At 44.2% G+C, this 144,179-nt stretch overlaps 1 protein-coding gene across 12 annotated transcripts; it reads right to left on the bottom strand.

Moving 5' to 3' along the window:
- Positions 1 to 26,543: 26,543 nt before the first annotated feature.
- Positions 26,544 to 129,964, bottom strand: LOC148031733 (VAN3-binding protein-like). 12 transcript variants are annotated; one of them, XR_015691940.1, is made up of 11 exons: positions 129,353 to 129,788; positions 128,674 to 129,193; positions 128,368 to 128,472; positions 71,625 to 71,699; positions 71,123 to 71,489; positions 69,883 to 70,071; positions 69,730 to 69,779; positions 67,181 to 67,250; positions 64,237 to 64,420; positions 64,037 to 64,128; positions 27,028 to 27,159 (listed from the first exon to the last, which is right to left on the bottom strand). XR_015691940.1 is itself a non-coding variant. In XM_087685343.1 (10 exons), exons 3-10 carry the CDS (start codon positions 129,043 to 129,045, stop codon positions 26,957 to 26,959), a joined length of 1,431 nt encoding a protein of 476 aa, XP_087541469.1. In that variant the 5' UTR covers positions 129,046 to 129,193; positions 129,353 to 129,487; positions 129,795 to 129,964; the 3' UTR covers positions 26,544 to 26,956. The 12 variants fall into 12 exon arrangements, 10 of the variants coding, with proteins under 10 accessions (XP_087541469.1, XP_087541473.1, XP_087541475.1 ...); XR_015691941.1 differs by having other exon boundaries at positions 67,181 to 67,238; XM_087685343.1 differs by lacking the exons at positions 64,037 to 64,128; positions 64,237 to 64,420 and adding an exon at positions 129,795 to 129,964 and having other exon boundaries at positions 26,544 to 27,159; positions 129,353 to 129,487.
- Between the last annotated feature and the right edge of the window lie 14,215 nt (positions 129,965 to 144,179).

The following is a 144,179-nucleotide window of genomic DNA, read 5'->3' as shown; positions in this document are numbered from 1 at the left end:
TTTCACGGTTACTTCAAAACCATGTTCTAGAAGCCAACTTGGTGATGGTTTGAATCAAAACCTCGATCCCTATTTTGGTCGGGCTAATAGTTGAGTCTAAAGACATTCCTAGAAGGAGTTGATAGGCATGGGATCATTATGAAATGTACCATTGGTGTCACCAAAAAATTGATTTAGAATCATCACTTTATTATTGTTAGGTAGTTTGATCCTTTGGAGCCTCCCTTTCTTGTTTACTTCACCAACTATTAGCCACCCTAGTGCATCAATTGATATGAAAAATAGAAGATGGACAAATGGGCATCCTTTTCTGATGGATCTCTTAAGAGGAAGGGTTCTAAAATCTCCCCATTTATTGCTACTCTTGCACTTGCATTTCCAAAAATGATACTAATATATTTAATTAATCATTTCACTAGTCCTAAGTCATGTGGGGACTATAAAAATGAGCCCTAGTCTAGTCTATCATATGCCTTATCAAAGTCTATCTTAAAAAGAGAAAGTCCTTAATGGTTTTTTTAGCATATTCAAATCAGTCCCATCAGCCAATTATGGAGTCAAGGATGAATCTACCTTTGATACATACTTTTTTATGTTTTCTTATCAACCCATCCAAGTACGCTACTTGCGAAAGTTTTAACAAGTATACATTGAGGTAAGGCAAGTTATTGGTCTTCAATATGATAGGTTGCCTTTTTCATCCCTCTTGTGAATGAGCTTGATAACCCCTTCATTAATCCCTCTTGGCAAAGTTCCAAATCTCATGGATTGCTTCCATACCAACATCACTAGATGAATTAAGAGGTCATTAAACTCTCTACAAAGTTCACTAGGGAGGCCAACCAGGGTTCTTACCTATGGCCAAGTTATCAATTGCCTGACTCAATTCTCCCTCTATTATTTGAATGACTATTACATCTAAAATTTACATTTTTAAATATTCTTGGGTCAATGTGGAACCACCTAACTATATAACGTTCCACCTATTTAAGAGATTAACTTCAATGGAGTAATGATTATGCAAATCCACCATTTTATGTGCTCTACAAGTGACACTCACAAAGGGTGAGAGCAAAAATTCTAACCCATATAATACTTATCAAGCTTGGCCTTTCTTTACCACATCTCCTTTATTGTTATTGGACAAAGAGAATCGTGTCTCCTAGGTGATATCGACAAGTCCATGGAATGTTTATAGTCAACCCAAGAATCTTTTCCAATTATTGATATGACTTGTCCTTTCTTTTCGAATCCATCTTTGATGCCTTCTACCATGTTAAAATCTCCTATGAGAATTAATGGACAATGGATAACAAGTAAGGAAGACCCTACTACTTGTTGGGATAAAAGGCAGTGCCCGTGTCTGCCCGTAAGGGCCAAGTTGTACATAGTACATATACCTATCTAAAATCATTATTGAGGTACACTCTTCAATACCACAAATAATGTGTCTTGGTTCAACAAAATCAACAAATTGGTATCAGAGCTTAGTTTAGGCAATCAGGAGCTTGGCATTTCTTTAGATGCAGAAGCTTGAGGTTGAAGAAGAGTTCACTGTAAAGAGTCTACATGTAGAGCAGTAAGGTTTGAAGCTTCTTCTTGAAGCTTGAAGCTTCCCTCTTCATTTGAGTGTTGGCAGCCATCATTGGCCAATTGGAAACCCTCCCCATCATCTCCAACACTTGGACCAGTAGTTCAATCTCTTCAAGGCTGAAGGCATCATCAGCATGGGTATGCAGATCTATTTTTCAGCATGCTCAGGACCTACAACAACTGCTTCTCTTCATTTTCCATCATGGTTGTACTCTAGACTTTGTATCTAATGCTTAACATTGAGCATTGAAGTGTAGTATTACACTTGGTGCTAATATACATTCAGCTTTAGGTCTGAAATGCAAAGTATTTAGATTTATAATAAACAGGACAGCACCCACTCTCTTGAGATTGATGCTCATATGATAGCTATTTAAATGTATCTTGATGCCAGATCCTTTAGGAACCATGTGGCATTGTCTTGAGGCCATTTTGAGCTAAACTTGGCAAGGATTTGGCTCATTTTGCAGACATATTTGTGGTTGGAAAAAGGGCATCAACTATTTGGGGTGATTAGAGTCATCATTTTTCTTGGCTTTGATAGATATTTGGTTGTTAGAATAACAGGGCTGAATGACATTTTGACTGCATATGCATTATGTCTTCTTCTAGACTTGGTCTCAAGCATTCTAAACTATATATTCATGCTTATGGTTGATGTTACATGCTTGGACTTGATTCTGGAATGCGTTTGAGCAGTGATTAAAGCTCATTTTGGAACGGCTTTACCTACAAGTCTACTGTTGTACATTCACAATAGTTTCCTGAATTGCAGGACAACCACCTGTATTGTTAGGAATTTCAAGACTGCACTCCTAAATTTCAAGACACAACCACCTGTATTGTCAAGAATTTCAGGACTGCACTCCTGAATTGTAGGACAACCACCTGTATTGTCAGGAATTTCAAGACTGCACTCTGTTTTTGTCAGGAAATTGGTATGTTTATTTTCATTGAATACTTTTGAGGCATTTTGTCAATGAACCGATGTATGTTCTTGCTACTACATACTTGGAGATATTCCTAACATACTATTGAGTAGATTTTGGAGCTTCCATTGCTTGGCATTAGCTATCATTTATTATCATATAGTTATTTGGCTGTGAATCATGGCTAGCAGCAGTGACAATCATCTTATGCATATCAAGAAGCTTGAAGGAGCACACAACTTTGCAGTTTGGCAAAAGCAGTGCTATAATATCTTGTTGCAAAAGAAGCAAGCAAAGCCAATTAAAGTGAAGGAATCAAAACCAGCTGATGTAGAGCAGGATGACTAGGATGAGCTAAATGAGCTTGCACGCTTGACCATTGAGCTATTGATTTCTAATGCCTTGATGTTTAACATTGAAGGGTTGGATTCTACTTATGACATTTGGAATCGAATGGAAGAATTGTATGCCTAGAAGAGTGCTGCAAGAAAAGTCTACTGGCTAAAGAAACTCATGGATTTGTGTATGAAAGAGGGTATTGCAATGTCTACTCACCCTAGTGAGTTTAACTCCATTTTCAGCTAGCTTGCCACTTTGAAGTTCAATATGGATGATGAGTTCAAAGCTATGCTCTTGCTTTGCACTTTGCAAGAGAGCTGGGATACCTTCACAACTACTATGAGCAATTCTAATGCTGTGATTTTGAATATTGATGTGGAGAGTGCTCTACTCATGGAAGAAATAAATAGACAAATTAATGCATCCAGTAAGTCTTCTAATGCTTTGCATACTAGAGGAAAATCACAACAAAAAGGAAAATCTAATAGCAATGGTGTGGGAGCTTTCACTCAACCGCCAAGACCCACGGACCGCTTATTGCTTCAAGCGTTTCAAGCGAGCTCTAATGGCTATCTCTCACCTAGCCGACGCGCTGTCGATCCTACAAAGTGTAGTGAGCTTACCTTGATTCCGATGTGAGTAGCCTCCTCCCTCGTACACCTCGGTAGCTCCACGATTCTCGATGCTAGCTCAAGCATCCTCAATCCTCCTCCATCTCCAAGCTCCATCCTCCATAGTCACGCACGCGAGAGTAGAGAAGAGAAGAGAAGAGAAGAAGAGAAGAGGAGATGGTGAAGAGCTTCACCCACTTGATCCCTCACTCCCACACACTCACTCCCTCACACTCTCACACTCCCTCTCTCAAGAGCACACGCAAGCAAGAAGGAGAGAAGAAGAGAAGAAGAAGAGAGCTTTTGTTAGCCACACACCAAAGAATGAGTTTCCATTCACTTTTTAAACTTTATATACAAACCCTAAAATCCCATGGGCACCCATCCCCTTTTTTGCATGACCGGCCATTGTGGCAAGGTCCTTTTCCATTTCCCTCTTCTATCCTTATGCCTCTAGCCTAAGCCCGTCTAATATTTTACAATTGGCACAAGAGGGAGCCTGGCGCTCTTTTACAAGAGTTTTCCAAGTTTTTTGAGGCGCCTTTCATTTAAAATTGCGCCTTTGGTCTCGGCTTAGCCTTTAGAGGTCGCCTGCGTGTCTTTTCTCTTCGTCCATGCTTTTTCCACTTTTTCCTTCATTTTCCACCATCTTGACTCGAGGTTAACATTACCCCCTCCTAGACGGGTGCCAGTCCCATGGCACTTCTGTGTTGTTGCAGAGCGGTAGGCAGTTGGGCAAATGATGATGTAAAGGGGAGGGCCACGTGGAGATTCAGGTGCTCGTGGAAGCTGAGGAAGGATGGTTGTTGGAGAAGTTAAATGGATAGCGAGTGGTTGACGAGGCCTCCGAAGTTGGTGGTTTATTGCTTTCTGTGATGCCTGACAGGAGAAGGTACTGTGCTCTACTTAAGGGGAGTGTCTACCGTACCGTGTTAGTGTACTGTACTCGTGTTAGTGGAATGGGAAGGTGGGTCTAACCGCAGCCAAGCCTGGGGAGGTGGGTCTAACCGCAGCCAAGCCTGGGTGATGTCCCACACTTGAGGACCCCATTTGTGTTAAGGGAGGTGTGGTGCAAGTGGCTTAGGGTGACAGGTCTAACCATAGGCGAGTGTTAGCTCCCTAGGTATGTCGTGCCCTTGAGGTGCCCTAAGGGTGAAGTGGGGGAGGCATGCCTAACTTGAGAACCCCTAGGTGCAGTGATAGTGCTTATGTGGTGATTGAGTGCTTCTACAAGTGAGTGCATGTGTTGTCATGCTTTCTGCTTTGCCTTTCTTTCTTAGCTTTTCTCTTTTTGTACATTCTTTGCTTTTCTTTTCTTTTCTTTTCTTTTCTTTTCTTCTCTTTTTTTTTTGGTTGTTAATAAGGGAAGAAGTTACAAAGGAGGATATGGCTACTGTTGCTCACTTTGATCATGTTGGGAAGGAGGTTGGGGTTTGCGGAATCTATTAAGGAAGGGTCGGCTTTGCAGATACCTACGTAGATCGAGGCAGGTTTGGAGTGTGGTGGTGGAGAGGAAGGGATGACTACAAGTCGAAAATCGGCTCTCTCTCATATCCTCTAAAAGGGCTAGGCAAAACGAGGGTAGGAGCGTGGCTCGCATTATGAGACGCACTATGGCACATCTATCAATTATGTCAGGATCGAAGAAGAGAGGGGGTAAGTTGCACTCTTACGGAGTGGGATCTATCCTAAGGAGAATTCTAAGTAGGCGAAGGTAATTAAAAGTGGTGATAAATGCTAGGTCAGGGCAATAGGAGAATGTGTCTAGGAAGTGTACAATGGCATTACATAGATCGCTAGGGTGAAGGTAAGAGCATCCTCGTAATTTGTATAATTAGGGTTGTAGATGATTGGGAAATCATACCGTCCATGGGCACTTGGGTCAAAATCGACTCCAATCCTCCGAGGGTACGACATGTGAGTGGGATCATTACGCTCGGAGGGGAGTGCATTGCAAAAGGTCATCCAAGTGTCCATATTCATCAAACATAGCCTTCTCCTCCACAGAGGCTGGCTTTCGAATCCTAGCATAGATCTTGGCGGTCTGAATACCTTATTCTGCCAGTATTCGTTGTCTACATTGCTCCATGCAGTCGGATGCTGCTCTCTTTTCAGCAACCACCTATCTCTTAGCCTTCCACCGACACCTATGACTTCGTCCACCACTTTAATGGGTAAAACTCTTCTTAAGTTCGTGGGGAAGCTGAAATCGAAGTCATAGGGTTGTCTATTCAGCTCTTGTTGCTCCTAGGCGGTGATGTCTGCTTGGAAGCGCGCAGGGTGCTCTTCTAGGGAGGGCGAAATTGGCACTACGGTCGCTATCACTGGCCGAGCCCTCTGTCTAGCCCTGACCTCTTCAATAAGCTTCATCTGCCTTTCTTCTTGAGCAGCTTCTCTCTCTGCGGATGGGTCAGTGGGGCGGCTGGTCTTCTGGCGGTGGTTTAGGGGGTGGATGGACCAACTCCTCCTCTTGAGGCCCCATTTTAAAATTGAAGTCGGTCTCATCCCCCTCTCGCCGTTGCTCTTGCTGCACTGCCTCTGCTATGAAGCCTAATGAGTCTATCTCCTGGGGAGATAGCCCTGCCTCTAGTAGTGAATTATGTTGTTCTTCCAGGCTTGGGTTGGCTCTTGTCATTTGAGCAGGCAGCTGTAGTCCTGCTTTTAGTGCTCTGTGTGCCATGCCTAGTTTCTTGCAAGCTGTTTCCACAGTCTCGTTGTCTTCTGGCACTGTTACATCCAGCAGGGTGGTCATGAAAGCACGTTGTTGAGCATTGAAGCTCATGAAGACGGCACCTGCCCTGTTTTTCGCCATCAGTTTATCTTTCTCCAGCTGTCCTAGGCGTTGGGCGAGAGTCTTCACCTGCCTTTCATTGTGAGCGGCCCACTCCTTGGCCCTCTTTCTCATATCCTCCAGACTCTCTCCTTGCCTTTGAGCCAACACTGTCAGTCGCTGCTCTTGGTCTTGCATGTCCTTCTTCAGTTGTACCTGTTTCTCTTGCTCTGCACTCAGCTCCTGTTTTAACTTTTCTATCTCTTACTCATACATATGAGCCCTCTCTTCTCGTACCACCTCCAGGTCATTTGCAGCCTTCTGGATTTTCTCCCCCTAGGCCTGCATATTCTCGCAAAATCCTACAAGTTCATCATTTCATCGTCTTAAAGATGCCATGACCTCGGCACCTTCACTGGCCTTGGTCTCATATCCGGCTTTCGCATCCTCCTTTTCCTGGAGCTGCCCTTTTAGCTCATGTAGTTCTCTCTGAGCTGCGGCTAGCTACCTCATTGTTTCCAACTGGAAGGCAGCTCTAGCCTCTTTCTCAGCTTCCAACTTAGCAGACGCTGCTTTCTTCTCTTCCTTCACCTTTTCCAACTGAGCTAGCAGCTGCTTCATGTATTCATCATATTCTTGTGCTGGCATGCCTGTTGTGGGGACGGAGGTGGTGGAAGTTTCTATTTTTTGTCTCTTTGGCTCCCTTTGTGATTCTGCATCAGCACAGCTATAGGTCTCTTAGTTCCGGGTGCAGAGGGCGTGACCTCTCCTCCTCCTTGGCCCATCTGCTTGTCAACCAAAAAATGCACCCACTCCAAGACATTGCTGAGATCGACCTTGGGAGTGGAGCCTTGGGTGGCGGTGGTAGTGGGCGTTGTTGTGATGAGGGTGGCTGGTGTGGTAGGTACAAAGAGAGGGGGAATTGGTGCCATTGGTTCTTTGCCTTTTCCTTCTACTGGGGGCGAGGGTGTGATTTTTGGCACACTAGTACTGGAACCAGGTGCTTCTGTTCTGCGTGGGCTCTTTGCGCCCTCCTCATCTCTTTTGTGCTGCTCCTCAATGGAGCGACGGGTGGCCAACGCTATTTCTTCCTCTTCCTTTCTTCTCAACTCCTCTTCAGTCTTTTTCCTCTCCTCCTCTGCCTTCCTTGATTCCATCTCAGCTAATCTTGCCTCCTCTTACTCCTTCTTTTTTCTCTCCTCCTCATCCCTGAGCGACTCCCTCCGAACCCTCTCCAGATCTTCTTTTTCTTTTTTCTTGCACTCTTCTTCCCTCTTTCCATGCAGGGCTTTCGTTCTTTGTTCTGTGTGCCTCTGTGGGCTGCCCTGGGACTCTCCCTCTTCGTCTTTGTCAGTCTCTATTTCATCTGAAGACCTGCGATGTTCTTCTGTGTGAGGTGGGGGTTGTGACGGTTACTTGTCACTTCCTTCTTCGTCTCCCTTCTTATCTTCTTCTTCCCGTCCTTGCCCTAGTGCTTCTCGGATTATGGCAGTAAGGACGCCTCCAAACCCTATGGTTGGGGATTCTCCTCCAGTGGCTCTTCCTCCCATTGTTAGAGCCTTAGCTAAAGCCTCTATGGTTCTGCTCACAAACCCATTCAGGTTTACCTCGTCCAGTGATTGTGCCGCAATGCTGTCGAGCAGAGACACGTTGATCCGGCTCATTATGGTGTTGTACCTGTGGCTCAAGAACAAAGTGTGCACCATTTTTGCTTGCAGCTGGATATCTGGGTTTGGGATGTCTGCCAAGCTAATCCCATCGTTGGTATGGACCTTCACCTTGTCCATTTCCAACATGGTGTAGACGTCCCTCTTTGGCTTTCTTTCCACTTTATTTGGCAGTCCTAGTGTCCTCTCCACCAATTCTGGGGTCAGTTCAATCTGTACTTGCCAGGTGGCTTCATTCTCGCACACCGTGATGGTGCCTCTGTTTCTGTTAAAGGTGCACAAAAAGTTGGCGCACTGGGTGTAGTCCACCCTCTGGCCCACTGCTTCTAAGTATTTCTACAGACGGCACTAGTCTATAATCTGGCGCACTGCCGGCTCTTCGATGGCCACATCTTCAAGGTTGAAGATGTGACAGAACTTCAACTGGCTAAAGGCTCTAGTCTCCACCGTGAGCCCGTACTTCGCTTGCTCCTCCTCCGAGAAGGGAAGCTTGCCAGCCTTGTCTTGGCTTGCCATGATAGATGTCTGCAAGTTCAGCCATTTCCACTATTATTGCTTTTTGACAAGTAACTTGCTGAAAGAAGAAAAGCGTAGTAGATTTTATTGATCTAAAATATTTTGAGTATAGCCTTAACTTTTATTTTCAGACTTTTACCATTACATTTTACCCTTGCATTTCAACTTTTATTGACATTTCATACTTGGTTCACTTTTTAAATTCCACCTTACCCCCTTTCCCTTTGGAACAAGAAGAATCCATCCCAGGATTGGAGGTTGAGAGGACAAGGGCATTCAGCATACAGAGCATCGGTCTATTTGCGCAATAGCCAAGCATAGAAGTTGGGGTTGTACTCTAGCTGAGCTTCATGGTCTAAATTGAATGGACGGATACTCACGTGCGTGATGTATGTCAGAACTCAGTTAGGAGATCGCCAGAATCGACGCGACTAGCAATGTGGAGTTCTTCCTCTGTTAAGAGGCGGTCAAGGTAGGGGTGCTCCTTGATGTGCTCTTCCATGGGTCGGCCATAAAGAGTGGTTAATACTCGATATGAGGTTGGCACGATGTAAGTGGAATCGTACTTTGCTGTTTTGATTGCACGGCACTGCTCACAGTGTTGGTCATTATGCGGCACCCCTCAACTTCCCATTGCAGCCTAAGAGTGTACCAATGCTAAGATGTGATGAGACATTGTTTAATGGCTTGCTCTTTGGAGATCTCACTGTTGAGCAACTCAGCAGCAGAGCGAGAAGCTTTTGCAAATGCGAATTCAAAGGTCTCCCAAGAGCAAGGCATATTGTGCACTTCCGTTGCAAAGGGTTCTTCTAATAGACCTATGTCCAAGCGGTCGTAGAGCTGAGGGCTAGCGATACGAAGGTGGCATCGAGTCGTTTAATGCATTCCACCACGTCATCCCCGGTGTCCTCAGCGAGGTCAGCGGATAGCGCTAGAAAGGATTTTCGTTCATAGGAGGGCGTAAGGCCGACAGGTGGTTGAGGTTTGACAGAACAAGAACTTTTGACAACGAAGATGGGCCGTTGGGAGGGTTCGTGAGTTTGTGGTTGGGCCGTTTGGATGTTGAGTGGATTGGGAGCATCCATGACGGATGGGCTGTTGCATTCAGGTTGGAGTTAGGAAGGCGGATTGACTTCGGCGGGTGATGACTCTTGTGACGGAGCCTGCGGTTTGGGTGGGTAGACTTGTGGGACTCCCTTGGGTCTAGGCATGTATGAGGCAGATGGTTGTGGTTTAGGAGAGCACTGCGGCTTGCGATTTTGAGGGTTTATGGAATGCGATTTGATCAAGCTTGAGGACGGTGTATGAATGGTGCCTTTGGGCATGTGGGCCTTAGGGATCCACAGCCAGGTATTTCCCTTGTAGTAGCCTTGTGCACGTAAGAGGGCTTTAGGGACCCATCTTTGCTTGATCATGCATCGCTTTTTGTTACTGTGTCTTGGCCTCCTAGGGCTAGAGTTTTTGGCCCTACGAGGATAGGAGTGTCGACTCCTAGGTGGCAGTTGCGGCTGTTTGGGCTTCCATTGAAATCTAGGCTATTGAGCCTAATGTTTTGCTACTGTGGGCTGTGATTCCTGAATTCTGGAAGGTGGCGGCCGCGCACTACCCCCCTCTGTAGATTTGGTCATGGAGAATTCTATTGGTGGCTTTGTAGACGGTGATGAAGTCGTGCAACCCTTACTAAAAGCTGTGACAATGCAAACGTTGCCTATTGCGAGGTGGATGCGCTGCGACTCATAATTAACATTGCAGTGAGTCTGCTTTTTGAAAGTGCGTCCTAGCAATGACTCCGTGCCTGCGTCTTTAGCATTTGGCAACACGTAAAAAACCATTGCGATAGTCTCAGACTCAATAGAAACGGCTACTTTGCACTTGCCGAGGAGTGCGTAAGAATGGGCCCCATATGGGCTTAATTTAGCATTCGTGGGCTAAAGTGGTGGGCTGCCAAGTTTGGTCCAATGATCGTGAGTTAGGATATTGCAGTCTGCTCCCTCATCGATCAGAGCGTTGAAAGCGTAGGTTTGTTTTGCAGTGACCATTATATGGAGGTATGCGGGCTCTACGGCTTCCTCATCCTCATCATCAATCTCCATGATTGTGGCCACTCGTACTTTGACAAGCGGTTCTAACATCGGGGGCTCGTGCAAAGGATGGGTGGGAGGGTAGTACTTCTTGACACGACTACCATTGAAGAAGCCTATTCCCTCACCATCTAAGGTTTCGAGTTCGACATTGCCTGTGTGGCTGATCGCACGAACCTTGAAGGGTCCAAGGCCTCGAAATTTCATTTTCTGTTTATGTCCCTTAACGGAGTAGAGGAGCACTAAGTCGCCCTGTTCAAAGTCACGCTGCTTGACATGCTTGTCAAACCAACTCTTGCGAAGGGCCTTCTCACATATAAGTGCATGGGTGGCTAGAATACAGGTCTCTGATAGGCATTCAAGCTCGACCAAGCGTTGCGTCCATGCCTCCTTTCCTTCCCATCGTTCTTGAAGGGCTATTCTCAGGCTTGGAACAAAGAATTCTAAGGGTAGGATTGCTTATGTTCCATAGGTCAGCCTGAACGGGGTTTGGCCGACAGCCATCTTATAAGCTGTGCGGTAAGCCCACAAAGCTGCCATAAGCTTGTTGTCCCAGTCGTTGCGTGAGGCTGAGACTACTTTGGTCAACACATTGACGAGAATCTTATTCGTGGATTCTGTCTGACCGTTCGCCTGAGGGTAGTATGGCGATGATTTGCAATGGATAATGAGAAAGGTGGACAGGAGATGCGCTATCACTTCGTTGATGAAGTGCATGGCTTGGTCACTAACCAATTCGATGGGGTAGCCGAATTGCGAGATCACTTGCTCCCATAAGAACTTGGCAATCGTCCTAGCATCATTTTTACGTGTGGCTCTTGCCTCTGCCCATTTCGTGAGGTAATCTGTAGCCACAATGATGTACTTGGCTTGTGAGTACTGCGCCGCAGGACTGATGGGTCCTATGAAGTCGATGCCCCATTTTTCGAATGGTTGTCGAGCAATAACTGGGGTCAAGTCCATCTGATCCTTGCGAATCAGTACTTTTGTCCGTTTGTACTTGTCACAATGCTTGACGAATCGTGCTGCGTCGCGAAAAAGCGTGGGCCACCATAGTTGAGACTGCAGCACCTTTCGTGCTGTCGTGTCTTCGCTAAAGCGTTCTCCCGCAATGCCGCTGTGTGCCTCCGAGAGTACATCGTGCATCTCGTGCTCGCATACGCATCTACGCAGCAATCCATCTTGCCCCAGCCTATAGAATTGGCCTGCAATCACCTGATAGGGCTGGATCTCAAGGATTAATCGCCTAAGTCGAGCTTTTTCTATTGGTCGCTCAGGCAGTCCGTGCTCAAGCACTTGGACTATGTCATCCGCCCAATATGGCATTAGATCAGCCTTAAATAAATCTCTCTCGCTAGATAGGTTAAATAGATGGGCATCGGGTAATTCATCAACGATACCTTGTCCAGCGGCTTCTCCCGTGGGGATGCGTGACATGTGATCAGCCATGTAATACTGTTTTCCCTTTCGTACTACCACGGAGAAATCGAACTCTAGAAGTAGAAGGAGCCATCGAGCTATGTGTCCTGTAGCGCAAGGTTTGTTTACGAGATAGAGCAAGGCTTGATGGTCCACGAAGAAGATAAAGGGTGTGGCCAAAAGATAATGCCGGAATTTCTTCACAGTGAACACCATGGCTAATCCCTCTCTCTGTGTTGTCGAGTAGTTCATTTCCATCTCAGTGAGTTGTCTGATAGCAAAGCTCACTGGATAATCTAAGTTATGTTCGCCAGGTTCTGGAGTAGGCATCATATGATCACGATCGGTAGTACAAACTGCCACAAATGAGAAAGCATTATGAACAATGGCTACACTGTCATGGAATTTTAGCCCTGATAATTTGTCGTCTTTAGAAAATGCAGACCTGAGAGAACGCATCATACTTGTCGGAGTATGGATAGACTTGACTATTTGCTTCACAATGCGCTCTTCTTTAGTAGACAAAACCCAAGGAGCGCGAGGTAGCTGCACGCGACCATCAGCACTTGACTACGGCCAAAGCGGCTCCATCTTGTCTACCTCCTTCAAATCCATTCGTGCCCCTATAGTGTCTCTCTTTCCTGTGATGTGGTCCCATAGCATGCTGCCCACTTTCTTGAAAATATGCATGGGATCCAACAATTAGTTGATCTGTAAGTGGGTACAACATGGCAACTCGTAGAAAACTGAGAACCGTCGCATTCCATTTGGATGCAACTCCACGTGGACCATCTTCAACTCGTACCAGCTTGCGACATTCATACATGTTGGAGGTAGTCCAAGAAAACCTTCCCTAAGTTCATGACCCTCTAGCAAGAAAGCGGTGTGTCCTTGATATACCATCATCTTCATGGTTCGTGACCTTCGGGAGTCTAACTGTGGCCCGCACAATGGATATGCATGATAACCTGAGGTAACCAGACATGTTCCAATACATCTATCCAGTGAATACAAACTTGAACGAGATAAAATATAGATATTACCAACGAGAATGGAAGCCTATTTACCAGAGTACTCTCGGAATCCCGGAAAGTCATTGATCGTCCAAATGAGAATGGCTCGAATATTAGCAGACCGTCGACCATTGCGCTTGCTCATATCTTACACGGTGACCCCCTCCTCCCACAAAATCTTAAGCTCATTGACTAGTGGACGAAGATACACGTCCATATTTTTGACTTTGTAGCAGCCGGGGACGAGTAAGCTAAGGATGAGATGCCCTTTCTTCGTAGAAAGTCATGGAGGGATATTGTAGTTGACAAGGACTATAGGCCACACACTGTAAGAAGTTGAGCGCAGACCAAATGGGTTCATGCCATCCATTGCAAGACTGAGCCGAAGATTCCTTGGATTTCGGGAAAAGCCTGGGAAGGTAGAGTCAATGTGGCTCCATTCGCGTGAATCCGCTGATATTCCTTGAACTCCATCTATGGACCTATTTTGTGCATGCCACATTGTCAATCTCGCCATGTCGGATGTATGAAACATGTGGTTTATGCAGGGGATAAGAGAAAAGTGTCTAAGAACTTTTTGAGGGATGGTTTGCCCTTGCAAGTCCTGTCGATACATGTGAGCACCACACTTTGGACATATCTCCATAGTCTCGTATTCTCCTCGAAACAGTATACAATCGTTGATACATGCATGGATGCTGTTGTAGTCCATGACAAGCTTTCGTAAAACATGTCATGTATCATCACGAGACTCAGACATGATATTTGCAGGTGGTAATATATGATATTTCAATAACCTGAAAAAAATCATAAAACACCTTGAAAGAGCACAAATGTTTTTACTGATAGTGCTGAAATGAAATCAACGAGGCATACATACAAGGTACCTGAACAACTCGGTCACACTCATATCGCTCCACCCGTATTTTGCTTGCACACTTAAGAGTGCAAGCAGTGTCTTCAAGCAAGGTACTCAGCACCCATCATATAATGGTATGGATGCTTCCTCTCTAAGCAGATCAGAAGTCTCGACATCCATGGAAATCAATGCATCGATCATTGCCTCCATCTCAGGCTCCAAGATTGTAGCTAGGTCTAAAAGGCTGCCTGTCTCCTCTGGTATTTACGATATAGATTGGGTAGTATCTTCCAAGTGGTGGATTAGCTCAGGCACTCCATCTATCGCACGCCCACGAACTCTTCTAATTGGCCGCAAAGGGTGCACTCCTCCTTGGGACGAGACGTCACCTCCCTAGATAGAAAACTTGCCAACCACACCCAATCTTCTTGTATATGGTATTCAATTAGCTTGCAAGTACAATGCATGATTGATATTAACTTTTCTTACCGTTTGCAGAAAATCCAAGGTCGCCTGATCAATGATCTCAGATTGAAGCTCGCCGAAGCGTTGTATGTGTTCTATAGACAATCGACGTTTTCGTCTAATTGCTAGCTTGCATTGAGAGCAAGGACATGGGACATGCTGATTAAGATACGTCTCACGATCTTGAACAACAAGACCTTCATCGTTTTCCATTTTGCCTACGTTATGACAAACAATTTGTTTTTTTATCATTCTTTTTTTCTTTCTTAAATTGTTTAAAAAGGAATTTCTTCTCTTGTAACTCAGCAAAAATTAACGTATGTAAAGTCTCCACCCACCCACCCACAGATTAACATATATATGTCGGAGTGTTTCCCGTCTCGTGGTGTTGCACCAGACCTCGCCACCACTCTCTTTGTTTTTTATCCATTCATTATCTCCTCTCCTTCCATCTCTCTCTCTTTTTCTATTTCTTTATTATACTGTATGTTTATTCCCTCTCTCTCGTTCCTTCTTCTTTTTTCTCTTCCTCCCCCTCTCTCATTTTCTTTAACGATCACGACTACGACTACGACCAAGACCACGACCACGACTACGACTATGACCAGGACCATGACCACGACCACGATCATGATCACGACGATGACTATGACTACGACGACCACAACTACTACCACGGCCACGACCACAACCACAACCACAACCACGACCACGACTACCACTATCACGACCACTACCACTACCACTACCACTACCACTACCACTACCACTACCACTACCACTACCACTACCACAACTACGACTACGACTACGACTACGACTACGACTACGACCACTATAATAAACAAGAAAAGAAGGGAAAAAAAAAACAACTACTACTACTACAATAATAAACAAGAAAAGAAGAAAAAACTACTACTATTACTACTACTACTACTACTAAAAACAAGAAAACTAAACAACAATAAAAAAGAAAAGGAAAAAAACTACTACTACTACTACAAACAACAACAATTAATTTCCTTTTCTCTCTTCCTCTCCCTCTCTCATTTCCTCTCCCTCCCTCACCCTCTTCCTCTCTTTCTCTCTTTCCCTATCACGTTTAATGTTTTTTCTCTCTTTTCTCTCTCCTCTCCCTCTCTCATTTCCTCTCTCTCTCCCTCTCTCATTTCCTCTCCCTCCCTCACCCTCACCCTCACCCTCTCTTTCTCTCTTTCCCTATTATGTTTAATGTTTTTTCTCTCTCCTCTCCCTCTTTCATTTCCTTTTCTCTCTTCCTCTCCCTCTCTCATTTTCTCTCCGTGCCTCACCCTCTCCCTCTCTTTCTCTCTTTCCCTATTAGGTTTAATGTTTTTTCTCTCTCCTCTTTCTCTCTCATTTTTTCTCTCTCCTCCCCCTCTCTCATTTCCTTTTATCTTTTTCTCTCCCTCTCTCGTTTCCTCTCCCTCCATTGCCCTTTCCCTCTCTTTCTCTCTTTCCCTATTAGATTTAATGTTTTTTCTCTTTTTTCTCTCTCCTCTCCCTCTCTCATTTTTTCTCTCTCCTCTCCCTCCCTCACCCTTTCTCTCCCTCTCTCGTTTCCTCTCCCTCCCTCACCCTCTCCCTCTCTTTCTCTCTTTCCCTATCATGTTTAATGTTTTTTCTCTCTCCTCTCCATCTCTCATTTCCTTTTCTCTCTTTCTTTCCCTCTCTCATTTCCTCTCCCTCCCTCACCCTCTCCCTCTCTTTCTCTCTTTCCCTATTATGTTTAATGTTTTTTCTCTCTCATCTCTCTCTCTCATTTCCTTTTCTCTCTTCCTCTCCCTCCCTCTCTTTCTCTCTTTCCCTATTAGGTTTAATGTTTTTTCTCTCTTTTTCTCTCTCCTCTCCCTCTCTCATTTCCTTTTCTCTCTTTCTCTCCCTCTCTCATTTCCTCTCGCTCCCTCACCCTCACCCTCTCTTTCTATCTTTCCCTATTATGTTTAATGTTTTTTCTCTCTCCTCTCCCTCTCTCATTTCCTTTTCTCTCTTCCTCTTCCTCTCTCATTTCCTCTCCCTCTCTTTCTCTCTTTCCCTATTATGTTAAATGTTTTTTCTCTCTCCTCTCCCTCTCTCATTTCTTTTTCTCTCTTCCTCTCCCTCTCTCATTTTCTCTCCCTCCCTCTCCCTCTCCCTCTCTTTCTCTCTTTCCCTAGTATGTTTAATGTTTTTTCCTTCCTCTCCCTCTCTCATTTCCTCTCCTTCCCTTTCTCTCTTTCCCTATTATGTTGAATGTTTCCCTCTCTTTCCTCTCCCTCCCTCTCCCTCTTCCTCTCCCTCCCTCTCCCTCTCCCTCTCCCTCTCCCTCTCCCTCCCCCTCTCTTTCTCTCTCCCTCCCTCTTCCTCTCCCTCTCTTTCTCTCTTTCCCTATTATGTTTAATATTTCCCTCCCTCTCCCTCTCCCTCTCTCATTTCCCTAATATGTTTAATGTCTCCCTCTCCTTCTCCCTCTCCCTCTCTCATTTCCTCTCCCTTCCCCTCTCTCTCTCTTTCCCTATTATGTTTAATATTTCCCTCTCTTCCTCTCCCTCTCCCTCTCCCTCTCCCTCTCTCATTTCCTCTCCCTCCCTCTCCCTCTCCCTCTATTTCTCTCTCATTTTCTCTCCCTCTCTCAATACACACGAACTATACCAAAAACAAGTAAAAGAGAGAGAGAAAACACAAAAGCAAAGCAAGAATGGACAATGCATTCAGCGTAAAGGCTCGAAGAAGGGTTTGGCGGCTCCTCTTCGCGATGGCGGCTTCTCTTCGCCCTCCGTACACCTCCTTCTCTTCTTCGCGAATGGCGGTGACGGTGGCGGCGAGAAGCTTTCTTTCTCCCTCTTTCTCTCCCTCCCAAATGCAAGATGTTCGCTCTTCCTTTCGCTCTCTCTTTCGTGAATGTGCGCAAAATGATGCGCTCGGGTTTCGGGCTGCGTTTTTTTCATCTGGGTACCATAGCAACGCCGCTATTTCTCGTCGCAAATGGCCATCGCTATACCCCTGTATCTTTGTAGTGTGATAGGTTGGTTGGTTGTCATATACACAGGTAGACACTACCAAAGGGCAAACCCAATCTTCAAAATATTGATCTTTGCTAAAGGTTAGTTGCCATATACACAGGCTAGCCAGTACCAAAGGACAAACCCAATCTTCAAAACAATTATCTTTATTAGAGCCTTATAAACTATTTTTAAAACTATATTTTTAATACAAAATCACATATTATTTTCAAATGCATACAAGGAAATCACACTTTTCTCCATAAAAATGAAAAAGCAAAGATTTTTGCCAACTCTTCACCATGCTATTTTGAGAGTATGGTTGTGTGCTCATATATACTACTATAGTTTTGCAAAGTTATCATGTTATTGTTGTGTAAAAATAATAAAATATTAAAGATATTGTCTTGAAGAATTAGAGCAACTTCTTTGTTTGTTTGTTTCATCTTTTATAAAGCATTATTCACCAAGAGGACAACATTGGTTATGAGAAAGATGCATATGCTCAAAAGCTATTGCTTCATTTGATTGTAAGTATTTTTTACATTATGCATGCCTTAAAGTACATGAATTTTATGTGGTCCAACTATTTTGAAGCACTCTAACATAAAGTGAAATCTAGTGAAATATTTGAGAATAAGCACTCGAGCCTATACATAAAGAATGCCACCAACTAAACTTGGCTAACACTAACCAAACTTGATTACGCATATCTTACTAGTTTGTAGGATTATGTTGAATTTTAAAAATATAGGTATACTAACCTAAATTTTATTGCATGTGTTTTACTAGTTCATATGATTATGTTGAATTTTAAAAATGTATGTGCATCAACCGAAGCAAATGATCCCTTCTTTTCACACAAGATCCCTTCTACAAAAAAGGAGCCTACTACATCCAAACTAGTGTGCACAGAGAGGCTTTGAGTGGGCTATCAACGAATCGACCCCAAATATTTGATTTTTCTACCGCATAAGCTCTACAAGGTCTAACAATCTAGTGGGTTTATGTGCTCAGATGGTCAAAAGTCTTCACTTTGGCTCCAATGAACCTCCATATATATATATATATACATATGCACACACACACACACACACACACACACACACACACACACACACACACACACACACACACACACACACACACACACACACACACACACACACACACACACACACACACACACACACACACACACACACACACACACACAACACACATGCATACATGCATCTATACTACTTTATCTATACTTCCATACTACTTTAGAATTGAAACAAATACCTCACCTACTTCCTATCCTACATGGTAGTTCGCAAACTGACTCCTGACCTCCAAAATTTATGATTTTTTAAATCATGAAAGAAAATTCTTAGTAAAAAGAGTCTACATGACAAATTTTCAATTTGTTACTTAAAAAAGGCTTTTAAAGGTGCGCTCTCTCTTAAATGTTTCTCTCTCTCGATTGAAACTTGCAAATTCAATGCAGAACAAAATTAGAAATATTTAATTTAAAAAAGAGATTCTAGACGCATGACCGAAGCCTTCAATGGATACTCTCTACTCATATGCAAACTCTAGCAAAACCTTTGATAGCTTGGAGCTTCTCTTTTCTGTTTCTCTCACAGCCATCTCAACCTTGCTTCAAGCACTTATATTCCTTCCATTTGTAATCATGCCCATACAAGTAACTTTTCAAACATATGTTTTTCTCCATAGCTAGATGTATTGCTTGATGCTTATTTTACTATGTGTCTTGTGTCTTTTATATAATTTGGTCTTCGGTTTTGTCTATGATGTATGCCATGGCTATTGCAATCACTACTTCACATCCATGATTGTGCTTTTTGCAATTGAGGAAATGCAACCATACCTTCACTAGTCTTCATCATCCCATCTAGCAATGCTACTCTTCATCATTATGTCCAAAGACACTTGAAATTGTAGCATCACACACACACACACACACACATTGGGTGCTTGGCCACCTGGTGTGAAGCTACCCTTGTTAGAGTTCTTATGCCAAAGCCTATGGCTATGTGAGTCTTTACTTTTAGCTAGTATGGCTTCAACAAGATTGACAGATGAACCAATCCTATGTATAGGACCAAGCATTACTTCTTTGTGTACGCACAACATCCCTTCTCCCTACTTCCTACCTTTGAATGTGATCAACAATGGTGCATCAGCAAGAGCAAAGGTTGCTTGTTTCACTTCTCTATGTGTATCCTAGTCATGATGTTGGCAAAGGCTACTCATTTCTCTAATGATGGATGGCATAGGGCAATGTGCACATGGAACCTCGAAAGAGCACTAGAGCTTTCCATATCTTGTGGCCCAGCATGAGGGCAAGGTTACCATGCATGCCATGAGTGGCAAGGCATTGACTATGAATAGAGCTACTTGATGTCTTTGTATTTTTCTTTAACTAGAGTACTAATCATGTGATAATGCATGCATGTGTCCTCTTTGCATGAAGTGTCCTTGCAATGTTGAAATCCATGTATATCGTTATTGCTACCTACTTCACTTAAACTTGAAAGCATTGAAATGTTTATCATGTGTATTTAGTTAAAGAGGATTAATTATAATATTTTTCTCATAATCAAGTGTATTGGTTAGAATTCGTTATTGAAAAATGAATGAGTGTAGTGTTGCATTTTCATTGCACATTGACAAGTTTGTGCTTTTAAAATAACCTCAATCTATAACATAATACTTACTGTTGGATAATGTTAACTCAAGTGAGCCATTGTTCCACTATTATGGGATGTGTTTAGTTACAAGAGTTAGAAATCCACAATTTTACTTTGGTAATGGTACACCATGATATTTTGGCAAAAACTATTCATTAAATTGAAACATGTTAATGGGCATGTGAATGCATGTGTATATCAACATATGTGCATGCATGCCCACGTGCACACACACACACATTTTGATGCTCGATATATATATTCTAAACATTGAGCCCAAGGCCATTGGATTTTGAAATACTTAGGTTGCAATTGTAGAGGGGAATTTGTTAAAAACAAGTATATATTTGTGTGAGGGAAAGTAAAGAAATATAAAATTAAAAATAAGAACATATGTAAGCAAACATACATTATTGCTTTGACACTCATCCTCTTGCAATCAGTAAAATACCTCAGAATCTCCCAAACTATCTCCTCAAATTCTATCCATGCTTCCACATTGGAGACCTTATGTATGATCACACTTAACCATATATGCTTATGCTACCACATTGGAAACTTGTCCATTTATGCTACCACATTGAGGAATTTACATATGATCACATTTAGTTACAAAATGTTCCAAGAATGGATAAGGTGCCCATTATCTTTCTAGCAATCGTCACACATGCCAATGTGCTTTGCATATAAGGCTTGAAATCAATTATAGTAGTGAATAATATAGGCAAAACATATAAATAAATAGTGTATCCACTTCTTTGGTGACTATGACCTCCAATATATGTTGCTACACTAATATGGTCATGTTTTGGAGAAAGTCTTTTCATTGGTTCCACTCTTGGGTAAACAAGATTAGTCTCCCATTCATAAACACCAAGTATTGTGATGCTTTGAGATTATAGTAGGTGAGTTTCTCTATTGGGTACTAGAAGATGCAAACTATGGTGTAGTTCAATTTTTTGAGAAAGAGGGTTTGTCATGCAAATGAAATGGTGCACACTTACAAAGGGAGGGAATATAGGCATAAGTTTTAAGCTCTGTTGGAGGGCAAGAAATGGAGAAATACAATCTTAGAAAGTAAGATAGTGAGGCCATGTTTGGCATAGCTTATGCTTAATGTGGTCCAAGAAATTAGAGTACATGCCTTTCTTGGCCTCCTTCTAGCTTGCAACATGTGCTTGGTCACCATATATGCATACGTCTTCACAACCTTGCTAAGTAAAAGAGGGTGAGCTCATCTACTACGAAGCATGGTTTACAACAACTTGGCCTTCAACTTATGATAAATGGATGTTTGATTGTGCTTAGAGAGAGAGAGAGAGAGAGAGAGAGAGAGAGAGGAGAGTGAAAAATAAAGGGGGGAGAGAAAGAGAGATGAAATAAAAATTTTGATTAACATATGCAAAAGGACAAAGTGCCATATGAGACCATGAGTTACAATCATTTGTGTGATGATAGAATTATCTCATGAGTAGTAAAACCTAATGTATATGGATCAAGAGTGGTAATATCATGGAAGTACATGGGGTTTGGTTGTAGCATGTGCAATGATCTCATGTATCCTCATATGTGTATGTTGGAACCATGTGTGGGGGTCTAGAATATTTGGATCTACAAAGTTGGAGCACTTAATCAGTTAGTGTCCCTCATGTAGTTGTAGGTTGTGGCTATGTCAGAGTCTCCTCAATGCTCCTCTTGGATGTTCATTGAGAATGGAATTGAAGCTCCTTAAGCTTCCGTGATAAAGAAAAATTTTACACTATTGAGAGAGAGAGAGAGAGAGAGAGAGAAAAAGAAAGGGGAAAGGGACACACGCAGGCACACATGCATAGAAAAAAATGAGAGAAAAAGACAAAGAAAATAGAGAGAGAGAGAGAGAGAGAGAGAGAGAGAGAGAGAGAGAGAGAGAGAGAGAGAGAGAGAGAGAAACACACACACACACACATGAGAAAAAGTCCTAACATATGTAACACCTATATGTGGGGGAGGAAGAAGCCAAGAAAACAACATCACAGTAGAGGAAGGAAAGTTTAAAATTAGGAAACATATACCAATCAAGTATCTAAGATGTTTCACAAGGATAGCAATAGCACAACATGAGCATCTTATATAAGTATTCTTCATATCCATGCCCAATAAATTCTCACAAGGATGGCCATAGAATGTGATGGGCATCTTAGTCAAACGATTAGTTATTTTTTATCGTATATAAATATGATGTGTGTGTTTGTGTGTTTGTTTGCATATGTGTGTGTCCACTTAGACATATGTCATTAGCTCTCCTCTCCGTTAGTTGTATTGGGCAAAGTTTATTCATATCCACTATATAATAATAAAGTTTATTCATGGACAAAGATGGTTTGTTCTGTACATATCACACACACACACACACACACACACAATTGCTTTGCACACATAGGTCTAAGTATGTATGTGAAGCACAATCTGAGGCCCATCCCTTCATATTTTTCCATCAAAGAAAAGAATTCTTGACATTTCACACATTAGGTGCAAAGTGCCCCGTATTTTGCATGCAAAGCACGTGATTTCTTCTTTTGTGAGCAAAGGGAAGCGGCCGCTTTCCTTTGCTCACAAAAATGCAAAAGTGAATGAGACAAAGCCTCATGAGCTTTGCAAGTTCGCAAACCACGCAATGCGAGATTATGAATGAGAAGGTAGAACTATGAACCTTCAAATTGCACCCGAACCTACATGACACCCTTTTAAAAAAACCTTTTTAAAAAACACCTTCACTTTTAAGAAAACTGCAAGGGATATAAATATGATGCAATTTGTAGTGCTCAAAAAGAGTCTACCAAGAGATGTCTCACTCACTCTTCTCCCTCTCCTATGCAACATGCTGCCATTTATGGTGCTTGCAACCCCACAGTTTGACCATCCCTTCCTGTGGAGTTGTTCTTAAGAGGGGTTTTCAAAAAGTTTTTTCAAAAAACCAAAAAGCCCCCAAGGTTACATGGGGAAGTTTCTAGTTTTCTGGAAAAACCTCCCCTTGCTATTGAGAAATCCCCCCACAAGATATTTCCTTTCCCATTTTTAGGAGAAGGCTTCAAGGTCCACCTCCACCATAGTGAAAAAAGTATCTTTTAATATTTTCTATAGAGTGGAGTGTTTTCAAAAACTCCTTATGTGTCCTCAATTTGCTTTTGAAAATGAGAAACTCTCTACGAAACTGTGTGTGTGTGTGTGTGTGTGTGTGTGTGTGTGTGTGTGGCCATTTACAAACCTATTAGCAAAGGGACCAGTCCTCACTGCTGGCAAAAGAAGGCGTATCATGTAGGGTAAAGGGGCCAATAAAGTAGCGCCCTCCAAAAGGAAAACACACCCCATCCCAATTGAGTGGCAACGTTACAAGAAAAATGTGGCTTTTTTAGCCACTTAACAATATAATATGAATTTTTTAAAATTACAAAATGAGCTTAAGTCAAACAATTGAGCCATGTAAATTTTTTTATATCTTAGATTTTGTAAAACCCTAAAGCAATCCATCCTCGAGTGTCACTCTATTGGCCCCTCACTGTCCCTCTTTTATGAACCTTTCATTTGTAACTAAGGCTACTTGATAAAAATATCAAAATGTCCTAATATTTTTTCTTTGAGCTCTATATAATATAAATAGTTTGACCATTAAAAAACATTTATGCAACTCACTTGGAAAAAAACTTTATAATGGAGGATTGTTAGATGACAATCTATTGGCCCCTTTTACCCTATGGTTCATCGCCTCTCTCTCAAGAAGAGTTTTCTGCAACGATGTTGATGCTGCCACCCCATCCATTCGTTATCATCTAGGTGGGATTGGCATAACCATCAAGCTCAGGAGTCGAATAGCGAGGAGGAGGAGGCCCGATCTATTTCTACCTTAATCACTTCCTTGAGGTTAACAAGTTCATGTAAACGGGACGATCACTTATGGCCCTATTGACATGTGTGAGACCAACATGATGATGTTCTCATCGAAAGATCAAATCCTTTAGAATGGGCCCCTTTCTCTCTCTTTATGCATAAGTTGGAGCTCTCCTTGTAGAGTAAAGAGGGAGATTCTTCAATTGTATGTCTTTCAATTCTTCAAACCAATTCTCTCTCTGCCTACGCTTGCTTACAAGAATACGTCTCTCTCACGCTCTCTCCTGCTCTCTCTTTGCTATGGCAAGATCGTTGGAGAGCACCCTTCTCTCTTCCAATTTTCTTTATCAAAACGATAGGCTAGATATCGCTTGAAGAGCTAAACGAGAGTAATAAGGTATTCGCCAATACATCCTTTGAAGGAGGGCAACTGCTATAAGATTTTCTAAAACTATTTACAATAGGTGGTGGTGTAGTTACAGGTGTAAGTCGTACTTACCAGTAGTATAGCTTCGTAAGAGAGGAACACTTGGGAGGAAGCGGGAGACAAGTATGGTCATCAGCTTGCAGTTTTTGGATAGGGCGAGTATCAGGTTGACAAAGGATTTCAACAACGTACCGCTATTAATAATAAAGAAAGCCTTCAGTTACATGGGACTTATGACCTCTCAAAGGACAAAATCATGGCGATCTTAAACTTGCTAACAAGTTTCCATAGACAGCTAGCCTTGGAGGTTATCTCTATTCAGCATGGCATGGTACTTATGCCTTGAAAGATCGCCCGGTTTTTGGCATGCCAGATCAAGTATAAAACCACAAGCTTGATTCACTAAGCAACAAGATATCGGTGCTTATTGGTGAGGTCAAAGACCCGAACACCCAAGTTGGCAAGCTTTTCTCCTCCTCTTTGACCCCGGAAAAGTGACTAAATTACTGGTGACCACACTCCTTTAGCTAAACATCCATTCCAGAATACAAGTTGTATGGTTTCCTCCATTCCACAAGTACGTAGACCATTGGATATTACCCATTTCTTTGACTTGGATCAATAGAACAAATCACCTGACATCACTTTCCTGAGGAAGATTCTATCTTTCAATGGGAACCTTCAAAATGTTACCAAAGCATTCTCTGACCTTATCCATCGTCAATTGTATGCCCCAAACCTCGGCTAGCCTATTGCTCGATCTACTTTCGACCTTGTGAATCTGAGCCTTGATGACCCTTGTGTTGAGGGACTTGGAAAGGTCCTTCCCCCCATACTAAGGTAGGAGAAAATGGCTTCCTTGGTGGAAGTAACCTGTAGACAACCACTCTACTAGATCATCCAGTCTCTGTGAGTTGGACAGACTTGGAAATAGCACCCCAATTGAGCTCTTCAATGCTTGTTGCCAGTTGGTTCTCCCAATCTAATGGCAAACAAAATCACAACATTGGCCAGATGAAGTGGTGCAATATTTTTAGCCTAATCTGAAATGGCCAGTTGGTTGATACCTAGCTGCTAACTTTCTCCCTTACTTTGTTAAGAACCCAAGAGGATCTGCTTGATTCCTAGGTATCCACCCCTAGAGGTATTCTTAGGTATCTAAAAGGATTGCCCCTCCCCACTAGTCTAATGCTGAAAATACACCCAACAATACTACGTGGGTTTATTATTGTATTTTTAGACATTTTTAGTTAAATTATATTATCAAACTTAAAAATTCACATAAATTGTAACTAGACTTATCTTCTCTCTATTAATTTCCTATTAATGTTGAATTCCTTTCCATTAGAGGTTACATATGTCCACTTCTGATAAACTAAATAGTTCGGATTTGCTTAAGTTGATAGTAAAGCCTGCTGCCTGCTCATAGATACTTAAGATCCCCATAGCACTCTCCAAGTTCTCTTTTTGGGCTTTTAATGCCAGTGTAATGCCATGCTAGAGCATACATGTATGTTTGCAGTCGACCCAGCAATGGGGGTCGTAGAACTCTAGTGCGTGTGCGTTTGTATGTGTGTATCACAATTCCTTCCCGCCATTGCGAGGTTTATTGTCCAAAGTTTGCCTTCACGATCTTGGAGAAAGGAATGCTATTCAAGGTTTGACGCTAAAGCCCTGGACCTGGCTGCAATACAGGCTCGGGGGACTTCCAGAGACTATGCCTATCGATGTGATTATCGCATTGCCAGGACTGGCTGCAATACCGGCTCGGGAGACTTCCAGAGACTACGCCTATCGATGTGATTATCGCATTATAACTGTCTCTCTTTCTTTGAGAGGACATTTCTGCAATTCGCTTGCATCTAGCCTGAGGATGAATGTGTTGCGCTTCTAGCTTGAGAACAGGATGCCGCTGGATTGGCAACTAGCATAGATGAACCGACAGATGCAGATGGACGATATGATCGTTCGAGGGTATGGCCTTAAGAGCTTTCTGTCTTTCGAATTTATTGATTCAATACACATGTCAGGGATTTGTAGAAGATCGCAAAATTAACCGATACTTTAAGGGAAAAAACCTGTAAATATTCCAAGTTGAATCGAGCTTGCTTGTCTTAAGCATGGACTGATACAGTAGAGCAGAACTAATAAAAACCACGAGAAGGCAATTCAACCATATTATAAAGAGAGACAAGACTACAGTGACAGAAAAAGCGCCTAAGAGCAATGATGGAACATGTAAGAAAGTCGATGGCATCATCATGGTGTCAAAAGCCGATCTAAGCGACTTCAGAAGGTCAAAACCGAAAAAAAGTTGCGCATGCATCGATCAAACGTGACAGAAATACAAAGCGTTTGAAGCCTGGACTTTGTGACTTGCAGATTTTTTTAAAGACTTGTTTTTCTATTTTTTTGCCTGGGGAGTTGGTCCAGATTTATTTCCCAGCACAGCTGTAATGGAACCGGTCTCAAGGTTTGTGTGCTTAAAATTTTCCACTATACAACATGTAATCCCCCTGCGATAAATATTTTTGTGACAACACTCGAGTCTTCGATGTTAGAATTGCATTATCTGTACAATGTGTGCCTGCTTTTGGGTGCTATTTCTGGTTTTGGTACCATTTTCTGTGAAATTATACACATAAGGTTTGGGTAGCTTTTGTGGTGGAAGAGGTTGGATGTATCTTGGGATTTGAAATTGACTTTCACTTCTTTCCCTGTTGCTTGGTCATCATTAGTAAGTGAGAGATCCCATCTGTCCATAATTGGTGATCAAATGCACTTTTGCATTCAAACTCTATGGTTTCATTTGATGTAACAAGACCAAAGTAATCTCTCTCTTTCCCATTGTAAAGCAAGCTTCTACCTGGCCAGGCAGGAACATTCAGCAACATGTCAACCACCAACCCTGTCACAGACACAAAAAGACTGGTTAATTCTTTTGTTTTGAAGAGTGACCATCAAGACGATCTGCTTGAATTTTCCATACTCAGCATCAGGCTTCTGAAAATCAAAGTTTCACTTTTACCCTTTCATGCTTCAATTTCATTTTACATTTGACCATGTCTTGGCCACTCCTTGCATCAGACAGTTGAGTAGAACTTGAAACTGTGTTTCTCATATAGATACTCTGCAATTACTTCATTTAGTTCATTGCTTTTCACATTGTGTATACTTCCGTATGAAAAATTGGCTATTGGCCCCCATAGGATTAGAGCTTTAAACACCCTCTGTGTGGATGATTCTAGCATACCACCATCAATGAAGTAGGCTCTTGTAGGTCAGTTAAAAATTTGCTCCACACAAATATGGTCTATGAAAGACTAGGTCTGACCTACAATTGTCAATTACTTTTACAAAGTGGTCTCTTCTAGTAGCACATACCAATCACAATGCATACACATGCACCCAAGCATGTGCCAGTAATTCTGTAACCACATACAAACCACGCATCCAATGGGGAATCCTTGAAATGAGATATTTTGTTTCAATTTCTAGAAAGTTTGGTCATTTGCCACAATGTGTGCATGTTTTTTAATTTAAAAAAGCCATCGTTGTATAGGAAAGGTGTCATGAAGAAACATGATTTTTGCTCTAAATGCATTGTGGACAGCATTTTGCCTTGATGAAGGCCCTCAATGGAAATCACAACCTGTGACAAAAGGGGCTGTACTTCCACTTGTATTGCTTTTCCAAATATGCTAGATTGCATTGTTGGCTAAATGTTAAAGACAGTTTTCATGGATCTTGTCAAATGTGACCTGTGGATAGGTTGCTCAATGCAACCATCTAACTCCATTTAGACAAGCTTGTATAACCTCTCAAAGGATGATTTAGTGTATCTACCAAAAAAAAAAGTGCTTGTAGTCACGTACATGCTTTTCCAAGAAATGGTGATTAATGTAGTTCATGCATTGGGATTAGAGATATGTGAAGCTATCGATGTTGCATGGTGCCATTTTGCAATCCACATGCAAGGAGGGAACCTATAGTGGATGCAGTTCTTTTTGCAAATGATAAATCATCATGTTAAGTAACATTTTGGAGAACACTTCGAATCAACAACCAACAAAGTCCGCAAACTTGCTCCATTGCAATACTGTAAGAGAGAGAGTATGAACCCCAAAGAGGCTACCAAACTTCACCAAAGTCTAAGAAGCACACCGTGTGTGCTTTATAGATTCCAAAGGGAGTAACGGGACCATCCAACTTGTGGGCAGCAAGTAAGTTGGGGAGAACAAGCATGGTGGCCATGCCATTGAGGCAAAGAAGTGCACGCACACGCACACGCGCGCACACACGCACACACACACACACACACACAGATTAATGTCCATAAAAGGCCAATGTGACCTATGAGACAAAACTAAAGTACATCCATGTCTGATGTTATCTTATTACTACAAGTAAAATTACTATCCTAGCCTAAAACTTGTATCTTCAGAATTGTAGAGAACTGTAAAGTACATCTGAAACTATATGCATAAGGTATCTAGAGACTCAACTTTCTCTCTCAATCTCAAGATCAACACATGGTGCCTACTATGATGTGGTCCACGACCGTTGTGCTGATGTGCTTGAGTGCCAATCTTCCTCAAACATGGCCGTGGTGGTCAAGGTTGTCGTGCTCGACAAACTACAATGGCCCTATCCAATGTGACTCTAGACGCTACTGTTAGCAGAGTATTTGTCAGCTCATGTGTGAGTCTGAGCTTGATCTGGGCTGGACATTTTTATTAGGTATTTTAGGTATTTTTCTGGTGTGGCATTTTATGCCAGTGGGACATTTTATGCACCAGTCGGCCAGCATTAATGCTGTCCGACCAGCATTGTTGCTCCCCACTTTTTTAGCCTATTTATACTCAGTGGCTCCTCCTCAGTCAGTCACTTCATCTTCACCATCTGCAGACTCTGTGGAGAGAGGAGCCAGTGCCAGTGCCCACGCAGCCAGTGACTCACTGTTGTATGCGACTGTCTCGTGTTCAGATATATGGATTCCATTTCCCGTGCATACATCTGAATTCTCATCTATATCGTGTTCTTTCTTTTCTCTTTTTGTCTTGTGTTTCAGCAGTTTATTTCAGCACATGTTTATGCTTCCACCGCTGCTCCACTTCTGACATGGTATCAGTTTTCAGGATTTGTGTTTCTGCTGTGTTTTCTTGCTGATTTCAGGACTGTTTTGTACCCCTGCTGATCAGACGACTGCTGTCGCAGCCAGGCGACCTGTTTTGGGGCTGTTTTCAGCCTGCGTTTTTTGCAGTTTTGCCATCGCCTGCTGCCTCCGCACCCTCTGCTGCCTACGCACCCTTTGCTGCCTGCGTTTTTCATCTGCAACTGCTGGCGACAGTTTTCTACCTGTTTTTCTGCAGTTTACAGTCTGCGTTTTGCTGATTCAGCGTCTCTCTTGGCTGGGTGACTGTTACTTCAGGCCGTTTTTGCTGTTTTTGGCAGTTTTTGACTGATTTTTTAATTTTCTGCAGCAGATTTTGTCTTCTATTGATCAGCTTTTGGGTTATATTGCATGTGAACTCTCTTTTTCTGTAGTCTGTGCTTGTGTTTTGGCTGTGTTTCCTCTCTAAATTACATCTCTTCTCTACTTCTCTTCTTATCCTCTCCATATGGCTCCTCCGTGCACTTCCACTGATGATAAGTTACATGGACCTGATTATCTCACATGGAGTGCTGTCATGAAAGCTTGGTTTGTGCAAAAGCGGCTATGGTACATCGTCTGTGGAGCTATTGCTCGACCTCTCCGTCCTTTTCCTCTTCCTGAAGACTTTGATGAGGACAACCATGAGGAAGCGGTACTCACATGGGACTCGGACGATGCCCGTGCTTACTCGGCGTTGCTTCGGTGTATTTCTAAAGCGGTCTTACCGGCGGTTACCTCCTCTAGGACATCTCCTGAAGTATGGCAGAAGTTGCAGCAGATGTACGAGGCACCTTCCACCATGCGGGCTGTCACACTTTATGGCCAGCTCCAGCAGATGAAGTTTGAGACGAAAGATACTATTCAGTCTTTTCTTCTTCGTGTTACGCAGGTACAGGACCAGCTTCGGCACATGCAATCTGCTCTTCCCGAGGTGCATCTTGTCGGGACGGTCCTCTACAAGCTCCCCCCGGAGTTTGATGGAGTGGCCAATGCTTTGCGGGCGCAGACATCATCGACTCCTGTCAGTTTTACACATATGACCTCGATGCTTCTTGAGCATGAGGCATCCTTGAGATTACAGGGGCGGCTTCCGGCACATTATGGAGGTGAGGCTTATGTAGCTTCAGAGAGGGGTGACGGGAAGAAGAAGTCGAAGGCCCAGTGTTACCACTGTGGCAAGAAGGGACATTTGCGGAAGGACTGCAAGAAGTTAGCGGCTTCCAAGGAGCAGCAGCAGACGACGAAGTGGGATGCTGACTCTACCGATGAGTCCTCTCCTTCATCAGACTCCGACTCCGATCCTCCGACCAAGGTGAAGTCCAAGGCGCGGAAGGGATCCTCTTCTTTGGATCGCGGGAAGGGCTTGGTGACCCCTTCCTCGGCTGCTTTCTAGTGGTGGTGATGAGGTCATCCCTCACGACTCTCTTGTGCCAGAGAGAGAGTGTGAGCGGGTGTTCAGATGGGGCAGCCGCGCCTCATCTATACTTTTATACAGGTGCACAGGTTCCAGAGAGGGACATCCCTGATGCATCGACTTCAGTCTGGCGGAATCAAATCCTGGAGCTGGGATTGACATCCAGGTTCATGCTGAGCTGGTTATTTGACAGAGAGCGGGAGGCTTTCGTCTGGAGCTCACATGAGGGGACACTTTGGCGGTCTGGCCAAAGGCGGGAATCCATGGTCACATATGTTCAGCGGCATTTTTGACAGGATGGTCTTGTATGCTACTGCAAGATATTGGTGATGGACACAGAGACATGCTATGATCTTCTCTATTTTCAGGTGTTTGGTACGATCGACATCGACATCAGGTTCTCTCCGAGGCACCTTGGTGGTGGCTTGATCACCCACTGCTTGGGTATCCATGGTTCTACTTGGTGGTTCTATGTTGTATAGTTTCTGATCCCTATTCATTGTACTATTGTATTGTATCAGATCACTCATGATCTGAGAGAGGGTGTTAGCAGAGTATTTGTCAGCTCATGTGTGAGTCTGAGCTTGATCTGGGCTGGACATTTTTATTAGGTATTTTAGGTATTTTTCTGGTGTGGCATTTTATGCCAGTGGGACATTTTATGCACCAGTCGGCCAGCATTAATGCTGTCCGACCAGCATTGTTGCTCCCCACTTTTTTAGCCTATTTATACTTAGTGGCTCCTCCTCAGTCAGTCACTTCATCTTCACCATCTGCAGACTCTGTGGAGAGAGGAGCCAGTGCCAGTGCCCACGCAGCCAGTGACTCACTGTTGTATGCGACTGTCTCGTGTTCAGATATATGGATTCCATTTCCCGTGCATACATCTGAGTTCTCATCTGTATCGTGTTCTTTCTTTTCTCTTTTTGTCTTGTGTTTCAGCAGTTTATTTCAGCACATGTTTACGCTTCCACCGCTGCTCCACTTCTGACAGCTACGTGGGTGGTGTCTGGTGCAATGGCTTTTCCTCTAATGGGCTAATACTACTTGTAGAATCTAATCTACAAAAAAGTTGTATTTTGCAGCAGCTTTGAAGCTCCAAAACAAAGTACAGCTCCCCAAAACTCAAAAATGCTACAAAGTTTCTATGTCCCATAAGCAAACCCCCAAACTCTGGTTGGTTCCTCATCTATAAATACAAGGGACTGCATAGCCATCTATTATCCTTGCCTTGCAGATCAGACTCCTATGGTTGGCGCTTGATCCACTGCTGTCCACACCCCTTCCTGGCAGATATCTCAGTTTGTGGTGCTGTCCAGCTTGCCTCCAGTCCTACTGACCTGATCAGCCCTGCTGTCTTCAGCCAGTGCTTGCTGATCACAACAACCAGTGTGCACACATCCAGAGAATCCAGCAGCTGTCACCTACTGCAAGGTCTATAGTCACTACCTGTTTGGGTCACCCAGCTGCTGATATCAGCGTAGCACCTGCCCCCAGAGTGTTTGAGGCAGCAAACAGCTGTATTTGCTGCATCCAGCTGCCACCCTACCATCTGCCATCAACTGGAGCTGTCCTACCTTGTGTTTTCAGCACTGTGTAGACTGCCCTACTACCTATTGCCAGATTCTGTCTGCCTGGAATTCACTGTTTGCATTTACCGCTGTTAGCACAACTGATCACTTCCAGAGGCTGCTTGTTGAGTTTTGGGATCTGTTCAGAGTACAAGACACTCTTCAACTCATCCCTACCATATCATCCAATTGAGACATGGAGGTTCAAGGTCATTGTAATTACATTAGCGTAATGTGTTTGTTCAGTTATTTACATTTTCATTGAGATTTTCTTCACCTTCGAGTTCTACTATTCTCATTGTGTTACTATTGTACACTTTTGAGTTTATCTTCACTGTTTGAGTATTTCTTTAAATGGCATTAGAGCCAGGTACACTTTGAAGATACCTAAGCCTTGATTTGAAAGCTTGACATCAAAGAGAAGTAAGAGTCTCTTTCTCGACCAATGACAAGTGTCGAACATGAGTGGCATTCACAACTTCCCCCTACAAAGCCTTTGTGTGACATTAAAAGTGACATTTAATGTCACGTTAAGGTCATTATATGGAATGTGACATTAAAGTGACATTTAATGTGACATTAAGGTAAATCTAGGGGAACATGCACGAGAATGACCGTCCGGGCTCTTGGGCACCCGAACGGGGTTAAGGGGAGCCTAGAGAGTAAGAGAGTCCAAGAATAGTAGGACTCACCAATAGTGGACGGCTGGCAGAGGAAACGGGTAGAGAGGGGCCAGCACTTATCTAGGCATGGTTGGGAGGAGAAGAATCACTCGTGCTCAGGATTTTCATCGTTTTCTCTCTGTCTTTCCCGAAGCCATCTTTCATTGGTATCAGAGCCGTGAGGATTCCTGGAGTTCTTCAACGAAAGGGTAGTGACGGACAAGTGCTCCACGATCTGTTCAGTCGACAGTCGACGGACCCGTTAAGTCGTGGTCAAACGTCAAGTGCCCGCTATTCATTTAGTCGACAACAGTCAACGGACCCGTAACGACCCGTAAGCCACTGGTCAAACGTGACGTGACACGTCACGAAAAACTTAATGTGACGTGTAATTGTGGTCACGAAACGTATCGAAAGGGCAGCCATTCGTTTTTACGCTTGTTTTTTTTTTTTTTTTTTTTTTAAACGCGTAAGCTGATCGTGGGCCATCGAATCTTGCCCACGCCTGTCTGTGAATGCTCCTCCATGAACACACCAACAAGACACACATTCTTCTCCTTTTCACGGGCTGAAGTTGAAGTTCTTTTCTGATACGTGTTGGATCAGTCGACTGCGTGTTCGAACTTCTTCTTTTCAGCCTCGGCTGTATTTATACTACAAGTACAGGTTCAGCAGAAAGTAAATTCAAGAAAAGGACATTGATGGTCTACGTGATTATTAAAGAAGGGAGCTGAATACTAGTCGTTCTGCAAAGAAGCTCCATTTTCGGCGTGACCGACTTTGTCCAGGAAGATAAAATTTGTTCCTTACTCTTCGGATTTCTTTCCAAACCAGCAACCACTGCCTGCCATTAAAATCAGGGAAGTACTTTACTTTGTATGCAAATTTCTTATCTTTGCTTTCAAATTCCAGTGTATTAATGGCAGAAAAAGGGAAAGAAAGGGTAATGGAAAGTTCTAGTTCTGGGGACCAACCTATGGTAGATCCCCATGAACCAGAAATACAAGAAGAACAATGGGAAGAATTTTTTGCTACACGAGAGCAATTTGATGATCTTACTGCTCATGTGCAAACTCAGGGGATTCAAATGGAATTTTTAACTCAAATACTCACTGAAATAAAATCTCAATTAACTTTATTGTTGGAAAGAGATAAAAATAAGATAGAAACCTCGAATGTCCCATCTTCATCGAAAGATTTAGATGTGACTATGCGAGATCCTAAGGAACCCCAACCTTACCATAAATTGAGGGATAATCCAGTTCTAAAGGATATGAAACCACCTCAATTTTAAGGGGAAGAAAAAGATAGGAATAAAGACAGAATCTTAAATTTCCTCCAAAAATGGGAAGATTTACATAAATTAAAAAATACCCCACCACATCTCCAAGCACTGGAGGCTAGTTTAACTTTGGGGCCCAAAGCATATAAGTGGTGGCGAACTTTAAAGGAGGCAAATAAAATACCTGAAACTTGGGCTCAATTTGAATTTGTCTTTTTGAAAGAATTTCTTCCTGAAAATGAAATGGAAAGAAATTGGGAAGATTGGGATTATGTCAGACAAAAGGGATGACCCCTACTGACATATCTGGAGGAATATCGTGAGATAATCCTCAAATTGGAAGGAATAGATGAATTCCAAAAAACAAGAGGATTCATTAGGGGACTAGATAAAGCTTGTAAAAAGGAAATAAAACGGAGTTTACCTAAGACGTTGGAAGAGGCAATTAAATTTGCATTAATTCATGAAGATAGTATGCATCCAGGTACACTCACTAGTCTCGCTGATACGGAGCCCAAGTCTAAGGAATTGGAAACCTCAAAATTTGTGGGCAAATTAAAAAGGAAAATGCCATTTTTTAAGGGTAAAAAACAACCTTTTGAAAAGAAACCATATATGAGGCCAAAGTTAAGTCCTGATGACTTTGATAAGGCCAAAAAAGAAAAGTTGTGTTTCAATTGCCTATCCCCTAACCATGCTACTTGGAATTGCCCTCAAAAGAAAAAGGGGGAAGACAAAGGAAAGGATAAGGACAAGGGCAAGGGAAAAGAAAAACAAATCCATGTAGTGCAGACCTTAGAATGAAAGGGCCATGAAAAGTACAAATCTTTAGAGGTCTTGCACATGGATGTATAACATAAGTGTTATATGTCAACTTCTATGTGGCAGCCTACTTTTGGGCCACATGATTTACTTAGAGTACATGGATTGATAGCTGGAAAAAGGGTTAGAGTCATGATTGATGACTCTGCCACACATAATTTTATAAATTATACACTTGTTAAAAAATTGAAACTTCCCCAACAAAAGAGTGGGCATCAATATGTTGTTCGTATGATGCAAGGCCAAGACAATAAAATATGGGATACAATGGTATCCGATTTGGAAATTGAAATTCAAGGATATAAAGATAAACTTGATTTCCAAATAATGAACATGGAAAGAGCTGATATTGCTCTAGGGAGGGAGTGGCTATGGGGATTGGAACCATCCTTAAAACGTAGTTATCACCATAATACACTGGAATTTGAAAGGGATGGTAAGACTTTTGTCATTCAAGGTGAACATGAAGTATCTGATAATCCTTTGCTGTGTTCTACTGAAGTTCAGAAGCTGATAAAGAAGGAAGTTTGTGAGGTATATATGTTATGGCCTCTTCCTGTACAGAACACTTTTACTTTCTGTAATATAAAGCAACAATTTTCTTATGCTTGTGAGTTGAATGTTAATAATAAATTAAGTAGTTTGTTAGATGATTTTAAAGATGTGTTTCCTTTTGATTTACCAAGTGGCCTTCCACCAGATAGGGGTGATATAAATCACCCAATTGATATAAATAAGGATACACACCCTATTTCTAAACCACCGTATAGGTTAAGTGAAACACAGCATCAAGAAGTTGAAAGACAAATTAAGGATTACCTGGATAAAGGGTTTATTCAATCCAGTAATTCACCTTGGGCTTCACCAATTTTATTGGTAAAGAAAAAAGATGGTTCTATGCGACTTTGTGTTGACTATAGAGCACTTAATAAAATAACGGTGAAGAATAAATTTCCTATGCCCAGAATGGAAGATCTTTTTGATCAATTACAAGGGGCAAAATTCTTCACAAAGATAGATTTAAGATCAGGTTATCACCAAGTAAGAATTAAGGCACAAGATGTTCCCAAGACAGCATTTCGTACTAGATACGAACATTATGATTTTTTGGTGATGCCTTTTGGCCTCACTAATGCACCAGCTACCTTTATGAAGCTGATGAATAGTGTTTTACGGCCCTATCTAGAACATTTTGTAGTAGTCTTTTTGGATGATATCTTGATCTTTAGTAAATCAAGAGAAGAACATTTGGAACACTTACAATTAGTATTCCAAATGTTAAGAACACATTCCCTTTATGTGAAGAAAACTAAATGTGAATTCTTTGCACAAGAAGTCAAATATTTGGGGCATATTATCTCGAAAAAGGGAATCAACATGGATCCAGAAAAAGTAAGGGCAATTATTGAATGGCCATCTCCAAAGAACCTGGAAGAGCTGCAGATCTTCCTAGGTTTATCTGGATTTTATCGTAGATTCATTCGAGATTATGCCAAAATAGTTGTTCCAATGACAGACCAACTTAAAGGGAAAGGAAAAAGTTTTAATTGGGGAACAGACCAAAATGAAAGTTTTCAAAAACTTAAGGTAGCTATCGCTACAGCTCCAGTATTATTAATAGTGGATCCCAATAAACCATTTGTGGTTGAAGCTGATGCCAGTGATAAGGCAATAGGCGCGGTCTTATTACAAGAAGGTCGACCAGTTGCTTTTGAAAGCAAGAAATTAGACCGTGCAAAACAGAATTATTCTGTTTATGAGAGGGAGCTGTATGCAATAGTACATGCAATGAAGAAATGGAGGCACTATTTGTATGGTGCCAAACTTTTGATTTTATCGGATCATGAAAGCATTAAGTGGCTTAATGATCAACCGGATTTACACGGGCGTAAAGCCAGATGGGCCGAACTCCTCCAAGAGTTCGACTATGAGATAAGATATAGAAAAGGAAAGTATAATATCGTAGCTGATGCACTCAGCAGAATGCCCATCATTAATGAATTGAGTTTTACTCAGTTCACTTCCAATTTGCTTGAATCTTTAAAAGGGAAATGCCAGGTTGATCCGGCATATTCCAACATATGGGAAGCAATAAAAAATGGGGATCCAAATGAAAGTACTTCTACTAAGGAAGGAATATCTGAGGATGTTCAACAAATGGAGCATCAAGGGTTGCTCAAACTGGATTCAAGTGGAAGAATTTTACCATTGATAATGGTTATTTACTCTACAAGGGTAGGGTATGTGTCCCAAAAGATACAGAAATAAGGCGCTAGATACTCTTTGAGTGTCATGATACTCCTAGCGCGGGACATCCAGGAGTTAATAAGACTTATAGTCTTATTAAAAGGCAGTTCTATTGGCCTGGAATGAATAAGGACGTTCTTGACTATGTGGTCAAATGTAATAAATGTCAGGTTAATAAAGCTGAAAGATTAAAAATGGGAGGACTTCTCCATCCATTAGAAATTCCTTCGGGAAAATGGGAGAGTATCTCCATGGACTTTATTGTTGCTTTACCTAGAACACAGAGGGGGCACAACTCTGTGTGGGTGATTGTGGATCGGTTAACCAAAATGGCTAGGTTCATTCCAACTTCAACTGATGTTAAAACACCAGAATTGGCTAGATTGTTCGTAGAGAACATATACCGATTGTATGGCCTTCCGGCAAATATAGTTTCTGATCGGGATAGAAAATTTGATAGCCATTTTTTGTGTGCGGTATTTAGGAAATTGGATACTAAACTTAGCATGAGTACGGCGGATCATCCGCAAACAGATGGGCAAACTGAAAGGGTTAACCAAATTCTTGATGATATAATTAGGGCATATGTAAGTAAAAGGCAAACTAATTGGGAAGAGTATTTACCGATAGCAGAGTTTGCATATAACAGTGCCAAGCACTCTTCCACTGAATATAGTCCATTTATGTTAATGTATGGGTTTCAGCCCAGAGCTCCTTTTGCAGTAGGACTGCATAAGGAAAAGGTTCAGGCAGCTAAAGACTTTTTGGAGGATATGAATAGTATGTTAAAATTTGCTCAAGAAAATATTAAAAAAGCTCAAAATCGAGCTAGAGCATATGCAGATCCTCACCGAAGAGACATCTCCTTTGAAGAAGGAGAATTGGTCTATCTTAAGGTGCCTGAACAAACTAAAACTATGAAAAAAGGACAATGTCCAAAGCTTTCACCAAGGTATTGTGGTCCTTTCATAATACTTAAAAGGGTGGGAGAATTGGCTTACAAGCTCCAACTACCTGCTGGTAGTAAAATACATCCAGTTTTTCATGTAAGTAAATTAAGGAAGAAGCTGGGTGATTTGGATAATCTAATCTTAAATGATGATATTGAGGAGCTATTCAATGACAAATCTAATCCACATGAACCAGAAAAAATATTAAATATTCGTAATAGACGAACAAGGAATACTATTTATCAAGAATGTTTGGTTAAGTGGAAAGATTGTTCAGAAGAAAGCTCAACATGGGAGCGAGTAAGTACTTTAAAGAAAAGGTTTCCCGATTTACAGTTAGACCTTCCAAGTATCGTTTTCGAGGACAAAACCGATTCTTAAGGGGAAGGAAATGTGACATTAATGTGACATTAAAAGTGACATTTAATGTCACGTTAAGGTCATTATATGGAATGTGACATTAAAGTGACATTTAATGTGACATTAAGGTAAATCTAGGGGAACATGCACGAGAATGACCGTTCGGGCTCTTGGGCGCCCGAACGGGGTTAAGGGGAGCCTAGAGAGTAAGAGAGTCCAAGAATAGTAGGACTCACCAATAGTGGACGGCTGGCAGAGGAAACGGGTAGAGAGGGGCCAGCACTTATCTAGGCGTGGTTGGGAGGAGAAGAATCACTCGTGCTCAGGATTTTCATCGTTTTCTCTCTGTCTTTCCCGAAGCCATCTTTCACTTTGGCAAAGGAGATTTGACAAATTACTATGGTCAATACAAGATGTACCAGATCACTCGAGCCGAATGTGATTTTATTCTTATGCATCGGACCAAGCAAGTACTTGAAGGTAAATAGGACAAACTCCCTTCCGATTTCGTGCACAAATCGAAGGATCTTGCAGGACCATTGTAGCTGCACTTTGGGCCGGATCCCCTGATTGGAAAAGAATGCACCGAATACTATTCTTTAATCCAACTCTCTCTCAATTAGTGAAAGGTAAACAAGTTTCAGTTTCTATCAAGAAGATCCCTACTAGTACGTAAACCTCAAAAGAGATGATTATAACAAAAATTCAAGTATATCTTCTTCGAATTTTGCTACTTGTAGTCTATTTGCTTTTGGTGTTTCATCATCTCATCCACAATCTCTACACAATTTCAATTTCAATCAATTCCATCTAATTCACAGAACTTTCCCACTATGTACACTTCACTTCCATCTACACCTCATTTTCAAAATCCACCCATTCCCCCTTTCCTTTTGTTGCACCTTCATGCATAGCAGTACACATCACACCAAGGGGACCACCATCTTTCTCCCCCCTAAACCACCTTTGGGGATCTATTCACAAGGGTTGCCTATCCCAACACACACACCCCCCTCCCCCCACCACTTAGTGTTGCCTAGTTGATACCACAATTTGCAAATATGTCCTTACTTTGTGGACCTTTTAGTTATGTTCTAATGCCTTAGCCCACATTTGGGTGTTCCAATGCCTCCTCCTTTGGCACCATATGGTATACTGGGCTCTACTCCTATCTTTCCACCATACCCCACTTATTCAACACCTCAAGGTTCACATTCCACATCAGCCTCTACCAAGAAAGCTTTCACTGACAAGATGTGTTATAATGGTTCTAACTATAGTGCTTGGTCTAATCTCATGAGGCATATTTAAGACTCTCAAAAGTTATGGGACCTTGTTCATGGGTTGAAACCCCAACCAGCAAATCCTCATTGGGCTCCTCTAGAGGTTGTCCATTCCTAGAAAGCAAGGAATGCTTTCATCATTGTTAGTTGATGCAAGACCTTCTAGCTTAATTCCACTCACAATTGCAACATTTTGATTTAGCATTTGAGCGGTGAAAATACTCGATTGACCACCATGCAGCTTGAGATAGGTCCCATTGTATAAATCTTGACCTCCAAGAGTTCAAAATCATAAACTCGGATGACCTTAAGGTCAAGTTACCTAAGTACCAATGTTTACTCCAAGTTTACCACTAAAGTTTTGTAATGACCAGGTCACACTATTTCTTAACAAGCTAACATATTTTTTTCCAACAAGTGATGTCATAGCCGACCATACCCACTTTTGTGAACTTGAGTGCTAGCTACTATATTACCATGGCTGTTTGACCAAATAAGAAAGCTCCTGTCACATCTTCAAACGGGGGCCTTGTTTTCACTTCTCAAAAGGGGAAGAAAGGGAAGGCCAAGAAAGATCAAGAACAAACTAAAAAAGAAAAGTCCAATGAATCACAAGGGAACACCCAATTACAACTTAAATCGGGATGGCAAAATATACCTAATAAAAATAGATAATGCTAAGACTGTCGGCCATTTTGACGACGGGTGTCGTCCAAAGATACACACAACCAAAGAAACCCCGCCGAAACCCATCTCACAATCGTAGGATAAGCCCCCATAGTGGAGAGGGGGTAGTGTTAACCAAAACAATCAAGTACCATGGAGATCTTACAATCACATTGCCATTGATCAACCATCACAGTCTGTACCCTTCTTGAAGCTCAAGGGGATGTTAGACTAGTCTATTGGACCAACGAGATGGACTGCAATCCTCAGGTCCACCTTGTCTCTATAGAGATATCCAAGGTTGTGAACTCAGTGCATATCCGCAAGTTGCCCACAGATGAGGCTACCACAAAATCCCACCCAATACAACCTTGTGGCCATACATCCATTTGGATTGTGGATAGTAGGGCCATACATAATATGACCTCGCTCAGTAAACTCTTCCTCTACTACAATCTTGCAACCGCAAATGCCCAATGAGGTAACAACTCCTTTACCAAGATTCAAGACATTCGTTGCATGAAGTTTAATACTCATGGCAAAGCCCTAGATCTTGGTTCATTGACATGATGTTAACTATGTCCCCCAACTTGGGGTGAATCTTTTATCCATCCATTAGCTTTGCTACTTGGGGAGAGCAATTTTCTTTACAACGATCATAGTCAAGGTACTTGATGCCAAGACTAGTTTTAGAGAGCTCCCTGAGCGCCTTTGGATTGAGGCTGTTAGCACTTCAATGTACATCCTCAATCAGTGCCCCACTGCGATAGTCACTTGGATGACCTTGTATCATGTATTTTTTGGCCCTCGGCCTATAGTTTCCCACTTTAAAGTCTTTGGTATCATGCTTACATACACATTCTTGATGATAAGATAAAAAAGCTCACTCCTCGAGCTAATCTCCTGATTTTTGTAGGATATTCCTCCGAGGCAAAAGCCTATCGTTTCTTCGATCCTTGGAAAAACAAGGTGATCGTATGGAGGGACATAGTTTTTTTTATGAGAGGGACATTATGCAATCTTCTACACCAAACTCCAAGGTAGCTTCTTTGGATATACCATCGGAGATAATGCCTTCTAAGCCGGGTCTACTACCCACTCCTAACTTTCCGCAAATTCTTCGGCTCCTAGGCCCCCTTCGTAAGACCCGTTACCTCACTGGTACCAACATACCATGTAAGATTCGGGGATCCTTCTAGCAGATTCCACTCTAGAAGGCCCTACAAGATCTACCTAGCTTGCCCCTCGTGCTTCATTTGGATCACTATTTACGGTAGGCTATATAGTGTATTCCAAGCCAAAAAGTTATTGTAAGGCTCTTCACCACCCCCACTGGTGAGAGGCCATGGAAAAGGAGCAAGAGAGTATGGGCATATGGGCATAGGCATAGGCAATGTGGAATATGGGCATAGGCAAGACACCCAAAGGTACGAAAGTGACCAACAGAAGGTTTACGGCTGTTCCAAGCCTTAAAAGGTGTGATGGTTTTCAAGGCTTTGGTAGGGCATCTGTTCAAAATATGGCAAGCACACATGACTGCTTCCATCCAAAAACTATGAGACAAGCTCTTTGCCTTCAGCATGCATCTGGCCATCTCCATAAGTGACCAATTCTTCCTCTTTGCTACCTCATTCTGCTGTGGAGTATAGGCAGTAGTGTACTGATGGACTATGCCTTTCTGCTGCAAAAAGAAATTCAGCATAGAGGACATGTATTCCCCCCCTCGGTCCGAACGGAGAGTCTTAATCTTGCATCTAGATTGATTTTCAACAAGTGCACTAAAAGCCAAAAATGCACTATACACTTCTGACTTCTTTTTCAAACAGTAGACCCAGCAAAAACATATAAAGTCATCAATGAATGTCACAAAATAATAACAACCGCCCAATGACATGGTTTGCATAGGCCCACAAACATCTGAATGCACCAACTGCAATCTGGTTGTTGCTCTGAAAGCAACATCACGAGGAAATGAGAAACGATGCATTTTCCCTAAAATGCATCCCTCGCATAAGTGCTCAGGAGGTCTCTCCAAGAGAGGTAAGACATCCAACATCTGAGTACGCTGCAAAAGCATCAAGCTGTCAAAGTTTACATGCCCCAAACGAGCATGCCATAACTCCGCCTGTATCATAGCAAGAGTAAGAGTGGATGTCAAGTATGCCGTCTGATCTACTGAAAGAGCATCCACAATGTGCCAAAGAAGAAATAGAAAGCAAATTCTTCTTGATTCTAGGCACAAACAAAGCATCCTGCAAGCGGAGAATAGAGCCATCAATGGCTGTGAGCTGAATCTCCCCAATACCACGAACAGGGTATGATGCATTATTGGCACACTGTACCGATTTCCCAATGGGAGGTGCACTAATTGAAGCAAACAAATCTCTGCGAGATGTAATATGTCTAGAAACACCACTGTCAAAGAACCAAGTGTCAGCATCCTCTGTAGAGCTAAGTGCTCTATCGGCCCAAGAGGTGTTATAACTGCAAGTGAAAACAATAGTCCCTATCCACAACAAAGGACGCGGACTCACTAGCAGTGGAAGGAGTAGTAGAAACAGACATTCCTGACTCCTTCTTCTTCTCTTTGGCAATGCGCTTCCTGCACTCAGTAATATAGTGGCCGGGCTTCTTACAATAATGACATTTTCCTTTTTTAGCTTGCGTCTCCCCTTGTGTCTGATTCTGCGATGTGCCCGAAGTGCCAGAACTCTGTGGAGCATTTTTCATTTTACTGTTTTTGCCTTTCTGTCTTGCCACAAAAGCCTGCTCAGAGACTATAGCATCCACACTACTATTTTTCCTTGTTTGCTCCTCCTCTAGAAGCAAACTAACCAGCTGAATAAAAGTGACTGGGTGCTCGGCAATCCTCATGGTAAGGTTCAATGCAGTATGAAAAGACAAGTACGAAGGAGGTAAGGAATTCAAGGTGGTGGATATTAACTGTGCATCCGAAAAGTACTCATCTACATTCATGAGCTGCTCCCTCAAGTCCTGAATTTTATTCAAGTGATCCTGCATAGAATCACCCTTATTCATCTTCAAAGTCTCTAACACTTTCTTCAAGAAAGAGATCCGAGTCTCATTCTTTCCTGCAAACATATGCTCCAAAGTCAACCATGGATCTCGTGAAGAAGATGTTGAATGAATGTGAGGGATGATGGACCGCTGAACTGCCAGAGCAATCAGCGACAAAGCCTGTGCATCACGTGTATCCCAAGCTTTTTGAGTTGCAGTTCTTGGAGGAAGTGGCTGAGGTGGAGCGGGCTAACGTCCCCTGTGTCCACGTGCGCCTTGAGGAGGAGGAGTAACGGGAGCTACAACTCCCGATCGAGTTTCCTCTCCACTGACATAATCCCATAAATTCTTGGCCACTAATACATTCTTCATCATGAATGACCATAGCGAGTAATTGTTTCCGTCCAATCTGTCTTCCTTGGATACATACGTAAAGACATCACCTCCCTGATTTGCCATGAGGACAAATTTCCAAAGACAAATGAGCAATGTCAAAGCAGTAAGGACTGGAAATCTGCAAATTTCCAGAAATTACAGCAAACACACTTCTGCAATTAATGTGCAAGGGCGTACTCTGTCAAAAACTGTCTTTTAATGCACGCTTCCCAAGGTGCAAACAGTGCTCAGCAACAATGTTATATCAAAAGCCCCAAAATTTCTGCCAAAATTTCTGTCAAAACAGTCTTTCTGTGACTGTAACAGCAGTTCATATGCAACTGTCCTCAAAATACATAAAAGCCCCAAAAAAAAAATTTATGACTGTATCCAGAAATTCCATTTAATGTGTCCCAGACACGTTTCTGAATGTTGTGCCTGGGCCGTGGGAACCCTCTCTTCCAGAAATTAATTCTGGTAGAAAAAAGGTAATTTTTAAAAAAAATTTACCTTGGAAATGACGAATCGTCGCTGACGGTAGGGCGGGAGTGGTCAACGTTGCTGACGTGAGGGTAAACAGCTGGTGGTCACAGGCGAGTTCACGCACAGCGCTCGCGACTGGCGGGAGACGGGCGGCGCAACAGTGGCATGTCGTGGCATCTGACGGCTGACGTGGCGTCTGACGGGCGGACAGCGTGACTCACAGTTGGGGCGTGCAGCAGTTGGCAGGGCGTCTAGACAGGGACGGTGCAGCAAGCGAGGGCTAAGGCAGGCAGTGACTGTTTTACTGGACGTCTGGTGGCTGTTTGACGACTGTTGACGCACAGCACTGGCGAGCTGGATACTGGCGGGGCAGCAGCTGATGTCTGGCGCTTCAAACTGAGCAGAGAGTCCCAAACGCTGAACGGAGCTGAGCTCAACAGAGCCAATGCTCTGATACCAAATGTGAGATCGAAGGATCGAGGTGCAGCTCAGAGTTCAGTAGACAGTGTGAGAGTAAGAGAGACAGAGTGAAGCACGACACCCAAGAGAATAGACTGAAAAAGTGTAACCAGAAAGTACAAAGTACAACCCTTAAACTTACGGTTGTAGGGGGTGTTCACACCCGACACACAATAAGTGCCCATAAGTGTGTAACATAAGCACATAAGCACATAAGCACATACGACAATAAGACTAAGTCTGGGGGAAAAACCTCTCCTACCGAGAGTAAAAAGTGCCCCAGTTTCCTACTGATCACCGACGCTCCCATATGAGCGTAGGCGTAAGTGAGGCGTGAGTCAAATACCCAACAGGGGCAAGGTCCATCTACTAGCACCATCGGATGGACCAAACTACGCTTTTTTCTTCAGTCCTCTCACTCAAGGGAGTGGACGATGACACAGAGAGAGGAAGAGTTGAAGAGTCAGGTGGCGGACCACACCTCCCAGTGGATGGGAGAAGAAGGATTAGCATTGTTTGCACAACAGTGGCCTGGTTGCATGATGGACATTAACTGGTGGGCTGGTGCTGAGGTCCCTCACCTGCGCATTATCTTTCGAGCCCCTCCACAGTGGAGAGCTCCGAGGGATATGATTGAGTGGCCCCTGGCACAGGCGGCCCGTTTCTACCAATGCACAGACTCTCAACTCTATGCATGGCCAATAGATGCATTGATAGTACCACCTGGAACTTCCATCACGCCACCATGGGGAAATGGAGCTCGCCGTCCAAACCGGCGGCAAAGCGCAACTGCATGCCTCATAGCTCCTCCTCGTCATCAGCAGCCTCCACACCAAACACATGCCTGTTCGCGCAGTCATAGGTTTCCCCATGAGCTTACACCTTGCATCCTGGAATGTGAATAGCCTCCACTACAGTGGGGCACGTGGTTTCAAGAAATTGATTGTTCGACAGGAGTTGTAGCCTGCCCTTGCCGGACGGATCGACATCTTACTTCTACAAGAGCACAAGCTCATCCCCACCCAGGCCCAATGGGTAGGGAAGGTACTCCCAGGCAGCTCGCACACTTACTGGGAGCACACCATAGGTGCCCACGGTAGGAGTGGAGGCATATGCACCTCTATTGGTCCGAGTCTTACCGCTTGTGTTCAAGACTACAGGACAATAGTGGCATGGAGGGTGCTATGGATCAGATTGGATATTGGGGACTCGTGCCTTGGAGTCCTTAATATCTATGCCCCTACGAAGGTTAGGGCACGCAGCAGATTCTGGGTGGAGACCGCGGAAGGACTCCTAGAGGTGGGCTCCTAAATTGTTGGAGTAGACTTCAACAACCTGGAGGCTTTGAAGGACCAACAAGGCAGAGGGAGAAACTACCAAGGCATGGCCAGGGAGGAGCAGGAGGCATGGGAGGTGTTTCTATTGGCAGTAGGAGCACGCGATGCCTAGAGAGACCCTGCCTTCCACAGGAGGGAGAGGTCGCTGGACTTCTCTTGGGGATACAGGCGGCTAGGTGGAGTCCTGTTGGAGCGGTTGGACAGGTTTTATGTGGGAGAGTGGGAAGGCTCTCCGGGAGGCCAAATTGGGCAGTTGGCAGGCACCACGTTGTCTGATCATTGCCCGGTTCTCCTGACACTAGATCCCCCAACATTGTCCAATCTACAGGAGGGAGGAGGTGACGAGACAAACAGAGCAGATTTGGACTAGAGAGTGGGGCAGGAGGGGCTAGATCGCAGAGGAGGTTGCAAAGGCCCTAGCTGAGTCGAGCAAAATCTACCAAGAGGCAGCCATACAGGCCAGGCAGCAAAGCTGAGAGGAGGAGAGAGCACTCCCACAGGACCTTGCAGCCACGCAGAGATAATTACAGGAGACACCAGGAGATCCCACTCTCCATGTACAGGAGGTGCATGCAAGAGCAGCCATTGTTGGCCTAGAGGACAGGTGCTCTAAGTTCTCTTTCCGCACCTCAGCAGCCTTCTGGGCGCGGAAGGGGGACATGATGTGCAAGGAGTTTTTTCAGGTGCACCAGCCTCGCACCTCAAGAGAGCAAATACGCAGCCTTCGAGATCAGTATGGAAGGACCCGTTCTAGCCCAAACGAGGTGATGGAGATTGCCACCGACTACTATAGTCGCCTCTTCCAGCAGGAGACAGCCTCAGCTAGAGGACAACGATGTAGATAGCAGGTCTGGGATAACATCCCGTCCCTCGTCATAGAGGAGATAGGACGCTCTCTCCTAGCCCCCTTCACAGAGAAAGAACTAGAAGAGGCTTTCCATACACAGGGCGGGCAGAAATGCCCAGGAGAGGATGGCCTCTCTAAGGCTTTCTTCACTATCTTGTGGAAAGTGGTGAAGGATCCCCTATTGTTGGCCTTTCAAGAGATTTTCACTTCAGGGCAGATGCCACAGAGTATATCGGCAGGCCTTATCAGTCTTCTCCCAAAGGGGGAGACCAGTTGGAGCTTTCCCAGTGGAGACCGATCACCTTATTGTCAGTGGCCTATAAGGCACTGGCAAAGATGATTGGTAGGTGACTACGCCCCTTGCTTCCAGACATCATCCATGACACACAGACAGGCTTTGTCCAGGATAGGAGCATCTTGGACAATGTATTCACCTTCTTTGAGGCGACAGAGTGGGCCCAGTACAGTGGGCAGAGACTGGCCGTACTACTCTTGGATTTTGAGAAAGCCTATGATAGGGTGGACTGGGATTTCCTAGAGGGCACCATGGTGAGGTTGGGTTTCCCCCGCGCTTGGATTTCCGAGGTCTCCGCACTTTACAGATCGGCCACCAGCACGGTTCTCATAGGAGAGAGGTGAGGGGAGGAGTTTTGGCTAGAGAGATCAGTCCGACAGGGCTGCTCCCTGGCCCCGTACCTATTCCTTCTCTTTGTAGAGGCGATGTCTCACTTCCTCAGGTTACGTGTGAGCGGTTTACGTGGCCTCCGACTTCCAATAAGAGAGGAGACTGAGTTATTAGACTCAGAGTATGCAGATGATATAGCACTCTACATAGAGAATGATGAGTTGATGCTAGAGAGAGTGAGGTTGGCTCACAGACCCGAGCTCTACCACGAAGTGGGGCGTCCACCTGGGATTTAGATGGGTGAGCAGAGGACAGACCGTCCGGTACCTAGGGTGCCAGGTGGGACTCGACATCACTCCCGCCCAACAGTTTCTTCCAATCCTCGATTCTATTCGGAGGAAGCTGACCTAATGAAGCACAGCTCGCCTCTCACTAGCTGGCCGAGCCCTGAAGTTAACCAGGTCCTCCTGGCGACAGCCTGGTACATCACCTCGTATTGGTGCTTCTCCTCCTCCTGCGTAATGCAGCTTCTCCGCCTAGTGCGGAATTTCCTTTGGTCTAGGTCAGACGGCTCCAGGGATTCCAAGGCCAAGGTGGCATGGGCGACCATTATACAACATCGGTCAGAGGGAGGGCTTGGGATCATAGACCCAGAGTATCAGAGTATGGCCCTCCTGGGCAAGCTAGTTGTCCGAGGCCTCACACCGAGAGGGCAAACCTGGAGGGTCCTATTGCAAGAGGGTCTTCAGGACTCTAGACCGAGGCTTGGCGGTGAGTGGAGACCGTCCCTGAGATGGATCTTCACGTCAGCCCAGATCACCCCCCCAGATCACCCTTCCTATGCAACTTGCTCCATGTGTGGGAGGGCCTCCGTAAGCCCCTTATCCAAAGCCCCCCAGGCTGCCAGAAGGAGATAGACCGTCAACCGGTGATTTGGAACCCCTAGGTCAGGGACCAGGAAGGGGCACAGATTGGTGAGCACCCCCACATCCAGTGGGCTGGTTGGGAGGCTGGCCCGGCTCGTACCATCAAGACATGGCGGGAGGTGTACAGGATAGCGGACGAGGAGGTGTTGAAGCAAGCATCAAGCTGCCAACGAGTGGCGCTAGGCGAGGTTGGGAGGAGAAACGGACTCGTGTTTAGAGAGGCTTCATCGTTTTTCTGTCTTTTCCTAAGCCATCTTTCAAGTGGAGTTGAGGAGAAGGGAGATAGACGTAGCGATACCTCAGGAGTGGCTTGCTCCCCCGATCCGAGAGTGGATAGAGCCTGGGGAGGTATGGGCCGCTAGGTTTTCACCAGCAGGCATCCCCCTACAGGTGGCAGGAAGAGTAGGTGGCGCTCCACCTGGGACCTTTTTCACAGTGCAGGAGGGGGGGCGTTTGGCTCTTGACAGAGGGCAGCAAGACGAGGGGATAGCTGTCCTTTCATGGAAGAGGATCTAGGTGGTTGGCCTTCAAAGGAAGGCATGGCAAGTGGACCCTTTGGTCTTTTGGCAGGAGCTCGGGGAGTGGCACCTCTGGATCTGGGAAGGAAGGCCACTTGATGAGCTGGAGTGGGATCCGGGAGAGTGGCTTTGGCCGGCCACTGCGGTTGCCAAGAAGCCACCGAGGTTCCTGGAGTACACCGCCAGGATTGGCATACATATACTGATGTAGGAGGACATGGATTGGGCGCCGTCACATAGCAGGCACCGGGCGGAGCACAGCATCACGAAGCCGTTCCGACGGACCTTCTGGCACCGCCTATGGGATAGCTGGAGGCCGAGGAGGGTATCGCACTTTTTATGGCTGGTGGCAAGCTGGCTTGCCTAAATGCAAGAGGGAGTTTGTAAGTGCTGCACATAGCAGTCGATGGAAACCCCAAAGCACTGCCTTTGGTCGTGTGAGGCAGCATAGCTCGTGTGGAGAGGAGTATGCCACATCTTGTACCGCATAGCACCCAACCTTGGATGTATCTCTTGGGGTGCTTTCTACTGGCAGGTGGTCAGCCAAGGCCGTCACCTTCTGTATGAGGCCGGGATGCTCTACTCATCTGCCATGTACTGGAGCCCAAAGCAGACCCCGCTCTGAGGTATGGGAAATCATAGGGAGTCTTACTGGTTGGCATATCTGGAAGATGCGGTGTCAGGTGGCTTTCGACAGAGAGAGACTTTCAGTACATGCGACCTTAGCAGAGCTCTGGACCTCCATCATCCACTCCCTTCGAGGCCGATGGGATCAGGTGCAGGGCGAGTCCAGGGCTCGTCAGGAGCTTCGAGGTCATTTCATGCGCACTTGGGCTGGCCAAGACCTGTTCTTCGCAATACAGGCAGGCAGCCCCAAATGACGATACACCTCCCCTCCATGGCTTCTTGCCCCTATCCCCCCTAGACTGCCTTGAGAGGCTTGTATATATGATGTATCTGTGACTTTTACCAGCTCCAACTTGGTTTGTTGAGCATGATCACTTCTTTGTATTCAGGTTTTTTTTCTGAAGTAATATAATTAGCCACACTTTATTTGCAAAAAAAACTAGAAGATAGAAACTGAAGAGAAGGACCAATGTGAAGCTATATACCAAGTCATAGCAAAACCCAATTGATCACTCGAGCTTAATCCCCCTAGGGCCTAAGGAAAGGCGAGCCTCAAAGAAGGTAAAAACTTCATCCAAGATACTTCAATCTAGGATGACTCATAGGAGGGGATTAAGTCTATTCCTTACAATATTTGCTAGGGCCTTTTAGGCCATAGACAAAAGAGTGATGGGGTACCATTGAGTAAGCTCAAGTCGGTCTCCCCTTTGGGGAGGAGACAAATTCGGCCAACATATATACTCCTTGCCATTCATCCAAAGTTGAAGATCTCTTGAAAGGCTTTCAATAGGGGACCCTTCCTCTCCTCCAAGAAGGTGAGAAAGAAAGCCCTTGAACGGCCATGCTCTCCTAGGGACTTTTGCCGCGTTTGGAAATTTTTAAGCATCTCTTGCCCCTTGAAGGGTATAAGCAAGTAGCTTGCCACTCATGGATGAAGTTTGGAATCAAACAACAGTGGGGATCTAGACCCGAGGTTGATGCATCCAAAGTCAAGAGAATGAGAGCATGATCCAATAAAGTAGTCCCTACCCATATCCAATCTAACCTCCTCAAGAGCTGCACAGCCACCAACTTAAAAATTTTCTCAAGTCCCTCCCAGAGGCTACCTTCCAATCACAGTGCCCTAGGAGAAGTTGAGCAATTCATCCTACTTGCAGAAGGCTAGGTTTTTCCAAACATCTCTAGCACCTACTACGAAAACAAAGGCCCGGTAGGCCTCTTGCTCTCCTTTGCAATGCCCCAAAAATCTGTCTGTTCTACTAACCTGGTGTCTCAACTAGTGAAGTCTCCTCCATTAGCCCACCTTTGACAAGCCTGCCACCACCTTGAACAAAAAAGCAACCTGGACTCGAACCTTAGTAGGTGCATAGACCTTGAAGGTTCCAATACACAAACCCCCAACATCTAGCTTGACTCACCAGGCCTACCCTACAATGATAGTCCTACGTTCTCTTACACATGACAACAAAATTAAGCAATCAAAGTGCACATTCCACTCTTGTGTTCTAGCATGAGAGAAGGAGAGCTTATGCTCTTGTACTAGCAAAATGTTGATGCATCCAACAAGTGCTGGCTTCAGCCCTTGCTGGACCCTATGCTCCAATGAACTAAAGATTATTCAGATTCCATATGCTCATGGGAAAACTCTATGAATAGGTGATTCGGCATAGTCAAAAATGAGGAAGTGAAGGAACTAGGTGCCATACGAGAACATTTGGTTGCCATCTTAGAGGGTGAACTCCATTCCCCCATACTAGCCCATGGACGTAGTTCCTTCACCACAAGGCGTATCTCCATTTTCCAAGCCACCAATCCTTTCCTGCATCATCAAGTAATATCAGGTAGGTTGGGCAAAATGGACACTCAATCATGTCCAAGGGGTGCCACAACTAAGTGCCATACGAAGACATTTGGTTGCCATCTTAGAGAGAGAACCCTGCTCGTCCATACTAACCCATGGATGTAGTAGGGATGTGATGTTCACCCCCTCAAACATGGGGTGTCCCTCCATCAGCCAAGCCATCAATTGTGCCTCCATCATCAAGTAGTATCAGGTCGCTTGGACAAGAGGCCACTCGATCATGTCCAAGGAAGGGTGCCACTACTGTGTAGTACGAAGAAGAATGCTAAGATGGGAAAACTCTGCATTAAGCTTAAAAAGTTGCATTACACATTAACCATATTTAGCTGAATTAAACAGCCACAAAACTCAAACTTTGATGGTTTTAAAAAAAGCTTGTGTGTCCCATAAGCAAACTCCTGCAGTTTGGTTGGTTCCTCCAACCTCATCTATAAATAGATCTTGTGCTCAATCACTTGGAATCTCTGTCCCATCCAGTCTACACACTACCTTGTGGCTGCTAGCTCCATTGCCTGCTCTGCTGCTACCTCTCTTCAGCCCCTGGTGCCATCATTCCCAGCTGTCACCTACCCATATGGAGGTGGTGGTTGTTGCTTTTTGTAGGCCAAATGCCTGATGATTGCTTACACACTACTCCATGACCAAATTCAGCCAGCATGCCGCCGTGTCCATCCAGCCTTGGCAAACAGCTGTGTTTTCAGCCTGATCAGCCACTCTTCTGTTGTACAGCTTCTGGAGGTTACACACTTTTCTTAACTCTCATTCGAGATCTATCTCGAGTGGATACCACACTCCGACACTTCCCTCATCCTGTCAGAAGTGGATGCAGCAATGGGAGCATATATGTTTGCTGAAATCAACTGCTGAACACATGACAGAAGAGAAAGGAAAGAGAGAACAGAAGAACACTGCAAAAGAAGAGAACTCAAATGCTTGGGAAATGGAACCCATATACCAAACACAAGACAATCGCGTACAACAGTAAGTCACTAGTTGTGTGGGAATTAGCACCAGCTCCACTCCCCACCAAGGCATGCACTAGATTTGCAAGTGATGAATGAGATACTATGAAGGAGGAGCCTGAATAAATAGGCTAGAAAGAATGCAAATAATGTATCAGGTCGGCCAGCAATATATGCCCAAATATGCATCATACAAGCCACAATAAAATGCCTAAAATAGCTAGTAATATTAGCCATGGCCCAAACTCACTCATGAGCTGACAATACTGCTAACACCCACTCTAAGATTAAATAGCTAGTAATACTAGCCATGGCCCAAACTCACTCAAGAGCTAACAATACTTTTGGCACCCTCTCTCAGATCATGGGTGATCTAATACTATACAACATAGAACCACCACAATAGAACCATGATACCCAAACAATGGGTAATCAAGCCACCACCGAGGTGCCTCAAAGAGAACCCGATGTTGATGTTGATCGTACCAACTCCTAAAAATAGAGAAGAACCATAGCATGTCTCTATGTCCATCATCAATGTCCCGCAATAGTATACAAGACCCAGCCTGTCAAAAATGCCTCTGAACATATGTGACCATGGATTCCCTACCTTTGGCTAGACCGCCAAAGTGTCCCCTCATGTGAGCTTGGACTAGGAGCCAATCCTGCTCTCTGTTAAGTAACAACCCATCATGAACTTGGATGTCAATCCTAGCACCAAGATTTGAACCTACCAAACTTCAATTGATGTTGTCAAGAAAGTCCCTCCCTAGAACCTGTACACCTATATACTTATATAAATGAGGCTAACTTGCCCCACCTCACCACCCTCTGAGCACTGGAGAGTTGTGAGGGATGACTACATCGCCTGGACTAGAAAGCAACAGATGAAGGGGTTGCAAAGCCCTTTCGGCAAATCTAAAGAAGATGATCATGTCCACACCTTGGCCTTGGCCATAGCCGGAGAATCCCAATCTGAGTTTGAGGAAGAGGATGACTCAGCAAAGGAGTCCAAATCCTACTTCTTCTTCATCTTCTTCTTCCGTGAAGCCGCCAGAGAATCCCAATCTGAGTCTGAGGAAGAGGATGACTCGGCGGATGACTCAGTGGAGGAGATATTCATAAAGAGTGATAACATATATAGGCAAAGGAGCCTCGTACAACATCTAAAGCTTCGCCCAAATTGCTAAAGAAGTTCTACATGATGTAACCGTCAGAAGGACTTCTTTAGAGATGCAACGAAGAAGAGATGAGTATACACTGGCATCATCAGTATCCGATGTGAGCACAACTTCTTCATAATTTTCCTCGTTAAAATTTTCATGAAGTGGAAAAGGACGTTGAGGATGAAGAATAGCTCCACAAACAATGTACCATAACCACTTCTCCACAAACCAAGCTTTCTTGACAGCACTCCATGTTCGATAGTTAGGTCCATGTAACTTATCATCAATAGAAGTGCATAGAGGAGCCATATGGAGAGGAGAAGAAGAGAAGATAGAGGAGTAAAGGTATGGGGAGAGAGAGAGAGAGAGAGAGAGAGAGAGAGAGTACAGCCAACCAAACAGCAAAGACTACACAATAATAGAGTTCACACATAGTATTCACAAGCTGATCACATAAAATCGATTGCAAAAAGGGAAAACAGCCAACAAACACTGTCAGAAGGTAGCAAATGCTGTCATCCAGCCTGAAAAGGCATTAAATGTAGTAAACGCAGCAGCTCGACATAAAAAGCAGGTTAATCAGCAATTAAAGTAATGCAGAAAATCAAAACACAACCAGCTGGACCAAAACGCAGCCTACAGATGGCTGGAAACAGAGCGATGGACAGCAAACAGCAGGAGCAGATCTGCAATCAGCAGAAAACAGTAGCAAGAGCAGAGATCTTGAAATCTCGTACCATGTTAGAAGTGGATGCTTCAATGGAAGTGTATACGTATGCTAAAATAAACTGCTGAATACAAGACAGAAGAGAAAGAAAAGAGAGAACAGAAGAACACTGCAAAAGAAGAGAACTCAGAATGCTCAAGAAATGGAATCCTTATACCAAACACGAGACAGTCGCATACAATAGTGAGTCACTAGCTATGTGGGAACTAGCACCGGTTCCTCTCTCCACCAAGGCATGCACTGGATCTGCAAGTGATGAATGAGACACTATGGAGGAGGAGCCTGAATAAATAGGCCAGAAAGAATGCAAATAATGCATCAGGTTGGCCACCATTTAATGCGGGTCGGCCAGCAATAAATGCCCGAATGTGCATCATATATATAGGCCCCAACAAAATGCCTAAAATAGCTAGTAATACTAGCCATGGCCCAAAATCACTCATAAGTTGACAATACTGCTAACACATCCCACTCCTCAAGAGCCATCAGCTATTGGACAGCTCCGCCTTTGAGCATGCTATAAAAACATTTATTTACTTTCAGCATTCATTCAATTTCATCAGAGTTTCTTCTTCTTTATTTTGTGGTTTTGTGTTTTTGTATGAGTTATCGTGTTTTAGTCGTGTTTGTACATCTTGTGCTTTCTCAATGCAAACCCTAGCATATCTTCTCACTTTGCTCCAAACCTCTCCTTAATGTCCATCATGCACCTAGGCCACTGCTTTGACAAGAACTCCACCCCCACCTCTGTTGAGATTTGCAATCACATCCATGCTGTCTCTTTGTAAGAGCAGATGGGTTGAGGACATGCAGACTACAGGAATCCCATAGGCATAGAGAGAAAGACTAGCACCTACTTGGTTGTCACTTTCATATGAGATGAATGCAATGGTATTGTCACTTTTTTATTCAACATAGTGTACTTGTTGCCTGTCTTCTGTACTTCAATCAAGTCCCCTGGTCTCTATCATGTCAGTGTCTTCATGTGTCTAGTCAAGGTCTATGAGCCACCATAGCTGCCATGCTCTAGATCCCGTGTTTTTACATGGTATCAAAGTGCAGCTGAGCATGGCTTAGCATGTTTCAGGTCCTTTCTCTACTCTCTCAGCTCTCCTCTATCATTGGCCAGCTCAAGGCTACCTAATGACCTCATTTCTCAACTCTACCTTCACCAATCTGCCATGGCAGCCATAGCCACACAGTACATACCTCTATTGAAGCTTCTTGATCTCCCTCCTCATCTAGGCCATAACTCTTGAAGCCTTCTTCTAGGGATATCTTCCCTAGGTCAGGGCGCAACCATTCATCACATCACAGCTTGACATTACTCATCGCAGGCTCCAACATTGCATGTTTTCCCAGTCGTTGCCTGTTCGCGCCTATAGTCTATTCGTACGCCCTGCGCAGTCCGTACGTGCAACGATCTTGTCCAAGATCATAGGGCTTTGGAAGCCCATTAGCCAAGCTTCATTCTCATATAAAAATTTCCGGAAATGGTTGAGTATATACTGCACATAGAGTGAAAACCAGGCTGCTCTCAAAAACCCTAATCCTTCCTCCATAGCCAAATATTCTTCAAGCTAAAAACCACCTCATTTTCTCTCTCCTGCCACTCAAGCCAAGGCATTATCATTTAAATCCAATTACTCTCTAAAGATTCAAGCAAGTTCACACATCAAATCATTGAGAAGGGGAGATCATAGTGACTTCTTGCAAGATTGAAGCATAGTATCATAGTGTCTCTTGACACTTATTCAGTGACTCTTGTCACTTGTATCAGCTTTGCCTCACATCAGGTCTAAGATTTTTGGGCTACTCCAACATCAAATCAAGGAGGGGAATACAACATTGAAGATCCTAGAAGTTCTTGTTACTCTCTGAAGATTCAAGCAAGTTCACACATCAAATCATTGAGGAGGGGAGATCATGGTGACTTCTTGCAAGATTGAAGCATAGTATCATAGTGTCTCTTGACACTTATTCAGTGACTCTTGTCACTTGTATCAGCTTTGCCTCACATCAGGTCTAAGATTTTTGGGCTACTCCAACATTAAATCAAGGAGGGGAATACAACATTGAAGATCCTAAAAGTTCTTGAAGACCTATTGAAGACAAGTATTTGGCTCCACAAGTGTCTCTTGATACTATTCACTTGGTGCTTTTTGGACACTTGTGCTTGTTAGCACTGTTGGATAATGGCAGCCAGCTATGGAGAGAGAGAGGAGAGACAATGGCAGCAAGAGAGTGAGCTGAAGCAAAAAGAGAAGAGTATACTTGCTAGAATAAAAGATAGAGTGAAAGTACAACTTATGCTTAGGTCAAGGGTTGACCTAACCAGCCTTCCACCAACTAACTAGAGTTAGGTTTATTTTACTCTAGAGCCTAGTATCACTACTTTAAGTTTCTAAGACACTAGGTGTACATACCTTACATTGACACTTTAATAAGTGTCCACACCAGACAAATTACATTGGGCGTTGCCCATAGAATCGGCAAATTCTAACACCCCCCTGCAGTGCCAATGTGATGAAGTACAAGGATGATCAATCACCAAAGGGTAATAAGTTTAAGGACTTTCGAAAAGCCTCAAACTTCTCGAATGTGGTAGTGCCTTGGTAAAAATGTCTGCAACATTTTTCTGTGTGGGTACATACATCAAGCTGATCCCTCCTGCGTAGCATCTCTCTCTGACATAATGGTAATGCACCTCTATGTGTTTCGTGCGAGCATGAAACACAGGATTTCATGCTACACATTCCACTGTTGTCTTGAAGACTGCCCTATACTCAGCCTCACAAGACGAGGTAGCCACTGTAGGCTGTTTCTTGCTTAGCCATGAAATGCATGAACGGCCTAGAAAGAAACAGTGTCCACTAGTAGACTGGCCTAGTATCTGCATCACCAGCCCAATCTGAATCACTGTAAGCCTGTAAGTGCAAGTCTCCCCCCCTAGGAAATAATAATGCATGTGACTAAGTACCTTGCAAATATCTGAAGATCCGCTTAACAGCTTGCCAATGTATAGTCCATGGGCTATGCATATACCTGCTCACCTGAGATACTGCATACTAAATGTCAGGGCATGTGTTGCAAAGATAAATAAGACAGCCAATAGCCTGGCTGTAAATTGCAACATCAGACATCTCTTCACCATCATGCATAGACAGCTTTAAGCCTGGCTCCATAGAAGTGCACATAGGTTTGCAATCTTGCATTACTAAACCTATGTAACAGCTTATCCACATATTGTGACTCTGACATGATGATACCATGCTGATTTTGGGTGAATTGAATTCCCAATTAATAGTGTAGACAGCCCATATCTGACATAGCAAATGCACGTTTTAATTCAGCCTTAAAATCTGCAATTTTTTCTTCTGTAGGTCCAGTGAGCAGTATGTCATCTACATAAAGAATGATAATTAACAAGTCCCCCCGCCCCCCCCCCCCCCCCCCCCAATTCTTAATGTATAGAGTGGGAACAGTTGGACTATTTTTGAACCCTTTGCTAGCCAAAATAAGCATCAATTGTGGAGTACCATATACGAGGAGCCTGTTTGAGACCATAAAGAGCTTTATGCATCTTGCATACCATGTGCTCTTTCCCTTTAACCACAAACCCTGGAGGTTGTGACAATAAACATCCTCATGCAAATCCCCATTCAAGAATGTTGTCTTAATGTCCAATTGATGTACTTTCCAACCATAATTTGCAACCATAGCAATCACACACCTCACCGTACTCATACGGGATGTAGGAGCAAAAGTTTCTTCATAATCTATGTCCTTCTTCTGTGCATAGCGTTTTGCTACCAACCATGCTTTGTACCTGTCAATTATACCATCAGCCTTGAGTTTAAGTTTTAAAACCCATTTTGTGACAATGGCCTTCTTGCCAGGCGGTAAATCCACAAGATCCCATGTAAAGTTAGTGGCAATAGAGTCTAACTCATCCTCCATGGCATGCATCCAATGTACATCTTGCTGAGCTTCGTCCAAGGAAGTAGGCTCATCATCATCCAATAGTGAGCTCATAAACGCATGCTCATCACAATCATCTACTTCCGTAAAATCAATCAAATGTGCCCCGCCTACATCATTTGCTACATTTTCTAGCAGCCCTTCTAGTGCGTTGACGTATAGGAGCATCCATTTTACTCTCCTAGAAAGTCTGTAACAGCCATCTTGGGACTGTTTTGGCTGCATTTACAGCAGCCCTTTCATGTGTACTTCTTCTTCCACTGCATGTGGCAAACCATCATCGATACCCTGCTGTTCGGGAGTATATGGTTCAGCAACAGCTTGCTGTATAAAGTCTGTCCTGCCATTTACAGTGGGCACAGACTCCAAAGTGGCAACAGACCCTCTAAGACATCACCAATGTCATGGGTGGCTGGCATTTGAAACTGATCATGTGAAAATGCAGCATTTTCAGCAAATAGGACATCCCTACTGACAAAGACTTTCTTCGTGCGTGGGTCATACAAGCGATAGCCCTTGCTCTCCGAACTGTAGCCAATAAATATGCATTTTACAGCCTTGTCATCAAGCTTCCCATGAAGCTCTTTCAGAACATGTGCATAGGCTATGCAACCAAACACCCGAAAGTAGTCTACTTTGGGTTTCTTGCCATGCCAAGCTTTGAATGGTGTGATCATCTTCAGTGCCTTGGTGGGTGTATGATTCAACACATGAATTGCACACTGAAGGCCTTCTAGCCAAAATTTGAGGTAGCCCCTTGCTTTTTAGCATACAACGAGTCATCTCCATAAGAGTTTGATTCTTCCTTTCAGCAACACCATTTTGCTGAGGAGTCATTCTAACAGTGGCTTGATGCATAATGCCATGATCAAGCAAATATGTCTCAAAAGCACAAGACATGTACTCCCCCCCTCTATCTGTGCGAAGTGTCTGCACTTTTGAGTCAATTTCAGCTTCAAGCTTTGCAACAAGTTATTTGAAATGCATGAGCACATCAAATTTTACCTTCAGCCCATACACCCATGTATACCGAGACTAGTCATCAATAAATGTAACAAAGTACTGATGACCTCCAAGTGCACATGTCCTCATGGGACCACAAACATCAAAGTGAATAAGCTGCATTTTTCGGACAGCACGCATTGCACCATCCTTTTTAAAGGCAAATCTATGCATCTTGCCCAAAATACATCCCTCACATGCATGAGGAGGTGGAGTCTCCACTGGAGGCAATGCATCTACCATATGACATCTCTGAAGGGTCATCAAACTCCCAAAGCTCATGTGTCCATAGCGGACGTGCCATAGCTCCGCATTTCGCATAGCGGGTGAAAGAGTAGTAACTTCTAAGAGATTGTCTGTCATATGTATCCAACAAAAATAAACCCTTATACGGGGTGCCGGACAGCCTAAGTGCATAATCCATCTCTCTGTCTCTAACAATGCATTTGTCATCCTCAAAGATGACCTGAAAGCCATGCTTATTAAAAGCAGAGATAGACAACAAGTTCTTTGTAATGCCAGGTGAAAAACAAGAGATCTAGAACCATGAAATCACAACCATCTACAACAGTAATAGTGACTATACCAATGCCACATATATCATAACTGCTGCTGTTCGCACATGTAACACGCTTCCCAGCAGAGGCGGAGTGCAAAGAGGTAAACAAACACTTCCTGAAAGTGATGTGCTTTGACGCCCCACTGTCAAAATACCATGTTTGCTGCATTTCAGCCGCATTAAATGCTAAATCAACCATTGAAGAATCATAACTGCATGTGAGAAATGCATAGTCCTCCTCTACAAAGTTGGCTAAGTATCATCATCAATAGATTTGCTGGCTGATGTTTCTTGGACAACTTAACTGGAGTTCTTTTTCTTCTCTTTGACCAATCTCTTTCTACATTCATCGATATAGTGACCGGGATTCTTGCAACAATGGCATTTTCCCTTCTTTTTAGTCTTTTTTGTGTCTTGGACAACTTTATTTGATGGCTTTCCAACATCACCCTTTTGCTGATTTTTTACATTTTTCTTGACTTTTCCTTTGCCTTTGAACTTGGAAAGCCTAGCCACATCACCTGAACACAATACCACATTCTTCCGAGTATGTTCCTCTTGCAGCAAGAGGCCTTCCAACTCCACAAATGTAAGGGGCTGTTGGCCTCCTCTCAAAGACAACATCAAAGAGGTGTGGAAACCAAGATATGACTCTGGAAGAGAGTTCAGTGTGATGTTTACCAATTTAGCATCCTGAATGACCTCATCAACATTGAGTAGCTGCTCACGCAAATCCTATATGTGAGTAAGGTTCTCTGTCATGCTATCACCTTCATCCACGGTCACATTGGCCAACTCTCTACGGAGATAGAATATCCTAGTCTCATTGCATGCTGCAAACATACGCTCAAGTACATCCCATGCTGATTTTGAGGTCTTACAAGACCAAATGTGTGGAATAATTTCCCTTTTCATAGACAAGGCAATCAAAGAAAGTGTCTGTGCATCTTTTGAGTTCCATTTCCTCTAATCCTTGGTAGGAGGGAGAGGAGGGGCAGCAGCAGTAGTAGCACCAATACCACCACCAATAGCACCGGCAACCTGTCCTCGAGCATTACGCTAAGATGTTTGAGGTGCAAGACCTCCTGGTCGCTGAAAATCACCTGTAAGATAGTCCCACAAGTCCTTCGCCACAAAAAGGTTACAAGCCATAAAACTCCACAGTGGGTAGTTTGAGCCATCAAGTTTGTCCTCCTGAGTGAGAACACCAAGGATGTTGCTCTGATCAGTATTTCCCTAATGTGCCATGCTGTCGATGATAGACAAAAATCTGCAACCAAATACTTCAATGTTGAAGTATAGAGTATACTCCTCAAAGTATCAAAATCACCCACAGGATTAGAAACAAGTACCAAATTGTCACTCAAATGCCAAAGTGTACACAATGCCACCCACATCAACACTCAGTCAATAAATTACAGCACTATACTGCTGTACCACACCCGCCACGAAATGTGTGCCCACAAAAGTACAAAATACAGCGACTTAATGCTCATTCTTACCAAATTTTAATGAATTTTCCCAGAATTCTCTACCCAATCTAACTGTAAAAGCAATTAAATGCTACTATACTGCTTGTTGCTTGCCTTAGAGTGCATGTCGGGCAAAAGCCCCAGATTTCTTTCTAAAATTTCAAAGAAATTGAAAAAATTTGTACCTTACAATTGAAATTTCTGTAAAAATGTCACCTTGGGATCGTCAACAGTGAATAGCAGTTGAAATCTGCCTCGTGATGTATGCCAGATCCAAAAATTTGAAAAGCCCCATATTTTCTTGAGCCAATGTGGAAGAAATTGTGCAATATCTATGAGTTTGGTAACAATTTGCGCAAAGGGCCTCCAATCGGGCAAAAGCCCCAAATTTTTTGTGGGAAAGTCCAAGAAATTGAGAAATTTCTTTAAATTGGTTGTCAATTTGAGCTCCGGGAACAAAAATTAGCAAAAGCCCCAAATTTTCGGGCAGCCGAGCTGAGATTCGAGAAGAGATGGCTGAAATAGACTTGCAATTCCAAAAATTTCAAGAAAACCCCGAATCTGAAAATTAAGGTTTTTGCACTTTTTAGGGTTTGCAGAAATTGGCGGGCAGGACTGAGAAAATGGCAAGCAGAGCTGAGAAAATGGCGGGCAGAGCTGAAAACAGCAGCAGCTCTTCCAAAACAGCAGCTCCTTGGGCTGCATGCAGGGCTGCCTGTGGGACTACGCATTGGACTGCGTGCAGGGCTGCGCACAAGCTGAAAACAGCAGATATGGAGCAGATGACTAAGTTGGACAGATTTAGAGCAAATGGACAAATTTGGAGCTGATGGCTGAACTGGACAGATCTAGAGCAGATGGACAGATATGGAGTAGACAAGAGACGGCTCAGCTACAGCTCCTCCTCCACTTCACCAGCACCTCACAGCAGCTGAAAACTCTTCCTCGATCTGAGAACCAAGCTAGCAGCAATAGAACCTTGGGCGGGATGGCACCAGCTGACAGTGGCTGAATGTAGTCCGCGCATACGAGTTGCTCTGATACCAAATGTTGGAAAATGGCAGCCAGCTATGGAAAGAGAGAGAGAGGAGAGACAATGACAGCAAGAGAGTCAGCTGAAGCAAAAAGAGAAGAGTGTTCTTGCTAGAATGAAAGATAGAGTGAAAGTACAACTTATGTTTAGGTCAAGGATTGACCTAACCAGCCTAGTGTCACTACTTTAGAGCCTAGTGTCACTACTTTAAGTTTCTAAGACACTAGATGTGCACACCTTACATTGACACTTTAATAAGTGTCCACACCACACATTACATTGGGCGCTGCCCATAGAATCAGCAAATTCTAACAAGCACATTCAAGATCATTTCTTCTATTGCTGAAATCTGAGAATTTTGGAGCTGATTTGCTGCTGTTCCTGCAACTCCAACATGGGCAAGGACTCTCCAACAGTTCGCTTTAAGGGGGTCGGGCTTCACACCTAGCAAACCCGCATCAAGCTTATCCTAATGAAGAAGGGTCTCTGGGCCATCACAAGTGGCACAGAAAAGAAGCTTGTGCTGCATTAGGCTTGGATTGAGTCTCCTTAAAATAGCCCCCAAGAGGCAATTAATACAAACTTACCAAAAATAATTGGCTTATTTTGATAGTAGGACAAATGTACTCCCCAATCCTCTATAAATAGGAGTTTGTGTTTGTGCATCCTCAATCCCATTATTGTGGCCAGCTATCTTTCAGCCCTCTGATCACCTATTGTTGTCAACACCACTACCTGGAGCGGTTCATGGAGATTCTTGGAGTGCTGCCCCTACTGTTCACAGCCCCTACACAGCTGAGCAACCTAATTTTCAGCCATACTACACCTGTGTTTCAGTCTACAGCTGTGCCTTGCTGGTCTTGGACACTATTCAGCTGCTGCACCCTACCACCAAGCATCCAATACATCCTCTACAGCTGCTTCCTTCATCTGTGTTTTGCTGTTGCTGCGCTTTCTAGAGCTGGTACTACTGCATTTGCTGCCAAGACAGGCCACCCTGCTGGTCACCTGCTCTGCTAATGTGACTTCGAGCTGCTGATGTCATCATTCAACACATATTCATCTGTTTCTGCTGCCAAACACACCACCTTAATGCCACCCAATCATTAGAGCTGTACTGATCAGCTGACATCATCGTCCATCCAGCTGGGTTCAGGATCCATTCAAGTATGACACACTGTGATGCCCACTGCTTCAGCCACCTCTATCCTGGTCCTAGGGACACAGAGGTTGGAGCCCCTCTGATTGCATCATGTATTATCATTCATGCATTCTCATTCAGCATTCTATAGATTGTGTTCTCTGTGTTGTCATACACTTTGCATTTTGTGTTTGCCACACAATTTCATTACATGGTATCAGAGCAAAGGTGCTCTAAAAGCTAAAGATCCTTACCCATCTTGAAGAGCAAAGCTTGGCCTTCCAGAACGCAAGAACACCTTCTTAGATGTCTTCCGCATTGTCACCAAAGCATTCTCCCTCAGAGCCTAGACCATGGATGAAAGAGATTGGTATTCTCAATTGACTTCCTCAGAGCCGATGACATCGGCTCTAAAGGATTGTTGATACTCTTGATCCAAAATATATATGCTTACTTGTGAGGAATACGAGCTGGTCCTGAGGCACAAATTGGGCAAGATCAACTTGGAGTGAGCTCCTACACTCTTGATCCACCTCATGCAATGCCTTCAATATACGAGTCCACTGAGCAAACTTACAACGTGGAGGATCTTGCACATCAACTACAGATCCACGTTGGTGCAGATCACGAACCCCCTACTAAAAGAGGACAAAGCAATTTGGAAAACATGAGCTGTCCATGTCAATCCTTTCACCAAACATAGTGTACGGTACATACGATACAACTTTTACAAGTTCTTTCATTCCCCCCTCTAAACCGCAAATCATGGGTGAAAGGTATCATAAGGGTCCAAACCCATACCAGTATGTAAATGCAAGAAGAGGTGATTACAGAAGAAAGAGGTCAAGTAATGCCTTTACATCACATGCTTATTCCAATTAATTCTTTATTTTGATGCTTCATCTTCATTCAATCAAACTCACTCTTTACAATTTAATTTCCACCTGTCCCACCCATGTCACAAATCTGTTTGCTTCTGCTGCATACACCAACTGATACATCCACAATTCACCACATTGGGGTACCACACCATCCGGCACGTAACTCATAGGTCATATTCCTATCCCTCAGTTGGGGGGTGTCAATGCTAGAATTGTGGGAGTTCCACTCCCCAACCAAGCCCTGATAGGGACCTACACTTAGGGTTTCCCACCCACGCATATCAAGCCCTCATGTCAATGCTACAATTGTGGGAGTTCCACTCCTAAACCTACATGCAAGTTATCCCACCCATGGTTATCAAGCCCCTCACATCCCTTCCTTCTCATAGGTGGCCAATTGGTCAGTCACCTCCTTTGGGCAAACACCTAGAATCATCATATGTTACACACTTCGATGCCGCATAAAGCACCAATCACCCATATGTTTATTCTATGCCACCCATTTATCCGAATCCTCACACAACCATCCATACATTTGTATCGACCAAGAATGTGTTTAGTGATAAGACTCATTTCAATAGGTCTAACTTTACAACTTCAATAAATTTGATGTGACATGTCTTGGATTCACAAGCCTTGTAGGACCTTATTCAAGGGTCAGAACCCCAACTTGACCCCGAATATTTCTCATATGTGGTAGTCCAGTTTTGGAAGAGCAAAAAAGCCATAGCATTGCAAGCTCATGCGATGTCTTATCCTTGAGTTTCACTCACAACTTGACCAATTTCATCTAGCATCAAAACTTTTGGGTACATCTAGTCAATTGCTATGCGGTGCAAGATTGTGCTCAACGTATCAACCTTGAGCACACACTCCAAGAGTTCAAAGCCATTGAGAGGAATGACTCGATTGTCAAGTTTGTTGAGTACCGGCGTCTACTCACACAAATTCACCACAATTGGCCCACCAAAGTCAAATGAGGATCAAATCACTTTATTCATGGACAACCTAAGTATCTCAATTCTATGCAATAAATTATCTTAAATCCCCAATTACAACCTTCTATGGATGTGAATACCAACTTTCGCATTTCACAAGGTTGTTCGATTAGGTTCACAAGAAAACCCATCTACCATATTGAAAGGGGGCCTTGACCTCCACCACACTAAACGGGAAGCAAGGGGGTGAGAAGAACAACAAAAAGATCCATTCAAGTAGTGAGGAGCAAAGTAGCTTCCCTCCAAGATTGACACCAAGTTGGAAAAATGTCATCAGAGAAATAAGAACATCAATGTTGCCAAAAGTTTGGCCATTTCGACGACAAGTATTGCTCAAAAGCCAAGGGAAATCCACCCAAAACCTAACCCACTTCCCTATCTAGGAACTTGAGCTATAAAGAAAAGTTACTTCTACCCATCCTCCAGACTCGAGAGGGGTCATCCTCCAATACCTACACCTTATCCACAACAATAAGGTGCCCATACTGATCAATGTAGGCATTGCTCATCACATGGCTTTAGAATCACCTCCTTAGCCACCCCCCACTACACTTGGATTGTCATCTAATTGGTCCACCAACCCTACGGTGGACTTTGGTACTAATGTGCTTTTGGGGCTGGTTTAAAGAGACTTAATTATGGGTTAATGAAAACCCTAAATTTCGTGGCTCAACAATTAGCACCAATTTCGACCCGCTTTGTAATTTCTTAGCATTTCAATCTTTTGGTTTTCCTACAGTTTTGGTGGAAGCTTTCTTGTCTACATGATATCCTTCCTAAAAAGTATGTGCAATGTCTTAGGGTTATTATATGTTTATGCATTTTAGTTATCAAAGAATAATGAGTATATTCTTATTTTAAATGATGGCTCAATAGGGTCATCCAATGGCAAATCTTTCCTTGAAGTATTTACAACCTTTTCTTGTAGATGTGAATGTCTATGTATTTTCATCCCTTCATATATAGAAAATATTAGAAAACTGGTATATCTGCAAATGTGCATGCGAGAGAGAGAGAGAGAGAGAGAGAGAGAGAGAGAGAGATTGGCACACTACAGTTTCTTCTACCTCCCTTTAGCCACTCTGCTTCCTTTGTACCTTCATCATGACTATGCACGATGGCCTAGAGCCATGCTGCATTTTGTAATCATGTAATCTTGTATTTTTTTCGTAATTAATACAAATATCTTTTACAGAAAAAAAAAAGAGGTTGGTATTCAGTAGTTTCTTCTTCCTCTCTGCCGTGACTCTTGTTATTTTCATGTAATTAATACAAATTACTCATTACAGAGAGAGAGAGAGAGAGAGAATCTCTTACTATTCAAGCACTTCAGCAAGTTTTCTCTTTCCTGCTATCACACTTCTGACTTTTGTGGGTTATGTTTTTTAGCAATGGTGAACATGGGGTTTTCCATGCTAGCTAGACAACCTCTTGTACATATGATTATTCTTTAATTTCAGATCCTTTACACACTCACACAGAGAGAGAGAGAGAGAGAGAGAGAGAGAGAGAGACTAACTTTTTTCTGTTCTTGAAATGGTGCCAGCCAATTGCTTACTTCTGAGCTTCAAAATCACCTGCATACAATTCTTTATGACATCAAGGTGAAACATAGCCTATTAGTAATTAAGAGATTAGTGCTTAGCTACCAGTGTCTCAATGAGTCAGAGAACCATAAATTTTCATATTTAACACTAAGCAGGTGGAAGTTGGACATGAAATATTAGACACAGTTACGTCATCATGTCTGATAGTTTCAGTACACATGCTTCCTTCAGTGAACTCTTTTACTGACAGTGAAAGAGTTCTTTGTGACAGTTGGGACACATAACCCTCTTCACAAAGAGCTCAAAAGAGACATTGTGGTGTGGATTTGAGGGGAATGGCTTGTTCTGTGGCCCCAAAGGTGGTCAAATAGAGGATTGAAAAAATCTTAAGGTGTTAGTATTGTGGCAAGGATCAGAGATGAACTCTAAGTTGAAGGCTCAAAGCATATGAAAACTGGTCTTTATTGTTACACATTCGTTACCTAATCTTAGGTATCCAACCCAAGAGTACACGGTATGTGCTTACAACTACATTAACAACTGAATGGTGGATAAAAACCAACTGGTTGCAGGTAACAAGTTCTTTGAGAAAGGTATTTAACTTTATATTTATCTTTGGGTTTTAATAACAAAATTGGAAACACGACTTCAGAATCAAGGAACAGGACAATCTAAACAGGAACATCTTCTCCTGATTAAGGAGAGAATAAGGAAGCAGGATAATGAAACCCATCTGGACTTTAATAAGAGAATTCTCAAATCTTTGAGTTAGATGATAATTGGCCTCTCCTCTGCTTTCACAACTGTTAAACCGACACTATAACCTTGATCAGTAAGCTCGTTAGGAGATGGCTTTTTGCTGGAATGTGTGCCAGTGATATTACAGATTTGAGAGCATTGTATCACTGTTCCTCTGGTTGATACTGTGTAAAGCCATTCCAACTCCAGAAAAAGCTTCCAAGCTGGGGATAGGGGGAGGTAATGGGTTACACCCTAGCATCAGTGCCATGGAGCTCGTTGCACATTACTGCTCCAAATCAAGAACAATGCTCAAAGTCCTTTTACGAAAAAACTTTTGTAACTTTTGTCCTTGAATTTGGTTTAAGTTGACAAAGCTGAACTAGCTGTGACAACCATCAAGTCCACGAAAACACTTACTCCACCCTCACACTTACCCCTCTGGCTAGGACAATTTGACTGTGTGCAACATCACTACATTGAAGAAAAGATATTCACTTAGGCCACCAGTAGGCCCAAAGTGAAACAAAGAGAGCTTCATTTGAAGCACAACCACAATTTCCATCATAGGAGTAGCAAATGTGATCATGCTTGCTGGAGTATTGTCAGGCGGATTCTAAGTGCAGTAACCAGCAGTTGGAATAGAGGCTAATGAAGAAAAGTGCCAAAAATGCAAAAATGACCTGCTGTTCCTTACATATCTACATCTTTTAAGGGGGATTTTGTAGGTGTTAATGCTAGATGTTTTGTTGGTGCTTGGAAGCTCGTATAAGATTTGGCCTTTAGGCCAAAACATAATCAGAGTGAGGCATTTTTAAGTCCCTGGCTTTAACATGACTTTCATGCTCTTTTGACACCTAAGCAGCCTAATAGACCGAAATATTAGATACTTAAAACAATGATGATACCAAAACGTCCACTCTTGGAGTTATGTGCTGCCAAGTGCTTTTCAATGTTGCTTTCTGCTTCTTTGCAAACGAGAGAGAGAATCTTAAACTTAAATTCTTAAAACAGTGTTTGATCAATGAAAAGCTCTCATAATCAAGGAGTTCTTCTGTTGAAGTCCTGGTGCGAATTCTCACTCTTGGGAAATGTTAGAAAGCACCATTTGCAACAGCAAGATGCCCCAAAACGCTGTCATCCTGTACAGACAAGATTGATATATATGGAGGTATCCCATAGCAGACAAGATTGATATTATGGAGGTACCCCATAGCAGACAATCTTTTTCCTGAAGTTACTGGTAGATACAGTGCCAGACTATATTTCCAAAAATATTTATTTCCATGAACTACATGCTGGGTTTTGTGGACTAGTTAGACTACCAAGATTCACAGATTATCCTAGGCTCTTGACCCAGAGCACAGTTTGTTACAGTCAATACTTATTAATATGTATTGACTTGTACAGACAAACATGTCTGTCATATGTGGTGTTCCATCTGCTGCAAATCCGGATTTGTTCTTAATGATAATAAGAGGGCTCCATGCCATTCTGTCTCAGAAGCTGACATAGCTGCTGGATGAGACCATTCTAGCCAGAAAGGAGCAGCATGGAATATCAAAGCAGCATCAACTACTAGAGCCTGAAACTCCTATCTTAAGGAAAGGTCTAAATTCTAGTAGCATCCTCCTTTGTGGTTTCCCTTTTTTGTCATCGTAAAGACTACTACGGATTATCCAAGACCAAGACAAGAAACATCAGGGTATGAACCTTAAGGAGCTTACCATATTTCAAACCTTACAATATTAAAAGACTATCAGAAACAAGTACAATCAGTTACTTGTTTATGTCGATCAACCAACATACGTACGAATCTCCAGTGCAGCTCACCTACAGTCACAAAAATGGGAGATAGTAGACAGCATCAATACTGAACTGACTAACTGAAGCTTTATCTTTATTAACTCCCATTGCAATCTATACCTGCACTTACTTTTATTGTACCGCACAAAGAAGTAAGAGCCCCTAGCAAGAACTTCATAACTGTAGTGGCATTCTGCCTCGCTATCATCAAAAGCAGAGCTACAACCAAACGGACTATTCTGTCTCTCACAGGGTGAAACAGCTGCATGTATGCGTGCTTCACTTTGCAGCTTTGAGGCGTGTCTCACTGTTTGCGAGTCTGCAACACCATTACAGGTCTTTTGAATTCATGATCTCTAATGCAACTTTCTTATCTCACAAACAGCAAAGTTTTGGCCTTGAAGAGGTGTAAACTAGTGATGATATATCTGGCTTTCAATAACTAAGATAACATTCCAAAGTTCTGATGATTATAGATTTCATGCCATGCCATGCTTTAAAAATGTATAACAGATAGTTTGGATTGGTCACACAGAGTTACTATATTTACATTTTCGGAAGAAAAGATGGATACGTTGAGTAAATTATCATGAATGCTCTTAATTGGAACTGTTGTAGGCTTGTGCTAATAAAGAAGCAGACATACCGCATGCTTGCAACCTGATCCATCCTTATCCTATTCTATGGTGTGCTAGTGAAGAACATGTGACATGTGAACTGCATGCGCACAACCTATGCTGTCTGCATCCCTCCATGGTGTTTCATGCATCCATGTCAGTAACATCTGCCACATACAACTTGATTTCATTCATCCATGTTTTTAATGTCTCCGACATACAACTTGATTTCAGTAGCACATCTGCTGCCAAGGGAGAACTTCTATAACCCATGTTTGGCCACCTAGTTACTCCCTGTCTGGATTCAACACCAAGAAATAAATTCTTCCAGGTCAAAAATTATAAAGAAACAATATGAAAGGACTTGGATAAACTGTGACATGAACCAGCTCCCTTTGATCATGAACTTATCAGAAGATTTTGAGACTACACTCGTATGTACTTATCTTCTGCTTCTCCACTAATACTGGGAGCTCCTTATGGACCACCTAATGGAGAGCTGTGTTTTGAGGTACTTACCTGGTTTTTGTCTCATTATCAAGATTCAGATTACAGGCACTTTTGGGGATATAGTTTACGGTTCCTTGGGCTAGATTCAAGTCCCTCTCCTGGACTGACCATTGGTTACAGACATATTATATGATTGCCGCTATCACATATACCTAATTTTAAAGCTTTCCGAGAGGATATGAATGATTGCGAGATCTGAAACGTTGATTTTAGGCTTGACATGGTGTAGATGCATCTACTTACAGGAGGCAGCAGAAGCAGTCAGATTTATGATATCTTCAGCAAACTTTATTTGTCCAGCAGATCTCATAGATTCAGTAACAGCATGATGATCAGCACCAACATCCTCTGCAAAATCAGCACACTGGGCTGCAACTAATGCAGCAGCTGAGGCCAAAGCTAAGCCTAGCTTTGCATCTCTTTCATTTGATGCTGAAGCTGCTGTTCTAGCTGTAACAGCAGCTATCACTGCAGCTACACTTGCAACAGACAAGGCTGCTTGCAATCGAGCATTTTGTGTTATGAATTTCTGTTTTCTTCGGCCTTTGAACCAGTTTTTGAATGATGCAGTTTTGACCAGATTTCTCAGGCACTCCAAATGCTTCTCCAACTGCAGAATCAAGAACAAGTTGTGATTAACAATATTTCTTTTAAAGAATAGAATGAAGAGGATGAGTCACTTTGTAGTATATACCAGCATGTGGATAAAGCTGATCCCACAAGCAAAGAGAGCTTGTATACTCACCCATGATTTTAGATGGAAGCAACTACCCGCTTTTATGAAAACAAATGGTTGTTCTTGTCTCATCCACAGCCAAGTCTGGGTGTCAAGTTTACCATGAACAATTATTAGCCAATCAGCACTTCAAATTGTTAGAAAAGAAATGTGTTTGGATGTGTAATTGTGTTGAGAGAGAAAGAAAGTTATTTTTAACCTCTAGGAGAGGCGAAATGAGCTTGTGAGACGAAAATAAATACACCTGAAATTCCAGGAACTATCATGTTTCCTAGGTAGAGTAAAGAATATAAAACTTTTTTTTTTAAACATCTAGCTACAAAACAATGGACAAGTGGAGCCTAGAAGAGACAAAAACTAGGGTAGATACATCTGAAATCCAAGGAACCCTGGTAGTGGCACTTCTAATCTTCCAAGAGCAGACAACCCTATAAGAGGACCAACAGGGGTAGTTCAACCCGCCAACAAGGTCCCACAAATCTTGCAAGTCCAAAATATGCCACATAAGATTTGACCAAGTGATGAAATTTGACCCATTGAAGCAAGTCTTGTCACTAAATGCATTCTTGGCTGTGGCAGAAGAATGGAAGGAGGAATGATGTGTTAGATGTGTGGGTTGTGTTGGGTAGACAGGCCCGGTACTATATGTAGCACCAAGGTGCTTGGCATGGTCGCTTGTGGTGGTTGACCCATCGAAGGTGGTAAAGCATGATAGAGGGTGCATAGCCCATTAGGCATAGGCATTTGGGCAAATTGTATGGCCATCTGAGTAATCTTTGGGGCTTCATATGCATGGGGTAGATACCCTTGTGTGTAGGTCCCCGATGGTGCTTGCTTTGGAGGATGGACTGCCACCACCATCGCACCTCAAACCCCAGCTAAGAGATAGGTACCACCCAACAATTCACCCATATTGACAGCTCTATTGCTATTGTTCCTGTAATATCCCTGGCCCGCATAGGAGACCCCCCCCCCAAATTATTATTAAAGATAATTGAATTTTTTTTATTACCCTCCCCCCCCGTCGTCACCGAACAGGTGGCGGGGGGGAGGAGAAAGGAGGCGACATGGAGGAGGGAGGAGGCACATGGCAACGTGGACGATGGAGAAGACGATGAAGAGGACAATAATGACAATGGATGGGGAGGCCACATGGCCTATCACCCCTCCCTGACTTTCTCAACCAGTCCGTTGTAGCACCGCCATGCAAACGGCAACACCACCACCACTCCACCCCACCTCTTCCGCTATATACCCCCCCCCCCCCCCCCCCCCCCTGCTGCCAACTGAGGAGAGGAATGGGACGTCATTGGGCACAGCACACACACACACACACAGAGAGAGAGAGAGAGAGAGAGAGAACCTTCTAGAAGGTTCCTCCTTCTTTTCCCCTCCTTAGAGGGTGACCACACGCACTTGTTCTTCCCCCCCCCTTTTCCCGCGAGGTTGTCCACAAGCCTAATTTCCACCAAATTGGCCCCCGCTATTTGAGAAAGAGGCAATTGAAGTCTTGTGGGGATCGCATTTAAAGCGAGGAAGATCGAGAATGGCCCCCAAGCAAAGAATTTCGAGTGCGGTGTGGGGGGGGGGGGGAATCCTACAACCAACAACGAAGCTTCGGGTGAGGGTATCACTATCAATCCAACTATGGTAATGGTCATAAGTAATAAATCTCAAATTGATAGATGCTTGCTTGATTCCCGCTTGCGATACGTTAGGGTCCGAACTTTACCACGTGAGAATAGTTAGTTGAAAAAGATAAGCTTCATTCGATTATTCGAAGGATTGAGTTTCCCAGATGCATGTATCAAGAGAAGTTAATTGCATTTAGATGCTATGCAATAAATTCATAAACAGCATATAAGGCTTCAAGCATTGTCGTCTTCCCATCCTCGCAATCGTAGGTGTGTTTTCATCACTTTGAAGGTATATGTTGCAAATTGCACGCCTGATGGATTGCAAGGCAAGTAGCCTAGTCTAAAAGAAATTCATTCTCGAAACTCTAAGATATTTGCCCAAGCTCTTGCTAATAACATGAACTGATAACTCATATTTAATAGATTGGGATCTTGAGGATGTGCATAGTTAGCACAAACAACGATCATAAGGATTAAATCTAAGATGCCTTGAGATCCATCCAATAGCTACTATGTTTATCAATCCTATTCGGGGTTGGGCTAGATGTAAACAACAACTCCAAGTCTCAAAGGCAAGTAGAGAGCTCAAGGATTAGGAAACCCTAAGCCAAAGGAAAGACCGATACTTTTATACTTGTTGGGAAGAATGTTGGGTTGATAGTCAATAAAACTTGGATCTTGTATAGTTGTATGAGAGTCTAACTTATGCCTTAGCTGAAGTGTTAAGTAAAATTTTGCAAGGTATCGCTCTTAGATCCCAAGGGGAAGAGCGAATATGCAATGGAAATGTTATCGCGTCTATTCTTGCATTGTTGGAAAAATACAATTGGTTTCGTTGGTTGTTCAAACATGCTTCTACATTCAGTTGATTGTTGAAATTGTCGTTTGGATGATTATTCCAAGTGCTTGTGATTTATGGTAAATTCATGGCAAGGGTCTATGATGACAAATTGCCATGGGGATAAAGTAATGTTTTCTGCAAGATGATATTAGGGCTGAATGCCTTGTTTGTGCTTGAATCTTAAATGATTTAATTAAGGAAATGATATTTTACTTAAATCAGGCAATTGTGACAAAGATGATTCCCAAGATCAGGACAAGAAATGCCACACATGCAGAGGGACACATGCGTAGGAGATGTCCCGACTGTCGATACTTCCACTACAATGAGCTAGGGCACGTCCAAGCAAACTACCCTAACTTAAGTACGGAAGACATTGAGCCTCCAAGGAAATGAAGCTACACAGGTGCAGTCTATGGATATATAGAGGAATCAGATGAAGACGAAGACCTAGAACCCACTACACCTCTTCAGGTTGATTAGGAATCCTAGATAAATTTTAGCAACATGTAATACATGTATTGGAATAAACCTTACTCTTGTAACTACAGATAACCCGAGTAATATGAGTTGCATTAATTTTGAGCTTAGAACTTACGAGTGATTAGAGATACTTTAGCAAGGAATGACAGTTATAACTTGCAATGAATTTCTCTTAAGTTGTTTCTTCTCAGCTAATATAGATTGGGTCTTACCAAAATGTCAAAGCTTGGGAGTATGCCTTAGTATTACAAGCAAAGCCGATCATCCATGGATCTTAGTCTAGATCTAAAAAGAGGACAATTCGAAAACAGAGTTTCCGAGATAAAGGACCACTTTGGTATGCTAAAAGGATCCTAGGGCAATTTGGTCTAAGGGGGAAAATCCTACCTAAGACAACCAAGAATCTTGTGACCCCAAGTGATAAAGTTGTGCTTTGTTTCTATTGCAAGGAGTTAGGTCATTTCAAAGTGAATGTCCAAAGCACCCTAAACATCGATGCTCCTAGTGCCACAACATTGGACATATCCACGTCAATTGCCCCAACAAGACTTAGAGGACTTGAACTTGCAAGAAATGAGGTTATACAAGCTTCAGTGATCTAGAGCTTACTAGGATAATTATCACATACTTAGGAAAAACCTGGAAGATATCCATGAGATGTGAGTACAATAAAATCTTGTAATCCAGACTCCGATATATCAAATACAATAAGTTATTGTTTCAAAAGATTGCATGCTTATAAGTGGTCATAGTGTCGCAACAAATGTGTAACGAGTTCTAACCCACAGGTTCTAGAACGAAATCCCCAGTTCTTCCGAGATGAGGACATCTCGAGTTTTCTAAGGGGGAGAGGATGTAATATCCCCGGCCCGCATAGGAACCACCCCCCCTAATTATTATTAAAGATAATTGAAATTTTTTTATTACCCTCCCCCCCCTGTCGTCATCGAACAGGTGGCGGGGGGGAGAAAGAAGGAGGCGACGTGGAGGAGGAAGGAGGCAACGTGGCAACCTGGACGATGGAGAAGACCATGAAGAGGATGATAATGACAATGGAGGGGGAGGCTACGTGGCCTATCACCCCTCCCTAACCTTCTCGACCAGTCTGCTACAGCACCGCCATGCAGATGGCAACACCACCACCACTCCACCCCACCACTTCTGCTATAAACCCTCCCCCTTCCCCCCCCCCCAATCGTAAAGAAAGGGAGGATATACTACCTTCCCCTCCCCCCCCTTGTGCTGCCGACTAAGAAGAGGAACGGAACGTCGTTGGGCACGGCAGACACAGAGAGAAAGAGAGAGAAAGAGAGAGAGAGAACCTTCTAGAAGGTTCCTCCTTTTCCCCTCCTTAGAGGGTGACCACACGCACTTGCTTTCCCCACCTTCTCCTACGAGGTTGTCCGCAAGCCTAATTTCTCCCCAGTTGGCCCCTACTATTTGAGAAAGAGGCGGCTGAAGTCTTGTGGGGATCGCATTTAAAGCAAGAAAGATCAAGAATGATCCCCAAGCAAAGAATGTCGAGTGTGTGTGTGTGTGTGTGTATGTGTGTTGGGGGGGGGGGGGGGGGGGGGGGGGGGGGGCGGGGGGGGGGTTTGGTTCCTACAACCAGTGCAACGAAGCTTCGAGCGAGGGTATCACTATCAATCCAACTACAGTAACGCTCATAAGTAATAAATCTCCAAATTGATAGATTCTTGCTTGATTCCCGCTTGCGATACGCTAGGGTCCGAACTTTACCACATGAGAATAGTTCGTTGAAAAAGATAAGCTTCGTCTTGATTATTCGAAGGATTGAGTTTCCCAAATGCATGTATCAAGAGAAGTTAATTGCATTTAGATGCTATGCGATAAATTCATAAACAGCATATAAGGCTTCAAGCATTGTTATCTTTCCGTCCTCGCAATCGTAGGTGTGTTTTCATCACTTTGAAGGTATATATTGCAACTTGCACACCTGATGGATTGCAGGGCAAGTAGCCTAGTCTAAAAGAAATTCATTCTCGAAACTTTAAGATATTTTCCCAAGCTCTTGCTAATAATATGAACTGATAACTCATATTTAATAGATTGGGATCTTGAGGATGTGCGTAGTTAGTACAAACAACGATCATAAGGATTAAAACTAGGATGCCTTAAGATCTATCCGATAGCTACTATGTTTATCAATCCTATTTGGGGTTGGGCTAGATGCAAACAACAATTCCAGGCCTCAAAGACAAGTAGAGAGCTCAAGGATTGGAAAACCCTAAGCCAAAGGAAAGACTGATAATTTTATACTTGTTGGGAAGAATGTTGGGTTAACAGTCAATAAAACTTGCATCTTGTATAGTTATATGAGAGCATAACTTATACCTTAGCCAAAGTGTTAAGTAAAATTTTGCATGGTATCGCTCTTAGATCCCAAGGGGAAGAGCGAATATGCGATGAAAATGTTATCGCGTCTATTCTTGCATTGTTGGAAAAACACAATTGGTTTCATTGGTTGTTCAAACGTGCCTTTACATTCAGCTATTTATTGAAATTGTTGTTTGGATTATTATTCCAAGTGCTTGTGATTTATGGTAAATTCATGGCAGGGGTCTGTGATGACAAGTTGCCACGGGGATAAAGGAATGTTTTCTGAAAGATGATACTAGGGCTGAATGCCTTGTTTGTGCTTGAATCTTAAATGTTTTTTTTTTTTTTTGCAAATAAAGTGTGGCTAATTATATTACTTCAGAAAAAACCTTGAATACAAAGAAGTACTCATGCTTAACAGACTAGTTGGAGCTGATGTAGAGTCACAGATATATCAAATATACAGTCCTCTCAGGGCGGTCTAGGGGGATGGGGGCAAGAAACCATGGACCGGGGGGGGGGGGGGGTGTATCGCCATTTGGGGCTGCATGCTTTCATCACAAAAAACAAGTCCTGGCAGCCCCAAGTGCGCATGAAGTGAAAATGGAACTCCTAACGAGCTCGAGACTCACCCTGCATCTGGTCCCATCGGCTGCAAAGGGAGTGGATGATGGAGGTCCAGAGCTCTGCCAAAGTCGCTTGTACAGAAAGTCTCTCCTTCAAAAACCTCCTAACACCGTGCCTTCTAGATGTGCCATCCAGTGAAACTCCCTACGATCTCCCATACCTCAGAGCAGTCTACTGTGGGCTCCAATACTTGGCGGATGGGTAGAGCCTCTAAGCCGGCTACTACACACAACCCAACCTCAATAAAGAAGATCGTGTCCTGCATCCCAGCCTCATACAGAAGGTGACAACCCTGGCTAACTGCCTGCCAACAAAAAGCTCCCCATGAGATACATCCAAGGTTGGGTGCTATGCGGCGGAGGATGCGGCATGCTCCTCTCCACACTAGCTATGCCGCCTCACACGACCAAAGTCAGTGCTTTGGAGTTTCAAGAAACTTTTGTGTGCAACATTTACATCCTCCATCCTTCTACATCTGGGCTAACCTACTCCCAGCCGCCAAGCCTCCATGTGCCACCAGCCATAAGAAATATGATACCCTCCTCTATCTCGAGCTGTCCCATAGGCAGCACCAGAAGGTCCATCGGAAAGCATCCATGATGTTGTGCTCCGCCCAATACCTGCTACACGACAGTGCCCAATCCATGTCCTCCTGCATCAGCACGTGCCTGTCAATCCTAGCTATGTACTCCAAGACCCTTGGTGGCTTCTTGGCGACCGCAGTGGCCGGCTATAGCCACTCTCTTGAATCCCACTCCAGCTCATCAAGTGGCCTGCCCTCCCAAATCCAGAGGTGCCACTCCCAAAGCTCCTTCCAGAAAACATAGGGGTCCAAACGCCATGTCTTCCCCTGAAGGCCAACCACCCAAATCCTCCTCCACGAAAGGATAGCTATCCCCTCATCCTACTGCTCTCTATCAAGGGCCACACGCCCCCCCTCCTGTACGGTGGAGAAAGTCCCATGCAAGGAGCTGCCCACTCTACCTGCCACCTGTAGGGGGATACCTGTCGGTGAAAACTTAGCGGCCCATACCTCCCCGAGCTCTACTGGCTCTCGTACCGAGGAGTCAAGCCACTACTAAGATATTGTTGTACCAATCTCCCTTCTCCTCAACTCGACTCCTCTCTGGCAACCTGATACCCGCTGTAACACCTCCTCGTCCACCAACCTGTATACCTCTTGCCAGGTCCTAATGGTGCGAGCCGGGCCGGCCTCCAAACCAGCCCACTGGATGTAGAGGCGCTCGCAGATCTATACCCCCTCCTGATCTCTAACTTGGGGATTTTAGATCACCGGCTGGCAATCTATCTCCTCCTGGCAATCTGGGGGGCTCTGAATTAGGGCCTTATGCAGGCCCTACCACACACAAAGTAGGCTACGTAGGAAGGGGAATCTAGGGAGCGTAATCTAGGCTGTCATCAAGATCCATCTCAAGGATGGGGTCTCTAATCCCTGCCAAGTCTCGGTCTGCACTCCTGGAGACCCTCGTGCAATGGGACCTTCCACGTCTGCCCTCCTAGTGTGAGACCGCAGACCACAAGGTTGCCCAAAAGGGCCATACTCTAATGCTTTGGTTCAATGATCCCAAGCCCTCCCTCTAACCAATGTTGGATGATGGCCGTCCATGCCACCTTGGCCCAAGAGTCCGTGGAACCATCCGACCCGGCCCAGAGGAAATTCGCACTAGGCGGCAAAGCTAATCTACTCAGGACGAGGAGAAGCACCAACATGAGGCGATGTACCAAGCCATCACTAGGAGGACCTAGTTGACCACCAAGGCTCAACCCCCTAAGGAAAGGCAAGCAATACTCCAATAGGTCAACTTCCTCCGAATGGAGTCGAGGACTGGAAGAAACTGCTAGACCGGAGCGTCCCACCTAGAACCCTAGGTAACGGACAGTCTGCCCTCTGCACACCCATCTAAATCTCAAGTGGACGCCCCACTCCGTACTAGAGTCCGGGTTTGTAAGGAAACCAACCGACTTCCGCCAGTTGATTTTTTCTCCTACCACAGTACTAGAACACCTCGAGAGCTAGTCTCACTCTCTCCAGCATCAACTCATCGTCCTCTATGTAAAATGTTATATCATCTGTATACTCTGAGCCTAACAACTCCGTCTCTTCTCTCACTGGAAGTCACAGGCCGCATAACCCGCTCACACGTGATCTGAGGAAGTGAGACATAGAACCCTCCCTGCCACAATCGTCCCATGGTCCCATACACAAGAAGTGAGGCTCGGGCCAATCAAGGTACATACCCCTCCACTCCTGTCGTGGGCACCGATGAAGTGCTCCCAGTAAGTGTGTGACTTGCCCAAGAGTACCTTCCTTGCCCGGTGGGCTTGGGCGGAGTGAGCTTGTGCTACTGTAACAGTAAGATGTCGATCCGTTCGGCCAGGGCAAGCTGCAGTTCATGTCGAAAGATCGACTTCCTAAAACCACGTGCTCCACTATAGTGGAGGCTATTCACATTCCAGGATGCAAGATGTAAGCTCATAAGGAAACCTGTGACTGATCGAACAAGCATCTATTCGATGTGGAGACTGCTGATGAAGAAGAGGAGCTATGAGGCATGCAGATATGCTTTGCTGCTGGCCTAGACGATGAACTCCATTCCCCCATGGTAGGAACCATAGAGGTGATGGATGTGCCTAGTGGTACCACTAAGGCATCTATCAACTAGGCCACCTGTGTCAGGGGCCACTCGATCACATCCATCAGAGCTCTCCACTGCGGGGCGGGGGCCCCAAAAGATAATACTCAAATGTGGGACCTCGGCCCCAATCCACTAGTTGATATCCATTATGCAACCTAGCCACTACTGGGAGAAAAGTATCAGTCCTCCTCCCATCCACTGGGAGATGTGATCTGCCACCTGTCTCTTCACCTCCTCCTCTATCAGAGGTATCTTCCAGTCTCCCGTATGAGAGGTCTGAAGGAAGAAAGCGTAGTTTGGTCCATCCAGCGGTGCTAGTAGATGGACCTTACCGCTCCTTGACTTGCGTACCACGAAGATTCCCACTTCTAGGGATAGTGGGAACTCTTTACGCTCCGCAACTCTCAGGTAGGACCACCGCCCGCTGCGAAAAAAATCCAGTGGTAGTAGCAATGTCTTTCTCGAGAAGGTGTGCCGGGCAGCATGGGCACACGAACTGGTGGGTATGTGTATGTGGGGGGGGGGGGGGGGGGGGGGGCGGGGGGGAGGGGGGGGGGCCAGGATGGGCGGAGGGTGGGTTGCCTGTACTAGGTGGGGATAAGAGGGGGTGGTCGACGGGGAGGGGAAGGATGGAGGGGTGGTCAAGTGCGCAAGGCGGGTGTAAGGTGGGGTGGGGGGAGGGAGGGGAGATGAGAGGGTGTGGGAGGTGTGGGTCCTCAAGTGAGGTGGCCTGTGACACCTCCGTGGGTGGTGAGTGTATAGGCCTCTAGTCCTGTCGGGTGGGGCAGGGAGGGGGGGAAACCGCGTGGCTTTTTGCCGGGAGGGCAACGCTCGCCCTCCTGCACCCTGCTGCCGTGGCTATGTCTAAGGGGTTGGTTGCGACCCCCCTTGCCGTCTCCCTCTCTGTCATCTCTAGACCCATGTAAAGCCGTTCGCATCCACCTGTGGGCCTGTTGGCGAGGCTGCCTTGGCTCCGAAGCACGTGCACTCTACTGCGTAATGCCCAAAGTCATGGCAATGCAAGCACTGCCCTGGCTGCCCAGTCACAATAACCTGTTGCCTGAAAGAGTGTCCACCTGCCTCAATCTCTAGAAATTGTGGTATATTCTTTGTCTCTTTCACTGTCATCCGTACCTTTGGGACTCCTAAGACTGTCACTGCGTCCACGAAAGAGACGGGAAGAACTGTGCCAAAGAGCCGTCCAAAGTCTTCCACTAACTGGCGATACTCTATCACCATTCCGAGCCCCTCCGAGGAAGAGTAGGGTGATCGGGTGTCTAAGGAACCTGTTGTAGAGCGCGAAAGCCTCCACTGTGAAACCACTGTACCAGGGGACCGTGTAGATGATCCCCTTCGTGGAAGCGTAGGGTGAACTAGCCAGTAGCTCGTAAGTTGTGTCTGCCGAGGTGAGTCGTCCATGAAGATCCCTTGACCCATCAGAACCGCCTCCATAATCTGTGTTGTGCCAATGTGGAGCATGAAATAAAGCCAATCCCGAAGCTGGGCCGTGGATGAAGAGTGTCCTACTACCTGACCGAAGATCACTGTTTCTTTAAGCTCCAGCTCTGTGGCACGGACGGCTAAGAGCTGTTCCTCAAAGAGGACTATACGCAAGGTGTTTGACTAGGGGGTACTCGCAGAATGCATCAGCATCTAACTAGAGGTTTCCATTACACGTCCCTGCTGAGAACCTACCAATCACACTATTCTGCTGCCGGAGGGGGAGATGTTGCTGCAAAAGGAGAAAGCAACAGGAGGAGGGGAGGGGAGGAGGTTGATGGCAAGGAGAGGGAGCGAATACTCCTTTCTGGAGATGGGGGAGGCACTTGTCTCTACGGATGGTCCAATCCCGACGGAACATGTGAGTGGAGGCTTTCGGATGGGGACCAAAAGGCTATGGAGGCGGGGGCACGTCATGCTGTAGAAGAAGCGCAACGCGATTGGACAAAGGGAAGGAAAGGCTGGCCGGCAGGAGGAGGGGGAGGCGTAATGCTGTGGGAGGCAGGGGAAGCGCTAGGTGGGCGCGATGGCAGTAGAAGCGTGACGGGTTAGGGAGTGAATCTTAAATCATAATGATTTAATTAAGGAAATGATATTTTGCACGGGTGGATCACCTCCAAGATCGCACTGCGGATCAACTCGAGAAGGGCACTGCTCGATTCATGGGCCGAAGGTCGAGTGGCGAAAAGGCCAACCACGGAAATGGTGTTTCACTCCTAGGCAGCTTGTGGGTCAGGTGGAGCTCTGGACACCTCTTGCCAAGTCCAGAACGGAGTTGAAGACTGCCATGGCCCCAATGTCTGTGGCATTGGAAGATCCTATTCTAGATAAAGGATGGAAATTATAGTGCCATGTGATTTGGACCAAGTACTTCTGCAGGGCAGAAGGGATATATAATTTCTCCTGTATGGGAAGGAGACAAAGATTAACTTGAAGATAAGTTAAGGAACTTATTTGTAAAAAGGACTACCTGCTCCGTTTTCGTGTTCGTGGTATAAGATACGTGAACAAAACCTGTTCCCTAAAAGGCTTAATTAAGGAAGCTGATTTTAAATGTCACTCATGAATGTGATAGGACCTAATTAAATAACTAAAGAACGCCTACTGAGGAAAAAGGGTGGGCCGCCGAAACCGCCAACGGATCCGTCCTATGGCAGGGTGGTCCCAGAGAATTGGAAGGCTTCTCACAAGGTTTTACCGACGCCCGACCCTTAGAAATTGTTAGGTTAGAACCCCGATTCATGCCATTTTAGGGGATCGGAATGGGACTATGCCCTACGGGTAGAGAGGTCGAGCGACACATCCCTCTCATTTCCTATTCTCTTTGAACCAAGTGCGGCATGGATCTGCTTCGGCTTAGGTATCTCTGCATAAAGTAGGATATCCAGGACCCGAGGCTAGAATGCTGTCAGGAGACCTTAACCACTAGGAACCTGAATTTCAGGTTGATCCCAGTGGGTTCGGACGCAAACGTTCCGTTGCGAGGCAGACTCGAGAAACCCCAGGTGACAAACCCCGTAACATTCCATGGGAGTGCTGGGTAGCGTTGCTTAGATTCGTCTCTCGATGAACTGCTAAAAACTTGCTTGGACAACTGATAGACGGGCACGTTACAGTTCTTGGCCACCAATTGCCCCTCACACTCCACCTATGGCCTACTGCTCTAGCTCTTGTGTTTGCTGCTGGAGGTCATTTTCAGACTGCCACATCTGCGTTTTCCAGCCAGGCAGGCCGCCCTACTACCAGCCAGTTATCCTCTGCTGCTCCAGTCAGCTGATGTCATTTTCAGCTCAGCCAGACCTGTGTTTTAGCAGGCTGGGTTGGCATACAGTTGCTGCCTTCACTAAGATATCATCAAAGACTGCCTGTTGCGTTTTGTGATCCGTTCGGAGTATGACACACACTGGTGTCTCAGACTCCTCTTCCAGCTCTCACCGCATCCCAGGCCACCCGAGACAGAGATTTGAGGCCCATTGTATCATAACCACATATAGTTTGATTATTCATTCATTGATTTATCACTCTGAGTTCTCTTCACATTGAGTTCTACTACTTCACTGTATTTGTCATACTTTTTTGAGTTCTCTATCTCTGTTCACACATTTATGTATAGGTATTAGAGCTAGATACACTCAAAGATAGCTCAACCTTGATCTGAAAGCTTGATATTGAAGGGAAGTAACAACGCAAACCTTAAGTGGTGATCAGTCTCACGGAGTAGGAGCTAAGAGTAATGATCAGAACGGAACATGGGCATTGGTGGAGCATCCACACCATAAGGTTATAGGGACCAAATGGGTTTTCACACTAAACTAAAAGGAGATGAAACTTTGGATACATATAAAGCTCACCTTGTAGTAAAGGGTTTTGACAAAAACAAGGTATATATATGAAGAAAACATTGCACCGACCATGCAGTTGACATTTTTCCCATCTGTTAGTTGCACTCATCTCTCACCATAGATGGCCAATATATTAAATGGATGTCAAAAGTTTCTTTCTAAATGGATATTTAGAGGAGGTCTATGTGGAGCCACCCAAATTCACTCTTCACAACCATGCAAATAAGGTCTTTTTTTAGTAGAAATCTCTTTATGGGTTGAAGCAAGCACCGCACTCTTGGTTCCGTAGAATGGATGGTTTCCTTATATCACACAAATTTCATTCTACCCGAAGCCCACTTCAGAGGGCATCAGCTATGTGCTATTATATGTCGATGATCTATTGATCATGCCATGGATACTGGTATTATTGCACAATCTAAGGCATAGCTCTGTTCTACCTTCAAGACGAGGGATCTTGGTCACTTATCTTCTTCTTCGTGCGTGGAGGTTGTCCAACATGGGGAGGGTAACTTGTATCCTAGTAGAAATATGCCCCTCAATTAGTGGAACAATATTGTCCACATGAGACATGGCCAGTGGCCACATCTCTAAATCCCACTATAAAGCTCATGAAGGATTCCCATGCGCAACCTTTTTTATGAGCACTAAGGAGCCTTCACTGGCATGAATTTTGTTGATCCATCAAGAGATGTTTCTAAGCGACACCATCCAAAACTCCTTGGAAGTGTCCAAAAGGACCAACCTAAATCCAATTCTTAAAAGAGTTAAGATAACAATCTTCTAGCGTCGGTCTTCGAGCGTCATGCTTTACACAAGAACACTTGAACTAAAGCGAACCTGTGTCGCACTTGGTTCAAAGAGTGTGAGAAACAAGAGGGAGCTAGCACATCAACCCCTCCACCCATAAGGCTAAGTCTCACCCCAATCCCTTAACATGACCCAAGGTTAAGCTCTCTATAATATTGCCTAGGACAATCATCGTCTAGCCCTTCCAAAATTATCCTAATTATATCGCCTTTAAGAAAACTCTCGGCTCACCGAAATGACCCAACCATAAGATAGATCCATCGAGGGTCCACCCTCTCTCTTCCCTCGATGGTGTGTTTTAGTTATTTAATTAACCTAGCAAATTTATGTTTGACATATAAGCTTCCTTAATTAGCCTATTAGCACCAGGTTCGTTCATGTAATTTACATATAGACACAAAGAAAAGATCAAATAGCCTTCAAAAGACAATAACAATAATATATTTATATACACCTTCTCCAAGCTGCAACGTGAATTTAGCCTTCTGTCCCTTATACCAGGACTCGCATCCAAACAGCTAGATACTCACGTCCAAGTCCCATGGACACAATCCATAATCCACCCTTTATCTAGAATAGGGTCTTCCAACGTCTGTAGACATTAGGCCATGGAGGTTTTCCAACTCCAACCTAGGCCCCAGTGTAGGGTGTCCAAAGCCTTCCTAACCCGCAACCTGCCATAAGAGTGAACCAATGTTCTGTGGTTAAATTCACACCACTCGACCTTCCGCCAATGTATCGAGTAGTGCCCATCTAGGTCTCTTGCCTTTTTCGACATCTTTTTTCTATGGTGCAATTATGGAGATAATCCACCCATGTATCAAACCCTCGGAACAAGGGCAACTCTCTCCTTTAGGAGATTCACAAAAAGTTAAACAAAAACAAGGCAAGAGGACTACCTTTAAGCTAATAAAAGCAATAGTTTTCCATAACAAGAATAACATCTCTTCAAAATGAAATGCAACTCAAAACAACGCCCTTGGGTATCCCATAAGGATCAATAACTTGCCAATATGATTCTCTAAAGAGTGTAACTACTTAAGGAATAATATAAATAGCAATCCTAATTTATACTTAAGTTGCAGGTCAAGATAATGCATGATATTAATTGAGTTACTTATATCATCCTTCAATTCAACTTTGCACAAAGGCATCTAGAAGGCTTGTGGACGAGGGTGGAATGGACATCATAGTCACAATTGAATGCTTTAGATTCGAGGTGTTCCTCTTGGGATGTCACAACTCTATAGAAACAGAATTTGTATCCTTTTTCATTAATTTGTCTATATAATGATTTATTAAATTTGTTTCCTTTGCACTAATTAGATATAAAGAAAAGTGCATTGGAGCTAGTCACTGATGAGTGGTCACAGGTTATGGTGGACCCACGCGGTGGGTTAGAGAAAAGATAGATCACACTTCCACCTATATGGCACGATTGGGCGCCTGTGACCAGAACTCACGCATATCAAGGTTAGACTCACACACAGAAATGATTGATGCCTTGAAGTGTGGGCTAGATCCGCCAGAACAGACAGTTACAATCAACAAGATGGCATGATCATGAAATGCTTGTACAAAGTGCATGTATGGGCTGAAATCTTGAAATGCACATTTCTTTGCATAGGAAAGTCACATGAAGATTCTGATACTGTTTTTGCGATGTACACGGGAAAAGCTTTCATATGACACCCATATTGGGGGGTCCCTAAATTTTAGGAGCCTCGAATTAGCCTAAAAATGCTAGTCCTAAAAAATAGGGATGTCATTCTAAAAATAGTAAATTTTATACTCTAATTGTGCTTACTAAATTTGGTTGTTTCTATTCTTGATAGTATTCAGCCCAAAAAGGAAGGCCATAGAGAAGAGACAACTTGACACTTGTCACACAAGTTTCCAAGTGTCCCACCACTTGTCACATCTCATGACATGTGGCTGGACACTTGTCTTGTGCTACTCCACTTTCCCCTTTTGTACTAGCTCTTCCCTCTCCTATAAATAAGAGCTCGTTTTTCTTCATTGAGCATCATTTTTCTTTGCTGCTGTAAACTCATGTACAACACCCACAAATAGCCAAAAACTTACCCCATCCATCCCCATCATCATCCCCCACTTCTCCATTATCAAATTCCTCCATATTCCCTCTTCTATCACTGCTGTTTTACAGGACAGCAAGACTGTAAATTCATTACAACACCTCCTTCTCGAGCTCTTTCTTCCATTTTAGCAACAAGAAGCAAGCCCTATCCATGTACTGCTGATCAACGATGGAGAAAGGCTGATTTCCCCTCTTTCTTCTCTCATACTGTAAAGAAAATCAGTTCTTATCATTGCATAATAGATAATGCATGTGTGTTTGTACATCTTTGCATGATCTTGTGAGAGTGAGAATTACTTCTCCTCACTCGCAGGTTGATTGTAACTAAGCTCTTCCCTAAGGGACTTGGGTTGAGCAGAAATACATTCCTGAGAGAGGAGGGGGGGGGGGGGGGGGGTTTTGCCCATCTTCAACCCTCAATCTTGTCTCCATTACTTTTACATTTTCATGGCTGAAATTTTATGAGTAATTTTCATTTTCAGCTTTAAGTGTTCATTCTCTTTTATATTAAGTCTCGAAAACAAGCGAATTTCATAATTGTTAAGCATACTACGTTGTTCCGGGCATTTACATGGGAGTCCTCATGCATCCCAAGCTCCTTGTGCTCTTTCTCGAACCTCAACAATACTTGTGCTCATCTTCAAGCTTCAAGGTTTGAGGTCGTGCTTCTTCGTACATGCTTTCAAGTCTCGATTTACCACCTTCGTCTTGATGAGGTTCAAAGTCAATGGCTCATTGTCTGCTTGGTAGCAATGCCGCACTTCCTCAATTTCTTTATTTCCCTCTATCTCTCTCAATCCCTATTTCTCCCTCTATCTCTCTCAATCTCTCCTTCTCCCCCCCCTCCTCTCTCGCCTCTCCCTCTCAACAACATCTCGATCATACCAAAAGGCAATGCCATAACACACTAATGCTTTATATAGCCTTAGAGGATAACCCTCCTCTCTTTCATTAACAACTCCTTTCTCGTTATCAACGCGCTGTAGCATGTGTGGATGCATGGCCGGGAGACAGATCAATCTGCATTGCTAGCGGGGGTGATGTTTACGATGGAGTGGAGGGGGTGGTGCAACAGTTGTTGGCCGCCTGCATGGTGGCTTTCCGGCGTAACGACAACAAGTAAGGTAAGGTATTGAAAAAATTGAATTTTAATTCCTTTCCTTTAGATGTTGTCCCACACATAGCCTCTTTCTTATGATATTACGAGTCATCTTACCTTTACATCTAATTTAATCTAGGAATCACTAGATCCCTTGTAGATTCATGCCATGTTTCAAAGCATAACTTAATGACTGAGAAGTCCAGTTTTATGTCTAATCCTCCCAAGGAGGGTCTCAAATAGGCATATCTCTCTTTCAAAAATATTATTAGGTTTCCCCTTTCAAGACTATTAAGGAAATTCTTTTCCAAACAAATAGTACCTAGTAATAAGGCAATAAAAAGGCCTTTACTTTACCTTTTAGCAGACAGACAATTTATCTTAGCATTACAAGTTCATGTTTGATTTCCCTAATGCCTATGCATAGTACAAAGGCATGTGGAAGGCTTGTGGACAAGGGTAGAATGGACATCGTAGTCGCAATTGAGTGCTTTAGATTTGAGGTGTTCCTCTTGGAAGCCATCATGCATCCCAAGCTCCTTGTGCTCTTTCTCAAATCTCAACAATACTTGTACTCATCTTCAAGCTTCAAGGTTTGAGATCGTGCTTCTTCCTATACGTTTTCGAGTCTAGAATTACCACCTTCGGCTTGATGAGGTTCAGAGTCAATGGCTCATTGTCGACTTGGTAGCAATGCCGCACTTCCTCAGTTTCTTTCTTTCCATCTCTCTCTCTCAATCCCTATTTCTCCCTCTATCTCTCTCAATCTCTCCTCCCTCTCTCTCTCTCTCTCTCTCAACAGCATCTCGATCATACCAAAAGGCATGCCAATGCCAATGCATAACACACTAAGGCTTTATATAGCCTTAGAGGGTAACTCTTCTCCTCTCTTTCATTAATAACAACTCCTTTCTCAGGCAGGGTGTGTGGATGCATGGCTGGGAGACAGATCGATCTGCACTCCTAGTGGGGGTGATGTTTACGATGGAGTGGAGGGGGTGGTGCAACAGTTGTTGGCGGCCCGCATGGTGGCTTTGCGGCATAACGCCAACCATAGATAAGGTAAGGTATTGAAAAAATTAAAGTTTTAATTCCTTTCTTTTAGATGCTACCCTCCTTCCCCCACCCGCTATAAGGGCTTTGTAGCTATACCATAGTGTTGCTGCCAAAAACACCTACATAGGAAGTAGTAGTGACTCTGAGCCCTGCTCGGTTTCCACTCTGTGTGATTTCCTATACCTAGTGGTGAACCCTCACATGAGCAGCATCACGGGGTGTAACCCTAGGATGTGCTTATGTTGTACCATTTCTTTCATTGAATAATACTAGACTGTACCTTGCTCACATATCGTATTACCTTTATGTGCCGTGTCAAGTGAGTGATTGAGTACAAGTGCATTACACTTGGTATTAGAGCAACTCTTGCTTGGAGTGAAAGAGTGCTCTCACAAAAGTATCAGAGAAGATCCAGTGCCCCGAAATCATGTCGTGATGCCCATGTCACGATGTTCCACGTCGTGTCACTCCACATCGCATCGCCCCACGTTGCGTCAACCCCTCTTGCGACACCCCCCTGGCACGACGATCTCCGACACGACGACCCTAACACAAGTCACCATCTGAAGATGTGACATGGCTTTCCCACGTCGACAACACCAAGGCTAAGGCACGGCTTCCCACAACAATATGGAGGACAATGGAGAGAATGCACCCATCCTAGTGGTTGAAGAGAAGAAGAAGAGCTGAGATCAAGAATGGAGAGAAGCTCAGGAGGAAAAAGTAGCCGGACTAGATAGGCAATTGGAGGGCATGTCAAGTTTGTTGGACTCAATTTTGAGGAATATGCAAATAAAGGAAGAAGAGGAGGAAAAGAGAAGAAAGTCTGAAGTGGAGCAAGGTTACAGAGAGTGGGTGATATAGCAACACGAGGAAGAGAAGAGACACAAACTACAAGAAGAGGTGGATAGATGGCAGATAGGTTAGCTAGGGAGAAAACATCTAGGAGAGTTCAAGTTATAAAGAAAGACAAGGAGAAGGCGGCTGAAGTAGGAAGCAAGAAGAAAGACAAGAGGCAAAACAATGAGGAAGAGGAGAGTGAGAGTTCAAAAGATGACTATGGCAAGTTCAAGATGCCCTAACAAACCAAGTACAAGGGAGAGAGAGACGGGTTGATTTTGAAGAAATGGATTGTGGAGATAGATAGATATTTGAAGTACACTAGAATCACCGAAGACAAGAAGGGAGAAGTGATAGCCATCTACCTAGAGGAGGACGTTGCTAGCTAGTACCTACTAGAACAGGAGCAAGGACGCACTGCCTTTTATGGGAAGAACTTCAAGAGGAACTCAAACACTACTTCATCCCGAAGATGGAAAAATTCAAAGTTAGAGATGAGTGGAGAAATCTCAAACAAACACAAGGAAAGATGGAGTATGTTAGCGAGTATAGGCAGTTTGTGATGCTCCAACAACCCAACAGGACATAGACACAAAGTTACATGGATTTCTATTCGACATGCAAGAATGGGCCAAGAGAGATGTTAAAAGACAAGAACCAACTAGTTTGGCAAAGGCCATGAGGATGGCTGAAAGATTAGTCGACTTAGAAGGAAGGAGGGCAGCCCAAGGGAGTCAAGCTAGATTCAACACCAACCTTACCACCAACTCTTGGACCTCAAGACCCAATCCCCCAAGAGGCCCCATCTCAGATATTCGAGGTCAAATCTTAGGAATAACCCTAGTCACATCACAGTCAGCCTTGGTACCAAGAGGATCAATTGAACGATGGAAAAACAACCACTATAGACCAATCCCTAGTGTATCTTATGGGTCTACAAGATCAAACACATCATGGTGGAGACCCCAAGACTCAACCACATGGGTTTCAAGTGCGGGGAAATCCACTATCAAAATAGATGCCGCATGGAAGACACAACCTCAACAAGTGGATCCAAGGTAACTGTCACAAGTGCTTATGGAGAGGAGGAGCCACAACCCCCGCGCATCCAAGAAATCCCCAGCAGAAGTAAAGAGGGCCTAGACCACTCAAGAGTGGGGACAATTAGTCCACGTTTCCAATGCATGGTGGCTCCAGTAGCAACAATACATCACTTATATCTCAAGGGAAGGGTGAGTGAAGGGGATCAAGCAATCATGATAGACACAGGAGCCACTCACAATTTTATCACACCAGATTGTGCAGCAAAACATGGACTCAAACTGTCTAAGGCCCCAGAAGGATTAACAGTGACCTTTGCACAAGGAGAAGCAAAGGAAGTCAAGAAAGGCTTTGCAATGCAAGTGAAAGCGAGTAAATGGAAGGTCAAGCTTAACTTTCTAGTCATACCCATGGACGACTTTGAAGTCATTTTGGGCCTCGAGTTCTATGAAAAATATGTCATTGCAATGTTTGAAAAAAAGAGTTAATGAAATGCTACTAGATATGCGAGGAGAGGGCGTAAGAGAACCATGTGAAAGAATCCCGAAAGAATGCAACTCCCAGGCAAAACATCAATCAAAGTGCAGATGAAGGAGAGCAAGCCTAGAGTCTTGTGGCAAACTCCAAAGCTAACACCTAATAAACCAAGAACACCAGTCCAAGTAACGCCTCGCCAAGTGACCAATGTTCGGCCCCGCATCATGGCCTACAGTGCCAAACAACTGGAGAAATCAATGAAGCAAGGAGACATGGTGTATTTATGCATGATCCGACCTATAGAGCAAGAGGTTACTAAGAAGCCCAAACCACAAATTGGCAACAAAGAAGTGGAATTGATATTTGAGGAATATGCAGATGTGATGCCAACAGAACTATCCAAAGGCCTACCCCTCAAAAGAGAGGCAGACCACAAGATTGAGCTAATCCGAGGGGCAATCCCACCAACTAGAGCCCCATACCCCATGAATCACACCGAACTCATGGAGTTGAAGAAGCAATTACATGAATTGAAAGAGTAAGGATTTATCCAACCCAACAAGACCCCCTTCGGTGCCCCAGTGTTGTTTATAGGGCTTTTAATAAGATCACCATCAAGAACAAATGTCCCATGCCCTTGGTTGAAGACCTATTAGATAGACTCCATGGAGACAAATATTTCAGCCACATAGATCTTAGGTCAGGGTACCACCAAATCCGTATAGTTGAAGAAGATATTCCCAAATCAGCTTATTGTACTCAATATGGGAGCTTTGAGTGGCTCGTCCTAGGGTTTGGACTGAGCAATGGGCTCGGGTACCTTTTGTGGCTTAATGGATGGAGTATTCCGACTAGAGACAGATGTATTTATCATTATCTACATAGATGATCTCCTAGTGTATAGCAAAACCTTAGAGGAACATAAGCAATACCTAAGATTAGTCTTTGAGAAGCTGAGACAACACAAACTGTATGCCAAACCTGAAAATGTGAGTTTGCAATGGAGTTAGAATTCTAGGGTTCATCGTAGGTGACGAAGGCATCAAAGTAGACCCCAGGAAATTAGCCACAGTGAAGAAGTGGCCAGTGCTGAAGACTGTTGGAGAAGTTCGAGAATTCCTAGGGTTCACGATGTTTTATAGAAGATTTGTCAAGGATTATAGCACGGTAACCGTATCCCACCTAACTAAAGGAGATGGAAATTTCACATGGGGGAGTGAGCAACAAGCTGCTTTTGAGTTGATGAAAGAATGTATGAGTCAAACCCCCGTACTCAAAGTGCCAAACTTTACCAAACCCACCAAACCCTTCGAAATCTCCACAAATACATCAAATTATGGCATTGGGGAGTGTTGATGCAAGATAGATACCCCGTAGCTTATGAATCCAAGAAGTCCACAAATATAGAAACTAGATGGAGCACACATGAGAAGGAAATGCTCGTAGTAATTCATTGCGTTAGAAAATGAATGCACTATGTACAAGATAAACACACAATTGTGTTCACAAACAACATATCACTCAAATACTTCCATTCCCAACCCAAGTTATCCGTCAAACAAGTCAAATGGCTCAACTTCCTGGCAGAGTTCAACTTGGAGATCAAAAACAAGCTAGGCTCCACAAACAAAATAGTAGATGCACTAAGCCACAAGGCTGATTTGAAGGCAATGAGTGTGGTCAATAGCAATTTCCTTGAGTTAATGAAAGAGGCTTTAAAACATGACCAAGAAATGCACAAGATCATAGAAGAAGTGCGAGCTGAAAGGACACCTCATGGCATGTATACCCTGGAGGAGGGAATTTTGTTTGTAGATAAGAGATTGTACATTCCCAATAGTGTGGAGTTGAAGAAAGTCATACTACATGAAGTGCGTAATGGGAAGTCAGGGGGACATAAGGGCCAAAGCAAGACACTTGAGACCCTCCAAAAACAATTCTTTTGGCTAAACATGAAGGAGGAAGTCATAGACTATGCCAAGACTTGTCCCACTTGCCAACTAGTGAAAGCACCACGCTCCAAGTCAACAAGTTTATTTCAATCAATGCCAGTACCTAGCCGGCCATGGAATGTCATTTGCATGGATTTTATTATGGAACTCCCCGAATCCCATGGCTAAGCCATCATCTTTGTAGTGGTAGACTATCTTTCCAAACAAGCCTACTTTATACCTTCCAAGCCACCATTGAATGCCAAGAAGATAGCCCGCCTCTTCCCCAAATCCTTCGATGGTTCCACAATTCAAGGCACTAGCTCAAGAAAGCTCCAACCTCCCTAGCCGCATGCGCGAGAAGAGAAGAGAAGAAGGAGAAGGTGAGAAGAGGAGAAGAATAGCTTCTCCACGGTCCCTCACTCTCACACACTCACACTCTCCCTCTCTCATGCACAAGCAGGAAGCAAGAACAAGAACAAGAAGAGAGCTAGTTTGCAAACACACCAAGAATGAGCTTATCCGTTAACTTTTTGGCTTTTATACATGTCCTTCTCCCCTTGGACACCCAACCCATTTCCATGACCGACCATCTAGCCTTGGTCCTCTTTTCTACTCTTTTCCTATTCTTTCATATTCTCATGGCTCTTTTACATGTGCCTTTTCATTTACAACTTGCACAAGAGGGAGCCTAGTGCTCTTTTACAAATGCCTAAAATGCATTATTTTTTTTGTGCTTCTTGGTTTTCTTTTTCCATTGGGCTATCTTCTTGTGCTCCTTCTTAAGCCTTCTTTGTGTCTTGTGTCGTTTCGAGGGTTAATAGTACCCCCCTCCTAGCTGAGTACCAGTCTCATGGCACTAGATGGTATGGATTGGAGAGATTGAGGGTGGTTTGTGAAATGGTAGTTGGGGCTTTTGAGAAATTGATCATGTAGGATAAGCTTGTGGCATATGATTGGAGATTGTTGGTGCTGAACATAAGGATATGCCCGTACTCGATCTTGGGAGGTGGCTCCATGCTGACCAAGTGACCAAGGCAAGAAGAGAAGAGGAGAAAGAAGATGTAGAGGATCCCTAAGATCCAAGATTCCCACCAAAAAGGGAACCTGCAGTAAAGAACAATAGACAGAGTGAATTGGAGAACCCGAAATTCAACCTTGGGAAAGAAGCCACTAGCTGCATGCATCCATGCTAGAAGGAATACAAAGGCCTCGTCACCAAGTCGCGGCTGAACCTCCGAGGTCCCGATCTAGGTGGTACCTAAAGATCCTGGGTATCAGTAAAAGAGATGACTGGTCAAAGATAGCCACCCCAAGAAAGTAGAGGATGGGTGAAGAGCTTCATGTGGAGTAGGTTCCCCCTCTGAGGTGGAAGGTGGAGGAGCCTCCACCACTGAAGTCAAAGAAGTAGATGCCCCCTCTGAGGGCAAAGAAATAACATCCCCCTCTGAAGAGGATAGGGAATCCAAAAACTTATGGATCACGGACTCCGAAATGTCTGATGACGAAGGAAGTGCCGCCGGTCGTGCTGAAGAAGGTATCTAGGGTGCCGAAGAGCACCTAGAGGTAGCCTCTCGAACCTGAGTAGTTGAGGGTGGGGAAGGCTGGGGCTCAGAATGAGCGCAAGAGGTAGGCAACAGTCGCTATCTCTCAGTGGAGCAAACTGGGTAGCCGAAGAAGAGAAAGGAGTCGAGCAATCACTGTCTCTCGAAGGAGCTGACTGACGAGGAGATGGTATCAAACAATCACTGTCTCTCAATGGAGTGGACTACAAATCCATAGGTCATGGAAGCCACTGTACCTGAAAATAAGTGGGAGAAGACGGCCATTGGCATTGTGACGATCTCCAGGAGATTGTAGCTCCAATTGATCCTCCATGTGCTCAAAAGGACTTAGTGTGCATCGGATGCGTCTTATTGCCTTGAGAATAGTACTCTGATAGCCGATGTAGAACAATCTTTGTGGCCCAGAAAGGAGAGGTGGCACACGGAGTGCCTGGTGAAAGACGCATATACTCCGGGGGGTGGGGAGCAAATGTCGAAGTCGGCAAGCATCGGTGGTGTATCCGGTGATGCCACAATAGGAGCACCCAGTAGTCTGGTCATCTATTGGTAAAGAAGCCATGGATACCAATGTGCCTTGCTGAAGAAGGAAGAGGTCAGCCACCATGAACCATGAACCGCAATGTCCGCCTCAAAGGGTGTGAGGGCAGTGTGAAGCACGAACTGCAATGTCCGCCTCAAGGGGTGGGAGGGCAATGGAAGGGCTGGATGTGAGCTGCCTGTGGGAGGAGGATGCGACCAGCAGTAAGAGATTACAACCAATAGAAAACGCAATTGAGGAGAGAGAAAGACTAAAAACGTGGGCAACAGGTGAGAGAAAGACTAAAAACGTAGGCAAGACAGCCTACAAGAGAGAGAAAGACTAAAAACGCAGGAAAAAAATAGCAACAGCAGTCAATATGCTAAAATTAGCTCTGAACAGTGTGTGATATGCTGGAAACAGGCGCCAGACTGTTCTAGACAGCAATGGCCAGCTTGGACCGCGATGTCCTCCGCATTTGGGGTGTGGGCAGCAAGCTGAAATACCTAAAATCTCTAAAAACAAGATTTTGATACAGTGGAAGAAGAAGAGAAGTGGATACCGAACCCGCCACCGGTCTTTGCCTTCACTAGAGTGGAGGATCTTTGCCGTTGTTTGAGCAGATCCAACTCTGATACCAAGTCAAAAGATGACATACCAGCAAGACAATAGGGTTTGTGGAGGGAAACACGGAGTGAACTTGGAAAACATGAAGAAGAGAAGAGACGAGAGAAGAAACTCTGATGAATGGAATGATGAAGTTCCGAATCATGGAGTGAATGTGATACAAGGGAACAAGGATGCCGTAGCACAAGGAAGATGATGAAGACAGCCACGAACCACGAACTGCAATGTCCTCCTGAAGGGGTGTGAGGGTAGTAGAGAGGCTGGAGAGAAGAGGTGGACTGAATGAATCAGCCGTGAGGAATGAATGAGAGAGTGGCCTATAAATAGGCACAGACAATCTAGGATGGCGCCCCTTTTTGGGGCTACAAACCCTAAAAGCAAAACACAAAAACGCAAAAACGCAAACTGCAGGTGAAGGGTGAAGGGTTTCTCAACACCAGGAACCCCCACCCCCCCTGCGTTGTTGCTGCCTCCCCCGCCCTGCAACCCCCTGGCCCTGTTTGGCAGACCCACCATCCGCGCTTCCCCCCTCTCCCCGGCCATCGCTCCCCCCCCAGTTGCTCCCTCCCTTTGTAGCAACTTCCCCCCACTGGTAGCAAAGGAGCGTGATTGGTAGCTTCTCAATAGGAACGCACAATGGTAACCTCTGGTCAAACGCCAGTACATTCTACGAGTGCCCCCCAATCAAACACCTTGTGGGTCATCCTCTCTGAGCAACAACTCTTAGTCGTCCATGCGACAAAGCTGGAGCTAAAGGAAACAGCGATCTTTGGTCAGGTAGTAGGACACTCCCCATCCAAGGCCTAGCTTTGAGATTAGCTTCACTCCACGCTGCGCATCGGCATAGAGCAAATCGTGGAAGCGGTTCTTATGGGTCAAGGGATCTTCATGGTACGACTCACCTCGACAAACACAACCCGTGAGCTACTGGCTAGTTCACCCTATGCTTCCACAAAGGGGATCATCTACATGGTTCCCTGGTATAGTGGTTTCACAGTGGAGGCATTCCTACTCTACAATAGGTTCCTTAGACACCCGGTCACCCTACTCTTCCCCGGACTGGCGATAGAGTATCACCAATTAGTGGAAGACTTTGGACGGCTCTTTGATATTGTCCTTCCCGCCTCTTTAGCGGACGCAATGACAGTCATAGGAGTCCCAAAGGTATAGGTGGTAGTGAAAGAGACAAAGAATATACCACAGTTTCTAGAGATCGAGGCAGACGAACACTCTTTCACGCAGCTCGCTATTGTAACTAGGCAGCCAGGGCTGTGCTTGCGTTGCCATGACTTTGGGCATCAAGCAGTAGAGTGCACGCGCTTCAGAGCCAAGGCGGCTTTGCCGACAGGCCCACAGGTGAATGCGTATGGCTTTACATGGGTCTAGAAACAACAGAGAGGGAGACGGAAGGGGGGGCCGCAAACAGTCCCCCAGACACAGCCATGGCCACAAGGTGCAAGAGGGCAAGCGTGGCCCCCTCGGGCAGAGCACCACGCGGCCCCCCCCACCTCGCCCCACCCGGCACGACCACAAGCCTACACATCCACCCCCCACGGAGGCGTTACAAGCCACCTCACCTGAGGGCCCACACCCCCCCCCCCCCGACCCTAGCCCACAACCCACCCCCTCCAAAGCTACCGGCCCCCCCACACCTGCCTTGTGCATCCGATCTGACTACCCCTTCATCCCTCGATCCTCCCCTTTTCCACCATCACCCTCGCCGACTACCCCCCCTAATCCCCACCTAGTACAAGTAACCCATCCCCCCATATGCCGACATCCTCCAACCACAAGTAGTCTAGCCTCCCCCCCCCCCCCCACACAGCCACCAGTCCATCCACCCATGCCACTGGTCACACCTTCCTGAGACAAGCGCAGCTGCTACCACAGGAGCTTTTTCGCAGTGGGGGCCGTGGTCCTACCTGAGAGTTCCAAAGCACCAAGAGTTCCCACTACCCCTAGAAGTGGAAACCTTCGTGGTACGCAAGTCAAGGAGCGGCAAGGTCCATCTACTAGCACCACCGAATGGACCAAACTATGCTTTCTTCCTTCAGACCTCTCACACACGAGACTGCACGATGACTCAAATAGAGGAGAAGAAGAGCCACGTGGCAAACCACATCTCCCAGTGGATGGAAAAAGGAGACCTGATACTTTTTTCCCAGTAGTGGCCAGGTTGCATGATGGACATCAACTGGTGGGCTGGGGCCGAGGTCCCACATCTGAGCATTATCTTTCGAGTCCACTCGCAATGGAGAGCTCCGATAGATGTGATCAAGTGGCCCCTGGCAAAAGCGGCCCGTTTCTATCAATGCACAAAGTCCCACCTCTCAACCTAGCTGATAGATGCCCTGGTGGTACCACCAGGTACATCCATCACCCCCATGATCCGAGGGCTACCATAGGGGAATGGAGTTCACCATCTAGGCTGGGAGCGAAGCGTATCTGCATGCCTCATAACTCCTCTTCTTCGTCAACAGCTTTCATACCGAACAGATGCTTGTTCGCTCAATCACAGTATTCCCCATGAGCTTATATCTTGCATCCTAGAATGTGAACAGCCTCCACTATAGTGGAGCACGTGGTTCCACGAAGTTGATTGTTCGGCAGGAGCTGCAACCTGCCCTTGCCGGATAGATCGACATCTTACTGTTACAAGAGCACAAGCTTAATCGCGCCCAGGCCCAGCGGGTAGGAAAAGTACTCCCGAGCAGTTCACGCACTTACTGGGAGCACTCCATCGGTGCCCACGGCAGGAGTGCAGGTGTATGCACCTGGATTGGCTCGAGCCTCAGTGCCTGTGTACGGGACCATGGAACGATTGTGGCAAGGAGGGTTCTATGGATTAGATTGGATATTGGGGACTTGTGCCTTGGAGTCCTCAATGTCTGTGCCCCTACTAAGGTCAAGGCACGAAGCAAGTTCTAGGTGGAGATTGCAGCAAGACTCCTGCAGGTGGACTCTTGGATTGTTGGAGGAGACTTCAACAACGTGGAGGTCCTAGAGGACCAGCAGAGGGCAGAGGTAGAAACTACCAGGGCATGGCTGGGGAGGAGCATGAGGCATGGGAGGTCTTCCTACTCATAGTAGGAGCACGCAATGCTATGAGAGACTCAGCTTTCCACAGGAGGGAGAGGTCACTGGAATTCTCGTGGGGATACAGGCGACTAGGCGGAGTCTTGCTGGAGCAATTGGACAAGTTCTATGTGGGAGAGTGGGAATACTCTCACGAAGGCCAAATAGGGCAATTGAATGGCACCACTTTGTCAAATCACTGCGCAATCCTCCTGGCACTTGATCCCCTACCATCCTCCCTAGATACACAATTCTATCGGATCCCTGACTCGATCTACAAGAGGGAGAAGGTGAAGAGACAGATTGAGTAGATTTGGACGAGTGAGTGGGGCAAGAGGGACCGGATCCTAGAGGAGGTTGCAAAGGTCCTAGTCGAGTCGAGTAGTATCTACCAGGCAGTAGAGCTGGGAGGAGGAGAGAGCACTTGGAACCAACCTTCCTTCTTGGAATGGGTGGTGATAACCTAATCTAAGAGTTAATTACAGCAATAAATAAATGCACATAAAATAAAATACACACTTTACCATAACATTCTTGGACAGTAGACTCCCTGTTGGCCCCAAAACTGGCGCCCCTTGCGGTATTTCTTTAGCTTTCATTCAATTGGAAGGAGTACAACTTGAGATTCTTCAATCTCCTCTTGCTAACCAATTACTCTTGCTGTCATAAATGACCAGCAAGCCTTTTGGGTCATTTGCCCCTTGATTCACCCAGGACTTCTCCAATTTGACCCTTGGCCGGCCAAATGCTGCCCCAAATCAATTCGGGATGGGCTGGCTCCTGAAATCCCTTGATAATCTTCAATTATCAGCTGCTGATTTCAGTCCCTTGAGCCTTCAATCTCTAGCACGGATCCCAAGGTGGCTGCTAAACCCTAATTTCTGCTGTAAATTAGGGTTTACTGCAGAAATTACAGATCAGCCTACCGAAAATGGCTGAGATCTCCTCCGAATGGCTAAGAATTGCTGAGAATGGCTGAGCATAGGCTGAAGGAGATGAGAGAATGCTGTAGAGAGAGAAAATTCTGAGATTTGTCGCAAAGAACTGATCAAAATCTGCTGCTGCCCTGCTATACCAGCCCCAGACGGATACAGCAACAACAATAGGAGCATCAGAGACTGTGATCTTCAAGAGAAAGTGCATCAGCAACAATTGCCAACTTCCCAAGGTCAAGAATATGCAATCTCCATCACCAAAATGGTCTCCAATGGCTGGGAAATGGCCCCAAAAGCTGGCAGCAACAGTCCAACACCTCTTCCCAACAGCTCCAAAAAAAACGAGATTTCCCTCTCCCTTCAGCCCTATTTAGCCTTTCCCCCACTTGCATGGGAAAGTTTTGCCAAGTGGCAGCTTTCTTAATCCATTTTAAGCAATTTCCAGCAATTTAATTAATTTTTCAGCCCTTAATCCATGCCCAGAAAATTGGCCTTGCCCATCCAAAAATTAATTGGCTAAGCCATTTGCAACCCGAAGTGGTCCTATGCATTAGTTGACCCTTGGACATGCATTAATCCATTAATTAATGCCTAGTCCCTAGTGTCACCACTGACACTTAATGGCCAATTAATGGTCCTAGGGGCAAATTGACACCAAAATTCACCTAGAATCTAACAAGTGTAACTTGTTACAACCTTTGCCTTTGACACCCATCTTTTTCACAAGGTCCTTCATCCTTCAATTGTGAAAAAGTAGCTTGCACCTCAAATGTGCAACACATGTGCATCTTTTAATTGCACATTTGATTAATCCTTTAATCAAATGTCAATTAAACATAAGCAAAGCATCAAATTTTTACGTCCTCGTTACAGCACTCTGGCGGGACCTAGCAGCTACACAGAGATTACCACAAGAGGCACTTGGGGATCCCATCCTCCACACACAGGAGGTGCGTGCACAAGTAACCATCGCCGGCCTAGAGGAGAGACGCTTGGAGTTCTCATTCTGCACCTCAACAACCTTCTGGGTACGGAAGGGGGACACAATGTGCAAGGAATTTTTACAAGTATATCAGTCCCGCACCTCAGGAGAGCAAATACACAGCCTTCAGGATCAATAAGGGAGGATTCGCTCTGTCCAAACGAGGTGATGGAGATTGCCACCGACTACTATAAACGCCTTTTCCAATAGGAGATAGCCTCAACCAGAGGACAGCAATGTAGACAGCAGGTCTGGGATCACATCCCGTCCCTTGTCACAGAGGAGATGGGACGCTCCCTCCTAGACCCCCTCACAGAGAAGGAATTAGAGGAGGCTTTTCACACACAGGACGGGCAGAAATGCCCAAGAGAGGATGGCCTCTCTAAGGCCTTTTTCATTACCTACTAGGAGCTAGTGAAGGACCCCTTACTATTGGCCTTCTAGGAGATTTTCAGCTCAGGACGGATGCCACGGAGTCTATCGGCAGGTCTTATCAGTCTCCTCCCCAAAGGGTGAGACCGGTTGGATATATCCCAGTGGAGACCGATCACCCTATTGTCAGTAGCCTAAAAGGCACTGGCAAAGATGAATGGTAAGCGACTCCGCCTCGTGCTCCCAAACATCAGTCATGACACACAGACAAGCTTTGTCTAGGATAGGAGCATCCTAGACAATGTCTTTACCTTCTTTGAGGCAATCGAGTGGGCCCAACACAGTGGTCAGGGATTGGCTATACTACTCCTGGACTTTGAGAAAGCCTATGAAAGGGTGGACCGGGACTTCTTGGAGGGCACCATGGTGAGGTTGGGCTTCCCCCAAGCATGGATCCGGGGGGTCTCCGCACTTTACAGATTAGCTACCAGCAGGGTTCTCATAGGTGGCAGGCAAGGGGAGGAGTTTCGGCTAGAGAGATTCGTACGGCAAGGCCGCCCAAAGGCCCGTATCTGTTCCTACTCTTTGCAAAGGTGATGTCTCAATTCGCCAAATCATGTGTGAGCGGGTTATGCGACCTTGAGAGAATACGAAGTTGTTAGACTCAGTGTATCCAAATGATACAGCACTTTACATAGAGGACGATGAGTTGATGCTAGAGAGAGTGAAACTAGCTCTCGAGGTATTCTGTACAGCAACCGGAGCAAAAATCAATTGGCAAAAGTCGAATGGTTTCCTTACAGACCCGGACTCTAGCACGAAGTGGGGCATCCACTTGGGATTTAGATGGGTGTGCAGAGGGCAAACCATAGAAACGGGGAACGGTCGTTCCGGCCTGTAGGAACGGCCTAACGCATTCCAAACCCTCCAAGGAGGTGAAACACCCAGGGAAAATTCCCTGCCGTTCCCAAGGCCGTTCCCTACCATTCCCTGCTGTTCCCTATTTGGAATGGCCGTTCCAGGCCTGTTGACTGAAAATTGACGTTTTTTCCCCTCTTTTTTTTTTTGCTTGGGTCACAGTCCTACCACATATTCACCCATCTCCATTGCCTAATGTGCACACACAAATCTCTCTCTCTCTCTCTCTCTCTCTCTCTCTCTCTCTCTCTCTCTCTCTCTCTCTCTCTCTCTCTCTCTCTCTCTCTCTCTCTCTCTCGGGTTGAAGACTCAAAGTGTCAAGACAACCCACAAGCTAATTAGGAGTCCATGCAAAGTTTAAATTTGATGCATTATCAACTCTTGCAAATCAGAATCAAATTTCAGCCGATCCTCAATTCCAAGGTATTCATCCATTTATATTATCTAATTTCAAGGGAAATTGGGATAATTGGGGCAATTCAAGGCAATTTGGAGCTATGGGGTAATCGAGTCAATTTTGGGACATTTGGGTCAATTTCAAGCATTGACGAGTATTGGGGCAATTAGAGGGACATTCTTTGGGGCAATTTCGGTCATGCAGGGTATATTTGGGGCACTTAAGACGTGTGTCGTTCCCCCCATTCCCGTTCCCCGACCTTGGACATTCCCCCCGTTCCAGGGGGTCCCGTTCCCATTCCCATTCCCCGTTCCAGGTAACTATGGAGCAAACCATCGCTTACCTAGGGTTCCAGGTGGGACTCGACATCACTCCTGGCTAGCAGTTTCTTCCTGTCCTCAATTCTATTCAGAGGAAGATGACCTACTGGAGTACTCCTCGCCATTCCCTAGCGGGCCGAGCCTTGGTGGTTAACCAGGTTCTCATATCAACGGCTTGGCACATCGCCTCATGTTGGTGCTTCTCCTTGTCCTGTGTAGGTCAGCTTCGCCACCTAGTGCAGAATTTCCTCTGGGCCGGGTCAAATAGTTCCATGGACTCTTGGGCCAAGGTGGCGTGGGCGACCATCATCTAGCATCGGTCAGAGGGAGGGCTTGGGATCATAGACCCAAAGTATCAGAGTCTGGCTGTCAGGCGACGACCTTGACAAGAGGCTCTAAAGAAGACGATGAAGATCCGAGGAAAGCAATCCGATACAAAATGAGCACGAGATACGTTTCACCTCCCAGCCTTGCCTAGATCATTGCTGGCCCCCCTCATCGTGATCCGATTGCCAGCCGTCAAACCTTGGTGAGTCCTACTATTCTTGGACTCTCTTAAATGCTAGGCTCCCCTAAACCCCGTTCGGGCGCCCAAGACCCGGACGGTCATGCCTCGTGCATGTTTCCCTTAATTTACCTTATAAATATGACATTTCCTTCCCCTTAAGAATCGGTTTCGTCCTCGAAAATGATACTTGGAAGGTCTAACAGTAAATTGGGAAACCTTTTCTTTAAAGTACTTACTCGCTCCCATGTTGAGCTTTCTTCTGAACAATCTTTCCACTTAACCAAACATTCTTGATAAATAGTATTCCTTGTTCGTCTATTACAAACATTTAATATTCTTTCTGGTTCATGTGGATTAGATTGGTCATTTAATAGCTCCTCAATGTTATCATTTAAGATCAGATTATCCAAATCACCCAGCTTCTTCCTTAACTTACTTACATGAAAAACTGGATGTATTTTACTACCAGCAGGTAGTTGGAACTTGTAAGCCAATTCTCCCACCTTTTTAAGTATTATGAAAGGACCACAATACCTTGGTGAAAGCTTTGGACATTGTCCCTTTTTCATAGTTTTAGTTTGTTCAGGCACCTTAAGATAGACCAATTCTCCTTCTTCAAAGGAGATGTCTCTTCGGTGAGGATCTGCATATGCTCTAGCTCGATTTTGAGCTTTTTTAATACTTTCTTGAGCAAATTTTAACATACTATTCATATCCTCCAAAAAATCCTTAGCTGCCTGAACCTTTTCCTTATGCAGTCCTACTGCATAAGAAGCTCTGGGCTGAAACCCATATATTAACATAAATGGACTATATCCAGTGGAAGAGTGCTTGGCACTATTATATGCAAACTCTGCTATCGGTAGATACTCTTCCCAATTAGTTTGCCTTTTACTTACATATGCCCTAAGCATATCTTCAAGGATTTGGTTAATCCTTTCAGTTTGCGGGTGATTCGCCGTACTCATGCTAAGTTTAGTATCCAATTTCCTAAATACCGCACGCCAAAATTGACTATCAAATTTTCTATCCCAATCAGAAACTATAATTTCCGGAAGGCCATACAATCGGTATATGTTCTCTACGAACAATCTAGCCAATTCTGGTGTTTTAACATCAGTTGAAGTTGGAATGAACCTAGCCATTTTGGTTAACCTATCCACAATCACCCACACAGAGTCGTGCCCCCTCTGTGTTCTGGGTAAAGCAACAATAAAGTCCATGGAGATACTCTCCCATTTTCCCGAAGGAATCTCTTGTGGATGGAGAAGTCCTCCCATTTTCAATCTTTCAGCTTTATTAACCTGGCATTTATTACATTTGACCACATAGTCAAGGACGTCCTTATTCATTCCAGGCCAATAGAACTACCTTTTAATAAGACTATAAGTCTTATTAACTCCTGGATGTCCCGCGCTAGGGGTATCATGACAGTCAAAGAGTATCTGGCGCCTTATTTCTGTATCTTTCGGGACACATACCCTACCCTTGTAGAGTAAATAACCATTATCAATGGTAAAATTCTTCCACTTGAATCCGGTTTGAGCAACCCCTAATGCTCCATTTCCTTGTGGAATATCCTTAGATATTCCTTCCTCAGTAGAAGCACTTTCATTTGGATCCTTATTTTTTATTGCTTCCCATATGTTGGAATATGCCGGATCAACCTGGCATTTCCCTTTTAAAGATTCAAGCAAATTGAAAGTGAACTGAGTAAAACTCAATTCATTAATGATGGGCATTCTGCTGAGTGCATCAGCTACTATATTATACTTTCCTTTTCTATATCTTATCTCATAGTCGAACTCTTGGAGGAGTTCGGCCCATCTGGCTTTACGCCCGTGTAAATCCAGTTGATCATTAAGCCACTTAATGCTTTCATGATCCGATAAAATCAAAAGTTTGGCACCGTACAAATAGTGCCTCCATTTCTTCATTGCATGTACTATTGCATATAGCTCCCTCTCATAAACAGAATAATTCTCTTTCGAGATAATATGCCCCAAATATTTAACCTCTTGTGCAAAGAATTCACATTTAGTTTTCTTCACATAAAGGAAATGTGTTCTTAACAGTTGGAATACTAATTGTAAGTGTTCCAAATGCTTTTCTCTTGATTTACTAAAGATCAAGATATCATCCAAGAAGACTACTACAAACTGTCCTAGATAGGGCCGTAAAACACTATTTATCAGCTTCATAAAGGTAGCTGGTGCATTAGTGAGACCAAAAGGCATCACCAAAAAATCATAATGTCCGTATCTAGTACGAAATGCTGTCTTGGGAGCATCTTGTGCCTTAATTCTTACTTGGTGATAGCCTGATCTTAAATCTATCTTTGTGAAGAATTTTGCCCCTTGTAATTGATCAAAAAGATCTTCCATTTTGGGGATAGGAAATTTATTCTTCACCGTTATTTTATTAAGTGCTCTATAGTCAACACAAAGTCGCATAGAACCATCTTTTTTCTTTACTAATAAAATTGGTGAAGCCCAAGGTGAATTACTGGGTTGTATAAACCCTTTATCAAGGTAATCCTTAATTTGTCTTTTAACTTCTTGGTGCTGTGTTTTACTTAACTTATATGGTGGTTTAGAAATAGGGTGTGTATCCTTATTTGTGTCAATTGGGTGATTTATATCACCCCTATCTGGTGGAAGGCCACTAGGTAAATCAGAAGGAAACACATCTTTAAATTCATCTAACAAACTACTTAATTCATTATTTACATTCAACTTACAAACATAAGAAAATTGTTGTTTTGTATCACAGAAAGTAAAAGTGTTTTGTACAGAAAGAGACCATAACATATATACCTCACAAGCTTCCTTCTTTATCAGCTTCTGAACCTCAGTGGAACACAACAAAGGATTATCAGATACTTCATGTTCACCTTGAATAACAAAAGTCTTACCATCCCTTTCAAATTCCAGTGTATTATGATGATAACTACGTTTTAAGGATGGTTCCAATCCCCATAGCCACTCCCTCCCTAGAGCAATATCAGCTCTTTCCATGTTCATAATTTGGAAATCAAGTTTATCTTTATATCCTTGAATCTCAATTTCCAAATTGGATACCATTGTATCCCATATTTTATTATCTTGACCTTGCATCATACGAACAACATATTGATGCCCACTCTTTTGTTGGGGAAGTTGCAATTTTTTGACAAGTGCATAATTTATAAAATTATGTGTAGCAGAGTCATCAATCATGACTCTAACCCTCTTTCCAGCTATCAATCCATGCACTCTAACTAAATCATGTGGCCCAAAGGTAGGCTGCCACATAGAAGTTGACATACAACACTTGTGTTGTACATCCATGTGCAAGACCTCTAAAGATTTATACCTTTCATGCCCCTTTAATTCTAAGGTCTGCACTACATGGATTTGTTTTTCTTTTCCCTTGCCCTTGTCCTTATCCTTTCCTTTGTCTTCCCCCTTTTTCTTTTGAGGGCAATTCCAAGCAGCATGGTTAGGGGATAGGCAATTGAAACACAACTTTTCTTTTTTGGCCTAATCAAAGTCATCAGGACTTAACTCCAAAAGGTTGTTTTTTACGCTTTAAAAATGGCATTTTTCTTTTAAATTTGCCCACAAATTTTGAGGTTTCCAATTCCTTAGACTTGGGCTCCGTATCAGTGAGACTAGTGAGTGTACCTGGACGCATACTATCTTCATTAATTAATGCAAATTTAATTGCCTCTTCCACCGTCTTAGGTGAACTCCTTTTAACTTCCTTTTTACAGGCTTTATCTAGTCCCCTAATGAATCCTCTTGTCTTTTGAAATTCATCTATTCCTTCCAATGTTAGGCGACGACCTTGACAGGAGGCTCTAAAGAAGATGATGAAGACCCGAGGAAAGCAATCCGATACAAAATGAGTACGAGATACGTTTCACCTCCCAGCCTTGCCTAGATCATTGCTGGCCCCCCTCATCGTGATCCGATTGCCAGCCCCGTCAAACCTTGGTGAGTCCTACTATTCTTGGACTCTCTTAAATGCTAGGCTCCCCTAAACCCCGTTCGGGCGCCCAAGACCCCGGACGGTCATGCCTCGTGCATGTTTCCCTTAATTTACCTTATAAATATGACACTGGCCCTTTTGGGCAAGCTAGTAGTTTGCGGTCTCACACCAGGAGGGCAGACCTGGAAGATCCTACTGCAGGAGGATCTCCAGGAGTGTAGACTGAGACTTAGCGGTGATTGGAGACCATCCTTGAGATGGATCTTCACGACGGCCCAGATCACGCCCCTAGATCCCCCTTCCTATGTAGTTTACTTCGTGTGTGACAGGGCCTCTGTAAGGCCCTAATTCAGAGCTCTGAGCCTGCCAAGAGGAGATAGACTGCCAGTCGGTGATCTGGAACCCCCAAGTCAGAAATCAGGAGGGGGTACAAATTGGCGAGCGCCCCCACATCCAATGGGCCGGTTGGGAGGCCGGCCCGGCCTGCACCATCAGGACCTAGCGGGAGGTGTACAGGATGGTGGATGAGGAGGTGCTGCAGCGGACATCAGGTTGCCAGAGAGGAGTTGAGCTGAGGAGAAGGGAGATTGGTACAGCAATATCTTAAGAGTGGCTTGGCCCCCCAATACGAGAGCCGGTAGATCTCGAGGAGGTATGGACCGCTAAGTTTTCACCGACAAGTATCCTCCTACAGGTGGCAGGTGGAGTGCACGGCACCCCACATGGGACTTTCTTCACTGTGCTAGAGGGGGGGCGTCTGGCCCTTCACATAGGGCACCAGGATGAGGGGATAAGTGTCCTTTCATGGAGGAGGATTTGGGTGATTGGCCTTCAAGGGAAGACATGGCGGCTGGACCCCTATGTTTTCTAGAAGGAGCTCCGAGAGTGGTGCCTCTGGATTTGGAAGGGCAAGCCACTTGACGAGCTAGAGTGGGATCCAAGAGAGTGGCTATGGCCGGCCACTACGGTCGCCAAGAAGCCATTGAGATTCCTGGAGTACACAGCCAGGATTGGCAGACATGTGCTGATGCAGGAGGACATGGACCAGGCACCGTCACATAGCAGGTACTGGGCAAAGCATAACATCACGAATTCTTTCCGATGGACTTTCTGGCGCCGCCTATGGGACAGTTGGAGGCCGAGGAGGGTATCGTATTTCTTATGGCTAGTGGCACAAGGAGGCTTGGTAGTGGGGAGTTGGTTAGCTCAGATGCTGAAGGATGGAGGGTGTAAACGCTGCACACAGCAACTTCTGGAAACTCCAAAGCATTGCCTTTGGTCGTGTGAGGCAGCACAACTTGTGTGGAGAGGAGCATGCCACATCCTCCACCATATAGCATCCAGCCTTGGATGTATCTCATGGGAAGCTTTCTGTTGGCAGGCAGTCAGCCAAGTTCGTCACCTTCTGTATGAGGCTAGGATGCAGGACACGATCTTCCTTATTGAGGCTGGGTCGTGTGTAGTAGCCGGCTTGGAGGCGCTACCCATCTGCGAAGTACTAGAGCCCACAGCAGACCGCTCTGAGGTATGGGAGATCGTAGGGAGTCTCACTGGATGGCATATCTGGAAGGCGTGGTGTCAGGAGGTTTTTGGCGGGGAGAGACTTTTGGTACATGCAACTTTAGCAGAGCTCTAGACCTCCATCATCCACTCGCTTCGCGGCTGATGGGACCAAGTGTAAGGCGAGTCTCGAGCTCGTCAGGAGCTCCGTTTTCATTTCATGCGCACTTGGGGCAGCCATCCCCATCCGCCCTAGACCGCCCTAAGAGGCTTGTATACTCAATATATCTGTGACTCTACATCAGCTCTCCAACTAGTCTGTTAAGCATGAGCACTTCTTTGTATTTCAGGTTTTTTCTAAAGTAATATAATTAGCCACACTTTATTTGCAAAAAGAATAAATAAATAGGCACTGTCAGTCTAGGATGGCGCCCCTTTTTGGGGTTGCAAACCCTAAACGCAAAATGCAAAAACGTAAAAACGCAAACTACGAGTGAAGGGTAAAGGGTTTCTCAACACCCCCTCTCAGGCCCAAAAAGGGGAACAAGAGAAGAGTGAGGTGGAGATGGATTGGCAGCTCACTTCCAGCCCTTCCACTACCCTCTCACCCCTTGATGACCAAACTACTGGGTGCTCCTACTATGGCACGAACGGTCATTCCATCGAAGCTTGCCGACTTCAACCTTTGCTCCCCACCCCCTCAGAGTATATGTGTCTTCCACAAGGCACTCCTTGTGCCACCTCTCCTTTCTGAGCCACAGAGATCGTTCTACATCGGCTATCTATCAAAGTAATATGCTCAAGGCAATAAGACGCATCCAATGCACACTAAGTCCTTTCGAGCACATGGAGGATCGATTGGCACTACGACCTCCTAGAGATTGTCGCAATGCCAATTGCAGTCTTCTCCCACCTATTTTCGAGTACAGTGGCTACCACGGTCCGCAATTCTACATTCTCCATCGAGAGACAATGATTGTTTGATATCATCTCCTCGTCAGTCCGCTCCTTTGAGAGACAGTGGCTCCTCGACTCTTTCCTCTTCTTTGGCTTCCCGGTCCGCTCCATTGAGAAGAAGCAACTGTTGCCCACTCATTGCTCAGCCTGAGCCCCACCCTTCACCCTTGCCTACTCAGGTTCGAGAGGCCACCTCTAGGCATTCTTCACCACCCCAGATACTTTCTTCGGCACAACTAGCGTCACTTTCTTCATCCTTAGACATTTCGGAGTCCGTGATCCATGAGTTTTTGGATTTTTCCTATTTACCTCAGAGGGGGATGATCTTTCTTTGCTCTCCAAGGGGGCATCTACATGTATTGCAACTTCAGAGGGGACTCCTATTCCTCCAATTTCAAAGGGGGTCCCCACCCACCGCTCAATCCTTCGCACACCCTGGTGGAGGCCTTTTACCTTCTTCTTCTACCCTTGGATGGGGTGGCTTTCTTCCAGCAGTCATCTCACCTATTGATTCCTAGGATCTCGAGGATCTACCTAGATCGAGACCTTGGAGATTCAGCCACGACTTGGTGACGAGGCCTTCGTATTCCTTCTTGCATGGATGCACAAAGCTAGTGGCTTCTCTCCCGAGGTTGAGTTTCAGGTTCTCCCGTTCACTCTGTCTACTGTTCTTTACTGCAAGTTATCTTTCAGGTGGAAATCTTGGATCTTAAGGATCCTCTACATCTTCTTCCTCCTCTTTTTCTTGCCTTGGTCACTTGGTCAGCATGAAGCTAAATCCCGAGATCGAGTACGGGCATCTCAGCTGAAGCTCTCCATTTCTGTCTCCATCAGTTGGTGCCTAATTTCCAGCCCTCTTCACGCAGTTTGGAGCTGATTCCAACCAGGTGACTATTGTTCCTGTGAAAACCTGCTGCCTACAGCCTGCCACGTCATCACAATTCTACTACCTACGTTTTTAGTCTTTCTCTCTCCTGCAGGCTGTCCTGCCTGCGTTTTTAGTCTCTCACCTCTACTGCCTGCATTTCTAGTCTTTCTCTCTCCTCACTGCTATCTACATGAGATCCAGCTTCTCACTGTTGCGTTTGTTGGTGTTTGACATTCGGAGGCTGCATTGCTGTGATTCAAAATCCATTCGAAGTACGACACACTCTCCAGCTCATTACCCCTACCCTGATCCTTGAGATACAAGAGTTTGAGGTTCAGTATTCATTCACTGCATAGTGTGTTTGCTACATGAGCATTGTATTATTCAGTAGTTATATCACTTCATTTATTTACTATGTTCATTGTCTCTGAGTTACCCTAACCCTAACTGTGTTCTTTTATCAGTCTGTGCTCTGTCGTATGGTTTCCGTTTATGTTTCTATGTTAGGGCATTTCTTTACATGGTATCAGAGCCTGCTACTCTCTGAGAAACCTAGGCCTTTGATCTGAAAGCTCTACACAAGAAGTAAGAACTACAATAGACTCAAATGACTTCGAACACAACAACACCGATTCAGTCTTCAAAACCAACTATGCCGAGAACCAAGCGAGAGTGGGCCGATCAGCTTACTCCACAAAGTTCCGACATGGTGGAAGACACTTCTGATTACATGGAAGAAAAGCTACGCAAGCTAACCTCTAAAGAATACAAATTGATCATAGCTTATAGATGAAAGAAGATTGAGGAGCTCAATCGAAGGATTGCCCTTCAAGAAAAGCTTCTAAATGAAGATATGCATGAATTTCTCTCTTCAAATGTTGCGCGTAAATCTGATGATGCTGCAGGGCCATCGAGACCTCCATCACGGATGGGCCCCCTCTTGGAGAACAAGACCCGAAGTATATTCCTTTCTTTTATCCTCTTCCATCCACTCCGGTGCAAGGTACTTTAGATTCGTCTTTTGTTCCTTCTTCTTTTACCTCTTCTGCTTTGCAATATTATGGTAGAGATCATGTGGAAGAAAGAATCCAGTCTGTTGACTACAAAAAATGTCCTCTTAAGGACCAATTCCTGTATGTTAACACACATCGTGGGGATTATAAGAAAAATCCAGGTACCTCTTCTTCTACCCTTCCTTCTTTTCCGTCTACTTCACAAAATCAAAATGAATTTGGTGTTCTTTTTTCTTCATTGTATGGTGCATCATCATCTTCACATTTTCATTTCCAATCATTAAATGATAAAACATCTGCATCTCATACACCTCATTTTCAAAACCCACCCATCCCATCTTCAAAACCCACCCATCCCATCATATCCATCCGCTACTTCTCCACTTCCATTCACACCATTCACTTTTCTATTTCAGACACCTTATATCGCACCGCACATCACACCGGGGGGTTATGGAAACATAGGCACATCCTTTAGGACCTCATCCTTACCTCTGCCAGGTGGTGTTCCACCTACTTCACACATACTTTCGAGATCATTGCAGCCTAGGTATCCCCCCCAATCTCTCCCGAGTGCGGATCAGTTGACTCCACAGTTTGTCTCCATGGCTTTACCTAGTGGACCTTCTGGTCATACTGTTGTGCCCTAGCCTCACTTTGGTCCGGGCTTTCGTTTCAAAACGCCTCCACCTACACCGACACCTTATGAAAACATTCATGTTCTAGTGCCTCTACCTCAATTGGCACTCATTGGACACTCACAACCTACTTCTACCTACCCTTCTTTTCCCCCTCCTCCTTATCAAACACATCCACCTCCACCATCTTACCCTCCACAATCTTATCTCCCACATCCATCTTACCCTACCTACCCGACACCTCATGGTTCTAGCTCATCTTCTGCCGAGCATGCATTTAATGACAAGACTCATTTTAACGGATCAAACTTTACTATTCGGTCGAACTTGATAAGACATGTCCTTGACTCCCAGAACCTATGGGATCTTGTGCAGGGGTTGAAACCCCAACCCGATCCCACACTTGTTCTATACGAGGTTGTCCGCTCATGGAAGGCTAGGAATGCCTCCGCTATTGTTGAGTTGATGCAAGGCTTAATGCCTGAGTTTCATTCTCAACTTCAACATTTTAACTTAGCGTCAAAGCGATGGGAACACTTGACTAACCGCTATGTGGTTTGGGATAGGACCCGTCGTATTAATCTTGACCATGAGCTTTAGCTTTTCAAAATCACTGACCGGGTTGACTTGAAAGCCAAGTTGGCTGAGTATCGACGTCTCCTCGCTGAATTCTCCACTACGGGGACTCCTAAGTCCTCTAACAATCAGGTCACATTGTCCCTAAACAAACTCCCCAAGAAATACTTCAATTTTGTGGAAGGCATAGTTTCAAACCCTACCATGCCTACATTCTATGAATTTGAGTGTCAGTTATTGCGTTACACACGGTTGTTGGATCAGTTTCATGTGAATTCCTCTTCAGAGGGGGCTCTTGTTACTCATTCTCAGAAAGGGCAACAAGGAGAGGGCAAATAAAACCAAACCTCCACTCAAAATCAAAATCAAACTCAAAAGCAAAATCAATCCAAGGATTCACAAGGAACATCCCAATCCCTCAAACCTGGGTAGCAGAATGTACCTAAAAAGAATAGGTATTGTCAACATTGTCAAAAGACTGGCCATTTTGACAACGAGTGTCGATCAAAGGCAAGAGGCATAGCACCAAAACCTAAGTCTCAGACCCCCGCCCCTTAGACGCGCAACCCCCAGCAGGGAAGGCAGGGTGATGGCAAGGGGTAGTTTAAAGGTCAAACTCATACTGCCACTGCTCAGCCATCTCAGTCGACAACATTCTCAACTCCAGAGGGCTTGTCTTACTGGTCTGCAGAGGCCCACATCATCTCCATAGAGACATCAAATGCAAGTCTCGTCCACATATGTGAGTTGCCTCCTCATGAGGTTACCGCAGAGACCCACTCATCACAGTCGAGCACTTCAGCTCCTGTTTGGATTGTGGACAATGGAGATACACATCATATGACTCCTATAGCGGACATTTTCCATTCCCGAGCCCTGCAGCCGGACGGGTCCGCGTAGAAAACAACTCCTCAGCCAAGATTCAGGCTCAAGGTTACATCAATTTTGCCATTGACAAGGGTCTGGATCTGGCTACGTTGGACAATGTATATCATATCCCTCAGCTTGGGGTGAACGTGTTATCTATTCAGCAACTTTGCCAGTTGGGGCGAGCGATTTTCTTTACAGCGACCATAGTCAAGATACTTCACTCTCAGACCGGTTTAGTGATTGCTTGTGGTGAGGCACAGCCTAATGGCCTATACCACATGACTCACTTTCTGACAGAGCCGACAGCCGAGAGCTCTGTATTCCATAGCTTCCAGGCCTTAGCCACATCTCGGGAGCCTACGAACAATGAGCATCTTTGGCATTTTCGCTTAGGGCATCTTGGTTATGACTCACTTTATGAGTTGTCACGCCGTGAGCTGGTTGAGGGCCTTCCATGCCTGAAGCTAGCTCGAGATGTTTGTAAAGCTTGTCAACTCGGGAAGCAGCACCGTACCCATTTTCTCAGCAGACCTCACATAGAGCTAAGGCGCCTCTTAGATTGATTCATGTTGATCTTTGTGGACCGACATCCACTGTTGCCTTGAATGGCACACTGTACTTCTTTTTGATAGTGGATGATCATTCTAGATACATATAGGTATACTTCCTCAAGCATAAGTCCGATTCTTTCACATACTTTTCTGCTTGGGTGTTGCTGGTTCATAACCAAACTGGTCGTCGTGTCGGTTGCATGAGGAGTAATAGTGGTGGTGAGTTTATTCCCCACGAGTTCTCTGATTTTCTACAGCAGCATGGTATTTCTCACCAACTCACCTCTACCAACTCCCCTTCTTAGAATGGAGTCATAGAGTGTAGGAACCAGATAGTCATGGAAATGGCACATGCACATGCCTATCGCTCTGTTGTAGGAAAACTTCTTTGGTTAATTCACACTAGGCCAGATTTAGCTTACTTAGTTAGCATACTCAATCAGTATTTCACAACACCTAGGATGTCACATTAGATTGCATGTCTTCGTGTGTTGCGTTATTTGCGATGTTCTTAATTCTTATGGCCTGATATATGGTTCTGGTTTATGTTTGCAGGGGTACACTGATTCTAATTGGGCAAGAGATCCTGACACCCGACGTTCCCATGGCGGCTACCTCTTTACCTTGGGCATGGCTCCCATTTCTTGGTCCAGCCGTAAGCAGGAGACAGTGGCGGCTTCCTCGGCCAAGGCAGAGTATTGAGCTCTCTTTGATGGCACCATCGAGGCCATCTATCTGAGAAGTTTACTAGCGGCATTTTATTTTCCTTGGTCTCTCCCACAATTGTCTACTGGGACAACCAAAGTGCCATTGCCCTTGCGGGCAATCCAATCATCTCATCTAGGACACGGCATGTGGGCGTCCACCTTCACTTTTCCAGAGAGTAGGTTGAGCTAGGCACTATTCGCCTAGAGTTTAGGCCTTCATCAAATAATTTTGCAAACATTTTGACCAAAGCGGTCAACCGGCTGGTTCTTCAATACCTGCTACCCAGGATCGGCTTGGGTACACCCTCCCCTACTTCTTTAGCTTGACGGGGAGAGGGTGCTTCCCTCTTGCTTTCCCTTCTAGTTTGAGAGGAGGCGGCTTCTACTCTTGATCGTGACAGTGATGATGCTTACAATTTTTAGACATTACATTCACTTATTCTTTTGTATTGTATTATGGACGTTTGTAACTTCATCCGCACTGTCAGGATGACCTGATTGTAAAAGGGCACTTGGACGAGTGAACAATTCCCTTCCGAGGGCACTATCAAGTGGCACCGTTGCATAGCATATTGCATAAGCATAACATCTTGCATCTCCCTTTGCATTACCCCATGCATTGGCATTCTGTTCATGTAAACATGCACCTGTGAGCATTTATCCCTCTTCGATCTTTTGGAGTGGTCGACTCTAGAATCCACCGTATTCATGGCGTAACACATGGCAATTCTCCTAATGGTAGTTTCCCTACCCTTGCTTGCTTGCTTTGCTTGTCTTGCTAAGCCCACCATCATCTTTTTTGCCTCTCCCCATATTCACCACATGAATGGCGCACACACACTTTTATCATCCTTAAGCACTTATCCTAGTCAGTGTAAGGGATTGGCTTGCTAGTTTTGTGAATGACTTGGGTTTAAAACTCTCTTTATCTTTTCCTATCTGTCACTTAATCTGCCGCTGCCACTATATTACTTATGTATTGCAAAACACTTTTCAAACAACCACCCAAAAAAAAAAAACAAAACAAAACAAACAAGTCCATTGTTGTTTCCATCCGCCTTTGTAGGACTTGGTAGACCCTTGGGCAGCCATCGAGCACCCTTGGTCCGATGCCTTGGCCTCTCTGGGGTGATCACTTGGGCTCCCTTGGTAAGATAACCATCACCTCTGTAGTCTTGGTAGGCCACTAGGCAGCCAACGTGCACCCTTTGTCCAATGCCCTGGCTACTTTGGGATGGGATGCCTTGGGGTAAATTAAAATTTAGGCTGGTCTACTTTTCTAGCCCTATTTTGGGTCTGAGAGGGGGATGTTGTGCTAAGAAATGCACTTAGTCACTTAGACAGCCCAAAACATGCTTATTTTAGGCTTAATTTTAGCCAAAACCCTAAAATGGGAAGCGGATCGAGAGAGTTAAGTGGGAGAGGATCTATAACTCTAATTTTCTATAAATAGGCAGCCAGCCCTCCACTCTTCTCTAATCTCATTTTTGCAGATTTCAAGTGTTTCAGCTTGTTGCCCACTCCCCATTCGCAGAGGACATCTCAGCCGAAGTTGTCCATTGCTATCTCCATCAATTGGTGTCTGGTTTCCAGCCCTCTTCACGCAATTTGGAGCTGATTCCACCCAAGCAACTACTATTCTTGTATAGACCTACTGTTATACAGCCAGCCACGTCATCACAGTCCTGCTGCCTAAGTTTTTAGTCTTTCTCTCTCCTGCAAGCTGTCATGCCTACGTTTTTAGTCTTTCTCTCTCCTGCAAGCAGTCCTGCCTGCGTTTTTTATCTCTCACTTGCTACCTACGTTTTTAGTCTTTCTCTCTCCTGCAAGCTGTTCTGCCTACTTTTTTAGTCTTTCTCTTACTTGCTGCCTGTGTTTTTAGTCTTTCTCTCTTCTCACTATTGTCTGCATCAGATCAACTTCTCACTGCTGCGTTTGCTGGTGTTCGACATTCGGAGGCTGCATTGCTGCGATTCGGGATCAATTCGGAGTACGACACACTCTCCAACTCATTACCCCTGCCCTAATCCTTGAAATACAAGAGTTCGAGGTTCACTATTCATTCACTACATAGTGTGTTTGCGGCATGAGCATTATTCAGTAGTTATATCACTTCATTTATTTACTGTGTTCATTGTCTCTGAGTTACCCTAATCCTAACTGTATTCTTTTATCAGTCTGTGCTTTGTCGTACGGTTTTCGTTTATGTTTCTGTGTTAGGGCATTTCTTTACGCCCTGTCTCTATTACTTCTACTTTTCCTTCAGCCATTATACGCTCGCTTTTTGATAGCACCATGCTCTACTAAATCCTTGATTCTAGCATCGTTCCTTTCCGCCCATCCTCCAGCTTTCTCTTTCATCTGTTCGAGACTTTGGTCTTGCTCTTGTGAGAGGATGGTTATCAACTGCTCTTGCTCTTTCCATATCGCATGCATCTTCTCTTTGTCTTGGCCTTGGCATTTCACTTGCTTCTTTAGGATGCCATGCTCATGGAGTGCTGCCTGGAGTTGATTCTTCAGCTCCGCTATCTTCTTTATAACCTCTTCATCTCTTTGCATCTTTGTGGCCTGCAGCTCTTGTCTCGACTCATCCCTCTATTGTTTCAACTCTTTGATTTCTAACTCTAGGCATTTGTTTTCTTTGGAGTTAAAGGCACATTGTTACTCTAATGCCATGCAGCTTTCCCTTTCTTCCTCATATAGGCCACACAGATTTTTGTCACCCTGTCTTGCCTTCAAGGCCTCTTTCTGCACCACCACTTCTCTTGTGAATACCATCATTTGCCTTGTCTTTTCAAGTCGGCAGGCTGCAAAAGCATGCTTTTCCACTTCTAGCTCGGCAAGCACAGCTTTTCACTCCTCATTCATTCTATCACAAGGACTCTGGAGCTCTTTCACTAGCTCATCATACTCCGTGTTGCGCACTGCCGGTGGTACCGAAGTGGTTGATACCTCAAGGCGTGGCATCTTAGAACCACTAAGGTGTCAATGAGAGTAATTAGGTTGGCTAAGGACGCGTCTCTAATTGTGGTTCGTTCCTTTCTTCACTCAATTATCAGGTAGTTTTAGACTATTCACTTCTCAGTGTTGGGTTTCTTGGTTTGTTTCCGTGGTCCCAAGGGTTTTGCAAGTCCTACGGGTGAGTTTGTTTCTTAGCTTAATTCCCCTTTAGTATGTTCCTTGTTAATTAAATCACTTCGCAAGTTTATGCTTACTCACACACTTGGATGGTACAATGCAAGGTGAGTTGTGCACAATCAGGCTTTCAACTTTTCTCATATACCTAAGTGCCTACAATGCAATGTGCAACCTTCAATGAAATCATTCACACATACACCTTGCCAATCAGTTCCGTATAGTTGCAGCTCTTTTACGCGAGTTACGATCACACTTGGCAGTCAATTTTGATCCTCTATGGGGTCCTGATGGGTGGTCCGCCCAAGTAGTCAAATAGTGTCTCTATTGGGAAGTAAACTATAAGTGACCGACTGATTTGGTCAGTTCTTGGGCTTGTCAGGGTAAATTCCGATGTTGGTCAGCTCTATGGTCACACTTACAGGTCTGCGATCCAACTAGGGTTACCCAGTAATTAGCTCACAACCTTTGGTATGTTTGGGGGGTCTGGACGGTCCCTAAAAATGTGTTTTGGTTTAGGTTGTTTGCAAATTCAGATGTCCAAGTTGCAAGTTTTTGTCCGTCTAAGTCTCGAACTCAGCTGTCCGAGTGGTACAATTTGGACTGTTTAAGTGGTAGGGTCTGACTCAGACAGGGGTGCCCATCCGAGTCCTAGGGGGTGCGTCTGAGTGGACAATTTGGCAATCCAAGGCCATCCGAGTGAGAGCTATCCGAGGGACCTTTTAGTTGTCCGAGTGGATCGACTCGGCCATCCAAGTGGGACCGGAGGCAAGAGTTGTCCGAGAGGACAAAAGTGATTCGAGCGTTGGAGGGGCCAGTTAGGGCTTAGCTATCCAAGGCCTAGGGCATTGTTCAAGCAGTGGGAAAACATATAGAACGACAAAAAACGATGACGAATGACTTAATAAATCACAAGTGCACCAGTGATGATCCCCTTCTTTATTCTTCAATCAGCAAGGAGGGTTTTGAGCATACCTGGAATCACCAACAGTGATGATACGACGGATTTCTATTGTTGCTCTCTTGACCTGCTGCTCTCTCTCTCTCTCTCAATCTCTCACATACTAAAATGAGCTCTTCCCCCCTTTCTCTTCTTTTAATGATCTCTCTTTCTTCCCTTACTCTTTGTTTTCCTTCTAAGGTATTCAAAATTTCTTTTCTTTTCTTTCCCTACTTCCTAGTTGTTACTGAAACTTATCTTTTCTTTCTTTTTTCTTATTTCCTCAACTTTAATGCATCCTACTAATAAAAAACGCCATAGCACTGATCTAACTAACGTTCCTAAATCTTCCAAAACCTAAACTATTCAGCAAAGGAGATCGAATACCTTCTAACTCTCTCACTTCCTACCTACACCAAGTGCCGTTTTGGAGACGAACTCTTACTCTATTGCTCGATTTGGAGCGCACAAGCACTCAAGCTTGAATCTGTTTGTCCTGACAACGGAACCAAAATGACATCATTATCACTAGCAACCGTTGAGACCCTCCAGACCGCTTATCAAGTCAAGCGTTTTAAGTGAGTGGCAATAGCTACCTCTCACATAGCCATGCACGCTCTCACACAAGGATATAGTGAGCTTACCATTAAATCCGATCGTTGCAGTCCTCTTCCTTGAATCCTTCGATGGCTCCATGATTCAAGGCGCCAGCTCAAGCTAGCTCCATCTCTATGCTACAAGCTCCAACATCCATAGTTGCGCGTGCGAGAAAAGAGGAGAAGAAGGAGAAGATGAGAAGAGGAGAAGAGCTTCTCCACCATCCCTCGATCTCACACACACTCCCCCTCTCTCACACTCCCTCTCTCATGCATAAGCAGGAAGCAAGAACAAGAACAAGAACAAGAACAAGAAGAGAGCTAGTTTGCGCAGACACCAAGAATGAGCTTATCCATTAACTTTTTGGCTTTTATACATGCCCTTCTCCCCTTGGGCGCCCAACCCATTTCCATGACCGGTTGTCTGGCCTTGGTCCTCTTTTCCACTCTTTTCCTATTCTTTTCTATTCTCATGGCTCCTTTACATGCGCCTTTCATTTACAACTTGCACAAGAGGAGGCCTTGCGCACTTTTACAAAGGACTAAAATGCGTTTTATCTCTTGTGTGTCTTGTTCTTGATTTTAAAATTTTTCCCGTGCTTCTTGGTCTTCTTTTTCTATTGCGTTGTCTTATTATGCTCCTTCTTAAGCCTTCTTTGCGCCTTGTTCGTTCCAAGGGTTAACAGACCCCATTTGCACACGGTTTTTTTTTTTTGCTGGGGGGTTTGGGACAACACGGAATGTCGTATCCTCTACCCCTTAGAGAAATCGAAATGTCCTCATCTCGAAAGGAACTTAGTGTTTATCATTCTCTAAGATAAGTTATTATTCCATCTGGGACCTATGGGTTAGGACCCACCACGCTTCCACTGCGCTACTCCGATTGCGTACAAGTGCTCAATCTTCAAGATAACTCAAAGCAATCGAGGATAAAAGTTATTGCGATGTATTATAACTCAATTGTTATTGCAATAATAGGGGACCATTACAAGTATAGGACTTATTATATCTCATGAAGAGATTTCTAGAACTTCTACTCACCTTCAAAGATGGGGCTCTAGGCATTCATCACTATCAAAATCTTGGAATACACTGAATGTTGAACTTATATAGCTTCGTTCCATTGCTCGTTCCTCCTCTTCTTGATCCAACTCAGGGTGATTAACTTAAATATACCCTAGCTCATTACAATAGAAGCATCAACGATTGGGACATCTCTTTCGTATGTGCCCTATCTCACCCACTTTCTTGGTCTTTTGAGTCATCCTAGTCTTCGTTGCCGCTCTCTAAGAGATAACTACTTTCAAGAAGTTGATCTCCACTAGGCCGATCAACAAAGCTTTGGCCGGTATGAGAGCGTCTTGCAAGTCAATCGACCTTCAGACTCTAGATGAGTGTCCAATGGTTGATTTAGTCCATGGCACAATTTGGCCACTTGTTGGGTAGCATTCATTGGTGGCGCACATTTTTGAAGTGTCACAAACAGAGAATAATAGGCCATCAAGCTTAGTCCTAGCTAATACAAGGAAAAAAACTTGTCCATCTTGATAGAATGATAAGAAGGCAATAAGTATCTTTGTCTTACGGCCTGCTTGATATCTTTCTAGCTTAGAAGGGTTTTGGTGGTAGTGTTGTCTCAACACCACTGCTTCCACCATAAGCATACCTCACCTATTAGCTTAAGCTTCACAATCATAGCCTTGTTAGCTACACTTGTTCCTGTCGTATCAAAATAATCTTCAAGGGTTTTAATCTAGACTTCAATATCAGTCTCAACATTGGATCCTTTTCCCATGAACTTAGGCAGCTTGATTTGCTTCAAGAGAGGTTTCTTTTCTTCTAGATCAACATTCATGGTTGCAGGAGGCACCTATTAACAACCAAGATCACAGTACTTGGAAAATCCCTTTAGAGTGTCTTTAGCTTCCTTTTACTCGAATTCATAAAGCACATCATTAGGCAAACACATGCAAAGTTGTTTACTCCACTCATTCAATGGCCCATCAATAGATATTTCTAAGCGACACCATCCGCAACTCCTTGGAATATCACGGAGTTTGTTGTCCATATTCCTTGGAGTCTACCTCACAAGGAAATGCTTCTGGCCACAAGGATTGATCTAAATCCAATTCTTAAAAGAGTTAAGGTCACCTAAAAGTCTCCCAATGTCGATCTTCATGCATCATGCTTTGCACAAAAACACTCAAACTAAAGCAAACCCGTGTTGCACTTGGTTTAAAAAGAGTGAGAAACGAGGGGGAGCTAGCACGTTAACTCCTCTGTCCCTAAGGCAAAGTCTCACCCTAGTCCCCTGAAACAACATGGAGTTAGACTCTCTATAATATTGCCTAGGACACTCGTCGTTTAGCCTTTTTCTAAATTATCCTAATTCTACTGCATTTAAAGAAAACTCTTGACTCACTGAGACATCCCAACCATGGGATAGACCCATTGGGGGTTCCAACCTCCCACTTCCCTCAATGGTTTATTTTAGTTATTTAATTAATCTAACACATTTATGTTTAACATGTAAGCTTCCTTAATTAGCCTATTAGCACCAGGTTCATTCATGTAATTTAGGTACAAACAAAAGGACAAGATCAAATGGCCTTTAGAAAACAATTACAATAATGTATTTATCTACACCTTCAAGGTACAACGCTAATTTAGCCTTCCATCCCTTACACTGAGACCCATATCCAAACACCTGGATACTCCTGTCCAAGTCCCATGGACATAATCCATAATCCGCCCTTTATCTAGAATAGGGTCTTCCAACATCCGCAGGCATTAGGCCACGAAGTTTTTTCAACTCTGACCTAGGTAGCGTGGGGTGTCCAAAGCCTCCTTGACCTGCAAGCTACCATAGGAGCCAACCAATGTTCTATGGTAGCCTTTACACCACTCGACCTTCGGCCAATGTATCACTCAACTGTTAGTGCAATAGTAGGGGATCATAACAAGTATAGGGCTTATTACATCTCATGAAGAGCTTTCTAGGACTTCTAATCATTTGACAACTTCAAAGATTACAAGGGGCTCTAGGCCTTTATCACTATCTGATTCTTGCAATACACCAAATGTTGAACTCGTACGGCTTTGCTTCATTGCTAGTTCCTCCTTGTCTTCATCCAACTCAGGGTAGTCAACTTGGATATACCCTAGCTCATTGCAATAGGAAGCATCGGCGATTGGGACATCTCTTTTGGATATGCCCTATCTCACTACACTTGTGGCATCTCTTTTCTTGGTCTTTTGAGTCATCATAGTAGCTCTCTTTAAGAAGTTGATCTCCATTAGGCCCAAATGAAGCTTTGGCTTGTATGAGAGCATCTTGCAAGTCAATCAGCCTTGGGGACTTTAGACAAGTGTCCAATGGTTGATTCAGTCCATGGTAGAATTTAGCCACCTATTGGGTAGTATTCATTGGTGGCGCATATTTTTGAAGTGTCACGAACTGAGAATAATAGGCCTCTAGACTTAATCCTAGCTGGCACAAGAAGAAGAACTCGTTTATCTTGATAGAACGATAGGAAGGTAGCAAGTATCTCTGTCTTACGACATTCTTTATATCTTCCTAGCTTATAGCATGTCTCACCTATCAGCTTAAGCTTGGCAATCATAGCCTTGTTAGCTGCACTTGTTCTTGTTGCATCAAAATAATCTTCAAGGGTTTTTATCCAGCATCAATCTCAACATTGGATCCTTTTCCCATAAACTCAAGCGGTTTGATTTGCTTCAAGAGGGATTTCTTTTCTTCTAGATTAGGGTTCATGGTTGCAAAAGGTACCTGCTGGTAACCAAGATTGCAGTATTTAGAAAATCCCTTTAGAGTGACTTTAGCTTCCTTTTCCTCGAATTCATAAAATACATCATTAGGCAACCACATGCAAAGTTCAACCATCAATTCCCTACGTCATGCCAAAGTTTTCGAGCCCTTTCTTTGTTGTTTTGGCCTCTTTTCAGGTTGATTTTCAGATCTGCCTCTTTTCTCAGCCTTAAACAACTTTTTATTGGCTTCTCCCCACTCTCTAAGAAGCCCGAATCCTTCCCAAGCAGCAAAGCATTGGCTGTAGCAGCAATCTCTATAAGCTGAGACATGCTAGACACGATGGATTTAATGCAAAAATCCTTGATTCCTTTGGGCAGCCCACAAACATATTTTTCCACTTGCTCTTGAAGGGGTACGAGGCAATAGGAAGTAATAGACAGCAGTGCATCCCAAAACTTCTTATTATAATGCTCCAAATTCTTACATTCCTTAGCATCCAGCTTATTCCAAGCTGTCATGATGTCCATCTCAAAGGTACTTGTCAACCAATTCGATGCAAACATTTGCTTGAATAGTACCCACGTTGACAGTGCTCTACCTTGCATCAAAAGAGTGGACCACCACTGTAATGCATTCCCTTTCAAGAAAGTGGCTGCCTTTCGAATCTTTGAGGACTTCGTGAAGTTCCCCCCTGAATAGGCTGCATCAAACTACTGAATGAAAGTCAAAGCTTTCAATCTATCTTGTACACCGCTGAAGGACTCAAACTTCACTCCTTTTCCACCCTCATCATAGTCTTTTGCTGCCCCTTTGGGTGTCAAGTTGTTATAAACAAGCTATTGCAAAAAGGGTGCATTTGCTGAATTTACATCAAAGACCAACACCAAACAGAGCATTTGCATGACCAACATTCATTCCTTGAGCCCCAGGCATCAAGCCAATACTGCCATACATAGGGTTTTGCATATTTCCAACCATACCTGAATACATTGGGCCTTGCACTCCATGCATTGGTTGCTGCATACCATAGGAATTTGTGCCATACATTCCCGTATGCGGTCCTTGTCCAGCCATAGTATGAAAAATCGTGCTTCCACCAAAATATCCTAGCTGCCCCATCATAGCATGCATGCCTGGCTGTCCAAAATCCATTGGAGTGGCACTTTCGTGATGGCCTTGTATTTGCATTCCTTGCCCCGTAGATATCAACTGTTTTATTTCATTAGCATCTTTGGGAGCTCCAAATGAAGGGTTTGGCATTATCTTCGGTGCATCTTGCTGTCCCGAAGATGTAGAAGATGTCTTGTTCTTTTTGCCTTTGCTGTTCTTCTTTGGAGCATTCAAAAATCGGGAAATTGAGAATCCTTTGTCAATTCAACAAAGAGATTTGTTGTTGTCCTCATCCGTTTCTTGAACTAGTCATCAAATTCCTCTTCACTTTGCTGGTCATCAACCTCCTTATGCCCTGAAGGCCGTGCATCTTGCCTAGCAGCAACATTTTTAGCTTGTTGTCCATAATCCGAACCTTGTCCAAGGTGAAGCATTGCATTTCCTTCATTCCCATGTGAACGTTCATACTGAGAGGCATCATCATTGCTTGAGTCCATCTCACTGTATGAAGACATATTACTGTAATTTCTCAGCTGAGAGTAAAAATCAACACTAGCACAAAGCTTTGGCTTGCAATCAGGTGCCACGGGCCCACCAAATCAAGGGATTGAGTGGTATCCCAACAATGGAACCATGTAACCAACCTTCCTTCCGTGGATGGGTGGTAAATCCTTGATTACAACTTAATTACACCAACAAACAGTTAATGCAAATCTGGAAATACAAATTTACCTATTGATCTTGGACAATGCACATCCAATTGGCCCCGAAATTAGTGCTCCTTTCGATATTTCTTTAGCTTTATTGAAGAAGAAGTAGATTTACAATGGGATTCTCCCAATCCCTTTCGGTATTCCAACTTTCCTTTCTGTTCAAAACCACCAGTAAGTCTTTAATCTAATTTGCCCCTTGATTTGGGCAATCAATTGGCCTTCACCCGCCTTGATGGAGATGGAAAATGCCCCAAATTCAATTATTTGCTGGTCCCTCCACTTGAATAGGCTAAAAACAGCTTCAGCCCTGTTCAATCCAAGTCTTGGAGCTTCCAATTTCTGGCACGATTCCCGAAGCTGCTTCTAAACCCTAATTTTTGTTGCAGATTAGGATTTACAGCAGAGAAATCTGAAATTTCCTAGCCTCCAAGGGTCCAAATGCTGAGATCTTCGGAGCAAGGCTGAGAAATGGCTGGGAGATGAGAGGGAAAGCTGTAGAGAGAGAAAATTCAAAGTTTTGTCGCAAAGAATGACTGAAAATCAGTTAAATGCAACTGCTGCCCTGCCACAACAGCTTGTAGATGCAAAGAACTGAAGAAATTCAATCATTTACTGCTGCTGCCCTATCTCAACAGCCTGTAGATGCTGTCTCCTGCTGTTGATTGATCTTCTCCTACCCATGGCAACCTTAGAAGGTCCTCCAATGGCTGCAAATCAGACCAGCAACCTCCTCTCCCTCTCTCTTGCAAGCTGAATTTATAAAAATGTCTCTCTCCAGCCTCTAAAGACGTTTTTCAGTCTTGCATGGGCATTTTTAACAAGCGGCAACCTTCCCAAATGGTTTTTCCAGCATTTTTCATAATTAAATATTAATTTTCAGTCTTTAAATACTGAAAATTAATCTAATATTTATTTTTGTGCCCTGAAAAATAATCTGACTGGCCAATAATTAAATTGGCTTGGCAACTTCCATTCCCGAGTGTCTCTGCGCCGTCTTTGACCATCAGATTGACATTAGGTATCATTAAACACCACTTCTCTAGTGTCACCAACAACTGACACTTATGGCCAAATGGATGACCTAGGCCAACAACTGGCACCAAATACCACCAAGTACCTATGAGACATAACTTATAGCAACTTTTGCCTTTGACATCCCATGATTTCCTCGCGTCCCGAGCTCGTAAATTTACTCTAACCCTAGTTGCATCTCACATGTGCAACATTTACTTAATCATGTGATTAAAAATTAATCCACATGTTAAGTGAGATTTCAAAAGTACATATCCTCATAACACACACATAGAGAGAGAGTGTGTGTGTGTGTGTGTGTGGTGTGTGTGTGTGTGTGTTCTAAGAAAAATATATGTGCGCGCGTGCACACGTATGTGAGCAATCACCAAACAGATGTAGCTCAATCATCTTGGGTTCAACTCCTTCATTCTGTACCGTTATTTATTATAGGTGTAGAAAAAAGAGAGATTTCAACCCAGGTCAGTAGGCTAATAAAATAAATGGCTTACTACCAGGGTAGCCACTTAATTACAAAAAGAGAAGAGAGTGTTTTGGAGGGGCGGGGAGGTGTGGAGAGAGAGAGAGAGAGAGGGTGGGTGTGTGTGTGTGTGTGTGTGCACGCGTGCACGACATACTAGAGCATACATTGAGCAAATGGGCAAAGATGCATAACATCAGGCATGTGGAAAGAGTGTATTCTACTCTTGGCCACATCCTCACGCTCTAAGCTTTCATCAAGGAGGGCAGACCACATAAGAGGAGGATCTATTGTTGTTTTGTGGAGCTTCAAAAACTTGGTTTATCAATTGGTTAGTAAAGCATGTGTATCCGCCCATGATCCCTTTGTCCATGCTTATCCAATGACACAATTCCTGTCTTGCAGCTCAATATGACCCACCTTGAAGGCATGCCACTTTATTTCATTCCTCATGTTCACTCCTTCACAACACTTCTGCTCTTCTGGTGAGGGCATTCATTTCAAAAAGCATACGACCTTGGGTATAGATAGTAGTGTTTGACTCTCGTGGGACATGAGCATCCCCATTCTTGATTTCTTGATATTGGGCTAGATGCACCATGCACTTGTCACAAACTTGTTCTTTTGTAACATTCCTCAATGCTTGTTATAAATGCAAATAGATTGGTCACTCTCAACAATGCAAAAGGGGAAAGTTTCTTTCAAAGTTACTTTTGGTGAAAGTAGTCTTACCTCAAAAGGGCTTTGTGACCACTTTACCTCCTAAGGCACCTATGGTTAATTCTAAAAAGATTTGGAGAAGGGTCTTTAAGGAATGAGCTATAGAATTGGATGCTACATACCTCAAAATACAATTTAAAGATGTATTCTACAATGAGCATGGGCAAGTATTTGTTCCAGTTTTCCTTTACCTTGAAGGGGATGATGATTTAATGATTTTGTACTTTTGAGGATACTATTTGTCACCACTTAAAATCCTGAGGCACCTACAGTTAACTCCAAAAAGATTTGGAGAAGGGTCTTTAGGGAATCAGCTATAGAAGAACATATATGACTGGTAGTAGAATGTGCATCTAGCCACAGTCTCGAATTCTTTTGCAGACCTCACAGTACATGTACACATCTTCAGAAAGTTGTCGGCGTATCTCAGCCAACGGGTCATTTCATGGCATCAATGGTACCTCAATCAGCAATGGGTGCTAGTAGAAGCTTTTCTTTTCTTCAGCAGTAACAGGCCCAATCTGTTCCCTCCCTGCTCCACACACCCACCCTTCCGCTCCCCCTTGTCTTTGCTCTTTTTGAATAACAAATTGTATCTCAAAGCACACAACTTCAATGCAAATTTACCTTTAGCTCCTCAAGCCTTCTTGGAGTAGAATGACAGCTTCCAGGACTGTACCCAGTATAAGCAAAATATGAGTGATTTCTTTTAGGAATCAAAGGAGACAAATCCTGCAAAATCCCCAACCACTGCTCAGCATCTAACTGAGAATATTCCACCAAATACCAAGTAATGACCAGGCTAACAGGATTGTTTTTGAATGAGACGTGCACTGTTCCTAAAGAGACGGCCATGGTCTGGCATGTGGTTTAAATCCACATGAGCACAGGCTCAGCAAAGATATATTACAAGATTTCACAATCTAAACTTACAGATGGAGCATGGCATTTATCCAATGCGAAGCTCGGCGACAGTTGAGAACTGTGTGACGCTGGAATTTGGTCAATTTGTTCGAGCTCATGGAGTGGAGCACAATCAACTTTCTGTGAGTTGATCAACTGGGATGAGGATGTGCAGCCCTCAACAGTTGCTGTGCTCCATGAACGTGCCAAGAAATCCTGCATTCCATTCTGTGATGCAAATCCAGGCACGTTGAAGGGTGATCTTTCATACTCCCAAAAGGAAGAGGGATCATCAAGATCGCATAGGCCATCTGGAGCAAATGATACATTGAAATTCATGGTGCTACCTTTTTTGCGAGAGATTTCACAGCAGGGTACTGAGATGTGAATTGCACTTCCCATTGTCCCGTGATGATGAAGCCGGTTACAGTGTAAATCTCTAATTCCAAATTATTACATTGTTCTCAGGTCTTTATCACTGAGACTGCTTGGTATCCCTTGGTTGATGATGCTAGTTTATGGAGTGTGAAGGAACTGCGTCATTCAGTAACTACCAACAAAATGATGGAAACAGGTGGCATAAGTACATGAACTCGAAGATGCAATGTCAATGCACAAAATCCAACAGAAATAAAGAGAACCGATCGATCGATGGCAGAGCAAGCAGCAAGCTTCAAAGAGATCGTCAGTAGACGATGGTACAGCAAACCTGAGCTGCCATAGTTTGCATGGAGGGATGATCTCACCGGCACTACCTTCTACAATCGAGCACCATCCTTCGCTTCAAAGGGAATGTGTGATCATCAAATGACCATGCTTATTGCCGAACCCAGCAGAGATCGTTCTGCAAAATATAACGCACACGACTCACGAGTACGAAGAAGAATAAGTACAGCCAGACAAATTTAATGGTAGATTCTGATAAAGAGTTGTCAGCCAATACTCTTCATCGAGAAATGATCTTCAAAATTTAGCACCGAGCTACAGGAGGGGGTCTTATTACTCGAAGGGGGATCAGAAATGATCTTCCGCACTTCAGGAGGACAAAACGATCCATTATTATTAATTGATTGTTTATGGATATATTCTTTACGAATGAAAGAAACACAACGACGTCATCGATCCACTGTACGGAGACTGCGAGCCCGCACCCAAGAAAAAGAAAAGAATCGGGAGTTTTAAGAAACAGCAGCCCACACCCCCGGAAAAGAAAAGGGAGGCCGGAGGAGCAAGTGGGAAACAGTCGGGTAGGCATGTATGTATAATGTATATTCACGATTCACGATTTCACACAACGGCATGGCCAATGGCCATCCGCGAAGACAAAAGCCAGAGCGCGCAGCCAAAAGGCATATTAAATTTTAAAAACCTTCGACCAGAAAAAGCCCGCAGAGCATGAAACCTGCCACCCACCCAGCATTTCACCAAAAATGTGTGTCCCCACACCAAAAGAAGCATTTTCTGCGTTCTCCTAAATGCATGAACATCACAATGTGAATGGCCACTTTTGTCATCTTCTAGCCAAGCTCATGGTTCAACAACTTTGCATGTGTTGACTTCGTATTAAAGCTAACGTATAGGCATGCCCAATATTTTGGTGGAATCTAATGACTTACATCATATTTACATGCAAAAGGCACTCACATTAAGAAAGATAAACTACTATGAAAGCAATATGTAATTAGCATCTTTTTTTTAAATAATGCGACTAAGAGTTTGTATTATCAAAAAGGAATATGTACAAAGCCACCGAGGACCACCTTCAAGAAAGGTCTTAAGCCTTGGACATAGCTTTATAAAAAATCTTATAGACCTTGTTAGACAAAAACACAGCCGTGCAGGGCTATCAAAATCTCTTTCCTAACTCTATCCCGCAGCTCATTGGTCCCAATATCTCTCTTCCTTTTGCCAAAAGGCCCATTCCTATGTTTCCATATTTGTTGAAGAGTGACCACTCTCGCTACATTCCAGAGCTTTATGGTCTACTCATCCTTTTGTCCTCTATCACCAAAAAGAACTAACTTGGCATCCATTTTCTCATTGAAGTTTGCTTTCCTTATCCAAGCTTTGAGCATGTTTTATATGCCCCTCACCTCCCTGCATTCCCACAAGAGGTGCCTAGCAAATTCTTTGGCACATTTGCATAGCACACATAAAGGTGAAATGCTCATCAACTTGCTTAGCCTCTCCCTCATGGGGGGGAGCCCGTTCATCACAACCTGCCAAAGAAAGAAGTTTAGCCTTTTGGAGGGAGTCGCCCTCTTCGTTCTGATAACCCTACATATCCATGTCTTCCTCCTAGTGCATGGATGCCACTTCTTCCAGCTACTATCAACCACTCGTGTGAAGTGCACCAATGACTAGGCGCTCGTTACTTCTCCACTTGCTTAGAAAATTGCCTTTGGAGGAGACCATGTACTTGGTGATATTGTTGTACACTTCCCGCTTAGACGTCGGCTAGTTTTCCTTGAGCTTGCTGATCACTTCAGCTACATGATGTCTTTCAACCTCTAATAGGTTAATAAACTTGGCGGCCATCTCCTCAATACCCAAAAGATTCATTGCAACAACAAGATCCCAAACATCCCCCCACCTTAGCATCCCTTTACTAGCTAACCTCCTAGTCATTTGAGGATGTACTTCTAGAGGACTGTATGGTAGGTCATATGCCTCGCTAAAGGACCGGATCACTTGCGTTAGTGCAGCATCTCCTCTTCTATCTTAAGCCCCAACCCATTTGGCTTCAATCTCAATATTCCTTGCCATGCAAATGATAGCTCCTCCGTTGTCTGTGATTGAGGTATTTGGATTCTTCCTAGCAATGTATCCGTCCAGCTCATGCCCTAGATTCCCAATTTCCTTTCACCATACTGCATCAGCCAATAATGAGGACCATCCATGGTCGGTTTCCATCAACTCTCTAAAGTAGTCCCGGTAATAGTGCATGGGCTTTGTTGGCTAGTTTGGAGACTCCAAGTCCACCCTCTACTTTGTCTATAGGGATCAAGGACCAGTTAATAGGTCTCCATCCCTTGTTGTTGTCATCCTTTTACTAGAGAAAGCTTGCAAAAATGTTTTTTATCCTCTCCCAAGCAATCTTATTGAAGTGGACAGTCATTGCTAGAAAGGTGATTGAGGCCCCCGACATTGTCTTGACCACTAATAGCCCTCCTAGAAAGGAGACATGTTTGCCTTTCCATGCATCAACCTTGGAATTTAGCTTGGTTTCCATCCAATCATATCTTTGCTTAGGAGTCATCCCTACCCCCATAGGGCACCCTAGATACTTGAAGACCTGGCCATGCTTTATTTGTTTAAAGCAAGACAAGCTCACGCAGCCAATCTGAGGGGTCTCCATGGTCCAAGTAAACTAGCTCAATTTTGGCCTTATTGATTTGTGAGCCTAACAAATAAGATAAATCTCCATACACCTCGAGAAGCCCATTAACATACTGTTGGTCAACATGGAAAACATTCAAGTTGTCATCCGCGAAGAATTGTGAGACAAACTGACTGTCATCAAAGGATCTAAAAGTCCAACAAGGGCTAATTAACAACTTTGGCACTTTCATACCAAATACATTACTTCTGCACAATGAAAACTACCTTAGCTTTACTAGTTGTAGAGAATAATTTCTCTACACATTGTCTTATTTGATTTGCTTGTAATGTCTCCCATGTTGAGGGCTCATAATTGTCTATTGAATCACAACACTTTGCCTCCAAAAAGATAAGTTGTCTAAGTATGATATGTTGAATGCATATAAGTTAACTTATTGTTTTAAATTACATCTAGCAGCTTAGATTTATCTTTTTTTGTTTGAGAGAATTTATTGTTTACATTACATGCATTTTCAATGTATAGTCCTTTATTCTTGCATGATTTTAAATAGCATGTTGTGAAAGTCAAACATAATGATGGTGGTGATACATATTACTATTCTTTGCATGGAGGGTGTAGCAAGCCTAATTGAACCTATAGCATTACTAGAGGAAGTTCTCTTCTATTCCAAAAATACAAATCACTCCACTTCCAAAAGAAGCATGTGTACTAGTCACAATAAAGAATTTTCTATGTCTTAATTTAAATGGAAAAGGGAATATTCAAGGATTGGATGTTTAGGGCAAGAAGCATTTGGGGATGATACACTTCTTCTATTGCATGCCTTTAAAGGAAACATTGGAGATATATTATCTCTTCGATCTAGTAAAAGTCCCAACTTATTAGTATGTTTGAAGAAAACGTGCAAGTGGATATCTAGCCAAGGACATAAAAAAGGGATAATCATGCTTTTTTCCATAAAATTTATGCACCTCAATCTCACATTGGAGGCGTTTTTGAATGGATCATGTCAGATGAGTGAACAAACAACATGTCCTAATTATTGTGGCCTACGAGTACATAGGGTATCCCTTTACATGAATTCTTCTACGTAATGTTGGTTAAATTGTAAGAGAGAAAATTATACTTACAAGGGACCTTTAGTAAAAAAAAGGCGTTTTTGACAATATGGTCTATGAATTACCTCAAAAATGTATACATGGGATTGTATGCATGCGCTTGTGCCACCAATAATCTAATTTTTAAAAATGAATTGCATTTGTACAGACCCGTAGTCTAGTCTAGTCAAGTCAATCTAAGTAGGGGTTGGGATGCAAATATGATTCACCATGCATTAATGGAAAATTCAATAATGAACTATGACGTATTGGTCATCTAATAAAAATGAGTCGTGTAGTTTTCACCCACCCACTTCACTACACCATAAGTATATGCCATATGCTTATCATGGGGATTGGGGTAATAGGGCTCAAATGCACGTGATATAGAAACTTCTTAATAGTGATTGCCCTGAGGAGTAACATTGCCACTCTCAAAGAGTTTGAGACCTTGGATTTCATAATTTGGAGTTATACATGTGATGTAAGTGGAGTCCAGCTTCTATTTTTTACTATTGAATAAGAAAAGCCTTTGGATTTGGATGCTTATGGATCTAGTCAAAGACAAACATCCTCATCGCCCCCTCTCACTAGATTACTACTATGTGACTTATTGCTCTCTTGCTCAATAAAAAAGTGTCAAATTTGCTAGACTTCTAAAGGAGATGATTGCCTCGTGGTATATTTTAAAGGATAAAGTGGTTTGGAAAGCTTACCAAGTGCTCTTAGTGAGATCTTTGTTGTGGAGTTGAAATTTTAATTCTTGTTTGAGGCTTAAATTTCCACATGTAGTAGGTTTCTTGGCTTTTAAAAGTTTTCTAACTAGTGGCTACATGATGGACATGGGTTCTCTAATGTAAGGCTTAATGATGATGGCAATTTATCACACAATGCCCTAAGCTTGGTTGTAGGGGTGAGCACAAACTCAACCGCCAAGACCCACAGACCTCTTTTTGTTCAAGCATTTCAAGTGAGCACTAATGGTGGTTACCTCTCACATACCCAACGCGCTATCCTTCTCTACGAGTGTAGTGAGCTTACCTTGATGCCCGATTGAATTGCTTCCTCTCTCAAGCACTCTGCTAGCTCCACGATTCTTGATGCAAGCTCAAGCATCCTCAAGCCTCCACCTCCAAGCTCCATCCTCCATAGCCACACGTGAGACAAGAGAAGAGAAGAGAATAGGAGAGAAGAAGAAGAGAGGAGATGGTGGAGAGCTTCACCTCCTTGATCCCTCACCCCCACACACTCACTCCCTCACACTCTCACACTCCCTCCCTCAAGCACACACAAGCAAGCAAAGAGAAAAGAAGAAGAGAAGAAGGTGAGTCTCTTGTTGCCACACACCCAAGAATGAGCTCTCATTCACTTTTTGAATTTTATATACAAAGCCCTAAATCCCCTTTGGGCGGTCATCCCCTTTTCACATGGCCATCCATAGCCTAAGGCCCTTTTTTCCATTGTTCTTCTATCTTCCTAGCTTCCTTCCTACCGCCCGTCTACATTTACCATTTGCATGGGTTAGAGCCCGACTCTCTTAAAATAAATCATGGTGTACCTTGCACTCTTTTACAAAAGTATTGACTTGCACTTTTTCTTGTGCATCTCTCCTTGATTTAAGACTTTTTCTCACTTCTCATGTTTTTCGATTTTTCTTGGCGTGCCTTCGTTCTCCATTCCGCTTTTGCCTTGGCCTTGTCTTTTGCTTTAGTTTTTATGGATTTTCCACCTTGTTCATCTGAGGGTTAACATTACTCCCCTCCTAGTTAAGTGCCAGTCCCATGGCACTTGCTGGGTGGTGAGTCGAACGGTGTTGCTGGGGTAGCCAGGTGGATTTTTGAGTTTGTAGACAAGCTATGTTGGGGGGTGGATTGGAGGGATTTATGGAACTGGAAGGTTCTTGAGTTGGGAATGAACCCTAGTGTTGGAGGGATGTATCGACCTGTTGGAGGTATTTATGGAACTGGAAGGCCCTTGCGTGGGATATGATCCCTGGTGCTGGAGGGATTTATGGACCTGTTAGAGGGATTTATGGAACTGAAAGATCCTTGCGTTGGATAAGATCCGTGGTACTTGAGGGATTTATGGAACTGAAAGTATGATCCCTGGTGCTGGAGGGATTTATGCACTTAATTGGAGGGATTTATGGAATTGAAAGGTCCTTGTTTTGGATATGATCCCTGGTGCTGGGGGGATTTATGGACTTGAAATTGACGATGGTGTTGGATGGATCTTGATGGGGAGAGAGGCTGATGGGCGGATCCATCTTTAAAATTAAATATGGTGCTAGATGGATCCGTCTCCTGGCCCTCTGTGGATGCCTTCTCTTGCGATGTTCCAAATGAGCTTCTTCATTCACTTTTTGATTGGGGCTCTGCCTTAGTGTGCCCCTGCTTTGTTTCGTCGGCATGGTGACATTGTCGCATATAGGGAACGCATTGCATGGATGATGGTTTCTCCAGAGATAGTGGTTGGGGCCTTTGTTTGTACTTGAAAAGAAAAGAAGGTGCACTACCTGGGGGTGTGTTCCATTGTCATGTGGTGCAATTGCTCATGCTAGTGGGACTGGGAGCAAGCTTGGGCATTGCCGCTCATGCGAGGACTTAGTTTGTACATAAGGGAGGTGTGGTGCATGTAGCTTAGGGCGATAGGTCTAACCGTAGGCGATTGTTACCTCCCTAGGTGTGCCCTGCCCTTGATGTGCCCTAAGCGCGAAGTGAGGGATCAAAATGAGGCTAGGGGTTAGGGATAGAGCCAACCGACCGAAGGCACCAGACGCTCCTAACTTGAGGACCCCTAGGTGCAGTGACTGTGGTTGATGTGCAACTTGTGGTGGCGATGTGTGATATCTTTTCCTTTTTCTTTCTCTTCTTGGTTTGTTTTAATAATAATAATAAAGCTAAATAGGCGTGACAGAAGTTTAATCTTTGTCATCAGAGTGAGGTGGAGAAGGGGGCTTAATAGATTTATTAAGGAATTGGCAACTTTGGAGACACCCCTTGAGGTTTAGGCGGACTTGAAAGGTGGTGGTGGAGAGGAATGGATGATTGCAATGGGTGAAGCGACTATCATTCATGTCCTCTAGTAGAGCTAAGCAAAATAAAGGAAATAGAGTAGCTCGCATCATTACTCGGGCCATTACGCAACTATCTATAGTGTTAGGATCAAAATGGAGTACTGGGAGGCTACGCTCTTGCGGGGTGGGATCTTGCCTAAGGAGTATCCTAAGCAATCTCAGGTAATTATAAGTAGTACTAAAGGCGGGGTCAGGGCATGAAGAGAATTTGTTAGTGACTTGGATTAGGGTATCATACAAGTTTTCTGATGTGAAGTCGAGTGCATCTTCATATGTAGTACAATGAGGGTTATAAATTATAGGGATCTCGTAGCGGCTATGGACACTGCAAGCAAAATCCACTTCCACCCTTCGAGGGTAGGGCATAAAGAGTGGATCATTTTGCTTGAAGGGTTGAGTGTTACAAAAGGCCATCCAAGTGTTCCAGGTGGTGTCACAGACCCTTCTTCTCCATGTAGGTTGGCATTCGTAGTTGAGCACAGACCTTGGTACTTTAAAATTTTTATTTTGCCAAAATTCGACATCTTTAGTGGCCCATAATGTGGGGTTCTACACTTTCTCCTCCAGCCACTTTTGCCCAAGCTTGCCTCCGATGTTAATCACCTCGTCCATCACCTTGATGGGTAAAACCTTGCGTAGGGCAACGGGGAATTGGAAGTTAAGGTTGAAGGGGCTCCTGGCCATTTCTTGCCTCCTCCCAGATTACAAGGTTGGTGTGGAAGCTTGCTGGGGTGTCGTCCGCACATGGTAGGATAGGTGCATGGGGTGCCCTCACTTCCTTGGCATTCCATTTTCTCCTTATCTCCTCCACCATTTGTTTCCTTCTTTCCCTCAATGCTGCCTTTCTTTCTGCAGAGGTGTTTGCGTATTGCAACTCTTTAGGTCACAAGGAAGGAGGTGGTGGGACCAACTCCTCCATGTGATCTCATTTCAAAGTTCTCATCCATTTCTCTCTCCTGGCTTGGCCCTTACTATTCTTTTTCGATGACCCTGAGAGCATCCACTTCCTGTGAGGTTAGGCCTGCCAATAGGAGATAATGGCATTGCTCTTCCAAGCTTGGGCCAACTTCACTAGGTTGTGGCGGCATCTGTAGCCTTGCTTTCAATGCTCTACGAGCCAATCCTAGTTTCTTTTTTATTGCTTCTATGGACTCTCCTTCCTCTGCCTGAGTGACGTCTAGCAGGGTGTCCAAGAATATGCGTTGCTGGGTTTGGAAGCTACTTGGGTGGCTGTCGCTCTGTTTTCAGCAAATATCCTTTCTTTTTCGACTTGAGCAAGATGGGGTGCCAAGGCTTTGACTCTTTTCTCGTTCTGGCTAACCCACTCTTCAGCCCTCTTGTTCATCTCTTCCAAGCCCTCACCTTGCCTTTGTGACAGGGCCACTATCAGCGGCTCCTACCTTTTTCATTTTTGTACAAGTTCTTCTTTTTCTTCTGTTAGACGCTCAATAGGTCATGAAAGTAGCGTCCAAGCATCGAAGGCAAGCAATCAAGTCGTCCCCCGTATTTTCAGCTAAGTCCACAGCCAAGGTTAGAATTGATCGTCGCTCATAAGAGGGTCGAAGGCCAGTGGGTGGTTGAGGCTTAATAGGACTAAAGAGTTCAACTAATAATCGCAGTTTGGGTTGCTCTTTAGATTGAGCTTGGCCTCACATTCGATGGGTTTGGTGATAGTTGCGGTTGTCGTGCTACCAGTTGCATTTGAGATCTGAGAGGTATCATCAGCACTAGAGTTGAGTATTTTGCTAGTAGCAGGCTAGATTTTGGACGATAGGGTGGTTTAGGCCCTATTGAGCTAGACTTTGGAGGTTCTATGGACTTAGCGGCCTGATTCTCTTGTGTTGTGAGTGTCTCGGGCATGATGTTTCGTGTGGTCAAGCTAGAGGGCGGCATTTGAGTAGGGCCTTTGGTTGTTTTGGCTTTAGGCAGCCAAATCCATGTGTTACCCACATAGTAGCCTTGCGCGTGCAATAAGGCCTTGGGGACCCATCGTGGCTTGACCGTACATTGATGTTTATAGTTTCATCTTGGCTTCCTAGGTTTCAAGTGCAGATCATTAGCCTGGCGAGGCAGTGGGTTTCTATTCCTAAGTTGTGCTCTCTGTCTAGGTGCCCATTTGAACTGGGGTGTTCATGGGCTTTAGCATTGGATCCAGTGGGTTGCTGGCATCAATGTTTGGTAGGTTGTAACAAGTACAACCTTCCTCCTTAGTCTTGACAGTGGGTTCCTCTACCGGTGGCTTCGTGGTCTTGGAAAGAGTCGTGCCGCCCTTATTGAAAACTGTAACAATGCGAACATTGCCCATGGCTAGGTAGATACATTGTGACTGATAGTCGACATTGCAACGAGTTTGCTTCTTGAAAGTTCGTCCTAACAGCGATTATGTGCATATATTCTTAGTGTTGGGCAACACATAGAAGATTATCGGCATGCTTTCAGACTCCATAGAAACTGCAACCTTGCAATTTCCCAACAACGCGTAGGGTTGGCATCCAAAAGGGGTGAGATTAGCATTAGTGGGCTGCAACTACGGTTTGCCAATTTGGGTCCAATGGTCATGAGTCAAGATATTAAAACCAGCTCCCTCATCGATCAATGCGTTGATGGTGCATGTGTGTTTAGCAGTGATCGTCATGCGTAGGTAAGCTGGCGGTACTACTTCCTCATCCTCACAGTCCACCTCAGTGACAATGGTTACTCGTACATGGATAGGGGGTGCTAGCATTGGGGGCTCATGCAATGGGTGTGTGGGAGGGAAACACTTCTTTATGCGGCTGCCATTAAAGAAGCATATGCTCTCACCCTCTAGGGTTTCTAGTTCGACGTTGGTAGTCCTTCGGCTGATGGTTCGAACCTTAAAAGGTCCTAGGCCCCGAAACTTAAGCTTTTGCTTATGTCCTTTGACTAAGTATAGTAATGCTAAGTCACCCTATTCGAAGCAGCGTTGCTTGACATTCTTGTCAAACCAACTTTTGCGTATTGCCTTCTTGCATATGAGAGCATGGGTGGCTAGAAGCCGAGTTTCCGTTAAGCGTTTGAGTTCAATCAAGTGTCCCATCCATGCCCCCTTCCCATCCCATCTTTCTTGAAGGGCTATCTTGAGGCTTGGCACGAAGAATTCCAAGGGAAGAATTACCTCTGTACCATATGTCACTCTAAAGGGGTCTCTGTCTTGTAAGCCATGCGGTAGGCCCTCAAGGCCGCCATTAATTTGTTATCCCAATCACTGTGTGAAGCAGAGATGAACTTGGTTAGGATGTTTACTAGGATTTTATTTGTTGATTTAGCTTGATCGTTTGCCTGTGGGTAATAAGCTGAGGATTCCTGATGGATTATTAGGAAGGAAGACAAGAGGTGAGCTACTACTTCGTTGATGAAGTGTGTGCCCTGGTCGCTGACTAGTTCAATGGGGCAACCAAATCATGAGATCTTTTGCTCCCATAGGAACTTAGCAGTGGTCCTAGCATCATTCTTTCTTGTAGCTCGTGCTTCTGTCCATTTGGTTAGATAGTTGGTGGCCACAATGATGTATTTAGCTTGTGAATATTGTGCCGCAGGACTAATGGGTCTGATGAAGTCAATCCCCCATTTCTCGAAAGGTTGTCATGTGATGATTGGGGTTAGCTCCATGGAATCTTTACAGATAAGGACTTTAGTTCGTTGGCACTCATCATAATGCTTTACGTATCATGTCGCCTCTCAGAAGAGGGTAGTCCACCACAGCTGGGACTGCAGCACTTTGCAAGCTGTCATGTCTCCACTGAAATGTCCTCCTGCGATTCCGTCGTATGCCTTTGTCAGTACGTCATGCATCTCATGCTCACACACACACCTGCACAGTAACCCGTCTTGTCCCAGCCTGTAAAGTTGGCCATCTATCAGCTGATAGGTTTGGATTTTCAAGATAAGCCACCTAAGTCAGGCCTTTTCTATCTATCAGTCATTCCAGTAGTCTGTGTTCAAGCACTTGAACTATTTCATCTACTCAATATGGCATCATGTTAGCTCTAAATAAATCTTTTTCACTGGATAAGTGGAATAGATGCGCGTCTGGCAGTTCGTTTACAATGCCTTGTCCAGCCGCTTCTCCCGTGGGGATGTAAGATAGATGGTCAGCCCATGTAATGCTATTTCCCCTTATGCATTGTCGCGAAGAAATCAAACTCCAAAAGCAGAAGAAGTCATCTAGCAATGCGTCTTGTAGGGTATGGTCTGTTAACCAGGTACAACAAGGCTTGATGGTTAACAAAGAAAGTAAAAGGTGTAGCCAGAAGATAATGTCAAAATTTCTTTAGAGCAAACACCATGGCCAAGCCCTCTTGCTCCGTTGTCGAGTAGTTCATTTCGGTCTCAGTGAGTTGTCTGCTACTAGCAAAGCTCACCAGGTAGTCCAGATTGTGTTTACCAAGTTGGCACGACACAGCTCCTATGGTGAATTTCAAAGCATCGATGTGCACGTGAAGTGTGAGTGTCCAATTTGGGGCTCGTAGTATTGGTGCTATGGTTAGAGCCTTTTTTAGTTCCTCGTATGTGTGTTGGCATTTCTTCGTCCATTCGAATATAATCAATGGCTTGTATAGAGGTCTAGCAATCAATGCATAGTTCAACACACAAAGTGTCGATAATACCCTATATGTCCCAAAAAGCACTGAACACCCTTGTAATCAATTGGGGGTGGAAGATCAACAATGACCTTGATCTTCGAGAAATATGTGGCAATGTTGTTCTTTGACACCATGTGTCCTAGGATACATCCATGCTTCACCCACAACTAGCACTTCAAAGGTTCAATGAGAGGCAGTATAGCCGACATCATTCAAAGGCCACTTGGGGACTGTCTAAGTGTTCTCTCCAAGTAGAGTGAACACACAAGTTGTCCATGAAGACCTCTAATTCCTTCCTCAGCATATCTTTGAATATTGTATACATAAGTCGTTGGAAAGTGGCTAGCGCATTAGTCAATCCAAAAGGCATGACTATGTAGGTAAAGACTCCCCATTCAGAGGCGAATGCAATCTTATGCCTATCGTCAGGATGCACTTGCACATGATCGTATCCATAGAAACCATCCAAAAAATTGTAGGCCTCTTTTCCAGCTACTCTCTTGAGCATGTGCTCAGTGTACGGCAATGGGTAGATATCTCTCTTTGTAGATGCACTTACCTTCTTGTAATTTACACACACTCTAATCTTCCCATTCTTTTTTAGTACAATGACTATGAGCGAGACTTAGTATGTGTGTCCAATTTTCTAGATGAATCCCTCTCTCATCAGTTTGTCAATTTCTTCCTTAATAGCATGAGAATGCTTTGGATTCATGGGATATGGTCATTGTTTGGCAGGCATTGTGTCAGGTGTCATGGGTATGTTGTGAGTTACCACACTTGGGTCTACCCCTTTGAGTTTTTCTAGGGACCAAGTAAAGACGTCTATATACTCTCGCAAGAGAGTAACGAGACTTGTTTCGTTTTGCTCAGCCAAGTCATTTGCTCTAAAGATAGGTCGGGGGTCTCCCCCTCCCTGGCTAAATTGACCTCCTTGACCTTGGCAGGTCCCTTGATTGGTTCACTTGCTTGCCCCTGTCATTTGGCTCTTGGCAAGATTACCACCCTATCTCCCTTTTTGAACTTTGTGAATTATTTTAGCAAGTCTTGCAATTTTCATTGTTTGTCTGTCCATGTTTCTTTGCTATGTGCTTGTCATTTCTCCTTTAATCGTCGGCGTCGTAGGTGGACGAGTAGGTCCCCCTTAATGTGTCTAGTCTTGGGAGGTTGAGGTATTTCTGGGTCACTATTTGAGTTGACTTTTGATTCGTAATTGAACTCTCCATCTTCACAAGAAGAGGGGCTCTCTCCTGGTGGTTGTAGCTCAGAAGGTGAGTCTGTTTGTAGCAGTGGCGCGTCACTTGGTGTTGGGCTAGGCATGCCTGCTCATAGTCAATTGCACCCGTGTGCCCAACTAAGTTCGATCGAGTCCTTGTGTCAGACTCTTTTCTCTACTCTAAGTGCACTCCACTTGTGTGGTTTGGGGTCTACTTGTATTTGTTTGATTATACGCCCCCTGATGTCGTAGTTTAGGGTTTCGATTTCCCTTTCGCTCTCATCATTGAAGGAACAATAGTCCTCATATTTGTCGTCAGAGCTGCCTTTGTCTGGTTGCTCCTCATTCTCCTGATTCTGACAATTCGGATTAAGGCCCAATTGTATTTCAAGTTTAAATCATGTATGTTGGACCATCACCATTCAGGCTCATCCAAGGGATCTTGGAGTGGCTTAAGATTCGTTGCTGGATTGCTAGCCAATTTGTTGGTTAAGTACCCTAGGATCTCAAGGAGATCTCATCTATCGTTTGGGACTTTGAATGCAACAAGGTTAGGTCTCTCACATAGGCTCCTGGTCATCATGCAGACTGGCACTAAAGGTATGTCCTTGAGCTTGCAAGTTGCCTTGATGGCCTGTTCATACTCCTTAGTATCCAAGAACGGTAGGTCGATGGTAGCAAGAACATGGATCCAATCTCGCTCATCCTTAAGGCACGGGATATACTTGGTAAGGGCCTCATAGGATCCCCTAGTCTGTCTATCACACTTCAGCATGGTGGAGATGGCATTTAGGTTGATTGGCATAGTCTTCCAAGTGTCCATCTCTACTCTTACGGCTTCTGTTTGATTGCCTAAGAAGATAAGACCGTTGCCCCAGTCTTCTACGACTCTCACGTTGCGCATCCAGGGTCGGCCTAGCAGGATGTCATAGTCCACTCCCTTCATGACTATGAAGTCAACAGAGAATTGGATTCCTGTGATCTTTACTGGCCAATTTTTCAACACTTCAAATGGTTTCACCTTCATTCCATTTGCAAGTGTGACGTTAAACCTAGTAGTCTTGACTGATGGGTTACCCCAAGTTTGGAGTACTACATGGCTTAGTACACTCACTCTTGTGCCCCTGTGTCCACGATCCCCTTTCTGGTGACGTCCCCTAGTGCTAAGACTTGTAGGACTGCATGCATTTCTGTGCCTTCCCAAAAGGTGTTGACATGCAAAGATTTAGGCATGGAGTGCAACGTTAGACTCGGTATTTGGGTTTCTGCATCGTGCTCAGGCAAGTTTGTGGCAGTTGGCTCATTTGGTTCTTCAACCCATTGCTTTAGTCCCAGCCATAGCATTCGGTGCTGCCTAAGCATGTTGCCTAAGCTTAGAGTTACCGAGGTGGTCACCAGTATATTGAAGAGGTTGCTAGTCACTTGCCTCTCTCCTAGGTCTGCAGTTCTTGGACAATGGCCTTGATTGTCTTGCTGGCCCGAAGCATCTAGACTTTGTCTAGGCGACCCAGCTTGTGGTGTCATCGTCTCCCTTGAGCTTGATCATGGGAGAGAGATTGTCATGCTTATACTTGAGAGATCATCGATCTCATCTTTGAGTATGGGCTCAACGTCTTTTAGGTGCTCCTAGGCCTCCTTCACCTATTCTTTCACCTTCTTGATGGCTTCAAGTTGGCGTTTTGGGTTGGGGTACTCCTCGACCTTAGCACTTCCCTTTTCAACCAACCGAGGAGCCGATGTTTCTTCCTCTACATCAATGACTTTCCTTTCGACAGGTAGTGTCGTGGTACTTTTGGTTTTGAGGGTGACCTTAGCATCTGGTCTTTTCTTCTTTTGTCTATGACTCTTCTTTTCAACTGAGATTGCATCCACCTTGCTAGGCCCTAGCAACAATATGCCGGCTTGCTTCATCTGCGCATGGGTCATGACATGCAATGGGATAGGCGTGGCCTCCCCATCGAGTGTCTCAATACCGAACAACCCCAATGGAACCGATGGCATATTTCCCGAACTAGAGGATGGTCTCCACCTAGGGAAATCGACAAAGAGATGAGTGATTCCACACTCAACACACCTTAGGTTTGCCTTATCTCTATTTGCTTGATCCCTCTCAGGGCAGCGTGAAGAAATATGTTCGGGGTGACCGCAACTCCAATACACGATTGGCTCTTGGGTTTGCGCTCCTAGGCTGCTGCCTCTC

This window comes from Lygodium microphyllum, chromosome 9, assembly GCF_053477565.2.
Source record: "Lygodium microphyllum isolate KBCC chromosome 9, Lygodium_microphyllum_v1.1.10, whole genome shotgun sequence".
In the NCBI taxonomy this organism is placed as follows: domain Eukaryota; kingdom Viridiplantae; phylum Streptophyta; class Polypodiopsida; order Schizaeales; family Lygodiaceae; genus Lygodium; species Lygodium microphyllum.
Note: the sequence above shows the minus strand (reverse complement) of the source record. Positions and strands in the feature narration are given on the sequence as shown.

Bases quoted from the DNA above. Each gene is read 5' to 3' on its own strand.
- LOC148031733 (XM_087685343.1), bottom strand. From the start codon at position 129,045: ATGGGAAGTGCAATTCACATCTCAGTACCCTGCTGTGAAATCTCTCGC. The intron at 71,700-128,367 runs GTAAATTTGCAT...CTTGACACCCAG, and splicing joins GAAGGCTTGAGGAGCTAAAG to ACTTGGCTGTGGATGAGACA. The intron at 67,251-69,729 runs GTAACTGATTGT...GATGTCATAAAG, and splicing joins TGGTTGATCGACATAAACAA to AATTGTATGCAGGTGATTTT.